Source organism: Boleophthalmus pectinirostris, unplaced genomic scaffold (genome assembly GCF_026225935.1).
Source record: "Boleophthalmus pectinirostris isolate CB_2022bp ecotype Guang Dong unplaced genomic scaffold, ASM2622593v1 HiC_scaffold_6, whole genome shotgun sequence".
Lineage (NCBI taxonomy): Eukaryota > Metazoa > Chordata > Actinopteri > Gobiiformes > Gobiidae > Boleophthalmus > Boleophthalmus pectinirostris.
The window spans coordinates 28,158,837-28,272,314 of record NW_026571447.1 but is presented as its reverse complement, the minus strand read 5'-3'; the positions used below and the strand labels follow the sequence as shown (position 1 = coordinate 28,272,314).

The 113,478-nt window shown below is 38.5% G+C and overlaps 6 protein-coding genes across 19 annotated transcripts; 1 reads left to right on the top strand and 5 right to left on the bottom strand.

Moving 5' to 3' along the window:
• Positions 1–2,194: 2,194 nt before the first annotated feature.
• On the bottom strand, positions 2,195–3,236 carry s100a10b (S100 calcium binding protein A10b). The gene is made up of 3 exons (XM_020927965.2): positions 3,065–3,236; positions 2,484–2,635; positions 2,195–2,409 (listed from the first exon to the last, which is right to left on the bottom strand). The coding sequence occupies exons 2-3, from the start codon at positions 2,628–2,630 to the stop codon at positions 2,251–2,253; spliced, it is 306 nt and encodes a 101-aa protein (XP_020783624.2). The 5' UTR covers positions 2,631–2,635; positions 3,065–3,236; the 3' UTR covers positions 2,195–2,250.
• A 227-nt stretch (positions 3,237–3,463) lies between these two features.
• Positions 3,464–6,265, bottom strand: krtcap2 (keratinocyte associated protein 2). Its single transcript, XM_020928056.2, has 5 exons — positions 6,162–6,265; positions 4,854–5,008; positions 4,492–4,555; positions 4,337–4,403; positions 3,464–3,805 (listed from the first exon to the last, which is right to left on the bottom strand). The coding sequence occupies exons 1-5, from the start codon at positions 6,163–6,165 to the stop codon at positions 3,685–3,687; spliced, it is 411 nt and encodes a 136-aa protein (XP_020783715.1). The 5' UTR covers positions 6,166–6,265; the 3' UTR covers positions 3,464–3,684.
• Positions 6,266–6,725: 460 nt separating this feature from the next.
• tmem107l (transmembrane protein 107 like) lies at positions 6,726–8,118 on the bottom strand. Of its 2 annotated transcripts, none has more exons than XM_020928093.2 (5): positions 7,810–8,118; positions 7,603–7,670; positions 7,437–7,537; positions 7,191–7,287; positions 6,726–6,880 (listed from the first exon to the last, which is right to left on the bottom strand). In XM_020928093.2, the coding sequence occupies exons 1-5, from the start codon at positions 7,894–7,896 to the stop codon at positions 6,811–6,813; spliced, it is 423 nt and encodes a 140-aa protein (XP_020783752.1). In that variant the 5' UTR covers positions 7,897–8,118; the 3' UTR covers positions 6,726–6,810. The 2 variants fall into 2 exon arrangements, with proteins under 2 accessions (XP_020783752.1, XP_055020035.1); XM_055164060.1 differs by lacking the exon at positions 7,191–7,287 and adding an exon at positions 7,025–7,121.
• A 545-nt stretch (positions 8,119–8,663) lies between these two features.
• On the top strand, positions 8,664–14,582 carry trim46a (tripartite motif containing 46a). 4 transcript variants are annotated; one of them, XM_020928073.2, is made up of 12 exons: positions 8,664–8,717; positions 9,400–9,664; positions 10,122–10,269; positions 10,896–11,094; positions 11,165–11,311; positions 11,389–11,484; positions 11,598–11,851; positions 12,154–12,275; positions 12,740–13,069; positions 13,416–13,645; positions 13,715–13,782; positions 14,192–14,582. In XM_020928073.2, the coding sequence occupies exons 1-12, from the start codon at positions 8,664–8,666 to the stop codon at positions 14,580–14,582; spliced, it is 2,304 nt and encodes a 767-aa protein (XP_020783732.2). The 4 variants fall into 4 exon arrangements, with proteins under 4 accessions (XP_020783732.2, XP_055020060.1, XP_055020061.1 ...); XM_055164085.1 differs by having other exon boundaries at positions 9,400–9,682; positions 10,101–10,269; XM_055164086.1 differs by having other exon boundaries at positions 8,664–8,722; positions 9,402–9,688.
• A 23,125-nt stretch (positions 14,583–37,707) lies between these two features.
• slc50a1 (solute carrier family 50 member 1) lies at positions 37,708–47,991 on the bottom strand. The gene is made up of 6 exons (XM_055164251.1): positions 47,786–47,991; positions 47,537–47,614; positions 47,309–47,432; positions 42,778–42,959; positions 40,354–40,474; positions 37,708–39,485 (listed from the first exon to the last, which is right to left on the bottom strand). The coding sequence occupies exons 1-6, from the start codon at positions 47,851–47,853 to the stop codon at positions 39,381–39,383; spliced, it is 678 nt and encodes a 225-aa protein (XP_055020226.1). The 5' UTR covers positions 47,854–47,991; the 3' UTR covers positions 37,708–39,380.
• A 4,547-nt stretch (positions 47,992–52,538) lies between these two features.
• On the bottom strand, positions 52,539–105,171 carry efna1b (ephrin-A1b). 10 transcript variants are annotated; one of them, XM_055163557.1, is made up of 11 exons: positions 105,042–105,171; positions 99,704–99,845; positions 83,968–84,064; positions 80,383–80,580; positions 73,354–73,501; positions 67,314–67,506; positions 66,942–67,058; positions 64,075–64,228; positions 54,265–54,560; positions 53,894–54,070; positions 52,539–53,362 (listed from the first exon to the last, which is right to left on the bottom strand). In XM_055163557.1, exons 8-11 carry the CDS (start codon positions 64,200–64,202, stop codon positions 53,241–53,243), a joined length of 723 nt encoding a protein of 240 aa, XP_055019532.1. In that variant the 5' UTR covers positions 64,203–64,228; positions 66,942–67,058; positions 67,314–67,506; positions 73,354–73,501; positions 80,383–80,580; positions 83,968–84,064; positions 99,704–99,845; positions 105,042–105,171; the 3' UTR covers positions 52,539–53,240. The 10 variants fall into 10 exon arrangements, with proteins under 10 accessions (XP_055019532.1, XP_055019533.1, XP_055019539.1 ...); XM_055163558.1 differs by lacking the exon at positions 66,942–67,058; XM_055163564.1 differs by lacking the exon at positions 80,383–80,580.
• Positions 105,172–113,478: the final 8,307 nt, after the last annotated feature.

The window sequence follows — 113,478 nt, the reverse complement described above, 5'->3', positions numbered from 1 at the left end:
GTAAAAACTATGTGAAAAGCAAACAAAAGTAACAGACTTAACAAAACAATATCTGAAGTCTTAAGCATGACTCATTTTAAGCATGACTCATTTTAAGTACAACTCGTTTGTACAGGTTGGGCTCAGGTCCAAGTTACTCAGAATCCCTGTACTCAGAACAGACAGCTGGAAGTTCTGGACACAGCATAGCTACAGTGAAAGACAAATAAAGTTCAACAAAGAAATATGAATAACAAATACAATTCAAAATAAATTCACTAGTGGAGTGCCAGGTGACAAAAACTGTTGTTGTGTCCTTAGGTAAGACACTTCACCCACATTGCCTAGTATGAAAATGGTAGTATGAAAGTGGTATGTGCGTGATTGTTGGTGGTGGTCGGAGGGGCCGATGGCGCAGATTGGCAGCCTTGCTTCTGTCAGTATGCCCCAGGGCAGCTGTGGCTACAATAGTAGCTTACCACCGAGTGTTGATTGAATGAATAATAAAGTGTAAAGTGCTTTGGGTATCTTGAAAGGTGTTATATAAATGCAATGATTAATTAATTAATTAATCAACTAATTCACTACACTGTTAAAATGACACAAGGGCCCTTGAAACAATCAGTCAATTTTTATGCCTTGATTATTTTCTAAAACAAATGTAAAACCTCTTGTACACAGAGAGCAGTAGCAGACAGGAGGCCACTGACTCTATATTAAACTTGTTAAACATCTGCAGGTCTGACCCAAGTCCTGTCAAGACAAAATAAATCTGGAGAGGTGTTGGCGCCATCTAGTGAGGATTCTAATGCAACGCAGTTCTACAGCTATACTACACCATAACTCTTCAGTGAGTTACTTCATTCATTCATTTGAAAAGGCCTATATTCATTTTAATGTTATTATTTATGTGTAAACTAAATAAGTGAGCCTGGTGAGTATAGGTTTTGTCCAGAGCTGGAAGTAAATTGTTGCTTTAATTGAATCCATTTGAAACAAATTCTTGATCTGTCACTGAAAGCACTGAAGCTGTGGGAATTTATTCTAGATGACTTATTTAACCCTTGCACAGAGCACATTACTTTTGTTTGACTTTTACTTGTACTATAAAGAGAATTTAATTTTAACTTAAGAAAGTGTGTAGTGTATCCACCCACCAGCTCTAAAGATGAGGATTCTTGCATAGCACTGAGACATAGCACAGGTACAATGAAAGACAAAGTAAAATAAAATAAACGTGGCAATGTCCGAGAAACAAATATAAATAACAAATATATAAAAATAGGTTTAACTGTAATTGAATTAACTATACTTTTAACTATACTAAATTGACAATGAGCATAGAAATGATTAGTGAATATATTTATGCCCTAGTTTATCTATTTTCGATAACAAATGTACAAATTGTTGTGTAATTTTAGATCTGTCGCTCAGTAACGAAAGCACTGAAGCTGCATGAAATTGTTCAGGATGACTTATTTAACGCTTTCATGGAGTAGGTTACTTTTGTTTCACTTTTACATTTAAAATTTGTCAATATAAAGAGAATTTCATTTTCACAGAAGAAAGTGTGTAGCGTATCCACCCACCAGCTCTCATAATGACTGATGAGGATTCTTGCATTTTTAAATTACAGGCCTATGCTTGGCCGCTCCTCAAATTTTATTATTGTGCAAGTGAACCTATAGAGGAATAATTTGATCCCATTCACTGGTGTTCATGTTGAGGCAGAGGTATGTAGTTTTAGGTCTGTTTTTGATACACTTGATGCAAGCACATTCAGCTCTGCACATTTATCATCTTAAAATCTACAACAGATGTCAACTCACTCAGCAGGCTCATCCAGCTTCTGCAGAGATAACAATTTATATACAACAGTGAATACATATAAATACAACTCAAATATTAACAAAGAATAAATATGAACAAATGATGACCTTATATCTAAATAAATTTACATTTTCTTCGGGTTCAATAAAATCTATCTATCGTAAATGAGTGTAAAAATAACTACAACTATAATTTACTCTGAAGGGTATCTAGTTTTGTCTTTTATTGTGAAATGAATGTTGTAGGGGTTAAATATGACTTGTTATTCTTCCTCCTTCTGCTCATGATGTGGAATGTTATTTCTTGCATTGTTTTTTCTCCATGAAGCATCCCCAGAGTTTACTGAGGAAGAAATGAATTTAAATAAAAACAGAAACACGTTGCATGATTTGTTGTTTATTTTATTTAAGGATTGTCTCAGTGATGTTTCATATTTTTGTTTTACTTCTTGCCCTTCTGTTCATGCAGTTTATAACATCTTTCACATGCCATCGAAAGGCCATTGACCAGAGAAAGGAATTCTTCAAAATCTATCTTCTGGTCTTTATTTTGGTCCAGGTCTTTCATCATTTGGTTCACCAGGTTTGGGTTTTTCTGGGCCTGAAACAAAACAAAAAAAACATAAATATCTGCAGTTTTATGAGATTAAATTATGAACCACTCCTATATCTTACTTTCAGGAAATTAGGTAGTTCTGTCTCAACAAGTTTTTTGAATTCTTTTTTGCTTAATGTGGATCCATCCTTGTCCTCGTTGGCATAGTTATGGAAAACCACAATAAGAGACTCCATGCATCTCTCCAGGTCAGTGCATGCAGACATTGTTACTGAAATGAGACCAAAAAACTGCTTAATGTACAGTAAATTATAGTTATACTACACTGATGATTACAGCGTGTTCCGTGGGTGTTGGCCAAGCCCCTTCTCAAATTCTTGCGCATGAGATAACTATGAATAACTACAAGGTTTTCATTTAAAAAGCCAGAAAAAAAGGTGTTTTAAGCTGTTATTTCCTTGTTATAGCGTTTTTCAAAACAAACATACGCGAAACGAGCTCAAAAAGTACGTAGTGTGTGGAAAACTTGGGTGAGTGTCCAGTTAGAGCGTGCCAAAAGGAAACTGTGCGTAATTCTCCAAATATGTTCCAAAACCATAGCGGTAAGGTTGAAAAAAATCAAAGTTAAACAATCTATCCTACTGTAAACGGGAAATGCTCAAGTAAATGTAAAATATATATTGCATTTAAGATAACTTACCGAGTGGGAGGTGTGAGAAAGTTGTGGTGAAGTGGTAATAGTCCTACGGAGAGGGTACGGGAAAAGTTTATCCAAGGTTTTATACCGTGCAGCAACACGCCCAGAGCCAAGATGGGAGAAGGAAGGGAGGAGGATGTAGCCAGAGCCAAGTGCAAATACCACACTCTTGACGCTCACATTAAAAGCCTGATAACAGTCCATGCTCATTTACTATCTGTGCAAATGTTCATATCATTGCAAATCCTCAAAGAAATCATTAGAATCTGTTTTACACAACATAAAACTACGCAACGCCAAAGACAGTAAAAGGTGTGTCATCACCATCCAACAATGTGACCACACCTTGTTAAACCTACAGACGCTGCTGAGAGAAAAGGTGAAGCAACCAACACAAAAGAAGACGTTTCCTTCAGGTTTATTTATAAAATGAATGAAAAAATATTTAGCTCAAAACTAACTCCAATGTAATCACTTGAAACCAGATGGGCGCATACAGTATAACATTTACAGATGGAATGTGGGCAGATGCACTTTACATGTACAAATCATAATTGATGTCTGACATTGAAGTGAGAGTGGAAAATATAACAACAGTGTGACCGAAGCGGAGTACTGCTGGATCAGTTCTTCCTCTTGCTCTTGCTGGCAGCTTTAGCCGGGGTCACTATGGGCACGGCTGCTTGGTACAGGGCAGCAGATACTTTGTTGATGTAGTACAGTGCAAACAGGGAAAAGATCAGGCTGTGAAAAAGGAATAAACAACAGCACAATTAATAAGGTAAGTAAGTGGATGCTACATTTTCATACACGTATCATTATAGTTTTTTTGTTTTGTTTTTCCTCTCTAAGGAAGGACAGGAAATTGCCAATTGTTCTAACTATGCAAAAAGTGGACTATGTAATGTTTTTTCAAAATGTTTGTATCTTCTTTTGGGCTGGGCAATATGACAAAAAATGAAACGTGATTTTTAAAAATTCAACATACTGATTTCTCTCAAATGGTATTGTGCCTTAAAAACAAATAAAATTGCTTTCAGTGAAAACATTTGTGTAAAAATTAAGAAAACAATACCAACATTTACCGTAATCATTGCCACAAAAATCAAATTACTTCTTCCCAAGTCTGAATTCTGCTCCAAACCAAATTCTTTTTACTGAGAGAAGAGTGTCTGCAAACGTCGCGATCAAAATTATCCAAGCTAATCTCGATTCAAATTGCACAGCCCTAATCTTCTTTATCAAATACATGTTTTATGCATAATATAAACTTACCATGTAGTAACACAAACTCTGTGAACCAGACCTGAGGCGAACAGTGAGAGGAACAGACACAGCAAAACTAGAAGGAGAAATTAAAATGTGAGCAACCATATAGATGAGATGTCACCTACAGTATTTCTTATTTATGTTTACTGTACATTACTTACTCTCTGGGAAGATTTTGGCTTGAAATCCCTTTCCAAAGATGAGATTTTCAAGGTTATTAAATGCCTGGTAAAGATGCTGAGGAAACAAATCATTTATAGGAGGACCTGTTGTATTCCATTTATCTGAACTTTATATTAAATATCATACTAGGGATCTCACAATTTAAAATGTTACTATTAATATTAGAAGAAACATCACTTTCTTCTTTTTTCCCCAGTTACTCACAGTTATTGACACTACGGCCAAATAACAATTAAATCATTTTCTTTTACTGACATTAACTAATAATGTGTTTAAAATGACAAAAGAACTTCATATTTAGGGTTATTTTTTGGAGTACACCTGCAGAAGACAAGGATACAGTGAGGGAGCAGATGAAGAGGACTGAGCCCAGGAAGCCTCCCAGAATGGTGAGCCACTCGGTGGAGCTCAGCTGTTTACTGAACATCTGCATCCCAGCAAACACCAGCACAGAGAGGAGGCTGGACAGCACCAGTGATGTGCTCGTGTTCACAGCTACACATGAGCAGATGGACAGAAAGGACACAGAGAACATAGATTATTATTAGGTGTTGAATGTGACGATGTCCCGCTCTCATAAAGGGCAAAAATATCATCTGTCAATACTGACTTCTCATTATCCACGAAGAGAGCATTAGGAAACTGTTCTTGCTACCAGCTTGTTATGTTATTGCCTTTAATGTTCCACAGTATGGCATTATACTTACCCATATTGCACTTAATTCAATACAGAGATCAGATATAAAAAAAAAAAAGATGTGATAAAAAAAAAAAGTTATTAAAATAACTCCAAAAAATAACATGCATTCTGACTGACACTAATGCACCTTACAAGACAGCACTGACTTGGAACGCACTTTAGAAAACAGGGGCGGGTGGGGGCTGGTTTTTAAAGACTGTATTTGACATACAATATTTTAACTATTTATTCTTATTATTATCTATGTTGTTGTTGACCTGAAACTGAGTGCAGTATTTCGTTTCTGTGTATTTTTTTTATACTGAAATGACAAATAAATTCTGATTCTGGGACCTGACCCGTAACTTAGCCTTAAGTTTAATGACATGTTGTGAAACATTACAAGGAAAGCCATAACATCTTAATGCACAAGCAGGTTGCGGACCCTCCACCAGAAAGTTATATACATTGCTTTACCCCATTATATTTTATAAGGCACCAAGTGAGTTGTGGCGGCATCCACTGAAGTCACTGCCCACCATAAAAAAAAAATTAAAAAATCCTAAATACACTGAGCAGCACAGTATATTTTTCTCATGTTCGCTCTCCACATTCAGAGATTCAGAGCTGGAGTGAGCTGAGTACTTGTACAACCACAGACTGTATATTTACGGTCTCTGGTACTACAGAACAAGGCCACGTCAGTGTCCGCACAGGAGCAATTCCGACACATTAGTTTTACTCTGATAATAGATCCATGGTTTAACTGGAGGCAGCCCCGTCAATGCAATAAATAAATAAACTTAATGTATTTCACACAGCAGCTTTGAAGAGGTTTAATATAATTTAAAAGAATGAGATTTGGTGTAAGCAAGTCAAAATTCAGACGAAGCAAACATCACGTTGAGACACGTCAAAATATGTACATTTAGCACAGTTTAATTGCAGATTATCAGATGTAATACATACCCATTTTAATGCACAAAAAACAGTCGGAAAGGTGTAAAAAAAATGAAACTTCTTTGGACCAGCTAAAGGCTACACCGGCTTCAGGAACCAGGAACCAAAGCAGCGCCACGGAGCAGAAGAGCGGACGGACCCGGGGGCGGAGCCAACATGAACTAACATTAAACCAAGTAAAGTGCATTGATATAATTATTTATGACACAGTCACAAAACAACAATAAATATCTTTCTCTTGGCTGCACCTGTTTTTTTTTTGTTTTTTTTTAAGAATATCGCTTGTGTTACACTTAACGTAATATTAGTCTCTATTATACATTGGATATAACATGTTAATTAATGTGTACTGTCTGTAGAACTATTCATGATATTTCATTTACATTTGAGGACGTTTCACTTGGCAGCAGTCATCATTTTTCATGCCCATGAATGGATACACTATACTTACCTACAACACTGTGTGAAAAGTATGAATGAAATGTATGTAAAAATAATTTCATGTCATCGATTTTTATTTACTTTATTTTTTTTATTTATTTATTTTTTTTAAACAGTATATTCTATACAAGGAGTGAGTGACATATCAAAAATAAATTTTTGTAGACAATAACAGCAGATATAAAAATATTAAAAGAAGTCCTACTTAGACATGTAACTATGAAACCTTTTTCTTAAATCCAAACACTGCGATAAACAGTGCGATCTCCACACAGGCTGGAAGGACACTGGAACACATAAAACAGACAAGAGCGTATGAATATATTTATCTAACTCTTCTTGTTTAATTAAATAGTCAGTATAACAGTACAGTGTTACATTTCTACTTAACAATTACATTTTATAACATAAATCAACACTTGTACACACACCTGCAGCAGGCAAATATAACCCAGTATGTCCAGCATTCCCACTTTTCAAACACAAAAAATGATAAGGAGACGGATGCACTGCAGTGCACAGCCAGGGCTGGTATAGAAGTTCGTCAGGAAAAATAACAATTTTAGGAAACATTTACACTATACACTATTTACCAACCTGCAAATGGCAAGAATCCACCAGTAGACGCTACAGTCCCACTGCTCAAACAGATAGAAAAGAAGAGCTACTGAGGCACTGGCATGAGCTCCAATCGCTACAGGGTTAACAACAAGTCACATTAAGAGACTAAGAGTCATGGAAATAAAACATATACCTTTGGCAGAGTCTATGTAATGAACCAAAAAAAACAACAACAAAAAACTAAATTATGCGTAATGAGTCTGATAGATCTGATAAGGATACAAAGGAGCCCCTGGCTGCAGTTGAACATGGACACTCCTGAGAAGAAACCAGCCAGCTCTATGGCGAACAGGCCCAGTGTGACGGCCAGCCCCACCACCAACCTGCAAACAAAACACATGATACAGATAAAGGCCCAGTCACACGTGTGTGTTTATGTTTGTTTTACCTTTTGTCCGCCTCCTCATATTGTTCTTGTGTGTACTCCAAAGGAAGACAAGCTTTTACATTATTGTCCTGTAAACAAAACAAACACAGAAGAAAGTGAACACAATAACGTGGCAGTTAAATCTCAACAAATAACGTTATATTGCTCATAAACACTGCCATTATTAACCACTGATCATATCTGTTGTGATTTGGAGACGAGACTTACCCTCGACCAAAAGATGGTGATAACAATGACCAGGTGCGCTGTGATGGTGAGGAAGCGCGCGGGGACCAGACTGTGAACCGCACTCATGTTAAACAACGAGCTAAACGAGCTAACGTTATACTTATAAAACAGACCGCTAAATTTATTTGATCGTTTTTGATCCGAAAAAGCAAATCGGGACGATTTTGAAAGATCGAGAGGTCGTAAGTTTAGTTTGGTAAATAACCGTATAAAACGGTTTAGTCACTCCTCGTTTTAAGTGAAAAATAAAAAGCAGAAGACGCAGGCGCGTCCCCCGTTGCTACAACAACCGTGGGACTGGTGTGTCACATACTTCATTCCGGTTAGAAACATCATATATTTAGTTTTGTTTCCGGACACGGACAAATAAAGGGACGGACCGTAAATCTCTACTGCCATCTAGTGGCAAAATGGGGGAATGAGACAAATTACCACATGTTTCTTATTTAATTATCATGTGCATTAAACTATTTAACACTTCTATATATGCGCGCGCTAAACACATTTTATTTAATTTGTTTTGTTGACACAAAGTAGTGTTTTATGGTTTGTGTGTTGATATTGTCATTGGAATATTTTATTTATCCCGCCTCCATCCCTGCACTTCCAATGCTCCATCCTCTGATAGTGCTTTATGAACAAATGGTAGAGCTCGGTGTGTGTGCCATAGCCCATAGCGCACGGAGATACCAAAGCTGTGCGCTGGTTTGGTGCACTTTCTCTTGGACAGGTTTTTCTTGCTGAGAGCCAGACATACGACCATATGTCCATATGTCCGAGGGATAGTCCAGAGTCTGCAGTCTGTGGAGGAAATTAGCCGACAAGACCGAAGCATGGCCGAGGCAGAACTACAAGCGTTTGCGTCTATCATGGACGCGCTGGTTTGTATATCCCTATCATTTATGATGCTGAAATGTTAGACTTCCAATAGGAATAATAATCCAATAATTATTTTACCTTGGCTAGAGGTCTTCTCTATTAATTAACCTTTAGGCTGTACGCATCAGACGGCTAATGAAGCAGAATGTCTCAAACAAGACGCAGGAACACCAGTAAATTGACCCAAATGCAAAATATATCTAACGATTATCGAGAAATCACAGTCAGATAAATATTGTAATCTATTTTCATCGTTGTAAGATAGTACGGTCGCACAGACCGGTGCTGATGCAGGTTGTCATAGAGACGGGATGCAGGGCTGTGACGCTGGACCAGGCCTCAGCAGCTTATTTTGTGCAAAAGGAAGGTCTATTTAAAGAAACACCATATGCTACCCTTTAATATTGTTTGTGCACTTCTTAGATTATACAGGTTAATATCTTACCAAAACTAGTAGCTTCCTGATTGTCAACAGGGAGCTACGACACTGAACCAGTGAGGAAATACGTCTATTCAACACGGATTTTATATTTATCTTGCAGTCAAACAGTTATACAAGACTAACATAGTATTATTTTATATCTCATCACGATTAAAAGGCCACATGATTAAGGGAATACCTGTCTTAACAATAAGGCAATCATAAATCTATTCATAATTTGATTTTATTTAAAATATTGTATATTTAACTTGCAGTCGAGCATGAGGAGCATGGAGAAGGAGCTGCACTGCCCTGTGTGTGATGGGATTGTGAAGCAGCCCATTCTCTTGCCCTGCCAGCACAGTGTGTGTCTCCTGTGTGCCGCGGAGGTCTTAGTACAGAGAGGCTACCCTCCTCCAGATCTGCCTCCTGAGCCGCTCTCTCCTGCCTCCACACCCAACACTCGCTCCCCCCGACAAGGACGCAGACCCCCACCCAGGACACCAGACCGCCTGGAGCATATCCTCAGAACAGGTAGGCCTACAATTACCGGTGCAAGTTTCATTTGTCATTTAATTAGTGACAGTTTATAGGTTTAGTTCGAGGATGTCTGCAGGACGTGACATTTAATTTACCAAATGCTGGTAGCAAAGCAAAAACATCTCTATGGACACAAGCTGCTGGCTTTCCATCCACCAACAAACCTGAGCCTTCTTCAGTCCAATTGTTGAATGAGTGTAACATGACTTTACAAGTGAAGTGCTTATTATTATATCAGGTTAACCCCCTAATTGGCATCTAACCTATGAAAAGTAAAAGTTGCTGATTCTTGATGTTGTCAGTGCCATATTAAAGTGAACAAGGAAATACAGAGACAAGACAAGAAAGTAAAAGCTGCTACTGTGCATCTTTACTGGGCTCTAGCAGATTACATTTATGTAACAGCACTATAGTCTAGTTTAAATGTGAGTTGTCTTGTTTCCTGGTGCAGTGTGTGGGTCGTATCCAGGACGACGGAGGAAGGACACTGGCCCCCCGATGCTGTTTCCCTGCCCCTCTTGTCAGCAGGACGTGGAGCTGGGAGAGCGAGGACTCACTGAGTGCCTGCGTAACCTCACACTAGAACGCATTGTGCAGAGGTAAAGCATCTACAGTTATTACTATTATTGGAGCAACATTAAAATACACTCTATGCCAGTGTTTCCCTGATAAATCAAGTACATAACAAAAAGCAAAAACAATGTAATTAGTGTGCAGTGAGGTAGAAGCAGAAATAGAGAGAAAGCTTAGTTGATTTGTTGCTGCTGAAGAGAGAGAAACTCATTTGTTTGATGGTGATTCATTGTAAAAGCCATTATCAGAGAGACAGACAGACTGAGAGAGAGAGAGAGACAGACTGCAGTATCACTATTTGTACAAAAAGAGTCATAAAGTCTGACAACTGTCTTCTGTCCCAGTTCCACAGCAGTAAAAGTGTTCAGAAATAGTAAGTATGTTATTGTGGCTGTTATGGGTTTTGCGGCTGCAGGTTGGAGGTGCAGCTGTTGCCTTGAGGCAGGTCTCTGTTGGACAGGTCAAACTAATGTGATGTTTCACTGCTCAAGACGCTCTAACAGGGCAGCTGCTAGTGACGTATTCAGGTCAGGCAGTTAAAGAGTAGAAGTCATAACTATGGAAAGTAAAGCAGGACAAACTTCGATGTATGTGCTTTAGGTGTACAGGTCTTAGGCTGTTCTTTATCTCTCTGCTCCTGTGTTCCTTGTAGGTACAGACACACTATCAGCCTGGGGAGTGTGGCCATCATGTGTGGCTTCTGTAAGCCTCCACAGTCTCTGGAGGCCACAAAGGGCTGCGCTGACTGTAAAGCCAACTTCTGCAATGAATGTTTTAAACTCTACCACCCGTGGGGCACACCCCGAGCTCAGCATGAGCACATTTTACCCACAAATAACTTTCGGCCAAAGGTTAGTGAGATTTAGGTTTGGGATTTTAGAGTTTTCTTGGGTCTCAAAGAGGATCTTTTCTTTGCTGTAGGTTCTGACCTGCACAGTCCACGAGCATGAGAAAATGCAGTGGTACTGTCGTCACTGCCAGAAGCTCCTGTGCCAGTACTGTAAGCTCCGGCGGGTTCATCATGGGCACAAAGTAATGCCCATAGCAGAGGCTTACCAGGCTCTGAAGGTACCAGGGTGAAGTGTACCCCTGATACAAAACATTATTTTTAAAATTAAGTTGAAACCTGTTTGCTTGTTTTTCAGGACAGAGTGACTAAGCAGGCCAATTTCATTCTGGCCAACCAAGATATAATAAAGAGCCAGATTGCCCAGATTGAGGCCACAATTAAACAAATGGAGGTAAAATAGATGGATGGTATTTACTGATTGAGTTCTTGTGTGTATTATTTGAACATTAACAGTGAGTAAACTGTATATAAACCTTGCAGTATTGAATGTTTCTGTATGTTTAGGCCAACAGTGCTGTGGCGATGCAATACCTGGTGCAGAGTGTCCGTGAGCTGGGGGCCGCAGTCTCAGAGCGTCAGGCGGCTCTGGCTCAGGCCCTGGAGGGTACACGCAGCCGCAGACAGGAGGCGCTGTCGGTGCAGGTATCTGAACGCCGTGGTCTGCAGGAGAGCGGGGGACTCGTCAATTTTACCCATGAGCTGCTCAGAGAGACAGACCCTCCATGCTTTGTGCAGGCGGCCAGAGTCACACACAACAGGCAAGTGCAGGGAAAGTGATAAACAAACACTTGCACTTAATACAATGTGTTCTTTTATGTTTGAAGATCTATAGAGGCTAGGATAATCAAAAAATGTAATAACCTTAGGTTTATTATTGTAATAACCTTAGGCTTAGGGTATTCCTTAAGTTTGAGCATTTTTTAACAAATAAATCCATTCAATGATAAGAATGAAAGAATATGTATTTATAAAGTTGCACTACGTTACTTTTCAGGTTTACAAAAGTTACATAGTGCACTTAAAAAATAAAACTGTCTGCTATTCTGTTTTTTCCCCGCAGACTGGTGAAAGCCATAGAAAACCTCCAGAGTTTCACCCTGTCGGCCGACCCCTCGTTCAGACACTTTCACCTTGACGCCTCCAGAGAAGTTAAACTCATCAGCAATGTGAACTTCATACAGGGTTGGTGCTTTCATGTTGTTTGTGCGCTTTAATTATTCATACATTCTTTGTTGAGTTGTTGTTTTTGTTAGCATCTTAACTGAAAATATAAGCGAAAGACAATAGGCTTTAACCATCGCCAAATAAAAGTGGAAATATAGTAACTTAAGGCTTCTACATTGAGAATATTTACCGTTAAAGTACTACTGATGAAAACATTTTGATTTAATAATTAATTGTTATGTTTCTACAGTCTGTATATTCCAGTTAATAATAATCTAAATACTATTACAATTATTTTAATAGTTGACAAATCATTTGCAGCCCTAATGGTGATTGAAATGATTTAATTGCTCTAAAGTAGTTTTGGTTTTTCAAAGACTGTCAGCCCAAGAGTAGATTGGAAGGCTCCATGAGTTTTTAAAATGACACTTCTCTGTTTTTACACTGAATGAATTATTGCCCTCTACATTTCCCCCCTGCAGCCCCTCTCGCCCCGGTCATCGACACCCAGAAGACGTTAGCCTATGACCAGCTGTTTGTGTGCTGGCGCCTGCCCCAGGACTCTGCCCCAGCCTGGCATTTCTCTGTGGAATACCAGCGTCGCTCGGGGGCCACTGGAGCCACGTGGGGGGGCACCGGGTCGCCAAACGCTGCCGTGTCATGGCAACGCGTGGACGAAGTGAGAGGGACATCGGCGGTGATCGAGCGGCCGCAGATGGACAGTGTGTACGTGCTCCGGGTCAGAGGATGCAACAAGGCTGGATTTGGAGAGTACAGTGAAGAGGTGTATCTGCACACCCCGCCTGCTCCTGGTGAGATGGGCTCAAGGTTCAATACCCAAATACTAATGGATGCGAAAACTAGTATCAATCCTAGATACTCATTTGAACAAGTATTGATACTGAAAAGTAATAGCTAGGACAAAATTACTTATTTTCTTAATGGTTTACAGTGGTTTTGCTCCATATCAGAACTGGTACAAGACCACATGATAAATCTGAAGAAAATACTTTTGTTTTGGTCATTGCCTACAAAATCTGACAGTGAAAATTAATATTCCCCCCTTATTAATGTTTTGCTTTGTTGTTGTTTGCGTATAAATACACCACCATAATGAATTATTTAACTCTGATGAATGTGTTCTTGGCCTGTGTTCAGTCCTCAGTTTCTCTCTGGACTCTCGCTGGGGCCTCCACGCTGACCGCTTGGCTCTGGGTAAAGGCCTGACGTATGCCCGCAGCGTCCCGGGACTGTCTCTGCTGCAGGCGGCTGATCGTGCTCTCACTTCCTGTCACCTGACCTCTGACCTGCTGGTGGCCGACTTGGCAGTGACTCAGGGCAGACACTACTGGGCATGCTCAGTGGAGCCTGGATCTTACCTTGTGAAGGTAAGAGGGGATTAATAAATAACTGATTGGTCTGTTTTTAACATTTTAAGACTGTTCTGTCTCATACAGGTGGGAGTGGGACAGGAAACCAAACTCCAGGAGTGGTTTCACCTTCCTCCAGACATCACCAGCCCTCGGTAACTCGCCCTCTTATTTTAACCTTTGAAGTGCCACTTTTACTTCCCCTTTAGACTTCTTCGGCAGTTTTGCTTTATTTTGGTCCAAAGTCCGAACCTTCATGGTCACATTACACTGCCTTTGCACTTGTTTTTTGCCATACTTTGGAAAATTCCTGGCAATAATTGATAGGCAAGCTAGCCTGCGAAGATAGATTTACACTCCCCCAGAAAAGTTATATAATTCACCTTTAACAGCTTGGCATTTCACTCCTGTAATATTTGAATGAAATTGTAATTTGTTAAATAATATCTGTGGGTGCTCTGTGACTCTGTTTTTCACAAGTATGAGAACATAAATGTTAAAATGATGTAAATATGAGTATATGTATTTTCTGCTTTCTGAATTGTTCCTTGTGCCCATCCGTAGCTGTGACCCGGACAGCGGCCATGACAGCGGTGCAGAGGATGCTCAGGATTGCCCCTCCTTCTGCTTCCTGACGATGGGCATGGGGAAGATCCTGCTGCCTCAGGGCCACACTCAGAGTCATGCCGAGAGTCATAGCCAGGGGGCAGTGCTCTCTCACAGCAGCAGCGGTCACAGCTCCCTGTCCCACCCTCTCACGGCTCCTCTGCCCCCTCGCCTGGGGGTCTGTCTGGACTGTGACAAAGGCCGGGTGACCTTCTATGACGCCCACTCACTGCGGATGCTCTGGAACGGACCGCTGGACTGCTCTGCCCCGGTTTGCCCCGCCTTCTGCTTCATCGGGGGCGGAGCGCTCCAGCTGCAGGACCTGATAGCCAATAGGAACATAGAATGAACCACCGCCGCGCAGAGTCACCATTCAGACACGGGCTACCAACCTCGTAAAATAGGCAAATATGCACACACAAATACTATTACTGACATGTACAAGCTGTGTTCAGAGAGAAATGAGAGATATTTAGAAGGTAATACAATTGTTTTATTCAATAATATTAGAATTGAGCAGCGTTCTCTCCAAGGGATGCACCGCTGTTCCCGCAAACCCGTTATCGTGATTCATGACATCCTTTGAGAAAAAATGTTTAGAGCCTGCGCACATTTTTCCATAATAAGATCTTCTGTTACAAAATTTCAAAACGCTATTGTTGATACAGCGCTCTTTGTTACTCATTTCATAAAAGAGGAATTGGAAACATATGTTTAGTTAGTGTGTGTTAATATACCGGTTTATAAAGATACACAATGTCACGTTTTTCTTTTTCACCTTCGTATTTTCGTATTTGCATTCTTACTGCAAGCGAGGGAGGCCACCAGACTTTTCCACAGATTTGACCTATAATTCGGCCTGATGCCATCACAAGGAGATACTGGAGAGACGTTTAGTGTCATTCTGTTGAACTTTACAAGCAAAGCAAGGACATTTCAATAGAGACTGTCTGTCAAAATCTACTGCAGAAATGTTATTCAGTACACTTTTAACACTGTCCAACTTTAAATCTTCATTAGATAACATGCATATTTTAAAACAAACGTGTGTTATCTTGTAAATCTCATCAAATCATGGTTTAAAAATAATTCTCATTTCTTTCTCGACACAGATTGTAATGTATTGATGTTACAAAATTGTTTCTGAAATGCCTTGAATTTATTTATTTAGTTCGTCTGGACTTTCACAGTGATGCTTCTGTACTTGAAACCCGCACTAAAACTAAACACGTTGTCTTTTTCCGACCAGATTGTATTTAGGTATTTCTAGATAGACATAAAAAAATGTTGCTTCAATGAATGTTACTTCAGCCTTGCTCTTTATGTCTGTGAGGCACAATCTATGTCTACCATATCAAACAAAACTACAAATATGGCGAATTGTGCTTAATGAGTATAGTTGGAATAAATGGCACTAGTCTGTGAAAACTATATGCCTGTATTTTCAGTCAATTAGATGGCTTTCTAATTATAATATCAAACATATAACTTTACATTAGGCTTGAACAAGTTTGGAAAATATCTAAATGTGACTGGTGTGGCAATTGTGATTAGATATGCTTTTTAAAAAACAAGATTCAGTTCGCATTGCACATTTTAAACACGTCCAGGAGCATCCACATTTGAGAGAAGACTGAAATATGAACTGCGACCAATACAAGAGTCACCCTAACCCTGCTAACCCACCCTAACCCCCACATGAAACTATGCAGTATCTAATTGACCACCTTAAAAAACTTGATTTTTGTCGAAGAAGGGGAGAATGAATAACCAATGCCAACAAGTTTTGCCGGCGGTTACCTGTAAAATCACTGTACATGCATTGTAATGTAAGTTTTATATATTTTTTGCATTGTTTTGTATGTAGCATCGTCTAGGCTTATGTCTACGCTGTATATGACGGAAAGCGAAAGTACTTTGATTGTAGGTGTACCCAGATTTTTGTACCTCTGCACTCTGTTGGCATTTTATAGAGCTTCTGTTTTGCATTTCAAAGGGAAGCATGAGGATCCCTGCTGAGGAAACAAGCTCGTTATTTTCCCCAGTGCAACCAAAATCTCAATAATGAAAATTCTGTGCACAAGACCAGTCGACCAAAACGTCAATACATATTTGTGGTAGGAGCGGAACAAAAGATGGAACTCGCGAGGAATGCTGTCAAATCTGGCTTGTACTTTTCTCATATTTTTGGCAGTTTTATGTATTGTGTGTGTAGACTCATGGCTTTTCTTCAGTTGTTGCATCCGATTTGGAAAACATTTGAAGTTCTGTGATTGAGATTAGATTTGAAGTGAATGTTGTCAAATCATGAATCGGCTCAGAGTGCAGATTTTAAACACATCCAGGGAGCATTTGAGAGAAGACTGTTAAACTAACACAAGAATCACATATTTTAGACCATGTTTGTAGAGATCTAAAGTACAGGCTTAGCATTTTTTCTCAATTTTTTTCTGTTGTTTATTGACATTTCAAACTGCGATTTCAATTCAGCTGTGGCGCATTGGAGAAAGATGCACCTGACTCCTCATGTATTTTAACTAGTCTTGAACAATTTGCACATTTATACTGACAAAATGATCTCTCGTGAACTTTTATGGCCAGTAAGCAGAAGGAAATTGGGGTGGAGAGTTTGGTGAGACATTCAGCAAATTGTCAGAGCGACTGTATGTCACAATGCTGTTTCTTGTAAATGTACTGTGACCAAATCCCTTGGCCGTCTAATTACACACATTTTACTCTTTATGTCTTTTTAAAATGATGAACAGTGTAACTTTTCTGGTAGGGCTCCGTCACCTATTTATGTCCTGGGAAATGCTGTTTACCTGGAATGTTCCACAGTGGGGCATTAACTATTACGCTTGTCTATCTTGCACTCGATTTTAATCATTTGTACTGAAAAAAAAGAAAAAAAAAAGCAGATTGTACTTGTAATTTGGCTTCGTGGTGTTTTAAATGCCATACTTTGGAACATTCCAGGCAATAATATATAGGTAAGCAAGCCAGCAAGTGAAAATATTGTACCCTTCCTCAGAAAAGTTACACATTGCATCTTTAACAGATTGGCATGTCACTGCTGTAATATTTGATCGAGATTGTAATTTCCAAAAGACTGGCGATGACTGTAATTTGATATGTATTTTTTGTAAGAAGATCTTTTGGGGTGTGTCACTCGAACTGATGCTTGTAAGATTGTTTATTGTGTTACGGTTCAGCACATAAGACTGTAGCAATCTTTGGCACATCATGGAAAACAATAAAAAGTAAAACATAAAAAAAAAAAATCTTTGGGTCTGTGCCTTACCTGGTTGAAGATGGGATAAAGGCAACACACTTTAAAAATGTTATGTTGTTTTCCTCATCAAAAACAAACCTGGAGTTGTGTTTTGTTTCATTCACACATGTTCAACACACAAACTCTGCATGTTTAGGCTGAGTTCTTCTCTAAAACACTCTGTTCCACCTCGTGATGTCATGTTGTTATACAGGAAGTGCTCCACTGTGTTTTTAAACTCCATCCACATTCACTAGAATCATTCGTATGACTTCCACCCTGGAATTAACAATCTGTACTGAACAGAGTAAAAGGTTCACTTGAAATCTTGGACAAACTTTATTTTATTTATTATTGATCCACAAGGGAAATTATTTAGACACAGTAGCTCAAACAATACAATAATTTGAAATAAGGAGCAAAAAAGATAGGGACAGGTGTCAGATAAGACATACTTATATAAATGTAAATGTACATGTCAAAATAAAATAGAAAGAGAAGTAAACAAGTATAAAATCACAGCTCTATACAAGAGGTCATAGAAGACAGTGCAGCAGTGATGTGATGATTGACAGGCTTATTTGTTACATAAGGGTGATTTGTTGTACAGTTGTAGGGAGTATTATCTGTTACATAAGGGTGAGTTGTTGTATTGTTATATTGTATTGTTCTATTGTATTGTTGTATTATAGTATGATTGTAGTCCTGTATCTATCATCTTTGAGTGGAGCCTGTTGGAGAATGAGCTTCTCTTTCCCTAAAACTACCACTTTATGACATCACAAGATGGAAGAGACCATTTTGAGCTTTTGAGATGTAGACAAGAAGGATCACTCAAACATTTGTGAATGTAAAAAAACACAATCCAGGGTGTTTTTGATGAGGTAATAACATTATAACATGACTTAAAGCTCTCAAGGATCAATTTTGTGTTATATAGGACCTTTAAGTGTATGGATAAACACTCTGAGTACTAAATGATTGCTGCATTTAATAGTAGTAGTAGTAATTTATTCAGTCATTTTGCAGAACTACAAAACGAAGCAAAACATAAAATAAAAACCCATAGAACATGACCGAGAGGGTTTAGGCTGAAGTAAAAAAGTACTTATAATGCCAAACTTAATTAAACAATGACAGAATTCCAAGAAAAAAACAAAACAAAACATATGAACAGCAACTTTGCATTTACAATTTCACTTACGACTTACTGTAAATATAAGAAACAAAATATAAATTAAAACAACAAAACTGAATGCATAATTCATTCATTCAAAACGTAACGCTTTACTCTTTTTTAAAAGCTTCTGCAGTTCCTAAAAATATGTACAAATCACCTGTAATTCTGATGTACATTATACTTGGTTTGGTCCTTTTCTAGCCCTGGTTTAGGCGAGGTCTTGTCTAGATTGTAGCCCAACTTTATCCCAGTTTACTCCTATGTGAATGCTGCCTTACCTGCCCTGTACTATTGTCTAAACAAACAGATGGGGCCTGTGTGATTCTTCATGTTAAAGCTGATCCACAGTGAAGGTGGCAGACTGGTGCATTGACAGAGCCTGATGGATTGGTCCTTTGTTTAACACAGACAAGTCACAAAGACGCTCACACTGAGAGGGTTAAATATAGACGTTGCATAACAGTGGAACAAGTCTCTGTTCAAATTCACAATAACTGAACAATTGTACAGTTTGTTTCCTAGAGCAGTGAAAAGAAATAATGAAAGAAAGGAAGCGGATAAACAAATGTGGATAAAACAACAAAGTACAAGTAGTTCACATTTAACATTTCTATGGGGTAGGTCTATAACTGCAAAAACAACATACAAAACAACAAAACCATTTTGATGGGGGAACAACATAATTTGGTAGAAAGTTTTAAAAAAATGATTAAAGTAAAACATAGTAAGTGGAGTTAAGTAGTAGTAGTAGTAAAGTAAAGTAGTAGTTAATGTAACATGCTTGAGAATTGCACGATCAAACGGTGTCAGCCCTTTGTTTCCTCAGCCCTATTTCTAGGTTTTTCTCAAAATTAAACTCTAATTCAAGTCATTTTTATTTTTATACCGCATTTAAAGGGATGATTTAGAGCAGACATGTCAAACTCAGGCCTGGGGGCCAAATTTGGCCCACGATACAATTATATTTGGCCCGCAAGATCATATCAAATATGTATTAGAGCTGCCCGCCGACTACAAACAGGCTATAGACATTTTTTTTTTTTTTTTTATTATTATTTTATATTACGCTTGTTCTGGATTCAATGTTTAAGCAAAATTATTATTAAACATTTATTTTAATAAGAAAATGTTTAACATTACATATCTCAAAAGAGGAGAAAACATGCAGATGTTGTTGAAAATGTTCAATAAATATTTAGTTTGGTCCATGACTTAATCCCAGTTTTTAATTTTGGCCCGCTGTAAATTTGAGTTTGACACCACTGATTCAGAATAATTTCAACCTTGGATCCTTTGCTCCATGACCTCTACATTACATCTGTATTCAACTGTTGCTGGATAATAAGTTGGGTGTAACTGATGACCAAATTGGGAGAAATGGGGATAAAATCTGATGCAAAATGATGATAAAGGAAATGTGGGGACGTGGGGCCTAATCTTGGAAGTAAAAAAAAATATTGAAATGAGGGAACATAAGGCTACGGGAACATAGGTACACTCCGAATCAAACCACACCAGTGATGCAAATGGTGGTGCAGAGTGCAAATTATTCTAAAAAAGTTATTAAAACTTAACTTTTTTATCTCTTATTATATTAGCCTAATTAAAATGGTAAGCTGGTGATTAACATTGAAATAGACTGAGAGTAAAAAAGACTAAAAATAATGATAATCCACTTGTCTGATATCTGTCCTGCAGTACCACAGTAAGACCCAAAGGCGGCAGTGTTGTCTATGCGGTCTGCAGTGGAAGGTTCACTGGTCTAACTTTAGTGAAGGAGGTTTGTGAGTAACAGGTGCACCTTGTGTCAACACTGGGGCTTATCACGCTGCAGATCTGTGGAGACATGTCAGTGAGGACAGCGCCTCAGAGCTGGAGCCCCTGGTCCGACTGGCACAATAAGTCTGCAGTCCCACACATTACAGTAGAGTCTCCTTTTGGAATCTTTTGCCATTTTAGACTTAGACTTAGACAGAGTTTATTGATCCACAAGGGAAGTTACTTGGACTCAGTAGCTCACACATCACAATATATTACAATAACATCGAGTAAAAAAATTAGAGATATAATTTTTTTTTAAATAAACTTCTTAACAAGTAGCAATAAAACATAACATAATAGATTAGTAAGACACAAATTATGTAAATGTATGTAGTAAAAAAAAAAACTAATATCATAATATAAAGACAGTATATCACAGTTATATACAAAAGATCATAATTAAACGGTGCAAAGACAATATGATGATTGACAGAAACATTTGATGAGAGCTAGTCAAGGCTACTCAGAGGTTCCTACATAAGTTTTGACATCTCTGCTCAAAAAACTGCACAACAATTCACTTTTTTTTTTTTTTTTTTTTTTTTTTTTTAGAATATGTAGGCTAATTATTCTACAAATGTATAACCCCAAAGATAAAAACAGAAAACTTTTGGGGTATTATGCAAATTATTTTTAATTTTAGCTTTGTATAGGGTGACCAGATTTTCAAAATTAAAAAACTGAGACATCCCTGGTTTGTGGTGGTTGATAATAATAAAATTGTGAAATGAGTGTGTAATTAAGGAGAATTGTTCTGCTAATGTGAGTCAGTATAGTCACATTTTCTTTGTGTTTTGGTCATTTTTAAGCAGCTTTTCTGTATTTTATCTAAACAAATGACAATGTATGCCTCTCTTTACTGTTGTTAGGTGTCACATTGGTCAAAAATAGGGACACATGGGACATTTCTTGTATAAAATTGGGGCAAATCAGTGGTTTTGGATAAATCTGCTGGGACAGGGGACACAGGGCTCAAAACTGGGACTGTCCCTGGTAAATAGGGATGTCTGGTCACCCGAAACTTTGTACCATGTTATAATATTGTTCTCTCCTCAAAAAAAAAAAAAAGCATGAAGAGGTTTTAGATGTAATCCATGCATGTTTGAGTAATTTAGCAATCTCTCCCAGGCCCTCTTTATGACTATAAGATTGTGTGCAATACTCCACCTACAAGTCTATGTCACCCACGCTCCCACACGATAATTCTCCATAAAGATACAAAAACATGATAGAAAACTGTGCACAACAACTTGACAAACCTGATGTGATGTGCAGTAGTTTCATTAGCGCTGATTGTGTTGTGATAGCTCTTCGAACGGGGAGGGACTTTGCACGGGGAGACCCAGAGCTTCAAGAACGAAAGCGAGCGAGTGAATACGTTATTTTTGTTAAAGATGGTCTTTTCAAAACAATAAAAGGCAACATGGTGATTGAAATATGTCGTGTGTTAGCTGTTAGAAGTAAAATATCCCCTCTTTAAGTTATTAACTATATACCTTTTTACTGTCCATCAGCAAATCCCTACTTTTTAACTTGTACTTGAGAAATTTATTTAGTTTTACATTACACCTTGTTCAACTTGAGTACATTTTTGGATAGGCTACTCATACAACTTACCTGAGCACTGGAAGAAACATTTTACTTTATATTTGGTTCCACAGCAGGTACAATTTTCTCTAAATACTTTAATTTGACTCATTCACTCACTTCTTGAACGTACCTTGCCTTGTTAGATGTAATATTATTTAGATACGAGTGTATAGAGCGAGAATTATTGGTAACTCATCTGTGATCTAAAATGTCTCAGGTGACACGCAGCATTACACATGGATAGCGTGAAGGTATTTTCATTTGACAGTACGGTTGCATAATTTCAGTTACAGGTCAAAGGTCACTGCCTACATGGTATTTTACACAAGATCCGCATGATCCTTGCACTGAAGTGTGGAATGTACCTCAACTGAAGATTTCTTGCTGTTAGATTGTAAAATAATGTTTTTTTTGGACAGGCGCTCCTGAAAACATGTACTCTCTGTTACCAATTATTATTCCCCGTTGTATTCTCTGGCAGACTGATTCTCATTTCCCATAATGGACACGCTTTAACATTATCAAGTTAATTATTGTAATGGTTTGGATGCAATTATTTTTAGTTTTAACTGGCTCGTACATGCTTTCAGTACAAAAACAGTCAGAGACCATCTTGTCTCAAACCATCGAACCAAAATGACACAAGAAATTAGTAAATGAAAGTCAATACAGTTTACATTTTTACATTGCGTCTTGGAGCATTGCAGAGTAACTATCACACTAGGAATGTGTTAAAATACTGAAATATCGCTATATAGTGATACTAATTTTGGTGATCATTAAAGTATTGTCATCATATGCTGCTGTATCGATATAATGCCAAGAGTATTTTTTGGTAAATTATTTAGTGACACTGGTAGAATTTTGTAGCCAGACGGGCGCCACCTAGTGCCTGCGCTCAATTTCATTTCTCTCCAGCGACTAGGTCAGGAATCGGAATACACTAGATGTTTTGCAAGAACCCTGAAAGATGTAGACCACGCACTGGCCAGTCAGAGAAGAGCTGTGAAGCCATGACGTCAAACCCAGTGTCTATCTTGGTCCCTTTTGTGCTGCAACACAACAGTAAACAAAGTGGGTGAGATGGATGTAGACGAAGCCATACATTCTGTGTTGGCAAGTGATCGAGGATTTAAAGCTGGAACAAAGAAATTGTTTAGTGAATTTTATCAATGGGAAAGATGTTATTGCCCTTCTTCCAACGGGATTTGGCGCATTACATACATCACAACCAAATAACAGCGATTGGTTAAATTTAAAAAAGTACCCGCCTACCATCGAGAAAACAAATCCTAATGCTGTGAGGTCAGACGGTTTCCACAAAGTGAATCAGGCAAGAATTTTGATGTTTGTTCAGAGAAAGGAATTTTTTTATGCAACACATTGGACATATTCACAATTTTAATGGTTACAGCTGGTTTACTCCATATTGATTTTGCACATGTTGTGATTTAACAAAGAAACACTGTTGTTCAAATGTTTTTGGTTCTTATAAATAGTGATATATTGCAGAATATCGTGCAATATATTGATTATCGCATGTATCAGCATATTGTGATATTATCGTATTGTGAGTCACGTGTCAAGTATGGATCATGAAGGACCCGGTGATTACCAGTCAAATCATCCATGGACTGAGTCTGGGTTATCTGATTAGATTAAGCTAAAGAAGCTGTCTGTATCAAATTCTGATGTAGATTTTGCATGTCTCTAAGTACAGCTTTACATATCAAACAATAAAACATACATAACAGACTGAACCTATATCAAACCTTTCTCATGATCTAATAGTTCCTGGATGCTGCTGCTGACTTATGTCCCCAGCACTCTTGTAAGATTGCTTAAATACAGAGGACACATTTCTCTGAGACAATATAATTCGTTCTGTGTCGTCCTCTGCATTTGACCCATCCTTCAGTGCTGTGGAAGCAACCTGTCAGGAGCAGTGGGTGACCCCAGATCTGCAGCTAAGGTCTTATTCAGGACCACCTAGCTGCAAGATTTCAGCTATTCTGCAGGTTTTAGGTGAGAGAGGGAATGTGGAGAGCCTGGAGGAAACCCACCCAGACACGGGAAGAACAAGAAACTCTGCATATTCAGGACTTTCTAAGAAAAACAAACAAACAGCAAGGTTTCTTCACAACTCAAATTAAACTTGGCTGCAGGACAGGTGACTTAAACCAGATTTGACGAAGGTCCCAAACCTGTGCGTAAAACGCTAAGTATAAGTTCCATAAAATCACACGTAGCAAAACAAAATGTGCCTATTGTGCAGGATGCTGTTTGCCCCCCACACTCTCGCCACACACAGACACACTCCACATACACACACATACACACACATACACATACACACACATACACACACACATACAAACTCACACACACACGCCCAGAGCAGCTGTGGCTCTAGTCTTGTCTCAGCACCTCTGCAAATCACTGCAGACGTTTATAATGTGCACGTAATTCACAACTTATCTGCACTTTTGTGCAGAGCTCGGTCCATCTGTACAGTGGTGAAGGCAAATGAATATCTGTCAGTGTGTGTGATTTGTGACTAGAGCTGGGCTGTTTATTGTACAGTATGTCTCTGAATGTCTCACATGGAGTTGGAGTAAAGCACCTTTGAACAGCTGCCTGTCAGGAAGTGGGTTGTGTGCGTGGCTCCCGCTGGAGCAGGCGAGAATGAGAGGCGTGCTCAGACAGGTCCACAGCACCTCAGGCTGGCTCCTCGTACTTCTGTGAGATAATTTTAGACCTGCAAAAGTTTGATTCTACACCTGCGACTTTTAATTGTGCAGGGTTTAGTCACATGTGAAATTTGTTGTTAGGAAAAATACTGAACTTTATCTCTAGTCCTGTGTTTATAAAGTTATTGGTTCAAGGTGCATTATGTAACTTTTCTGATGTACTGTCCCTCACCTGATTGTTATGCTATTGTTTTGCCTGAAATGTTCCGTAGGTAAGATCTGTTTCAAGGTTCAAGATCTGGTTGTTGCCTGTAGCACCAAAGGATGGGCCAAATGAACACATGCACAGTACAAAATGTCTTATGGACACAATTACTTTATCCACTGAGGTACAGTATCTCAGATACTGGAGGCAAGGTGGATGGAGTGCCTTGCCGAAAGATACACTCACTGTGTACACTGGAAGGAGATAGTACTATCTACTTGTGAGAAATGTTTCTACAAAACATACGCTATGACACTAATGCAGTACAAAAACATCAACTTTACTTCATGCAAAAACATAATGAAAATTGATAGATTTTTTACAATAAGGGTAAAATCTTGGACATATTGGTAGCTTTGTTATAGTTAACCCATTAACCCTTCAAAGTCTATCGGCATTTTTGGGTCCAATAGTTTTTATGCCTTTTGATTGCTGAGTCTTCTTTTTAAACAATTAAAAAATAAATATATTCACTGTAATACAGGGCCAGAAATCCTTGGCTGAAGTTGGGCTGCAGTGTGCAACTAAAGTTTGCCTGTCAATTTTGATTTAGTTGCAAAAGAAAATTAAATTCAGTAAACTGGACAAAAGTTGACAGAATTGAATTTTGAATTTTCTTTTGCTATGGAACCTGGACGGCTGAGGGATTACACAGACAATTTTGCTTTTGCTTTTTCGTGTGTCACCTCAAACCCCCTGTATTGTACGCTGTTTTCCAAACAAGGAAGACACTGCATTTTGATAGTAATAAAATGCATGTATTTCCCCTGGCAGGCTGCTTCTCATATCCAGTAAAATGAGAAATGGCACATATGAAAGGCCAAAGCTCTGTGTTCGTCTGCGCTGACAGTGTTTGAGTCCACAGTGCGTCACCGTGACAACTTAATGAGTGGCTGTCTGCACATCACTTCACGCAATGTTCCCATTATGAGAGAGGGCGGGGCCAGGCCGAGAGGGGACCAAAACAATTTAGACCAGAGAACGCTGGGAACGGCACAAAACTGTAAAGTATAACCCCAAATTACAGAGAAGATGTTGCACTGCGGCAAATGTGTAATAATTTAAGAAAACTATCTGTCTGTAAGTAATTTTGAAAGTGGAGTGGGAGGGGGGTCTGCAACTTGTATTTTTGCATTCTGTGTTTGTAGTGAAATTAAATACAACTAGAAAGACACTGATTCTTACTGTGAGAGGACTTGCCACTCCATAGATCTGAATAGTAACGTCTGCCCCGCATGCTTGTCTCCAATGAATGAATAAGTTAAATGCCATATAGTGGAAAATTCCAAGAAAAGTGAAAGCAGCTTCAGCCAAACAGGAAAAGCAGCAAAATACACAGACAGAAGTATTGGAATAAGACTATAATTGTATTCAGGATTCACTAAATTAAAAGATTTATCTAAAATTAATCTAAAATTTTGCTTTCAATAAAATGAAACACTAATAATACAGAACCTCTCGTATATTTATTTGATGTTGCTTCTGCTAATTTCCAAGTATTTTTTTCATACGTCCATGTTGGCATCAAAACAAAACAACCAAGAATCAGCTGTTTCCTGTTTTATTTACCCTTTAGGTGCACTTGTTGGTTGTAACTTTCTATTTTAACGGTGGAGAGTCAGGTGATGCAGAAAGGAGCAAAAGCGGTGCATTCTTAGGACACATGCAGCACTAGGGTCTTTTTAGGGTGTCACCTCCTCCTGCCGGCCGGGGGGCTGTGGGGGGCTGTGCGGGGCGCCTGTTGATTATAAAACAAAGAGACAGAGCTGGTAAAACTGGGAATAGAAGCACACTTGTACTCCTATAAATACCTCATGTGCCAACTGTGGATACAAACAGAGAATGCACATGAATATGCCACTAGGGCTGCAGCCTCACAGTGCATAACAATGGAGAGCAGAGTAGGCAATGTTTGACTAAAGTGACAGTACCAAGCTGTTATTTTGAAGAACCAGCACTATTAAAAGTAATATAACTAACGAGGTAAAGAGATGGTGTTGATTGATTTCATTAAAAGTGTCCTATGTAACTTTTCTGATGGAGGCTGCCACTTGCTGCCTCCACATTCAGGAGTTGGTTTTATCTATCTCCATGGAGACAAGATGCTCTTTTTAAAAGGCTCCACAGGCTGTGAACACTTGTTGAAAATGAGCATATCTTGCTAAGAAACTTGAAACAATGCATCTGGTTCATCCAATGTAGTGTATATGAATAAGAGGGTTACAGGTCAGATCTGTGATGAAGCAAGCTCATTCGGAATAAGAAAACCTTTTTTTCTTTGAGTGTTTTGGTGCAATAGCAACACCTGCGATTGAATAACCTGGCATTCACATATGTTGACATATATGTCCAACACGTTTTGGGTTGTTCAGGCAGTTAATAAATAGTTTTTGGAAATCATTATTCAGTTGTGACTTCATTGTGTTTCATCAAAATTATTAAAACGTCTATAATATGTGGACATATAAATATAAAAATATAATAAGATAATAAAAATATAATTCTTTGTTTTTGCACTCATCAGGTCCCAGTCAGCCCAGATAACAAAGAGAAATCAATAAAGCATACCATGTAAGAGTTTGAGTCCTAGGAGTGTTAAGACGGTACATAGGAAAAACAAACTGTTGTTAAGAAGATCTTTTGTCACTTAATTTACTCATAGCAGGAAAATCTAAATATTTCCACATAACCATTGCTCCAAAAATACAAAAGGTTTAAGATTTAAAGGTAAAATTGTGCTGATGTAACTGTCCAAGTTCAAGTCCCTCCAATCTAACAGTAAGTGTAAGTGATACCACTTGCTGTTTTTAATTATAGGGTAATTCACTGTACTTCTCAGGTGTCAGTGGTTTAAGGGCACAGTCTCTCTCAGTGTCTCTCACCTCTCCAACATAAATCATTGGAGTTGTGACAGGTTCATGAGGCAGACGCGATGATCACTGTAGATTATCTGAGTGTACAAAACAAGATGGAGGCTCAGAGCTCAGAGAGAGGTCAGCATACCAGGGGAAGGAGCAGACAGCAGCAACAAGGAAGGACGGGGGGATAGGGGCTGTGCTAATAGACTTAATCACATTATCAAGAATACAGCCTATGACAAAAGAAAAAGTTTGTTGTGAGTTTTCCTTTAAAGCTACAGTCGGTGGAGGGTCTGCCACCTGCTTATCACTGTGCAGATGTTATGAGTTTGTCTGGAAAGTTTCACAACATGGGTTTAATCTTATGGACACAAGCCGGGTACACCATCATCGTAATGGTTGCAGTGCTCAGTTCTGCTTTGAGATGGCGTCTTAAAAAAATGTAAACAAACAAAGGGTGGTGAAAATGTGAAATCATTAATAAATCATTTTAAAGCACACAAAAGCTGCTGAAGTTCATGTTATGGGGAGAGGACTCGTAAACAACTCGTGATGATTCCTGATAAACCACTCTGTGACAAGTGGAGACACGTTTGACCTCCTGCACACTCCTGTCCACTTTTACAAACGTGAATCACTCCAACTGCAGCGATCATATCAGGAGGCGCAGCAGCTTGAGAACTTCTGCGTTACTGCATTAAGCCTTCAGTGAAATGGCACACTTCTAGGATCATGTAACCCTTTAGGAGACCCACTTCTGCAAGAAACAAGTGAAAGGGGAGCAGGAGGTGGAGGAGGTGGAGAGGGGGAAGGGTCAGAGGTCTTAAAATGTCTGGAATGGAGGAGACATGCACATTCCTCGTCCCCTGTCCCCTCACTGCAGCAGCTGGGACAGGTGTACTTTACTAGTAAAAGTGTGCTTCACTGACAGCCTCCCTGTTGTTGTGGAGACTGTTGTGCTGAGTTTGCGCACAGTCTGCTGGCTCACTGCACTTTAAAGCCGCACTGTGCAACTTTTATAGAGAGGGGTCCATGCTCGTCAGCGCGTGGAGACATCAAGTTATCAATATAAGTCACATGTGTTAAAGGGACAGTCCAGGATTTTGGACATAGGGCCTCATTTCCTAGTTTGCCAGAGTGTTGAAGATGTGTGGAGTCATAAAAAACTTACCCACTCCACAAAGCACTCATTGTTATGGACTGATTCATCCACAAACCAACTAAACTGCGTTCCCCAACTGAACTAAGACGTACTAATACAGCTAATACGTACTTTGAACCTGGATCATATTACCTTGGATTAAACTATCAGCTGAGTCTGAATCACTGGATCATCACGGACTATACCCACAAACTGCAATCACTGGACTGGTTTATATTTTCTTACTTTTCGTCTTATTTTGTTGTTGTGTTTTGCTTAAATTATTCCAATATAATTATCACAAAACTCTAAATACTGTCTCCTGTCACATTCACTCATACTCGCGCTCCTTAAAGAACAAATCTGCTGATGCTGCTAAACTGTGTAGCCGTAGTCTGCCCCTACACTAATTTTGCGTTACACAAATCTATTATTACGGCAGACTATCGATGTAAATGTCTGTGTTGATAGAATAATGTTTGAAATAAAACTAACCTTGCATCGCACAAGTCGTCGCATGTTGAAGGACTATTTTCTCAGCAGCGGCGGAATTTTACTTCACCGGTAAGATAGGTGCTAGGTAGGGGCGTAACGATATCCAAGTCTCACGATACGATATTGTCACGGTATGAATCTCAGGATACGATATTTATTGGGATATCATGGGAAAGCTCACGATATGTTGGGGAGGCTCATGATTAGGGATGTAACAATATCCAAATCTCTCAATAAGATATTTTCACAATATACATCTCACAGTACGATATTTATTGCAATATTTTGTGGAGGCTAAGAAACCTATTAATATTCTACTTTTTCCTCTTAAAATGCCTTAACGAGACTTAATCCAAAGAACTAAGAATTAAAAATTATTAGAACTGTTATTTATTCTTGTAGTCTGCACTGAAATGGAGCAAAGGATCATGGTCTATGTAGCTCCCTCTGTCCTTTTTTTTTTTTTAGCTATTGCTGCACCATAACTCTTAATTTAAGCAAAGAAACTTCTAATTCAATATATTGTGATGGTCCATGATATTATTGTGAGAACTTTGACAATACAATACCACGATATTTCGGTTATTGTTACATCCCTAGCTCTAGGTGATATCAGTCCGCTGCTGCCAAGCTTTCTATCAGGAAGTATAACTCGCTGCTGCTGCTCAGACATAAATCCTTCAAATGCAAGGTTTGTTTTAGACAAACAGACATTTACATCAACAGTCTGGCATAATAATAGATTTGCTTCGGGTGTTTTGTGGAGTGGGTAAGACTGTTTTTAGTGGCAGGATAACTATGGCCATTGACATGCACTAGCCTAGCACCAGCGACCTCTGCAAATACAAGGACTGGATGGAATATTTAAAAAGTGTCTCCACACGTCTCCAACACTCTGGCTCACCAGGAAATGAGGTCCTATGTCCAAATTACAGACTGTCCCTTTAATATACAAAATATTTAGCTAAACTTGCAATCCATCTTGTGTACTGATCCCGTTTGAGTTCACACAACTTTTGGAGAGGGCAGATAGGGTATATTTTACACCAAAAACTTGCATTAATACATTAATGTATGATGCACACATTAATTGAACTAAAAACAGTATTATTTTACTGTGATTGGCTAAATCTGTGCTGAGAGTCGCTCCTCTTCCTGAACCATATTGCCAGGAGCTATTCCAGATTGATAATTCAGAGTACTAAATATCAGCTAGGTGAGTATTTGGAGATTGATCCTATAGTTTGACATCAGTTGACATCAGTTTACAATATTTCTTGAGATTTCTGTCGATTTGAGAATTGCTCATCAAGCTGAGAAACAAAAACACTGACACATTTATTTACACATGGCACAGGCCAATGAACCAATGAAAACAAACCTACTAACTGGAAACTTAGACAATATTACCACCTCTTCTATTCACCCTAAAGACCAAAATAGACACAAAACTTTACCAAAGCGAAGATTTGGAGACAATCACCATAGTATCCATGCAAACACAGGAGTCAGCTCGTGTATATTGTTTAAGGAGACAGTCTGTGGCGCAGGAAACAGCCAGATCCTGTTTATGAGGCAAAGTCATTGTTCAGCTGATTACCTCTCTTCCCTCCTCCTCTCCCGCTGTCCCCCCGCCTCACTGCAGTACTACACACACTTGTGTACAAAACATAGATCTTGTGTTACTACTTGGAGCGTTCCCAAAGACGTGATTTTCCCCCTGACACTTTAAACACGACCGCTGTCTCTGCAGAGGGGTGTGTCGTTTCCCTTTAAACCAGAGATGTCACAACAATTTGAGATGAGACTGCATAAAAAATACCACAATTATTAAGATTAATTAAGGTGCAAAGTTACAATTATTTTTAAAACAACAAGAGGTACAGGACTTGCCATTAAACGACTAGGCCATGTTACAGGTCAGATCTGTGGAAAGGCGACTCCTCGTACAAACCAAATGCATGGTTTTCAATGTATTTTGGAGCAATAAAGACATATGGAATTAGTTACATTTCCGTGGAGTAAAGCGGGAAGCGGATTGTCCACTAGAAGTTACATAGTGCCACTTTAACTAATTTAAGCTTAATTATGCTGAATATTTTTATTGTAAAACTATAAGTCATACTCTTTCTTGAATCTTTTTGAATTTAAGTTTTATAAGATCAGTGTAGTTTTTCGTAAAAGCCACTGTAGCCTACCAGGTCTGTGTACCATTCGTTCTTTTGAATTTCAATTAAGAACTAAATATTGTAAAATGGGAAAACAGTTTGTTATTTCATTATGCCATTTAGTGTTAAAAAACCAAACAAACAAACAAACAAACAAACAAACAGATTTCGACGTCCATTTCCAATATTTAGTAACTTTAAAGTCTCTGTGACTATTTTAATTTTGATATTTTATTCTCTCTGGTTTATTTACCCTGGAAGTTCTGCTGCTCAACCATGGATCTATAATAAAAACTATTTTTATTATAGTTCTTGGTGTCGGCTGAACAGAGTTTATCACTGCTCTCATCATGGAGTTCAACACTTACTTTTTAAGACGCGAAAGTAAACGCGTCGCTATAAAAAGAGACGACATGTTTGTCCACATGTTTCAGGTAAGTCTTTCTAGCAGCAGAACTTTTGGGGCAAATAAACCAGAGAGACAAATATCAAAATTAAAATAGGCATGAGATTATTTTTTGATTGGTGTTATCTGAATTAAACTTTAAATTAAATATTGGAAATAGAAGTCGAAATCTGTAGTTTTTTTGTTTGGTACACTAAAACTGATGAATGAAATAACAAACTGTTCTCCCATTTTATTGTTTTTCATTCTTAATTGAAACTCAAAAGAACGAAAGATACACTATACCTGATACCTGAATGATACCTGATACATGATTACTGTCTAAAAACGTGAAAAACAGACCTAGTTCATTTTAAAGAGTCCAAAATTATTCCTCACTTATCATCCTAATTATTCACAGAGATGACTTTATTAGCGCTTTTCACAACTTTCATAGACCCGAACGAACTTTTGCATCACAGTAAAGTTAGCAACAACTAGCATGCAACTGCACACATCCTGATTATCAGATAAAAACTTGATTGATGATTAGATGTAGACAGCACTGCAAACTTACTTCGACCTCCAGAGCTGCTTATACGATGTGTCTGGACTGGGGTGAGACAAATTTTGCTCAAGAAATTGTGCAAAGGCTCTTCAAACATATCGTCAACACAGCTGATAATATCTGACAGTAAATCTTGAGCTGCTGTCTTCACCTGTGCAGGTTGCAGATATAGGTAAAAGGTGAGCCTGTGTTTATGACCAGTTGCCTCAGGATACAAAATGTTCATATGTTTTGAGTCACACACCTTGCGATATAAACCTGTATACATTCAGACCTACGAATATTGACTCACGCTGTACTTTTGACGAGAGCTCACTTCTTTTTGCTGTGATGAAATGAAAGAACTGGCCCAACGTTTCCTGATGAATGACTCACCCTTTTCCTGGTGCCGTCTCTCAGTGTTACAGAGCAGCATCAGTCTCTCTTTCCTAAGCCCAGATCTGATAAGTCTGACTCACCGCTCTGTTTTAGCCTGTCCGATACGCATCATCTTCTGGTCTGAAAAGCAAAATAGATTCATTGTTTATAAATGATTAAAAGAGTGATACAGGTTTAATATGATTCAGAAAACCATTTAAATGAGCCTACGATGACAAATCTGGAACTTTTTCTTTTTGGTAATTTCTTTTCACAAGTGTAGTTTTTATCATGTCTTTTATAACTTGTAAACCAGACTATAACGTGGAATATAAACATTTACATTACACATGATCAAAAAAAGACATTACGCAATTTCCTGATCTATGTTACAATGTTGTTTCCTCATCGCAAACATACCTGGAGTTGTGTTCAATTTAATCAAACATTCAGGTCATGTGGTAATACAGAAAGTGCTCCACTTTGTTTTTAAACTCCATATAACTTCATTAGAATCATTTGGATAATTTCAATTCTTCCCAATCTCTACTGAACTAAAAGTAAAACTAGCTCTTCATGACATCACAAGCTGGAACAGAGCTTTTTGAGGTTGGAGATGTAGACAGACTAATAATAAAGGGTTGCTCAAATGTGTGAATGAAACAAAACACAACTCCAGGTCTGTTTTTGAGGAAGTAAATGTAGTTAATATGATTAACTGAGATTCAGGAGCAGGACCACGCCTCAGCCGCCCTCTCCTCTCACCAGTGAACCACAACTCACCTCAACCACGCCTCTAATTTTCCAGAAGTCTATATGTAGCAGCCTTTCCCATCATCCCAGTTTGTCTCGGCTAACTCGACCCCACCCTTCCATCCCCTATTTTGTCTTTCAGCCATAAGACTCCTACAAGGGGGGGTCCCGTTCCAGCTGGGCCAATTGTAGATTGAGATGGAGCCCCCACCCATAGTCTCAACCCAGCCATCTCTGCCTCGCTTCGTACATTATCAATAAACTTCTTCGCACTATGTCATTGTTGGCGTGGTCCTAGCTAGTGAAAGACATTATAAAATGGCTTCACTAGAAAAGACCACGCCGCTACAATGGAAGACGATAAAAGATGTTTATTGACAGTGGATGGATGTGATTGAAGGCTGGGGGAAACTCAAGGTGGGGGATCTGTCTCCAATCCAAAATGGTCACCCAGCTGATTCGGAACTACCCCCTCCTTAAAGATAATGTCTACAGGCTGCAGTCGAGAGAGCTGACACAGACGGTGTTGTCAGGATGGCCGTATAACTAGGGCTTCTGGGTAATTTAAAGCGAGGTTGAGAAAAGCTGTGGTTGACTGGAGTGGAGGCTGAGTTGTGGTCCAGCTCCTGAATCTCAATTAATCACATTAACTCCACTTAAAGGTCAAATGAGTCCATTTTGATGATGATGATTTAATGTATGACTTTTAAAGGGACAGTTCGGAATATTGGAGATAGGGCCTCATTTCCTAGTGAGCCAGAGTGTTGGAGACTCATGGAGACACTTTTTAAAATATTTCATCCAGTCCTTGTATTTGCAGAGGTCGCTGGTGCTAGGCTAGTGCATGTCAATGGCCATAGTTATCCTGCCACTAAAAACAGTCTTAAAAGCACCTGACACAAAACAATTATGACTCCAAACTGTTGATGTGAATGTCTTTATTAATAGAATAATTTTAGAAGTAAAACCAACCTTGCATGTGAAGGATTTATGTCTGAGCAGCAGCAGTGAGTTGTACTTCCTGATAGAAAGCTCGGCAGCGGTGGACAGATATATGAGAAAATAGTCCCTCAACATGCGACGATTCATACGATGCAAGGTTAGTTTTATTTCAAACATTGTTCTGTCAACACTAACATTTACATCGACAATCTGGAGTAATAACAGATTTGCTTTGGGTGTTTTGTGGAGTGGGCAAGACTGGTTTAAGTGGCAGGCTAACTATGGCCATTGACATGCACTAGCCTAGCACCAGCGACCTCTGCAAATACAAGGACTGGATGGAATATTTAAAAAAGTGTCTCCACACGTCTCCAACATTCTGACTCACTAGGAAATGAGGTCCTATGTCCAAAATTCCAAACTTTCCCTCTAACATTTTGCAATATTTGGTTCATTTTGTTACTTTTTATTTCCTTTCTGTATAGACATACGTTGCATTTGCGTTCATTGTGTTTACACGATTTTCAGTATTTAAAGAGTGAAGAATACAGAATACACTCGTGTCTCTCACAAACTCATCAGGCTGTTTCCATCTTGTCATTATGCCACACATTATATTATTTGTGGCAGGCTTGCCCAACGTCTTGCCTGAGCGGGCCAAAATGAACATGTGTTAGTGTGATGAGGGCCAAATGAAGATATGTTTTGCATATAAAAAGTTTGTTCTAAAAAAATATGAAAAATAGTTGTCAATTACGTTGCTTTTCAGGACAGGACTGGTTTGGACTTGCAAGCAATGACTTTCAGCGTCAGAATGGAAACTTCTCAGAGGTGGGTAGCACTCATTTACATTTATTTGAGTAACTTTTTAATGAAATTTTACTAATTTAGCAGTATACTTTTACTCCTACTTGAGTAAAAGTAGTGGCGGTGCTGGTTCTCACTGTGAGTAAGTTTGCAACACTTATTCTGAAAAGTCCAATGAGATTCATATGAGAGGTGTGAAATAACACTCTAGGTCTGAAAAAAAGAACCTAATAACATATAACTTATGCTGAAAATATTAAATGGTTTGGACATTCGTGTTTCTTGCAAGGCTCCTTCAGACATGGTTTAGGTTTTTTTTCCTCATTTTTGTGTCTACCAAAATTTGTGGAGTATTTATTGTTCTGTTCTTCCAGTTATTTTCACTTCAAATTATAAATCAGATATAATTTCCTGACACTTTAAAGCTACTCTTACTTTTAGTGCTTTTCTGTAAGACTTTGTTACTCCTACTTGAGCAATTTCTTGGATCACTACTTTGTATTTCTGAGTGATATTACTGTATTTTGAAGTAACGTTACTCTTACTTGAGTACAATTTTTGCCTCCTCTACCCACCTGATACTCTTTACAAATCTCATCTCACAAATCTCCCACTACATCTCACCACTTTACTCTACTGTACGATAATCCTGTGTAGTGTCTGTTCTCTGTGTGAGGAGGCTGTCGCTTTGAGCTCAGGAAAACCCCCCGTCTCTCCCTCCACCTCCTCCTCCTCCTCCTCCTCCTCCTCGCACAGACAGGGGTCCAGGGATGAGAACCTCTGGCCCGTCCTTTCCCACCACCACTGGCCGCTCGCACTGTCAACACACAAGCACCAACAGCACGCCGAGTCACACCGCTGTTCCATCAAACAGCCTTTGTCTCCTCCTCTCGCCCCCTCCCTCCTCTGTCCCCATCGCACACAAACAAACTAATCTCCACTCATCTGTGAACACGCTCATTACAAAGCAAAAACACAAAGGATACAACCGGGGTCAAGTTCAGCCCACTCCACGAGAAAAATACAGAGCTTTAAGCGCTCAGCAGTTTTAGGAGAAATATGGAGGAGTAATAAGGCATTTTTCTCACAAATATTATAATTGTGATAGGATTTTTGTTTTTTAAATCAAAATTAAGTTCATTGTGCACATTTTTTTACATACAGAATAGGAAAGTCAAGATTAACTGGTTAAATTGAGGAACAAAATATAATCAATTTAAATTTATTCTATTGTGCAGAAAAGTAAACCTACATGAAGTGCTTTTTAAAGCTTTGTATTACACTAATTTTTTTTTTCTTCACTCAGTTTGATTATGTAAGGCTAATCACAAAGAGAGATGGAAATGTATTAAACAGCAATGAAACAAAATGAAGGATTTTCTTGTTGCCATGGTGCTTAAAATTGTGAATACTTGTTAAATCGTGATGTTTCTTCGCACAAAAATTATTACCTAAAATCTGATAATGTAACATAGTCCCGGAGGATTAATATTTCAGAGGAGACTGAAATATGAACTGCTAAACTATGCAAAAACGACAAGCCTTTCAGAACATGTTTGTCGAGGTCTAAACTGGAATGTTAGAATAAAGCATTAAAGAACTGTAGCCTTTGTGATTTACGAAAGAGTATCCCCAGATTTGATTTAAGGCATTTTAAAGACCTTTTTAAGACCACTTAAATGAAAAGTAAGAGCAACATCACACCCATTATGCGGGCAAAAAACACCAGATTAAATTTTTATAATGACCATTACTCACCTCTTTAAATAACAAAAAATACTTCTCAATCAGAACTCATGCACTGCTTGTAAAATGGCCAAAAAATCATTTATAACATTCTAACAAAACAAACTAAGTATTGTTTGTGCATACTCCAAATTAGACATTCATTCATACATGATTTCACTTTTTTGTTTTTTTCCTCCCTCTGTTTAACTTTGCACTGCAGCCCAGTTTACAAAAAGATAGGCTAATGAAATTTAAGAGCTTTGTGAAAAAAATAAGACTTGGACAACATAATTTAAGACTTTTTAAGACCTTTTTAAGACTGTTAAGACCCCACAGCTACCCTGTATAATACCAACCATTACAAATTGCTATTTACATCGGTAGAAAGTATCATTACTCTGGCATTCTCTGGTAAAAAAAAAATATATACAAGAAATAAGCACACAACATGAATATGGTTTCTCAAGTATAATGTATTCACAAAGTACTTCTAAGACACTTGGCTATTACAATAACTTAGATATACAACATATATGTATTAAACACCATAACCCTGACCACATTCTTGTAAACAAACTCTTTAGTGTTCCCAAGGTTGAAAGCTGCAATCTCATGAAAAATAGCTTAGAAAAATAGCATAAACAGGAAGTGGCTATGTATCAAAACAATTCATAGATAGTCTTCATAAAGTTATTATTATTTAACTGCTATTGATTGTTGTAAACAATGAGAGAAAGTTACAAGGTCCATAAGGCAAGATGTACACATTCACAATCACGTATCGATGCACAAAGTGACAAATATAATCACAATAGCAGCCAACTTGAGCTACAAAAGTCTTTGGCTAATCTGATGTGGCGAGATAAGATCCAGCCTTTAAAATGAACGCTGTTGTTTTCCAAATATGCCATTGTTTTAAACAGCAGACTTGGGCTTGTAAAAGGCACTTAAGAAGATAGACACAACACAGACCGTAAAAACAAACTTAAAAAAATTGTACATTACATAAGTTTTCTTTTTTTGAGTTCTGCTACCTGCTTGACCACAGAGAGACGTACTATCGCTTCGTTAATGTTTTACAGTGCGGCATTAAACTTTTCTATCTCCATGAAGAGAAGCAGGTGACCCCACGAGGCCAAGTACATTTCAGATCTGTGGAGAAGCGACCATGTTTTCAAAGGTATTTTTGAGAAATAAAAACGCCTTCAGGGTGAGAGTTAATACCATACTGTGGAACCTTCCAAAGCAATAACATCTCCATGGAGACAAGTAGGTGGTGGACCTCTCCCCATCAGAAAACATACATAATGCACTTTTAAAGAAGACATATTATGCTCTCTGTGGTATTTAGCAGAGGTGGGACCAAATCGTTGTTTTGCAAATCTCAAGTAAGTCTCGGGTCTTTGACCTCAAGTCCAAGTCAAGTCTCGAGTCACTGGCCCATAAGTCCAAGTCATTTGATTTAAGCTTCAAGTAATTTCAAGTCTTTAAACCAAAGTACCAACTATAGCTTATGTTTTTGCAATTTATATCAATTTTAAGATAATTTGTACCAAAAAAATCATAGTATATCTATATATGAGTATTTATGGATTATAAAAAAGTTGTAGAAATGTATTTTTTTCCTTTTTAAATGTCTTGACAAGATCTTAGTGTGAATCAGAACAGAAAAAATTCTGATTTAAAAGTGCTTCTCAAGTCTTCTAAAGTTGCAGACCTCAAGTCCAAGTCGAGTTCCAAGTCTTAGTCCATTTTATCAAGTCAAGTCTCAAGTCCTAAAAATAAGTGGCTCAAGTCTGACTTGAGTCCAAGTCACATCTTGCAAGTCCCCACCTCTGGTATTTAATAATCATGAAAAGACCATTTTTACTATTTGTAGAAAATGTGTATCACTTGTGTGAAGATTTGATTGGTGAAAGCTGAAAATTTAACTTTTTTAAATTACAGCTCTGAGGGGAAACCATTACAACATGGTTAAACGCTCGCTCAAGTCGATTTTGCATCATATGTCTCCTTTAATGACAGACCACTTGTGCTTTTAGGCTCTGTGCAGGTAAATGGGACATTGCACATGATTTGTCTGTAACCACATTTCCCTAAAGTTTGTGTAACTTTTTCCATCCATTTTTCACATTGCCATAGACTTGTAACCAGGTGAGCTTGAACCAGGTGCAAACCTCCAGAATAAATAAAAGCGGATAACACTGGTCAGGATGCCGGGCGTGTTGGGAACCTGTAACACAAAAGCACACACAGACAGATCAGTTTTCCTTATGGCATTTTGCAGATTTTCACACTAACATTTCACTTACTGGACACTGTCCTTTTCAAATGTCACTACAATTTGGTGTGTTCCCTTGCAAGTATTAAAAGGCCTTGTACCAGATTTCGTTTCCCAGTGTCACTGAGCAAAATTTGTCTTTCCCCAGAACAGTTATAATCAGCTTTTGAGGTCAAAACAGAAATAAAAATCAGAGAGCATTTTATTGTTTCATAGTCAGGAAGAGTGTGTTAACATGATAGTGGTTGTTATAGCTTTAGAGTCACAACAAAACTCTGCTTTTCACATTTTTAAGAATCAGGTAGAGCGCCTTTAATAGTACTTTAAGTACAACCCAAGAACACTGCAGAATCTCAATTAAAGTTTGTGTAAAACCCATGTGGTTCCAGATTTAATAGTGTTAAGAGCCAAAATGGAAATCTACCAGGAAAGACAAGTTGGCTCATGTTAAAGATACGAAGATATGTTTTTGTTTGTTTTTTCCTGGTATTTCAATGATAATCTGTCACATGTAGATTAAATGTTGGTCACTGTAAACTGTAATATTGATCTTAAATGATTTACAACAGAAACTAAAAAGGAAAAACAAACACATACAAATGGAAATTTTCTGAGCACTCAAGCCTCAAATGCAGGACTACACATGATTGCACAAACATGAATCACTGAGAATATGACTCTGACTAAGCTAATGATAAGGAAAAATAAGCAAAATGACATGTCTAAACTGTATTAAAGTCAATTGTGCATGTTATTTCTCTTTTAATGTCAAGTGCTTGTATTTGTCAGAGGTAAAACTGTTATACTGTACGTTACTAACCATGATGTAGTAGTCATTCAGCTGTTGGCCGTAGAGAACCCAGGACGTGGAGGTGAAGAAGGTGGCTACAGTCAAAGGGAAGGACAAGCACTGCACGTTACCACTGCGGATGATGTTTGAACTAAAAAGGAAGAGCAGAGTTTGTTAGGCAAAAGCAGCAAGGTCATAAGCAGTATCTGTACGCATGAGAGCTTACATATCTGGTGGTAATAGATGTTTACAAGAACAAAATGACCATCACTTCAAAATAAAACTGAGTAATGTAAATACTGAGTGGAAAAATATTAAAAGTGCATTATGTAACTTTTCTAGAGGAGTGTCTGATACATCCTTGTTTCCATGCATGTTATTCAATGGTTTGTTCAATGGTTTGTCATTAAACTTTCATTTTGAATTTACTGAAATGTGTTTTTTTATTGCTCAAAATACCTTGATTCAGCATTCATTCTTACTGTGAGAAGAGTCTTCTTTCCACAGCTCTGATCTGTAACTTGCTCGTAATACTGAGCAAAAGAATATCTCCATGAAAACAGAAAGGTGGCAGACCCTCAATCAGAGAACTTACATAGTACACCTTTAAAATACACGAGGCATAAAGACTTGTATAAAGAATAATTATCATTCTTTAACTATTCAGAACTAGATTTAACTTGTTTAATGATATTTTTTCAGGTTTAAAGACAACCTAGCTAATAAAAGAAAACTAAATCCAATAGGGCAGGGGTGTCAAAATCAAATTCACAGAATGCAGAAATTAAAAACTGGGACAAAGTCGTGGGCCAAGCTAAATATTTACTGAAAAATTTCAACAACATCTGCGTGTTTTCTTTTCTTTCGAGATAGGTAATGTTAAACCCTTTCTTATTAAAATAAACGTTTAATAATAGGCTTGCTTATACATTGAATCCACAGCAAGCTTAATATAAAATAACAACAACATTTTAAATAAATAATGTTTCCACAGCCGATCTGTAGCCGGTGGGCCAGCTCTAATCCATAATTGATCCCAAATTTGGTCCCTGGGCCTGAGCTTGACATGTCTGCAACAGGGTAAGTGCAATGGCCTTGATGAAGTTAAGTTTAAAATAAGACAATTATCATAACAATTTGAAAAGTAACACATAACACAAGTAAGACATATTTAAATAGTTTTGCATAGTAGTTCATCTTTGTCAACCAAATGTAAACTAGAGGGAGATATTATACACAAAACACTAAAATTGTACCCAAGGTTGTACTGCGGAGATAGTTAAACATTTAGAATAACAGGATAAAGCAGATGAGAGGAAGAAAGGCAGGAAACTGGGGGCTGCTGGAGCTCAGGGGCTGAAGGAGAGAAGGAGACAAACAGGAAAATGGATGTGGACAAGAGACGACATGAAAGACTCACTGGGGAAGAATGCACGTGCACAGGTCACAGTTAGCGCTAAAAGGTTATTGTAAAATAGATTGTGTGTCTGTAGTATTGTCTATGTGCATGCGTATGAGTCCTCAGTTTCCCATAAAGCAAAGGGAACTGCTGAGGCCTGCAATGAGAACTCAAAACTACAGTTAGGAACTATACTCAACACAAATCATAACACAATTGTTGTTTTGAGGATGTGCAAAACTAAAATGTCAAGCATATCATCTACATGATAAAACAAAGCCAGCAAAAAGAAAAAGTTAAAAAGAGCAGAAACATCCGGTGTACTCAAACAATTCATGTGCTAACAAGTACAATTAAACTTACTGTACATCCAAGTTTTACTATTTGAACCTCAGCCTTTAAAAACATTTTATATGGATCATCATAAAACTGTCATCAGCATAATAAAACTAAATGTTGAAACGTTCTCTACAAACATAAAATATACACTACCAGTCAAAAGTTTGGAGTCACTCTATTATTCAATGTTTTTTTTTCTATATGTTTAATGTAATTTAATAATTATTTAATTTACAGTACATACAGAAGACATCAAACATAGTAAGTACGCGGTAGGAATTATGGAGCAAAGAAAAAAAAGTTACATTTTAAAAATATTTTATAACCAAATCGACCAAATAAATAACCAAAGTTGAGAAACCTTACGCTTTGTCAAAAAAAATTTAGTGGAATTATTAATTTTTCTTTTCTGTACTAAATATTTCCATACATCTTGCTTCTGTATGTATAAAAAATGTTGAAAATAGTAGGAGAAAGTAGGGAATACATAAAATGAATTGAATAGAGTGAATTTTATTATGTTTTAGTATTTTGTTTCTATATTTCTATATATTTTTTTATCTCTGTGTCTACATCTATTTGTATTCAGATGTTAATTTCGCTGCCTTAAATACATTCTGCACTTTGCTCTGTATTAAGAGCTGCCGTGACACGTGATTTTCTACACTGATAATAATCCACCACGTTTCTTTCAGAATAAACTGAATATCACTGACAAAATGATGAAGCGCTTTACCAGATCTGTGAGCGGGGACAGGTACATGCTGACGGTGATGGCGCTGCACGTCAGGCCGAGCTGGTTGAGTTGAGTTTCTCCTTGCGGAAGAAAAGTGGAGAAGTAGAACCAGCCTCCAGCCAAAACGGCACCTGCGAACAGCGTCTGGGACATGAACGGCTTCTGCAACACAACCACAATAAAACAGCAAGTGAACAATTGATGCATAAATTGTAAGAGGTATTGTATGATAATGTTATATTGATATTCTTTTCTGTCTATATGAAATTATAATCTACTTTGGTATAACCCAATAAGTCTTTTGTCTTTCAATAGTTGGTTGGGATAGTACATTTTAGTGAATACACACTCTCCCTCCCATATACCGTATTTTCTGCACTATTAGGCATTCTGGATTATAAAACGTCATTAAATGGTCTATTTTCAAACTTTTTTCACAAATAAACTGCACCAGACTTTAAACAAAACAACAGTTAGATGGCTCAGTGGGACTTTGTTTGGCGCGTTCACGGTGACTCTCGTCTTTGTTCAGTTGTGGCGTGTAGTGAGGGTGCTGTCTGGGACCGCTGGATTGTCGGCGTGTTTGCAGTGACTCAGTTGTTCAGTTGTGGCTAGAAGTGGCACATTGCACTCGATTTTTTTGGTTCGTTCCTCTGTTCCATTCCTCGTCAGCGTGGAGTGATGAGTGTGTCTCTAGGTGTTTTTCGCTGTGAGGTCGCTGTCTGTTCCATGTGTGTTTGCGTGTGCTGCGGGTGGTGCATCTTTGTATTTTACTGAAGTTGTGCTGGGACACCCGAGTGGATTCGTGTATAGGGTGCTCTGGATTGTGGGGTTCAGCAGTCGTTTTTTGATGGGGTTGAAGGCTTAAGAGCACGCCCAATAGCCTATAAAGTACGGTACTGAATGTAAACAGACAGAACTGTAGACATGTGCCAATTTCAATCCACACTCACCTTAGTTGTACTCTGCTGGCACAGTGTTGCGTTAGATTTTATTTCTATTGTAAATCTTTATAGTACAACTTATCTTTATTTTGATTGCAGGTTCTTATTCTACTTCTGTTCAACTTTGCATTGCAACACGGTAATTTCCTCATTGTGTGACAAATAAAGGTTTAATGTTATCTTATCTTATGGACTCTGGCGGCAAGGTGGCTTATGTGTCTTGCCAAAGGACACAACAACAATGTGCACCAGCTGGAACCTAAATCACACACAACACACAACAGCATTTGTTCACTGATCCGAAGGTTGGTGTTCGAATCCTGCTCTCAACATTAACATCATTGGTTGAGCGGTCAAATCCACTGATGTGATTCCAGCTCCTATAGATGAATGTTGGTGTTGTGTCCTTGGGCAAGACACTGAACCTACAAGTGTCTGTGTACACCAGTGTCTGTGTACACCAGTGTCTGTGTACACCAGTGTCTGTGTACACCAGTGTCTGTGTACACTGGTGCATGAATGCGTGTGTGAATGGGTGGGTGGTTCCTTGTTGTAAAGCGGTTTGAGTGCCTTGTATAAAAATATGATCATGTCTAAATTAGTGCTGTCATGCGATTAAAAAAATTGAGAGATTAATTAATTATGATTTGTAATTAATCTAATTAATCTCTTTTTAATCCCACCTAAAAATTGCTGAGAAAAGCTTCAACTTGAGGTATTTTCATTTAAATTCATTATTACATTATTGTGGCAGATCAAAAGACTGATATAGAACAAAAAAAGTGACTTTATAAAGTTATTTATTGTTTAACAAACTTTAACAGTTGCAGTCACTTACATTCCACAGTATCATCATTATTATTACTATTACTAATCTGCAGTGTTGGGAAGGTTACTTTTAAAATGTATTCCCTTAAAGATTACATATCTCAAAATGTAGTTTGTAACGTAATCCATTTAAAGTGAGTAACATAATCTGAATACTTTGGATTACTTGATATTGTCATGGTTTTTAAAACTACATGAATGTAGCAACCACATCCTGAAAATTCTTGTTTGTTCTCTTCAAATTGGCTGTTGAGCCAAAGTCTCCATGAATAAGAAACTGTTTCCTGTAAAGTAGCAAAGACCAGGATCTTCACGTAAGACTAGGAAATCTGAACATAAGATGTTTTGTCTGCTTAAAACCAATAAAAACCCCAGACTTTCCTTCACCATATTAAACATATTATTGATAGAGAAATGCTTTATGTATGAGATCACTGGTTTAGTCCTGGGCTGGTTTAGTCCTGGTTTAGTCCTGGTTTTAGTCTTGGTGTTAGTTCTGGTTTAGAGGCGCACAGGAGGAAGCGCGGTTTACGCAGCGTACACAAGAAAACACGATCCACACGCGGCGCACGGGAGGACAGTGGTGTCCGCGCAGTAGCTACGGAAGGAGACGTGGTCTGCACGTTCTCAGGTTGATGACGATGATGAGGGTGTGTGTTTGTGTTTGCGTGTGTTTGTGTGTGTGTCCCCTCATGTGGCAGGTCACTATAGGACAGTAGAGCAGATATTATGAGCCTATGCAGGTTGTTTTCACCAGTACCAGTAGCTCCGGTTTGACAAGTTGTAGGCGATTTTATACTTGTTATTTTCTTTTATATCTCATGTCGGGAGAAGAATTTCCAAGACACGAATGCGTTTTTACCGTGCACTGCTGCCTCTGTTCTACTGGCTCTTCGACCTCGTCCACTGTGTGACTGACGCCACCAACGTGAACATGACGTTTACATCGCTCTTACTACGCGCGTTCTGTGTGGGTTTCCGGCAATAAGTGGAATTACAGAAATAAAAAAAATAATAAATGTGTTTTTTTTGTGTGTGTGTTGCTGTCCCAACAACATATAAAAACAGATTTTATAATAAAGCAACTCGCATACAGAAACAGTAAAGTTAGAGATTAAAAATTAGATTAACGCAAATAAAAAACATAAGGCGCTAAATATGACTGTAATTAATTAATCGCAATTAACGCGACAATTTTACACCCCTAGTCTAAATCAAATAATTAACCTTCAGATTTGTGAAAAATCCATCACTCGTCCAGGTAGAATCCATGGAAAAAGGAGAAATTCAATTTGTCAACTGCACAAAAGTTATTTGGTCTCCAGTTCTGGTCAAAATGCTGGTGGACACTTCCTTATAATAAGCAGCAATAATGTGTCCTACCACAATTATGCAGATGACACTCAGATCTACGTCTCTCTGGCAGCAGGAGACTATGGACCAGTGGACTCACTTGGTCATTGCATCCAACAGATCAGTGTGTGGATGCAAAACAACTTTCTCCAGCTAAACTCTGACAAGACTGAAGTCATAGTGTTTGGTCCACAAAAACAAAGGGACAGTGTCAGCAGTCACCTCCAGTCTCTCTCTCTAAAACCTTCAAATCAGGCAAGAAATCTAGGGGTAATAATGGACTCAGACTTGAACTTTAACAGCCACATCAAATCAATAACATCTGCAGCCTTTTACCATCTAAAAAACATAGCAAAAATCAAAGGTTTACTGTCTAAAGCAGACTTGAAGAAACTTATCCATGCGTTTGTCTCCAGTAGGTTAGATACTGTAATGGTCTGCTCACTGGTCTCTCAAAACGAGCTGTGAGACAGCTGCAGAACATCCAGAACGCTGCAGCTCGGGTCCTTACTCGAACTAGGAAGTACGAGCACATAAGTCCTGTGCTCAGGTCTCTGCACTGGCTTCCTGTGCCTCAGAGAATAGACTTTAAAGCAGCTCTGCTTGTGTACAAGTCTCTCCATGGCCGAGCACCAAAGTACATCTGTGACATGTTAGTGTCATATGAACCATCTCGCACTCTGAGGACCTCAGGGACCGGCCTCCTGCTGGTGCCCAGAGTCAGGACTAAACAAGGGGAGTCAGCGTTTCAGGTTCATGCAGCTAAAACCTGGAACAGTCTTCCTGAACATGTGAGACAGGCCTCTTCTGTGATGCTGTTTAAATCCAGGCTCAAAACATTTCTGTTTAACTGTGCATATAACTGAAAGGTTTTCATTCCGCACTCTTCTCTCCAATTTATGTCTCTCTTTTTTATTTTAATCTTCATGATTATTTATGTTTTGATTTGTTTTTATTATGATTTTAATGTATTTCTTATTCTGTAAATTCACTTTGAATTACTTTGTGTACGAATTGTGCTATACAAATAAACTTGCCTTGCCTTATATCTGCCTGCAGGGAGGAGTTAACTACAATGAAACTACTCTGAAACTAACACAACTACCTGTTTGCAGTTTCTGTTAGTTCTCTAGACCTGTTGAACTGCACTACTTGTGGGGCCATATTAGCATAATTATTCATGAGCTGCGAAACGTATTTGACCAAATACATTTTGTCCAAGTGAACTGATATTTCTCCTTTTGCCAACACTTTCAGATTTGTGGGAGAAAGCTCTACTTCTTGCGACTTGTTGCTTTCTCAATCATCTCAATATATTTTCCAATGCCCAAAGTCTCTTGACAGGACGTGGTGAGTGTATTCCGCTCTTGAATACAATACACTCACCTTCTGCTTTGCGTAGTGAATGAACACAATGATGTAGAGCGTCTGCAGTGAGGCACCAATGACATTCACCAAAACAATGGTCTGGTCCCTCTTCAGGATCCCGTAATACAACCAGCCCAGGTTACTGTGGAAACGAGAAGAGCATCTCTCAGAGACAAAGAACAACAAACAAGCACTGAAACACAGCGAAACTATCACAAAATGACAAAAAGATGACAATGCACTCACTTAAGACAGGTAGTGAGGAAGGGTAGGAACTGAATGTTGTCCGTGCTTCTTGTTTCCCGCATTTTTTTCAAGTCGGACCTAAAAGGAAAAAGGACACAAACAGTAAAGTTACACAAATCTGTTCTGATGTCGAGTAAGAGATTTTTAAATGAATTAATTATCCATCAATGCGTAGTTTGTCATTTATGTAAGCATGCCCTTTATTTTTGCAACAAGAACCAAGTATTTGAGTCCAAAAATAGAACTTACAGCCCAGTCGAGAACATCCCGACCGTAAACACGATGCAGGCCCATGACAGAAGCGACAGCAACTCCATGGAGCGAAAGAAAAAGAAAATTAAATACGTCTAAAGCAAAAAGTATCGATCTTTGCGCCCTTTGAGATGCAAGAGATCAAGAAATAAAAAAATGCAGTCAGTCTTGTGCTGACGTTTGCTCGCTGCAGCTGACTTCCGTATTTGCGGAGCAGGAATACTTTCCTACACTCTGATTGGCTGCTGCGCTGCACACGCTTTTTTTCCCTACATCTTTATTTATAAAATTGAAAATCCAACATTGGCAGGTGGATGTATTTATAAAAGTAAAGATTATGCTGTTAAGAAGCGTCCTGTTGACTACTGTGAATGAAACGTAAGTACATTTTATTTAAATTAATGTAGTTGATAGAAGATTGTTTTTCCAAGCAACATTTTAGAAACAATCAGCACATACTACATAATTAATAATGTCCAGGAAACTCTCTTATAAACCTTTATTACATTTCAAAATTATCTTATAGGCTCTGGGAGGTGCAACCCCAGTAAACCAGGCTTCAGGCTTTTTACATATTTAAATTTATTTCAACATTTGTTTAAAAAATAAGAAGGAAAAAAAAACAAAAAACAAAAAAAACAGGAAAAACTAATTTACCTTGACAACCTTTCACAGGTAGATATTTTCTATTTCCCATAAAATTACTTGAACTTTTCAAGCCTGACCTTTCAGCGTGTAATTTTCTACCATGCTTTTTGAGTACTGAAGTGTTTTTAGATGTTGCTTTTATTGTAGCAGCGTGTTCAAAGCAGGTAGGCCATGCAATACAAGGCTGTTAAAGATGCACTATGTAACTTTTCTTTAGGAGTTCGGCACCTGCATGTCTCTGTGGAAATTGTGTATCTGCGTTTTGTTGTATGCTCCTCAGTATGCTTCTTATTGATCTCACATTTATTCAATGACAGGAGTTTTTATTGTTAAAACACCTCAAAAAAATTGGCATTCTTGCTGTGAACGGGTCGCTTATTCACAGATCAGACCTGTAAATTGGCCTAGTAACATCACCTGCTTGTGTCCATTATCAGAAAAGTTACTTAGTGCACCTTTAAATACATTAAATTGGTTTATTGGTTGGATAAAGGCAGATTTCTTTGCCATAACCATCTGTTTACGTCATAGTTTTACCTTTTTAAATGATTTCCCTCCTTGGACATTCACTGGAAGCTTCTGTTTGGGCTTACATCTTCTTTTTGGAATGTAAATACACCTTCTCCATAGTATGACATCATTTGGAGTACAACTTTACGGGTCAGTCAGTATCTCCATGTTAAGTCTCCTCATTCACTCAAAGCTTCCCCGTGTGTTGACCCACTGTATAGATACATAGGTGCTACATTGCCGCCATTTCTCAGATTATTTGATCATCTGCAGTGGATTTGAGCCGTGACGTGACGATGGAAAGACCAACAAGTGGGTTATGTGTTCTGACTTTGAATGTAATGTTGTGTGGTTTGACACTGGGCAGAGACATTTGACAGTTTTCAGTCAGTTCTTAGGGCAGGTAAGTTTGTACAGTGCCATTCTATTCATTCCAACACGCCATCATGTTCAACTTTCTCCCCATTTGTCTCTCTCGCTCTGAAATTACTTGAATTCAGACTCTTGATTTATTGCATATTTTAGATCAGGAAATAGCTGACTTCCTCATATATATCACTCCAAATTTTTCAGATAAAATTAAAGCAGTGAAGATTTTATTTTACTAAAGTTAGTGTTCATGCAAAAGTATTCTGACTAAGCCTGTCCCGATATTTCTTATATCGACTTATTAATAATAATTATTAATAATATATGAAAGCTGGAACAATATATTTATTTGTGGGGGCTTTTTCTTTGTACTACTGGGACATTTTTGGTTATTTTTTGGCTATACGAAACAATTTGAGCCATAAAAGGTCAAATTAATAACTTCTATGACTCATTACAGATGCAAACTAACTTCTAAAGTGTTTCATTCTTCTGTTTCTTTTTTTGCAGCTCATGATTTTTAACAATATTGTAGATTTAGAATAGCTTTGTAGTTTAAGCTCCTCATCGGTGTTTGTGTCAGTTGCAACAATATCTTTCATTTTCTTTATTTTGTTCAGCAGTATCAAAATCTGTTATCGTGACACGCCTAATTCTGATAATATAGTGTGATATGTACCAAGTGACTCAGAAGCTTATCGGGTTTACTTTTGTTTTGTTTACTTTTTCATATTGTTTTTGCTAATGCATCTACGCTTTGCACGTATGGCCAGTCACGGAAAGTTTTTGACATTCAGTTTTTGACACGCTCTGTTGCACTTACAGATTGTGCATCTTATTTCAAGCAAAATTACACTAATCGAAATTGTCCCAAAGGCTTTTAGTTTTGATGTTTGGCCTGTTCTCTGCATGTGTCCATCATTATGAGGAGAATAAGGTGGAAAGAGTGTATTATTATTGTGTTGTATGTGAAAGTATAAAGTATGCATGAAAAACTTATAATACAGTTTAAGTATGATATTAAATAAGTCTTTTGTACAAAACTGGAATAATTATACATGTTAAAGTTGGATTTAGTTGTTTTAAATTGTATTCTATGTGTTTTCTGTTATGTAGTGTTGTAGTCAAGACCAAGACCAGTCCGAGACCACAGGGTCCCGAGACCAGAACAAGACCAAGACCTCTGAGGGTCGAGACCAACACAAGACTGAGACTTTTAAAGACTGAGACCAAGACAAGACCGAGACCACAGCCCATCAAGACCAAATAGAGACCATCTTTGTAATTTTCGACATTTATTTGTATTTTACATTTATTTTGGCACACATATATCAATGTTTTCTAAATCTATCTACATTTTATCTCTCGTCGAGTGTCAGACCTCGAGACAGAGACAAGACCAAGTCCGAGATATGACCAAGACCGTTAAAAAATGCTCCGAGGCCAGTTTCAAGACCAAGACCAGTCTCAAGTACTACGACATTAGTATTATGTGTAGAAAAGGAGCAGAGAGCTGTGCATTGGAATTTGTGCTGCAATCAGTATACAATCCAACTCCTCTGATTTTAAAATATAACAAAGTACAATCATATGGTTAGAATTTTACTACAGGTGCAAGTACAGGTTTACTCCAAAAAGTACAATTACCCAAAATCTCTACTCAATTACAGCAACGTGAGTATTTAGTACTTTATAGTCCTGGAAAAGACCCAAAATGTGAGCAGGGCGAGAGTGACACATTCACACCCAGGCGACAGTTTGAGAGGGGGGCTACGTCTCTGCTCCTCTGGCCCCTCTCTCGTCTCTGTGTTTGGTCTTCTGACTGTGAAATCCAAGCCAGGGCCCATGTGTAACTGGGGATGAAAGGTAGAAGGGGCGAAGGAGAGAACAAATTGGAGTTTGGCAGGAGGTGATTTGTAGTGAAATTTCAGCCTGGTATTGAGAGATATATTACAACATAATAAAATTAAGAATAATGCAGTAAGTTTAAAAGATAACACTGACCACCAAAACCACATTTTTGAGGTAAATTTGTCCAATGCATTTGACCCATTCTTCTCTGCTGAGCTGGGGCAGCCTGTCCAAAGTCACCCATGGACCCACCTCCAGATCTTGAGCTCAGTTTAGCCAGGACTACCAACATTATCATGACACTAAAACAAATTTAGATACCAAGGAATAGACTCAGAAAATACCGATTCCGATACCACGATGATAATTAAAAAAAACACTCTTTATTTAGACAACAGAATGACTTTCTTCTTTAGCACTTTCTTTTAGTTTACCCTGTGGTCTTATAGCTGTGTAATCCAGGGATCTCCAGCCTTTTGGGTCCGGTGAGATACTTTTACAATATGAAAATGCCGGAGAGTTCCCCGTTTTAGTGGCCATAGGAAATTGATTTGATATAAGAGGGCAAGCCTGGTGTACAGTTAAAACATTAAACCATTATCCATTTATTAGAGCACAAAGTTCAACATAACACATTTACTGTGGTAATTAATCACATTTGAGTATTCAGTATAATATGTATAATTCAGAAATCCTTTGATGAGCTCCTTGTAAAAAGATGGAGAGCTACTTTAAGCTTCCGAGCTACAGGTTGGAGACCCCTGGTGTAATCCTTCAGATGCCGAGGAAGGTTCCACTTTGGTTCATGGGCGTATACTAGTCTTTGTGCTCTTATACTTGTTCTGATTCACCTTAAGGTCATTCTGTAGCTATTCAGGAAAGATTCATGGTTCTGTCCTGTGAATGTGACTTTTTTTAGTATTGATACTTGCTCAAATGAATATCTAGTCTCGATTCTTTATCTGATTTTCAATACTTTTTTGTGCATGTTTTTGTTTGGGTTATTCACCATTCAGAGGAAGCTATAAATTAGGATTATCTTTAAGTCAGATGGAAAAAGTTAAGTTTATTTTAAATTTATATCAAGTGTAGTTTATTTATATAGCAGCATGTGACCAGCAATGTGCTTCATTGAGTTTGTATATATTACATTTAGGTTTATTTCTTTGAAGAATAGACTATTTGCTTCTGAAAATTTCCTAAATTGACTGACCAAATAATCTTAATCCTTACTTCAGCCCTAACTAGAACATTTACAAACACCTTTTAGATGGATTCCAAAAATATATTAGATATTTAGATATTTTTTTAATCATTATCACCCACTCCTCTTAATATTGTCAATAGTGTCAAAGATAAACACGACCAAATCTTAACATCACATTAGTTTTATTTCACTAAAGATTTTCACATTTTAAAACACTTTCTTATATTATACTATGTACAAATTTACATTATAAACATTTACAAAACTTTGATAAAATGAGAAAACAAAACCACAGCGTCCAATGTTAGTGTTTTCAGGAAGTAGTCCCTTAAAAATAGTGTGCAAGTACCATGATGATAATGTCGACACAATAGAAATGAGGCATATGTGGATGGATACCGACTCCCAAATTAGCTTGTTAGACGTGGAGTAAATTGGAAAAGAAAAAAAAACATGAAATAAAATAAATACTGTTGTTTTGTAAAATAATGTGAATGAAAATATATTTGGGAGCGGAGTGCTACACGACTACTATGACAACAGCTACCACTTTGACATATGAATACATAGAATGACAAATACAGTGCATATGTACCAGTGACATAATTTTGTTGTTGCAGTTTTGTTCATTGAAAAAAAAAAAAAACTAAATAAAACATGTGCGTTGTTGTCCAAACATCGTAAAAAAACAAAAAAGAAAACACATCTTCAAGGTTTTTTTCTTCTTTGGAATGATCGACATCCCACATTCGCCCAACCACGTCACACACACGCTTCATTCATATAAAAATCTGTATAAAAATCTGTCTTCATAGTCCCAGTGACCAGCAGCGGGTTTGTAAAGTCTTTGTTATAGTCCATTTAGTCTTATTGTAGCCATAGCGCTAATAAGACAGGAGCTATAGTGAAGAGGATTGATAAAGACGCTAGCTGGGACGCTGAGCTGCCAATACTCCTCTGGACATTGGGCTCCATCACATCAGGATCGTCTGAAAAGGAGAGAAAGAAAACAAGAGATTTAGTTTTTTAATTCAAACAACTCAAAGATTACATTACTAAATACTACATTTTTAGTCAATTAGGGCTGAAAGTTAGTGGATAATATCTAATTGTAGTAATATATTTGTCATTTTTTTCAAATCATGATTGAGTTCATGTCCAGGAGCTTTGATATTTTGTAATTTGAACCACAGAAACACTTTTTAAAGGTCTAAACTAGCATTTTTTAACATGTCAGGCCTACAGGGTTACTCATCTATTATATAAATGTCACATATACTATAATTAAGCATCATTTTCAACAATATAGTTATGTTTTAAGCAATACAATGAGCAGTATTTAAAAGTGTGACTGCCAATGAAAGTGTATTTTTGTTGTTTGTAGAAGACTTGAAACTTTAATGGCACATAATCATGGTCATTATGGTCATTACAATTATAATTTCACTTGCTGCCCTATTGATGACCTTTTAGAGGTGTTTAACATCATTTGTCAACATCATTAGAAGTGGAATCCTCACCTGCTGGGAGCCTGTTGGACGGGTTGTGGACTCCTCCCGCTGACGGAAACTTGATCTTTCCCAAATCAAAGTTCTTCTCGTCTGCGTTGGGTTTGTCCTGATGTACTTTCCCTTTATTTCCGGCCACATCCACCCGTAGCCTCAGACACTCCTCCCCATGGTGATGCATTGGTTTAGCTGAAGAAAAGAATAGACAAGGAATCGATTTTAGTCCAGGCTCGCAAAATGTCACAGTTGTTCTAAAAGTGGAGTTATGTAACATTTCGGGTAGAGAGTCTGACAGAGCTGCGTGTTTCCATAAAGATAATTCCATAAGTACAGACCCTCCACCGGAAACGTTACATCTTTTACATGTCAAAAACAATACTTACAGATATAATAGTAGCTCTCTCCTTGCCGGAACTCCTTGCCCAACGTGAAAGGGGTGAAACGTTGGAACTTTTCAGAGAATTTCTCCGGCGCGTGCGGAGCGAACGGGCGCGAGCACTCCCACCGCAGCTGGTCGAAAGAGTGGGGCTTGCACACGTCGTAGTCCTCCTTCTCCACCATGTACAGCACGTACCGTTCAGCGGCGTGCGATGACACCTCCCCATGGGCGTAGTGGGGGCAGATGATGTCCAGGTAGTCATTAATGCGCACTTCCACTGTATATTCATCCCAAAGGAAGCTGCAGAGATACAGGAAGGGAGGAGGGTTAGTCACATATTGCACAATATAACGGAGGTGGGCGACAAAGCATGTTGTAAGATGATAATTAAGAGAATAGGCCTAGATAGTTAAAATACGAAAACAAGCAAAAGATAGAAATTAGAGATATATAACTACTGTCAACTGCTTTTGAGGAAACCACTCATTTTCACATTTTGAGGACTTTTGACCTTTCAAATGAGAGAATATTTGGTTGTGAATTGTGAATTTAAAAGTAAAAATGTATAAACTTACTCAAGACCACACTATTTTTTGTTTTTGCCTTCCATGTATCCACAAACTCACATTATTAAATATACCATAGTTGTTTAGACACATTTCCGAGTGCGAAAACACTGTCCGATTGTCGCCGTGATTCTTGAAAAAAACAAAACAAGATATACTGTTTGTCACGAGTGCCCGTCCTTTCTCTGTACAGTCAGATTTGTAAACAACACGCCTATACAACTCCGATGTCGACGCGTGTTTTGACAGTACAGCTTGTGTTGTAATTGCCGGCTAACACGTGAACTTGTTTGTTTCCACGACTGTGACACATTTACAAAGCACCTGATCAGGACCAACTGGTATATTCTGCTTTTGTCAATCCCTCTAAAGTCTCGTAAAAAAGCGTCTATCATGCTACACACAGTACTGTACACGCCTTTTCTGTTATTTGGCCCGCAGCCCAGTCTCTACAAATCAGCTCAGAACTCCTATGACAGTTTAACTATTTTTATATCGGGGTGTGTGTGCGCCTTCTTCTGCTAATTTCGCCTCTCTGTCTCGTCTCCCACTGTGGCCATCAAAGACAGACTGGGTAGACACAGACTCAAAACTTCTAAGACTTTCATGTTTACCTTTCAATTCATTTTACTGCTTGCTTTGAGCGTCTCTTATTTCTCAAACACTCGGTGCCACGTTAAAAACATAAGAACAGTGCTTTTGGTCGAGACAAAGATACAATTTGAGGTTGGGATGTAACCATTTCAAATAGAGAGGAGAAGAATAGTTATAAAGTTTTGTTTATTTGTCAAAGAAAGTCAATTCCCAGTAGCTATTTTTTGACAAGTAACAAAACTAGATACTCATTTGACCATGTATTGATACTATGAACAAACTTGGTCTTTTTCAGAATGGTCAAAACACAAGAACAGCGCTTTTGGTGGAGACAAAGATACAATTTCAAGTTGGGATGTAACCATTCCAAGTAGTGACAAGAAAGATTGTTATAACTTTTTATGTATTTGACAAAAAAATCTACTCCCAGTAAGAAAAAAACTAGATACTCATTTGAACATGTATTAATACTATGAACAAACTTGGTCTTTTTCAGAATCAACAATTATAATTCTGTTTTTAAGATGAAATAAGACAACTTTTATCTGTTATTATGATACAGAGAACGTAAAATACTTGATTGTATAGGACTAGTACATGTGTCTTACTGCATCTTGGCGTGTTCCCATTAAAAATAGACTTTTTTCCAGTGTGGTATCAAAATCCATATTGAGTTTCAACCTTTTCCCTTCACATTAACATCAAGCTTGAATCTTGAGCACCATGACAATACTTCTGGCACGTTCTCTCCGTGCAGGTTAGCGATGAGTGCAGGCAGCGCTGGCCGACTCAGCCAAGCGCCCGGAGGTGAAGAAAGATTGATATATACGAAGTGCTCTGATTACACCCTTAGGAGCAACAAGGGTCTAATCCAGCAACTCAATCTGTGTTTTAACTGGCCCGGACGTGTGCGAGGGGCGAAAGTGACAAGAGCTCCAGCGCGTCTGCAGTTGTTTACGTGAGCGTGGTGGGGATCAAAGTGCGTGTTCGCAGCCCCCCTCCTGTTGTTGTGACTCCTGCGTGGACCCCATGTGCTTCGGCTGCAGACACCGAGGCTCCACGACACCGTGTCCCCCGTCCCCTCTCACCCTCCTCTCCCTCTTGCACTAGTTAACGCCGCTAACCGACCTGTCAAAACATGCTTTGTGCTAAAACCTGCTCTGTACTTGTGTGTTACTAATAGGTAAGTCATTGCTAAAAATAAAATTCAAGTTACAAAAGTACTTGATTTGAGCTTGATTTGAGTCATAATCTACCAAATGCCACCATAATCTTGTACCTAAAATAACAAAAATACTTGAAATGAAGAGAAAACAATATTATTCTTATGCTTATTCTAATGGCTAGGGACTATTCCAAATCTACAAAAGTATTGATAAGATAATTACCTAATTATACTTTCAAATCACGTTTTTATTCCCATTTTTTGAGATTTCAGGTTATTGTTGCAATTGAATACACTGGTAGAGTCTTAATTAGCCCGAACCCCTCTCCTCTCTAATCATGTCCCTGTCATAATAGTTGCATTTAGTGTCAAAACGTGAGCTCTCGAGTGTTTTTTCAAGAACATTTGCGCTTGTATTACGCTTCTCCTCCCTTTCCGCGCCCTTGCCACTGTCCTCCCTGACCTCCTTGCGAAATGAAAACCCACTTGTCAAAAAGGCAACAAAAAGGCTGAATTCTGTTGCTAATTTCATTCATAGCTCATAGTCAGTGCTTTTGAGAAAACTCTCCTTTTATCCATCCTACCTTCCGCCCGATTCCCCTCCTCCTTTCGCAATGGCCCAGCTAATTAAAAGCGGTTAGGGGTCTGAGCTAAAGTGTTCTCGAAAAAAAGCAAGGGAGGAGGGAGGAGTGAACAGGGTGTAATTATACTCTTTCCCTCCCTAAAAAAAGAATGACCGGAGGCTATAGGCCCCTTGTACCTCTGCTACCTTACCCCCTGCGGAGCGTTCACTAACTAACACTAAGATACAGGGCCCCCGCTGAGTGCACTTGAGTTCTGTGCGTATTAGCATTTAGCTTTATTTGTTTATCATTCAATTACTGTTATCTTTATGCGCCCACAAACCCCATGCAGAGAAGCGAATCAATGCAAGATCTGGTTTTGTCCTTTCTGAGCTTATTTAGGCTACAGTCTGTCTCTTTGTCTTGTTTTAAACCTTTGCAAAACACATTTCGGATGCACTTTAAGTCAACAATAAGAGTGTTTTTTTTTAGTTTAATTGGATTTTAGGATAGCCTACAGCTACAAGTTCATATTCTTATCGATTAAGATCCAACCCTATTTGCTTTAAAAAATATCCTATAACTGTCCGGGTAAGCTCCAAATCCAAAAGGTATCAGAACGTTTTTAAACTTTTCTGCATATAGCCTGATTTGTTACCATATATGCATCAACAAATCTATCCAGTGCATCTGATCAAAGCTTACACTTTCGGAAAATATAGCACAATTCACAGTCCTTCTTGCATCTATAAACCCCCCTTCAGTTGCATCTCATCAAAAGCCCACCATTTGAGACCCTCCTCTGACAGTTCTCAGCCCGGTGAGAGTCGCACTGACATGATATCTGTGTGTGAGCTAGCGCCAGGTGTTGGAGCGTTGTTCACAAACCTACTTCAGTCTCTCCTCCTTCGCCCGAGCGCCGGAGAGACGTTCTCTGTAGACCCCTATTGAGGACGACTCTAGCCTCGAGCGCATATAAGCACATCTGTTTTGGGAGCCCTCTCGGAGCCCTGAGTGAGTTAGCGTGCCGATAAGTGCGCAAACATGCAGGGTTGAAGGTGATTGTAGCACCTCTTTCGCTCACAACCAGGTCACTTTTCATGTGCCAGCGAACGTAACTTGTGTGCGTCAGCAGCCGAGCCAGGGAGAAAGAGCAAGCACAAGTGATGTTATGACAGGAGGTGAGTATCCTATCACCCTCAGCTTTGAAGTCCGGCTATTGTCAGGCTATTGTCTCTCCCTCCTCCTTCGCGCCGTGTGGTCCCCCAAGGCCTGCAATAATAATTTATGTTGAGGGAAAGAGCCCCCACCAAAAGTAATTTAGGATTCACGCTGCTGTGGTTTGGTTAGGAATGCCACTCTTATCCAAATATCTGACAGAAAAGGTGCCAAACCAAGTGAAAACAACTCATATACTCCAACTACTTTGAGAAAATAATTGTTTAATTTAGATATAAGTATTCTTTGTTATGTTATGTTATGAGTTTAATTGTGTCTTGATACTTAAGGGTAGTTTTTGGTTTAAAATTCTAGCATTAAATTGTAACATACTAGGGGTGTAACGATATCCAAGTCTCACCATATGATATTGTCACGGTATGAACCTTACGGTACGATATTTATTGCAATATCGTGGGAAAACTCACGACATGGTGGGGAGGCTCATGATTAGGGATGTAACAATATCCAAATCTCTCGGTACGATATTTTCACAATATACATCTCACGGTATGATATTTATTGCGATATTTTGTGGAGGCTTACAAACAAAACTGTGAATATGTTACTTTTTCCTTTTAAAATGCCTTGACAAAACTTAATCCAAAGAACGAAGACTTAAAATTGCGTAGAACTGTTATTTCTTCTTGTAGTCTGCATTGAAATGGAGCAAAGAATCATGGTTTATGTAGTTCCCTCTGTCTTTTTTTTAGCTATTGCTGCACCATAACTATTAATTTAAGCCAAGACACTTGTAATTCAATATATTGTGATGGTCCACGATATTATTGTGAGAACTTTGATGATATGATATCACGATATTTCTAAAATTAGTTGATGTGCATACAGGACAAGGAAACTCAACCTTAAGAATAGTCATATGTATCTGAATATCAGTACTTCAAATGCATTTGTTGGTTTCTATATTAATTTTAGTTTAGAATAGCATCTGAGGAAACTATTCAAGATAATTCAATATAAAATAGAGTATGGATTTCATGTTACTGCGTATCCAAGCACAAATTAGCTGGCACTTCTTCACAATGAGGACCTAATTTAGTATTTCCTATTGAAAATGATCAATGGCCGCTGTCATAACCTCCTTTCTCACTTCTTCATTAGGCTGCTTGATGATGAACGACCCTGCGTCCGGACCCCCAGCTGGAGCCGACCACTTGGGCCCTCCGCCGCTCCAGTTGTCCCCAGAGCTCTCCCTGGTACGACCCCAACAACTGACTCCGACCTCGCTCCCCTTCACTCATCTCTACAGGGAGCCCCTCTACTGCACACCGGGTCAAAAGAGCCAAAAACCAGGGTCACGACTTTTCACACATGGTGATTTCTGAGTCGGCGCTGAAGATTTTGGCCACTCCAAACAGACGCAGGTAACGGCAGTGAATGGGCTTGTCATGATAGCTGATTTTGAAACTAGATAAATAGAATAATAAACGTTCATACTGAAACTACTTTATGCCCACACAGTAACATTAAAGCAGGATAATCCAATGACAGAACTCACGATTTACTTCTCTCCAATCTCTTATCTCTCCACTAATGCAAAGAAAATGTAGGCATGACATGATAATCACTGAATCCCAAAATATACACGGTAGTTGCAGCTTTCATATACTGAAGTTGATATAGTAATTAGCATGACATGTCTAGTAGGGAACACTTCTGAGTAAGCAGGCATGTTGTGGTCCCGAATTCTTCACTACTCCAGTTGCACTTTCATCTGGAGGTGTATGCGTACTTAATACTCTATTCATTTGCTGTGGTATGGCAGATTCGCACCTCCGTTCACACACGCTGAGGAGCTGTCAGGCTTATAATGGGTTTAGCCTGCTCAGCGGTTTGCTATTAAATTAGAGCCAGTCTGATACACAATGAAACGTCTCTTTGCATTAGCTACCAGTAAGTAATGCTCCTTCATTTCTGATTTATTCCACTTTCACTTATCAGGAGTTCTAAAACTATGGTCCAAGTATCGCTGATTGGAATCTAGTTTTTCCGCTAAGATATGGAGATTAGTCCTGGTTTTCATCTTGTTTTGGTTTGCTGCAAATATTATAGTTTATTAGATATATTCTGCTTTATCCAATCTACAGTATTAGACCAGCAATTAGGTCGGTGGTACAAAAAAACAACAGAATATTAAACAAGTAAAATTGCATAAAGCTTCCAATAAACAAGTTTGGTATTCACATGGTAATTATAAGTCTTGGTTCAGTCCTCAGCAGATAAGGACCGCAAACACTGTAGTATCTATTCAGCTATTCATGCTGCCCAAACTTGTACCATAAGGCCAAGTGCTTCTTAATTGCCCGCATTTCCATTTCTTTCTTATTAGACTCTCCTCCCTCTATCCATCACTGTCCACTCTCTCCTCCTCTCGTCTGCCTCTTCTTTTATTCCGACCAAATTAACCCATCCCCCCTTTTCCCCTTTCTCTGCTGCATTCTGCGTCGTCCCCTAACTTGGACATAATATACCCGGCCGCTTCATCCAGGCTAATTTCTCCGCACAAAATCCCCATTCTCCGCTGGTTCACCCTTCACCCCGGCCTCCAATCTGCCTCCTCCCCAAAATCTTTTCTCAGACCGGGCTTTTATTTCGCCTTCCTCCATTCTAGCGCCATGAATAGGACAAGGCCAAATGGTATCATGCATGGCTTAATACGCTCTGTGAGTTCGGCTAAAGTTAAACTGTGCTGTGTAGTTCGGGGATCTTTTCGAAGCTTCAAACAAGTTCAGTCCTTCCAACTTTTGTGAAATTGTTTAGATAAAAATAATGTTATAATGTTGTCATGTTTTGCCCTTTAGGAGGCAGCAGTGAGCCACAAGTAGACAGCAAGGTATGCCTGCAATGCCATGAATGAACATGCTTACCCACTCATAGTACAACTGCAACAACACTATCGGTGTGAAGAAATGCTATCTAGAACATGTTGGAAAAATACAAGTGCAAAACAGTGGAGGGCTTGTGAGAGAAAGAGAAAAAGAGGGAGTTGGGGGAGGGACTGGAGGAAGTCTGGAGCAAAGATAAGGAGCAGAGGGGAAGAGCGGAGAGTGGATAGCGCAAGGATCCTTCCAAAGTTGCATTGTGGTCAATACTGAACTCAGATTGATTCTATGAACTTATCAACAGGTTTAAATCGAATAAGCCAGTGCTATATTACGCAATGTCTAAACAGGTAGGCAAACAGATGGAAGTTACATCATCGTAACTATCGTGAATTGTGTTTGTGGATCAAATGGTCAGATTGCATAGTCTGAGTAATCTATGTTAGTGTGTGGCACAGATTAAAGGGTGGACAAGCCAACGGGACGTGACCAGTACTGGAATTGTATTTGGGAGGAGGGGGCTGGGGAGAGAAGGAGGAGGGGGTTGGGGGTAACTTTGGCCATCTAAACTTATAGCTCCGGGCCGGACTGTCGTGTCGGGGCAAGCATCGCCTCCTTTAATAACTCCAGACTAGACCAGACCACACTAGACCCAGACGCTGATAAACAGAATATTACATTACAGCAAAGATACGAGGATCGGGGGAAATAAGCAACCTAGGTACGGTGGGATTGGACGCAGCCAAATTATTACATATAACAGATATAAAGTTAAGAATAGCAAGCCTGAGGAGATGTCAAGGAGGCAATGAAAGAAAGAGGGCCCTATGCCAAAACTAAGAATAGCTCCAGCTGTTAAGATAGTGGAGATGGGTCTTTGGACAGGCAGGTACAAGCAGCTGAAACTCCAGTATAGTAACAGTAACTGGAATTGGCACGACCGTGGGGCTAATATTAACCCCCAAAGTCCTCCCTGTTGCCCCCTAGTGTGAAGCGAACCGTGAGTCACAGACCTAACACACTGTCTACGGTAAATGGCCACTCCCCGAATGAACTCTCTGACGTTGTGGAAAGGTTAGCACATAACTTTCAATCCACAACCAAAATAAAACTTTAGCTTCCTGTTATGAACGACTCTTCTAAGACGCAAGATGAGGCACGCAGTGTAATAACAACACCTGGCTAAGCACAACAAGCCTTCACACCTGTCATGCATATATCGAGTATCAGATTAAAGTTGCGTGAGGGATGGGATTAACTGGCATAATCATTACCACAAGCGAAGAAGTGTGCGCATTGTGCAAAGAGACAGGATCCATACTCTCCTTCGGATAGCTTGAATAGGCTCCTACCATCTGGCCAGTGGCTTGTATGCAAGACAAATCACTGCAGCTCCCAATTACACAGTGGATCAATTAGCATCTATTATACACGGCCAGCTGCTGTCAAAGCCCAATGATGTAGCTCGTGTAACTGTGATGGATGTGTAACGTTGAGCAAACTGGATTGGAATCATAGGAGAGATCAGATTAGAAAGTTGACAAGAATGTGTGGGTCAAGACACAATGCCCTGTCTGTGGCCCTTGGCTGTCATTATCCCTCTGGCCCATATTACCACAATGAGAAGCTTATAGAGTTCAAAATGTAAGACTGGGTGGAGCACATATGTTATAAACTCTGTGTTAATGTCTATATGTCTATATGTAGCTGCAAAGGATTATTTTCTTTCTTACTCGGATTACGCAATTCATATTCAGCAACAAAAGGAATCTAGGGACGAGATTACAGCCGACAATAGACTTTAAAACAGCTTTGTAAAGTTTGTGTTTGGACTGATCTTGACTGATCCAGTAGACAGACAGTGGAAATCGATCAACTGCTGCACCTGGTTCCGCCCCCATGTACGTGACTAACGTGCAGTTCAGGTGAATTCAAGGCTCGGTACCGGTGACTCACGTACGGACTAACCCATGACACAGCCTGAGCCCCGCGTGACGCCAAGGCTCACACTGTTTTATCCAATTAGCGAGTCAATTGTTGTGGCTGTGTAACGGCTCGTTTTCGACTGCGCTATTGTCATTGTTAAAAGGGCAATTAGACACTGAAAAGTAATCATGAAGACCTACACAGCGCGCCCTCGTTTCGCCTTATTGATAGAAATTAATCTGTCTGTATGTGGGCACAGAAAGCAGACGGCGCTGATTTGGTTTCAGCGACTATACCATAACATTGCTCCTCTCTATGCCTGGATCTCGCGCGATAAGAGCCCAATAAATTTCTCGGAGACATCACGCGTTTGTCAAGCTCCATCGATCTCCAATCTGGTCTGGATATAGAGTTACACGTCCAAACCCTGAACGCAATTATCAGCAATATGCGATTCTCTTTGTGGAGCGAAATTACGCACCATCCTCTTCCACCAGGACGCACACAGCAGTAATAAACGCAGGAGTAACTTGGTTTTAAATGTGCAATGCAAACTAATAATAAAGTTGAGTCAAGCACCCACATGTCAGTCTATTTTAAAGTACTGCACTATTACTATGTCCGTGTTAAATATATCCAGAGACAAATGTGCCAGCGTCAAGTTCTTTCGCTTTTACGCACAGCCTGTAACAATCCAGTCAGACGAGTATAGGTAAACCAGAGTAGTCTAACATAAACTTGACAACTCCTGTGTTAAATTGCCACATGTATTCATTGCCGTGACTCACTCGTGGTTCCTCAAAAGCAGTGACAGTCAGAAAGAAATTTAAGTAATACATAAGTCAGTGCCATATTGCGTAAAAGTAAACCAACTATAGGTGATTTCCATAAAGACACGCTGTTAAGTTATAAAAGATACAAACAAAGACAGGTACTAACTTTGGGTTTGAGCTGTTCCAGTAGACGCTGTGCCTCTCCGCTGATGCGAACCACGCTCCGATGCTCAGGGTCAAAAATATCACCAAATCCATAGCTCCACTTCCCGTTCTCCACAATAACACGGCCATTCAGGAAAAAAAATGAAGTTGACTTTCTGTGAAAACAACACAACTCGTGTCCTCTTTCCACAGAGTAATAAAGTTGTCTACGCTCCGTTGCAATTCGTCTCTGTCTTATCGGAGCGCGTCCTGGCTGTTTTGTTGAGCAGCTGCACCACCCCCTCACTGCTGATCAGCCAATCAAACCCCAGAGCGCTTTAGCCTCCGCCCATTGCGTATCCTGAGCCAAAACACCATCTACTCGCACTTCACTGACAGTGAAAAAACAGCTCCCCACAAACTGGAACAATATTAAGACCGGTGATAAGCATTATAAATCAAATAGGTCTACGTGTAGCCTAACAGATAAGATAACAATTATTCATGGAAAAAGGTAAAAATAACACTGGGAATGTTGTTTTTCATCTTGAGCTGAAATGCCCAATATTTTCTTGAAAAGTAAACCACAAGCTACATTAAATAGAAAACCCACATAAACACAACTAAATTGCAACTTTGAGGTCCTATAATTTCAGCTGAAAAGTGTTGACTTAGGGTCAGATTTCCTTGTACTGCTTTGTATCAAGACTTATTTATGGTAAACCACAATGTGTAGGCTTGTGCGTATTGGCCTATAGTTGTTCGCCACTCAAGCACTAATGCAGCCAAAAATGCGTGTATATTTTTGTGCATTTTTGGGGTTAGGTTACATATTTTGTGCTATGAATATGAGCTGTTTTTGTCCGAGCTTGCTGTTCTGCTGATTAGCTATTGTCAGACAGTAAAGAGTTATTGCTGTGTTATCAGCTGGAGTCATCTGGTGGTCTCCATGAAGTCGCGTCCCCTGACAGGTAAATGCAATTGACAGACTTACTGATAGGACGGATGAACTACGGAGCATAGAGCGTCTGATAGGATTGGGAATTTGGGGTTGGACTCAGCAGGAAAGTACGTGTGAGTTTTCTCAAATCAAAGCTGGCCAAACTAAAAAAACATGCACTTCCTCACCTTCTGACAGAGTTAAAGATGCATTATGTAACTTCTGCCACTTGCAAGTATCCACACAGATTATATTGCTTTACCCGGAATGTCCCACAGTATTGCATAAAACATATCTGTCATTCAATTCCAGTTGTTTTTATTTCCTCGACCAACAAGCATTCTTAGTCAGAGCGGGCTTGCCTCCATGAAAACAGAAAAGCTTGATGACAAAACAACATCAACATTCAAAACAAATCAACATCTAGACAAGCACCTTTCACCTCTGTTCTGAGTTGTTTGTCCTTCCTGGCCTTATACGTAACTGTATGTACTTGCATATATTTCTGTGCTTCTAAGAAATTACGCCCCCTCATTTCAGATACTGTATGTATAATAATTATATTTTATGAAACATTGTTGTATTTGCACCTCTTTAAATCTCACCTGCTCCCTCTGTCAGTTTGGTCTAGAACTTTCCATGTTTTTTTTTTTTTTTTAACTACAGTCTGTACTCTAGGACAAGTATTTTCTTGATCACCTAAACTGATCAAATTGAGATTCTGGTCTGTTTCATGTTAAATCTTTTGTTTGGGTGTTTTTTTGTCAGCTGGAAGTAGCATATTGGGGGGCTTTCCTCTTCCAGATAATAACAGTAAAACATCTGCTTTCTCCTGTGTCTCCATTTACATATTGATTTGACGAGGTCATTAATATTGAATGACCTCTTGATGAAAACCTTCCTTTTTTATGGGGCCAAGACGAGCACAAAGATGCAAGAATACACAAAGAATGCAAAGATACAAAGAATAAACTTTAATCAATTTACAACCTGGCTTAGTATTTTAGTGTTACATTAAATATTTTATAGGTTTAGTAACCTGTAAATATGGGTTTACCGTTATTCACAATACTAAGAACTTGCTTTGTATTTATCAAAAGAAAATAGAAATAAATGTAATATAATAGGTAATTGTTTTGCATGCAATTATTGGAGATGTTATTGCTTTGTCTAACATTTTTGTAAAAGTAAACTCAAAACCAAAAACAATTCAATTTAGCTATTAATTGAAACTTTTACTTGTTTTAAATTAAATTATGATTATTTTACTTAGCTCTCCATTTTTTTCTTTTTACTATAACCCTTAGGAGCTTTATGTTTTATGTTTCTGTTTAAACAGATGTATATATGGATGAAACATGGGGTGGGGTTGGGGCGGCTGTTGTTTTTTAATTATTGTCATTTTTCTGTTCATGTAAAACACTTTGCTACATTTCAAATGTATGAAAAAAGCTATACAATAAAGTTTGACTGATAGATTGATAAGGGATGTAGCAATAACCGAAATATCGTGATATCGTATCATCAAAGCTCTCACAATAATATCGTGGACCATCACAATTTATCGAATTACAAGTCTCTTTGCTTAAATTAAGAGTTATGGTGCAGCAATAGATTTAAAAAAAAAAAAAAAACAGAGGGAACTACATAGACCATGATCCTTTGCTCCATTTCAGTGTAGATTACAAGAAGAAATAACTGTTCTAAGCAGTTTAAAGTCTTAGTTCTTTGGATTAAGTCTTGTAAAGGCATTTTAAGAGGAAAAAGTAGCATATCAACAGTTTTAGATATTTAGCCTCCACAAAATATCACAATAAATATCGTACTGTGAGATGTATATCGTGAAAATATCGTACCGAGAGATTTGGATATCGTTACATCCCTAATCGTAAGCTTTCCCATGATACTGCAATAATTATTGTACTGTGAGATTCATACTGTGACAATACCGTATCGTGAGACTTGGATAACCCCTATGATTGGTAGAATGTTCCATGGTATGGCATTAAATGTGTCTATCTCCATTTGAAGAGGCACGTGCCACCAGGTCAAGAAACAGGTCAGATCTGTGGAGAAACAACATGACTTACTAATTATCACGCATATTCTTCCAGATATTTTTGCATCATAAAAAGCACATGTAACTGAGAAGAGGCAAGAGGGACCAGTTTAATTTCGTTATGTGGAACATTCCGGACAAAGCAATAACATCGCTATGGGGACAAGCAGTTGACGTCGGAAAAGTTACATACACCTTTAAAATGTGTACTGTCATTAAATCATTAATCATTAAAATATATTTAGATAGTAAAACTTCATACATTTAATTAAAGTCAACATGTTGTTTATGCTGCATGGGTGTCAGCGCTCTCCAGTGATTCACGGGATCAGACTTGGGCACCAGGAAAGCCCTGGTCTGTAGGAGGACTGTCCCGCTGTGCCAGCCAACTTCCGAGGCTCAAACATGGGATCTCCTCATGATACATCGCATCCAACACACAGTATCCCAGCACACTAGACACAAAGACCAATTTAGCATTTCACAACCCACACCTCCTCTTCACCCCCGCGCCGTGGCAACAGTCAGATGGCTGTGATCTCCCAAGAAACATGCCCACGACTGTACCCTCTGCATGTACACAAACAAGCCAGCAAACATGCATGAATATGACAGCTCTAACAAAATCAGAATAGAAATGTTCTTCTTTTCCGTGACGGACAATGGAGCAGGACACAGGCCTTAACAATGTGTGGCTTTAAAAAGAAGAAGATTTGGACTTGGCTGGACTGATTCAGTTAAAGGTAAACTATGTAACTTTTTGTTTGGGAGTCCCTCACCTGCTTGTTTCTATGAATATGTCACTGCTCTGTTTTGAATGTTACACAGTATTACATTAAACACCTCTATTTTACATTTATTCAATTGCAGGTGGTTTTATAGCTCAAAAATAGCTAGAAAAAAGGCCTTTTGACAGTGAGCTAGGTTGTCTCTCCACTCAGGAGTGTAGTGGGTGTGGTACAAGCGGGGACGCTGTTCACTCACTTCTCCCGATGTGAAATATAGAAAAATAACAAATATAAAATAGCTACAATTTAAATGTCAAACCAGAGCTATTGGCAATGGTGAAAACAACCTGCATAGGCTCATGATATCTGCAGTACTGTCCTATAGTGACCTGTGACATGAAGGACCAGGACTGAACCAGGACTTAACCAGGAAGAAAACAGGACTTAAAACAGGATTAAAACAGGACTAAAACAAGACTAAAACAGGACTAAACCAGGGCTAATCTGGACAGGCCTGGAGGTGTGCCCGCGTAGACCGTCGGGTGACAAAAGGCGAAAAGACTTGTGCAGAGCTCCGCACCCCACAGGGATAAGCTCAGCCGTCATCCAATCGTGCTTTGCGGACACCCTGCTCCACAGGCTCTCTTGCTCTCAAGCCCAAGATTAGTCCTGATTTAGACTTGATTTAGATCTGGTTTAGTCCTGGTTTAGACCTGGTTTAGTCCTGGTGTAGTCCTGGTTTAGTCCTGTTTTAGACTGGTTTAGTCCTGGTTTTAGACTTGGTTTAGTCCTGGTTTAGACTTGGTTTAGTCCTGGTTTAGATCTGCTTTAGTCCTGTTTTAGTCCTGGTTCATGTGTTGTAGCCTATGATTTATGTTCTGTAGGTGATTATGGACAACGTTAATGTTAATAACATGATTCTGCATTGTTTTGAGTAAAAAAAACCACATCAAATATTACAGATTTTTAGTGGGCTGGCACCTTTATGTTTGTACTGATTTTTTTAGATAGATAGGTGGGCAGAATTCATCACATCCATGAAGTCAGAAATTCGTGTACTCCCACTTAAAAAATCCCCACTATACCACTATCTCCACTGATGGGACCAGTAGCTTGGCCTGGTCTGGTCTCCAAGTTGATAAAAAGGTTTAATGCCATACTGTGAAACATCTCAGACACGGCAATAACATGTCCATGGAGAAAAGCAGATGACAGACTTCCACATTTTTTCTGTGTGTTTTAAATACCTGTATTCTTGCTGTGAATGGGACGGCTCCTCCACAGATAAAGTATGATCAGTATCTTCGTCTGGTGACGTTGTTGCATGCCTCATTAGTTTAATACCGAACATTCCAGGCGAAGCAATTAAATGCTTATGAAAACAAGAAGGTGTCAAAACCTCCACAAGAAAAGTTACATAATGACCCTTTAACAATCTGTGCCTATTGAAAGATTTTTCCTGACAGACTGAGTTAAAGGAAGCCGTGGGATGGTCTGAGAGCAGCACCAGTACAGAATCCACTTGTTTATTTTTCAAGGAACAGTCTCCAGGTGTTGTGCTATCTGTCGCCACATGCATCCAAAAGCTCACTTACATAATATCAAGCAACAATTCATCAACTAAAGAAAACACTTTTGTTGTTATGGTCTGAGTGTAAATAGCTGCAAGGTATTTTGTATTATTAAGATGCAAATTGCCTTGAGAGGACAGCCATTTTAATGTTTTGACTGCGCCGTAGTAGTCAGAGATTGAGTCTGCGCTCTCTGCAAGTTTTCTTACACACAACCGTTAGCATAAGGAAATGCTTTAGCTGAATCCATTTGCAAATCAATGCGTAAAATATATAGGATGCACTATTGTGACCCTTAAAGAATGAATAATTATGGAAAAATATGTGTGTTGGGTCAAAGGGTATAGAATGTACTGTACGCTTTGAATAGATTCAGACATGTTTTGAAATGTTTAGGATTTAATATTTCTTCTCCTCTCACACTGACGATCGAAAGTCAAGGCTGCCTGGTGGTAGATTTCTAAAGCAAACTAGTAGCAGAAATTTGCAGAGGATTAATGGAAATATTTGAAAAAAAGATGGAGTGAATCTTTGCAGGGTGATTCATCAAACGTGTTTTTTCTAACAAATGGCTTGAAGGTACAGTTTGTAGAGGAGGGTTTGCTATCTGCTTGTATCCATGCAGATGTTACTGTTTCACCTACAGTGTTCCACAGTATGGCATTAAACATTTGCGTGATTCATCAGCCGGTTTCACTTCGTGGAAACCGTCTGACCTCACTGCATTAGGATTCGTTTGCTTGACGGTAGGTGGGTACTTTTTTATTTAACCAATTGCTGCCATTTGGTCGTGATGTATGTAATGCTCAGTGTTGTCCCAAATAAATGCCGGCACAACAGCAAACAAAGCAGAGAGGGAACATGTCTGTCAATGATCATTGTCGTTTCTGCGAGGTGAACTTGGAATTAAAGGTGCAATAAAAAATACAAACTTTTTATTTGGAAAAGGAAGTTCAAAGGAGGATAAACTATGGAGTCTGTTATCGCAACTCGGGTTGATTTAGCTCTTTGCTGATTGGCTGGTGTGTAGTCCACAACTTCCGGGGTTCTTGCAAACCGTCTGACCATTCCTGACCTAGTCGCTGGAGAGAAATGAAATTGAGCGGAGGAACTAGGTGGTGCCAGCCTGTCTAATTAAACATATCCAGTGGTGGAAGAAGTACCTGATTTTGTTACTTAAGTAAGATACAGCAAAAAAAAAAAAAAAAAATTACAAGTAAAAGTAACAAATGAACAATATCTACTTAAGTAAATTATTAAAGTACCTGTTTAACGATGTTCTTAAAGAGTAAAGAGTAAAAGTATTTTTCAGAGATTTTGAGATCCAATAAAACTTGTATTGATTTAACTTTTTTGTACTTAAGTAAAGTACAGGTACCGCAATTTTACTACTGTGACAATCTACTATTGAACATATGTAGCTTGCATTCATTCAATTAAAGTTGTGTTGATTGTTGAAAAATACTTGGAAACATGGCTATGCTGCCTCTCCATAGACTTAACCAGTACTGTAACTTTGCTTTCTGGAGCCACCTGCTTGTCTCCATGGAGATAAACACATTTAGCGCCATACTGTGGAACATTCCAGGCAGGGGACCAACTCAAACAACATCTGCAAAGAGACAGAGACTTGAAGGCTGGACAACTGTGAAATGAAATGTGAAAAACATATAAGCAGGTGATGAACTGATGAAAAGTTATGTAGTTCACCTTTAAATAACATTGTACTCTATTTACACCGAAGCTATATGTGGTGTTAGCAGGACATTGGCTCGTTGATCTAATTTCATTTTTCACATTTCATTTCACAGTTGTCTTGCCTTCAAGCCTCTGTCTCTTCTGCAGATGTTGTTTGAGTTGGTCCCCTGCCGCTCATCTGTGGATAACCTTTGCCTGGCATTGGAAAAACACGGTCATATGGAAACCTGCATTATGATCCCCCGAACAGGGAATAAATGAGCTTGAATGGGCTTAATCACCATAATATGCTCCACATCGACTCTAGATAATCATAGGCCGCATCTCAAATAGTGTCTCTTTGTTCAGCTAACCTCTGTCATTAAGAGTGGCTTTAGGCTTGTTAACACTTGGCATTGTTTGGCGTGCACATGGGCAGCTTGTCACCCTCCTGCCCTCTGTCCCTGCTCTGGGGGCCCGTTTGTGGCCCCTCCCTGGCTCCCCCGTGGCTCATAGCAGCACACTCCAACAAGCTGCTCCTTCTCCCAAAGCACAAAGGGAAGACTATACACCCCCCCAGTCATCTGCATACAGGTGGTCCGGGCACACTTCTGTTAACCAGCGCACCATGTGTCTGGATTTAGACCCAGCAGGGGGTCAACTACTCCTGTAATAGCGCTGCTACGATAGTAAGAATTTTTTATTTATTTTTTTACGGTTGCTAGGCACCGAGTTTTGGCTGCAATGGGTAGTTACTCTGTTTTTAATACTGCACCTTTTTGTACCTTTTGTTGCTCTATGGATTTGAATCTTCGCTGTAAAACTTGAAACATTTTTTCTGTGTTTGTATCTATGTTTCTTTGTATCTACTGTACTTCAAACTTGAATTTGATACCAAGGAAAAGGCTTGATAATGATTTTGATACCACTATGATAATCCAAATTGCTCTTTTTTTACACAACACACTGTAATTTTTAGCCCAGAACAACATAAAGTTAAAGATCATTCTAAAACTAGTATCATTCTAAAAGTAGTATCTCATTTCGTGTAATTATTTTTGATCATTTTGTTGTTCATCTTGTTGTATTTTGTGTCTATATTTGAACTCTGTCTTAGTTTTTGCTCAGATTTGATTTATTATGTGTCTAACAGTTAAGTGTGTGTGAGTGAGTGTGTATGGTTGTGTTGATTTTGTTGTTTTGATGTTTCATTTGAATTTCTGTAGCCTACTCTATCTGCCTTTTGCTGTAACTACGAGGACTACCTTGAAAACGAGATGACGAAACAGCTCAAGGGGCTTATCCTCCAAACAGATAAATTCAAATTTCTATACTTTTGTCAACCCTTGTATGCAATGGCTTAAAGACGCACTATGGACAGTTGCAGTCTGTCACCTGCTTGTCTCCCTGAAGAGATATTGATTGTTTTCCTTGGAATGCACCACAGCATGGCATTAATCTTATTTATCTCCATGAAGATAAGACAGTGCAAAACCTAGTAATAAGTCATAATGTGGTTCATAGGAAAAGGCTTGATAATGATTTTGATACCACTATGATAATACAAATTGTTCTTTTTTAGGCCACATACTGTAATTTTTAAGCCAAAACAATAGTACTTTCTTTATGTTACTATGTGGTCCTATGCTCATAAAGTTAAAGATCATTCTAAGACTGCTTAGGTGAGGAAAAGTTTTATGTGTTTTCATAGGAAAAGGCTTTATAATGATTTTGATACCACTATTATAACACAAATTTCTCTTTTTTAGGCCACATACTGTAATTTTTTGCCCAAAACAATAGTACTTTCTTTATGTAAAAATGTGGTCTTGCTCTCATGAAGTTAAAGATCATACTAAAACTGCTTAGGTAAAGGAAAAGTTGTGTCCAATTTATGTGATTTTTTGTTTCAGCACTTGCTTAAATGAGTATCTAGTTTTAATAATAATAGAGTTACTATCAACGAGTATCTCATTTCATTCTATTTTATGCTATGACTTCCACTCCTTAGTCCTTATGCTATTGTTTTGTCTAGGAGCGTCCACTGGAAAGTTACCACCTGTAGAGTGACTTGGTGGAATACCCAAAAGTAATACATAAGCGCATACAGACTGAAGAATACAATACAAACCTCGGACCAAAGTTTGTAGCAGGACAGTGGGGGGTAAATGAATTGGCTCCTCCCCTTTAGTAACAGCAGTATTGAGCTCATCTAATCATTAACTGGGATATCAATGGGCACACTTCTGTTATCCATCCTGTCTGGGGTGCTGCGTCCGCCTTTGAGTGAACTACAAAAAACAAAAGACCCCAGTGAAATATTTACCCGCCCCACTCTGCTCACAGCTCGCTCATTTGTTCTGCGGTGTCTCTGCCTCGGCCTCCTCTCTCGCCTCAGCTGTTGTCTCGGCTGTCTCTCTGTCCCTTTTCTTCTCCTTCATCTGTTCACTTATTTCCACAGAGTCCTCCTCACCCTGCAGACAGACACACACACACACGCACACCAATGTAGACTTTCCATGCTTTTGGCGGACATTACAGTTCCTGGAGACTGCCGCTAACCTAAAACATATTGCCTATTACATATTGGAGATGTTATTGCTTTGTCTGAAATGTTTGGCATGACATTGCACCTTTCTATCAAAATGAGGCCAAACCAGATCATGTTACTGGTCAGATCTCTGGAAAGGCACTGTCAGAATGTGTTTTTTTTTAGGTATTTTTGAGCCATAAAAACCACCTGTAATTGAATAAATGCTTGATAAATCTGTTTCATGTCATATTATGGAACATTTGGAGCAAAGCAGTGGCATATCCATAGAAACAAGACGGTGATGGACCCCCAACCAAAAAGTTATGTAGTGCACCTTTGACCCAAACTCTAACCTAAACCTTTTATTAACACATTTCTAAACTTTAAAGGTGCATTATATCAATCTTTTTTGCATTATATCTACCTTTTCTTTGACTTGACTATTCCACAGTATGGCATTAAACGTATTTATCTCGCATAGGTGTTTTTATAGCTCAAAAATACCTTTAAAACATGCTTACTGTGAATGGGCTTTCTTCTCCCAAGATCTGACCTGTAACTTGGTCTATAGTAGCTTCACGTTTTTGTCTCCATGGAAGAGTTTAATGTCATATTGTGTAATAGTTTAGCCAAAGCAACGATATTTCAATGACACCAAGCAGATGAAGGACTCTCCAGCACACACACACACACTGTTTCACTGACAAAATTTCAAAACTTCTTCCATGAATTTTTTCATGATCTAAAGTAAATTTTCCATGACTTTACAACACCCTACATGTGTAGAATTGATCATATTTTTAGGGCTATATATGAAATGTTGACTGCTTCCACTCACTTTATGATTAAGTATTATTGTTTTTTAACATTCAAAATTCTGTCAGTGCATTTACTGTCATCTCTTTAGAACAAAAGGCACAACTGTTCGGAGATAATCATAATAGCCTAATGACAACTTAACAGAACGATGTAGTTGCGTGAAAGAGATGACTTTTCCAAAACTTTCATTGAATTCACAAATTTCCATGACTTTTCCAGACCTGAAAAATGACATTTTCAATTTTCATGACTTTTCCAGGATTTCCATGACCGTGGAAAGTTACCTATTGTACCTTTAAATGTTGTTTCTGTTAATAATATTTAGCATTTGCATCATGGGAATCTAATTTTATCCCCATAGAGGCAGGTCCCCTGTTGAGTGAGTGTGTTTACAGATCTGAGTCCCCACATTGCGATAAATACCCCGCCTGTTTCATCCACTATAAACTTCTAGACTATTCTCTCCTCTGCAGCCTTGATCCTTAGCCCTCTAGTCCCTCGTGATCCTGTTTAGTCTACAACCATTTTTTTCATGTTTTCTCATCTGTGCCGCGTTCCAACCAGAAAGTACCTGCGGCTGTACATTTGCTAGAAGAGAATCCATTATCCTGCTCCTCTCTCCCTCTCCTCCGAGCTCCTGGCCCCAGCCCTATATTCATTAACATGGTGTTAATGATCCCAGATGGACTGACATGTACTTTATGGGGGCGAAGTGTGAGTAGCTTCTTCCAAGGGTGTGTGTGGGCGGTTGTATGTGTATATGACTGCTGGCTACATGTGGCCATATTTGTGTGTGCATGCTAAATGTGCATGAGTGGATCTGCATACAAAAAGGCGTCTGTTTGGCCCTCAGACATCGATCGCTTGGCCCCCATACAACCACACCGCACACAACAATACAATAGACATTACACTGTGAATGAGAAAGACAAATTGTTTGCCTTTGAATGAAGCTGAAACAATGGAGGTTATGACGAACCTTTGACAGAGGGGATGGAGATTTTAATGTGTGAGAGACAATGAGTCGAGGGGTTACAACAATAGAGACAAAATTCTCTAAATATGTTACTTCACCCAATAATACTGCAGGCTACAAATTCAGGGTGTAAGTCATGAACAGCACGTAAATGTTGAAAGTGTTTTGCCTTATTGTATGTAACTTTTCTGATGTAGGAATGGTCACCTTCATATCTAACCTAATGAAAGTTTTATTGTTTTGCCAGGAAGATTCCACAGTAGGCCTGAGTATCAATAAGAAGCTGCTGATACGATACATACTTCGATACATAGGCCACGATACGATACATATCTTGATACAGTGAGCTTTCGATTCGATACAATATATTTTCAAAACGACAAAATAGTCTAAATAGTCATTGTTAAACCACTTCTTCTGCAAATTTAATACAAAAAAAGCCCATTTTACTAGTGAAAATGTCAAATGTGTTGCATAAAAGAGTTTCCTTCCTCTAAACAAGCAACAAAACTGTAGCGCTGTAACAAAATTATTTAGTAAAATACACCAAAAGCTGCTCTTGGTGATATATTGATACAACAGCCCATGATATCAATATTGTATGATCACATTAAACCAAGGGTGGGCAATTATTTTTTTCCATGGGGCCACATGAGAAACAGAAAATATTGTGGACAGCTGGGCCAAAATGCTTAACTCAATTCTGCATAATATTAATTGTATTTCTTTATAAAAAGCAGTAAATAGCTTTGTTTTGAGAAGCTGGTAAGACTAAGAGTTTATGTTATGACTAAGCAATGAAAAAGTGAGGTTGCATTTCAAAATGTCATTTAAAAAAAACACCTTTAAAATAAGAGCAATGCAGCTTTAGCATGAGGGAAATATGATATGATAAAATATGTTTATTTTGTAATTCCAAATAATCTTAAACAGGATGGTCAGAGTTAACCAAAGGGTCGTATGTGGCTCAGGAGCTGTACAATACCCAGGTCTGCATTAAATGATGCGTTATATGGATATTTCAATATTTTTACACACCCCTATTCCACAGTGGGGTATAAACTTAGCTATCTTTAATTTACTACATTTCAGGAGTTAAAGGGCCCATATTACACCATTTGTGATCTATGTATGATAATGCTTTTCCCATCAAAAACATACCCATAGTTTTGTTTTGGTTTGATTCACCCACTTTTAACTCAAACCCTGAGTTCTTCTCTCAAACAGATGCAGGAAATGCTCCACTGTGTTTTTAAACTCAACTCAACTCTAAACATACTCCTTCACTAGAATCATTTGGATGTTTTCGGCCCTGGAATTACCAATCTCTACTAAACAAAAGGTAAAAGGTAGCTTCTAACTTGAAAATTACAAGGAGGAACCAAGCAATTTGAGTTTTGGAGCTGTAGAAAGACTCATAAACTAGAATTACTTGACATGTGTGAATGAAACAAAATACAACTCCAGGTATGTTTTTGAGGAGGTAAAAACAGCTTGACATGCCTTAGACTCACAAGATTTTGTATAATATAGGACCTAGAATAAAACTAGAAAATAAGAATATCGCTTTTCACCGTGTACAGACCTACTCAATATAATAAGGAAGTTGTTTTTTAAGGTTCAGCATGGACCAAAAAGCTTTCTTTGGCCTGAACACTTGATATCAAATGTAGCAACAACACTTTAAATTCAAACTGTTACTTACATTTCTCACACGGAGTATTGAATGTCCCACTGTCCCTCTCTAATGATTTTGTGGCAGAATCCAAGCTCTAAAATCATGTGGAATGGGGCAATTACCACCACTTCCTTGTGTTACATTTACTGTGGTCCACGTGTCTTCAGTTTCACCAATCAATACGTGCCTGTTTTGCAAAGTGACCTCTACATCCTCAGATATGTGGGGTATGCTAAACGCGGCTAATCATAGGACCCGGGGATTAGCGTTTAAGTGTAGCCAGAGATGTTAAGTCTGCTAACTCCGCTAACCAAGTTCAGGCTAACAACTCTGCAAAAAATTAATGGCTGGATTTGAGAAAATAACATGAATTTTACCATAGTAATCTTAATGCTTACAATTACTTATAAGCACTACTTCTTATTTCAAGTTAAGAGATATTTGGGCCAGTCAGGAATGTAATTAAAAAGTAAGCATATAAGCAATTAAAGGTGCACTATGGACATGTTCAGGTGGAGTCTGCCATCTGCTTTTCTCCCTGAAGAGATGTTGACTACTTTGCCTGGAATGTACCACAACATGGCATTAATCTAATTTACCTCCACGAAGAAAAGAGAGTGGCGCAATTGGGCCGAGTAATAAGTCATATCTGAGTTGACATGCTGCTGTTCATAGTAAGAATGCGTGTGTTTTCATATTGTTCAGCAATATAAACACCTGTAATCGAATAAAAGCAAGACAGATATTTTTTAATTAATCAGGTTGGCGCCACTTAGTCCCTCCGCCCAATTTCATTTCTCTACAGCGACTACGTCAGGAATCAGAATACACTAGACAGTTTGCAAGAACCACAGAAGTTGTAGACCGTGCACTAACCAATCACAGAAGAGCTGTGAAGCCATGACGTCAAACTCAGCACCTGTTTGGGTCCCATTTGTGATTCAGCACAACAGTAAACAAACGGTCGAAATGGATGTAGACGAAGCCATACATTCTGTGTTGGAAATGATTCCCGAGATCGAGAATTTAAAGCCGAAACAAAGAGAATGTTTGGTGAATTTTATCAAGTGGAAAGACATAATTGCCCTTCTTCCTATGGGATTTGGCGCATTACATACGCCACAACCAAATAGCAGTGACTGGTTAAATAAACAAAGTACCCGCCTACTGTTGAGCGAACGAATCCTAATGCTGCGAGGTCAGACGGTTTCCACAAAGTGAAACCAACTCATGAATCAGACTCAGTTTTAATGCCATGCAGTGGAACATTCCAGTCATAACAATAGCATCTCCATGGAGACAAGCAGGTGGCATACTCTCCGTCAGAAAAGTTACCTAGTACACCTTACCAAATTCAGGTTACTAATATTCTACATTCAAGTCATTTAAAGCAAAATCCACTTGTCAGGGCTTTTAACCATAGATATTTATATATGTAGGCCCGTCTCATTGACATTTACCCTCTAAATGGTATTTCGAGTGATTCATCAATATCTGAGCAGACTGCCCTGTACTTACTTCTCCATCTAATTTTATTTTCTTAATCAGATTCGGTAATACACATGGATTTGGCACCGTCCTCTACTCGCTAGCGTGATTTGCAGCTATCCATCAGAGACGCTGACTCTTTGTTGTGATTACATTTGACGTCAGCTCCAATTGGGCACCGCAGTTTCCTACACGCAAGTCACCTAACAAGTTTAAGATTAATATTGCGATTTTGCCGCTGTATAACTACAGAGCAGACAGAAGCATAATATGTGATCTTTAAATGAATGTAGATGTTCATGTTTTGCAGTGTGCTAACCAAGTTTAGCCGACCAGTGGGCACATAAACACTGTGAGTTTAGGTTACAGTGTTACAGATGCAGGGGCAAAGTGCACGTATGGCCGTCATGGATACATTAGCATTTTCTGCATACATACACACTGCCTTTGACCTCCTCCAAATATAGTTTACTGCAGGAGTACTACTCACATACCAGTGAGCAAGTGTCCATCCTCATAAGCCCAGCAGATCAACACAACATAACACACACTGCACTAACAACGTCTACACCAGATACGTGCCCCTCAATCCAGAATATCGATCTTGGTTTGAGCCCTTTGAGAAAATTCACTACTTTGTTTAGATATTTCTGACAAGTTTAACATTTTGCTTTAACTAGACGCATTTGATTAGAACAGACCAAGGCAACAGAGCTGTGATTCAACATCTTGAGGTTGAACTAATTGAATTAATTGTGATTCTTAAGTATTTAAATTGTTCTGTATTTCGGACAGTATTTCATTTTAATGCATATAGTTTATTTTGAAATCCGTGCTTTTATTTTGGAACTCCACACCAGACTGTGGAACTGGAAGTCTGAAAATACGCGTGAGATATGAAAACGCAAGTTGGCAACAAAGAGGCATCAAAACGGACTCATACCGCTAAAAATCAAACTTAGTGCAACTCCTACAGAAGCAATGCTTGTGTGTATACATTTGTACTTTTAATTTATGTAATTTTATGTATGTATAAATTACTTAAAAAAATGAAATTGTAACTGTTATTTTCTTTGTATCATGCATCCTCAGGTAATATGCTAATGATAATAAAAAAAAATAATAAACAAATAAAAAAAAAAGGATCTGTGAGAAATTCATGTATTTATTTTAATATGTTTTAATACAAGCCAATTTTTATGGGCAGTTTGTTGTAACTGCTTTACTACAAGTTACTCAGCTCTCAGTATCTGTACTGGAATATGAAATTATTAAGAGATCGCTGAGTGGACTTTTGTATTTTCTCTCTAGGCATTAAATCTGAAAACTACAACAACTGTCTCGTCACTGAATCAGAGTTTAGCTCGCTGTCAAGCTGGAACGTCTAATGTGATGACAGTAGATAAATAATGAACATGATAATTGTTAAATGGACTACATAACATGTCATGTGCTGAGAGAAAATGTTTTGTAACAAACCGTTTGTAACAAGTCCCAACAATACCACAAGAATTAATCTGGATAGTTTTGGTTTAGGTGCCAATACTTGAAGGTGTACTATGTAACTTTTGAATGGAGGTGCTATTGCTTTGCTTATGCTCCACTGTATTTCATTAAATCTGTCTTCTTGTTCTTCACTAAAAATAGCATTTTTACTGTGAACCTCTCCACACGTGTCTTTATGGAGGCAATGTAATAACTATGGAGACAGGCAACCTATAGATCTTCAGTGTAGTTCAAATTTGTTCAAATATAGTAAGAAACTTTCCCCAATAATGCATCAGAAATACTTAGAAACAAGTCCAGAAAACTAGAGTCAAAACTGGTCAAAACTGAAAGTGAATTCAAGGCATTTCAATACCTCGTTCTTTTAGCAGTGCTCGGACAGCAGCTCTGTAACTCCTCCGTCGTGCCACACTGTTGCACTGGGCCTCCTGTTCTGTCTCTCTGTTCTTTCTTTGTCCACCATCGGCACGGCAACGCTGCATAATCGTGAGCCAAATTATCGAGAACATCGAGGCTAGCGCTCTCATGTCAAGTGGCCTCCCGCTGCTTCACCCTAAACACATGCACAGTTTGCATTAGTGATCTATTTCCTCACAAATTATCATGTCCTAAAGGGCACATGTCACACTGTTACTATAGAAACACCTGTTGGTATGTTTGTGCGGCCACATCTCTACCACCAAAGTTTCTATAAATATTAGAGATGCAACAGTCCAATTACGATACTGTAAATGATGCTATTTTCTGATCTGCTATAATGTTTTTTCCTCATCAAAAACATTCCTGGAGTTGTGTTTTGTTTCATTCTCTCAAACTGGAAACACTCCACTTTGCACCACTGTGTTTTTAAACTTTATACTTCACTAGAATTTGGGTGATTTGAGCCTTTGAAATACCAATCTCTACTGAACAAAAGGTAAAAGGAGCTGTTAACTTAACTACCGCTTCATAACATCACAAGGTGGAACAAAGCATTTTGAGCTTTGGAGATGCAGACAGAAGATAAAGAATTACTCGAACATGTGTGAATGAAACAAAACACAACTTCAGGTATGTTTTTATGAGGTAACGACATTCCTTTAAAAATAGACCTGAATGCATTATGTAATTGTTTTGTATCCATAACTACAGAACAACAAATAAAACATGTTCTTATTTAATTATTATTGTGTCCATAGCTCAACCATGACTGATAACATGGAGCAGCAGCCGGACTAAGATTCAGTCCAGCAATGTTTTTCTGGATCATATCAGCAGCTATTATTGTTGCATCCAAATAAAGTAACACTGAACTAAAATGGCAAGCTTGTTATAATGGTACCAATGCCAAATTCAAAAAGGATGCAGCCCTGTGTAAAATGCACCAACATGTAAGCCCAGTAAAATCTTTATTTCCAGAACATAAACAGGTGTGGAAACCGAGACACTTTACAATTTCATAAAAATGGTGCACACTACTATAAAAGGTAATGTTTCATGACAACACAATGTATTGTAAAATCAAAGTATTTTAAAATCACAGAGACTTGGGCTGGCCCATCTGAAACTTTATGAGAATTATTTGCAATCATTTCAAAACAGTGTTAGTTATAAACATTGAATTGGTGATAGAGGTGAGGTTTCAAATGTTCACCTATACTACCAGTCAGAAGTTTTAAAACACCACTCTTTTTCCATTTTTTTTCTGTTTACTGTTGACCAAAACATATTCTAAACTTTTGATTCATGAAAGTGTCCACCTTTGGCACATTTAACAGCTGAACACACTCGTGGCTCGTTCAATATCAAATATTCTTCAGAAAGTTCTTCTCAATTCTGTTGCAGAAGTTCTGATAAATGTGTGGCACTTGTAGGTTTCTTGGCTTTCAATCCTCTGTCCAGTTCATCCCAAAACCAGCTCGATGGAGTTTAACTCTGGAGACTGTGCTGGACACTCCATGTTTTCAAGTTTACCATCTAGTTTTTTTCCTGAGGTAGTTTTGGCAGAGCTTGGTCTTGTGCTTTGTTATCTTTTATCTTTTATTTAACCTCTGGCTGTGCAGTATTTATCTTTGTACGATTTCCGAATATTCATTGGACTTGCACAACTTGAATTGCAATAAGTAACTGGAAAAATTAGTGTGTTATAAAACTTTTGGTAGTGTATTTACAAAGTATTTTGTTATAAATAAACCAGTAGTGGCCCAGCAGTTTAAGGGGTCATTCCTCTGCTCTTTTGTTTACTTTTTAATAATGTTTTTGGCTAGAGATGCACTGATCCAGCTTTAAGTATCTGCAGATTACCTATACCAACTGATAACAGTGTAGGGACTGGAAACAGCATTTATTTTCTTATATTACACACACAAAAAAATAAGACAGAACTGATGTGTTATATAAGAGTTATTTATCTCTCAAGTGACTACAGGACAACTTTGTATAAATAAATGTTCACACATTCTGAGATTTTCTGGGCCAATTACAGCCAGTAAATAGTCATATTACAGTGATTTTTCTGCCAAAACAAGATATCGACTAAATCAATATTTGTTATTTTCAGTATCGATGTCGATTTCAGAAAGTATCAGATCGGTGCATTCCTAGTTTGGGCTAATGCATCTCTATGAACATGTTTCTAACGATACAGTAAATATGGCAGATTTTTCCAATTTCTAACATCCAAATCCAAAAGATGAGAAGCCCACTTGTTGCGCGGTGAACCTGTTGGCTGAGTGAGTGGTCGTCATGGTGATATAGGGGGTCTTTTAAATCCGACAGGTGGGAGGTTTGCACGGCGTACACAAATACACACGCTGCTACGGCTCAAACGGACACGAGATCTCTCAAAATTAGCATGCCTCTGAACAGTATATCTTCACAAGTGTCCAGATGCCACGCAGGACCACACATACTCAACGCATACTAAGGCCACGGTCGTCTGGCTCGCGCTTTCTTTGGCAGATGGGTTACATGCTCGGCGGGTTTCAGCAAGATTTTCCAAAACCCGATCAGCGAAGGGTCACTCGCACAGACACTCTTTGACTGATTTATGAGCGTTTTGGCAGCGAGTGTTAGCATGTTATGGGCGACGTGCGGACAGGCTAAAGTCCAGTTTCTGATGGCGGAGCAGGTGACAGCGCGGGGGTGTAGGTCGAGTCGCATTTTGGAGGTCAGAGAGAGTTAAAACAGGCCCAGCAGAGGAGGAAGGCTTCAGAGCGGGCGGTGGTCTCCTCCCTGCACACTGCTAACAGCAAACAGATGGTCACCGAGCTAATAGAATCAAATACGGTGATTTAGTTAGATGCACGCACATTTATTCTGAAGAAAGTAGTCTCAGGAGGAGGGTTTTTCTGAGATCTGTCAAGGGAGTGTCAACAAATACAGTTTTTCTATTAGGGTCGAGGTATGTTATGAAGTCATATTTTAGTAGACAGCATGATTTTAAACTTACTTTAATGACCAAAGAACAATGAAATCGTTATAGATAAAAAGGCATTTTACATTTGCATGTTTCCATTCTAGTTCATAATCGTTTTCACAAATGTAAAATAATGAAATCCACCACAAAATTCCATTTCATCTTAACTAGTATTAAAACATAATTTAAACAATTCATGCCACAATCTATTTTTAATGTTAAATATATCTCTAAAATAAATCTGACTGATAGCAGGAATTCTCTCTGCTCTCAACACTTTGTCACAATGATTGTAATTTATTTTTTTAAGTTGTTTTTTTCAATGCAAGCACACGGTATGGATGAATCGAGTAAAGATCTTTGTTGATGTTTTAAATGGAATTCACTGCAGGCATGCTCGTCTCCAAAAATGAGACACCCATGTCTGAGTATTTGAAACAAGATCTTCACTCGACTGTATAAACATAATAATTATGTTCACAATCAATATTAGAGGCAGTCCTGCTGATTGTGAAACATCAACATTGTAAAAAAGTCTTTTACCTCCAGAGTTAGTCTTAACATTCTGGAGCTCGTTCACTCTTGGGCTTTCTTTGGCACATCCAGGAAAATCGTCTCATGAGGAGGATTTTTCCAAGATCTGTTAAGACAAAGTCAACAAATGTAGTTTTTCTTTTAAGGACGAGATATGTTATAATGTCAAATTTTAGACATAATGATTTTAAAATGACTTTAATGACCAAAGAACAATGAAATCCTTAAACCACAGACAAAAAGACACTTTACATTTAGGTTTGCCTTTTTGGAGTGTAGTGTACATTGAACTGAAATTAAACTGAAAGTGTAACTTGGTGGTTGTGATGGTGGTCTGTCAACTGTTTGTCGCCATGGAGATCTTATTGCTGTGTCTAGGATGTTTCACAGTATGGCATTAAATTATGTATTTTGCAGTTATTCAGTTAGCATTGTTTTTAATACAGAATCTAATGCAAAAAAAAAAAAAGTCTTACTATATAGGCGTTACATGTCTCTACAGAAATAGATACGCTGAATGCCATACTGTGGAACATTCCAAGTAAAGCAATTACACTTCCACAAAAACAAGAAACAGTTTGCACTTCACCATAAAAGTTCCATAGTGCATCTTTAGGTTTGCTTCAACTTTGCTTCAATTTTTTGTTGATTTCATGTTCTTATGATTTGCCATTTCTTGGACTATCAGAAAAAGCAACGTGTTTAGAAAAGAAGATGTGATATACTATAATCAGACACATGAGCAATAACTATTCACTTGTTTGTCAAAAGCCTCAAGTGAACTCCATAGAAATGATCAATGGGTGTGAGGGCAAATGTGCAGACCTTGTGATCATCTCCTGGCTTTATTCATTCCCATCTGTTTGTGAAACTGGCCAATTCTGTCAAACATGCAAGGCCTGTATTAGGATATCACCAAAGAATGTCTTGGATTACAACATATATTTTCTAAGTACAGGAATTGAATGACCACCAGGGCATTGCAGTTACAGATGCAGAAACAACCCACACCAAAACCTTGCAATTTGTACATAAGGATGAGAAATACAACTGTATGAAACTGGACTGAAATAATAATAATACTAAACTAGGCCAGTACTGTTATATTGTGATTCAGCACCTTTCTATTTAAAGGTGCATTATGTAACTTTTCTGGTTGGGTTTTTGCAATCTGCTTGAATCCGTGAAGATATTATTGCTTTGCCTGTGACAGCGAGGTATTAAATCTAGAACTGATTCCATTAAAGGGGTTTTATTTCTCAGAAAAAATGCATGAATATTTACTAGGGCTGGGTATCATTAAGAAGTTGCCGATATGATACATATCTCTCGATACAGTTCAATAAAAAATAAAGGCTAAATCATGGCTGTGATAGTAAAAGTCTTTGTCAAACCACTTCTTGAGCAAAGTTAATATGAAACACATAGATTTTAATCATCAAAACAGTGAAAATGTCAAATGTGTTGCATAAATTAGTTTCCTTCCACTAAAGAAGCAACAAAATAATTTAGTAAAATATACCAAAAATACTCTTAGCGATATATCGATGATTACTGATGGCATAACACTTTTGATTCACTTTCCTCCTGAACTCTAACCTGTGTACAGTGAATTACAGAGGATCCCTGAGCTGGAGGTTGGTAGAGGTGAGCCCCACTAAAAGGATAGGTCTTTAGGTTACATAATCTACAATTAAAGAGCATAACCGGACGGATTATTCCCTCTTTGGCTGCTCGTCATTATCCTATTGTTAGCTTCCTCAGATTAAGCACCAATCTCATTAGTCTATCCTTTCCATAAGAAGAGGAGGTATGAGGAAGAAGATGTAAGGCTGCTGCTAACTGGCTTATAGAGCTCAAGCCTGAGAGCCTCAGAAGACAAAGGATCATCCGTCTCAATGTCAATATTCTGTTTAATCCTTACAGTTTTTTTTCACAAAGCTTATATCTGCTGTAACTATGATACACAGAAAAACCAATGCAGCAAAACCAATATGAACAAGAGGTATTATAGGTTTTATCTTGTTTGTCTGTTTTAAACAAAAAGGATAATGTCATTGACCTTGCTTAGCTGCGATTTCTAATGTAATGTGTGTGTACTCTGACCTCACTAAACACGCTACAGATGTCTCCATAAAAACGTGGATACAAAGAAGGACATTGTTTTGTCCCTGAATGATTCACTGTAATATTAACAGGATCTCACTTATTTAAAATTTAACTTAGATTGACTTTACTGATCCTAAAGTAAATGTGAAAGACAGTAGATCAAAAATATACAAATAATAATGATGCCTGTTTGCGAAATATGCATTCAAGATGCAACTGCACTGAAAACTCCCGTTCTCAAGCCCACTACTCTGTATTAACTTAGTTTTATTTTCTTAAAGCAGACCTATAATGGTTGTATCTACTATATAGTTATAATCTATGACACCCGTGGATCATGATGTTATAATTTACTCATTTTAAATCACAAGTTTAATCTAAAACAATTTACCTTATTTTTTGGACTATGAGTCACTCTGGAGTATAAGCTGCACCAGCCAAAAACAGGCGTAATGAAGAAGAAAAAACATATATAAGTCGCATCAGACTATAAGTCGCACTTTGGGGGGGGGGATTTGATAAAATCTGATACCAGGAATACAATACAACAATAGAACAGAGAACAACAGGCTGTTAATGTAACATATAAACAGTTCTTCAGATAACTATAGCATAAACAACAGAACAGAACAAGTTTATCAAATTCTCTCATCTCCCTCCAAATCACTAAATCCATTGAATTCTTCATCCTCGGTATCACTTCTGAGCAACTCCGAGACCTCTGGAGGAAAATGGAGCGCCACTTCCTCTTCTGCGTAGCTGTTGTCAGACTCAGCATCAGTTCCAGTTAGAATTATTCCAGCTTTTCTGAATCCCGACAAGATGGTTTTGGTTGTCACTGAAGTCTATGCTTTTGCCGATCCATCCAATGACTTACAGGAAAATTGCATGGCGCATTTGTCTGGTTACCGTGAAGCTGTGTTCTCCATCTCTGCTTTCCGGCAGTCCCTCACAGGTTTCTCATTCACTCCAAACTTTCTTTCTGCTGTTCGATTACCGTTTTCAGCTGTATATTTTGCTACTTGCAGCAGGACACATGCAGGAGACATGTGCAGTAGATCCAAGTGACAGTGGTACAAGGCTAATAGAGATTAGATTAGATTAGATACTGACACCCAACCCTAGAGTGCTCTCTCGCCGCTTCAGTACGAAAATTTTAATACATAAGTCACACAGGAGTGTAAGTCGCAGGACCACCCAAACCATGAAAAAAAGTGTGACTTATAGTCCGAACAATACTGACTTTCATGTTAGAAAACTGGGGTACCCGATGAGAGCTGACGTCACCACAAACATCGTAACAAAGAGCTGTGAAGTTGTTGGCCCTTCCAATGGATAGATGCATATCACACTAGTGAGCCACGGATTTTCTTAAATTTGTACCAAAATGAGTCCAAATCCTACGCATATCACAGATTAAGAAAATAAAATTGGAGTACAAAGTTAATACTGAACAGAATGCCAGTTGGCAACTCTTACTTGTACAATTCTTAAAATGTTTGGCTCCTCAGTTGGCCCACTTTTGCATGCCTTTTGAGTTTAATATCTAGCACAACCCTTAATTTGACAACTATAAATTCTTGACATAGCTAGCTCTCACTATATTTTGAGCTGAAAATTGGTTTAAAAAATCTCTGAAAATTTTAAATGTCACGTAAATTTGAAGTGAAAAACGTCACATCTCAAGTTAAGCTCTCCAAAATGTTGTGAGGAGTGGATTAGGCCTGATAAGAAAGTCAGCAAGTTTGTGGAGCGGCTGTGGAGGCATTTTTAATATTCAAACTGCCGTCGCCATGCACTGTCCAACTTACTTTCTGTTAGTATATTATAATCCCTGGTCAGTGAACATGCCTCTGTTTCCCCTGCACTTTTCTCACTATTCTGGTGCAGTCTTAATAGCAGTGCTTCGATGCGGTTAACCCTCTGTGGTCTTAGTCACGTGAGCTGCAGTTTACATAGTCCAACTTCACCTCTGTTGTCCCTGTGTCCTTCATGATAAACTAGTATCGCAAAAAAAGGGAACAGACTGTCAAATTAAATATAAAACTGAATAAACATGACCTTATACCCTTTCAGTTTTACTATATTGATACTTTGCAGCTGATGTCATCTACATTTCCTGGCAATGTGATTTTAACTGTAGGCATGCCCTGTCTCAGGCTTTGTCAGACTTTAATCTGAGTTTTGTTTTAACACAATATGACCTTAAAGAACCGACTTAGCAGGAACTATAACAGGCGAGGTGATTTCTGCTGGTAAACAAGTTGCTCTCAAATAATATTAAGGTCACAAGGAAGCTGGCATTAGACAACGATTTAATTTTTTTTCCATTACCGGTGTATTTATTCCACGTGTTTGTTTCCGTGATTGAACTTTAATGTTGTACCGTGGGACATTCCAGGTAAACAGGGGTGTAGGCGTGGTACACAGGGGTACACTGTCCACCCATTTCTCAGGACATGAGATATAAAATAATAACAAATATAAAATAGCTATAACTTAAATGTCAAACTGGAGCTATTGGCACTGGTGAAAACAACCTGCACAGGCTCATGATATCTGCACTACTGTCCTACAGTGATCAGCGACATGAGGGACCAGGACTAAACCAGGACTGATCCAGGAGGATTAAACCAGAACTGATCCCAGGACTGAACCAGGAGGACTAAACCAGGACTGAACCAGAACTAAAACAGGACTAAAATAGGACTGAACTAAACCAGGACTAAACCAAGACTGAACTAAACCAGGACTGAGTGTGAAGACAGGCCCGTAGGTGCGCCCGCGTAGACCGTCGGGTGATCGTGGGCACCTGCTTCTCAAGCTCGGGGTTCTCCCTCTTGCTCTCAAGTCCAAGATTAGTCCTGGTTTAGACCTGGTTTAGACTTGGTTTAGTCCTGGTTTAGTCCTGGTTTAGACCTGGTTCAGTCCTGGTACAGTCCTGGTATAGTTAATGTTAATAACATGATTCCGCATAATTTTGAGTAGCCCGGCGCCTTTATGTTTTGTACTGAAAAGTGACATAATGAATTGCATAACCCCACTTAAAATATCCTCATTATAGCACTTCAGATAAAGCATTAACTTCTCCACGGGAAGCAAGCAGGAACTGGACCTTGCACGTTTAAAAATAGTCTTCTTATTATTCTTTGCATTTTTGGTTCTACAGTTTTTCCAATATTTAACAATTTACTTCCTACTGCGCTGTCCATATGTCTATTATGATACACCAGACAACCATCTCGGTCTCAGAGCTGCTTGCCTTTGGGGTTGCCGGTTCAATTCCCTCCCTGGCCGTTTGTCCCGCATGTGTCTCTAAAAGGCGGAGTAATGGCTGGGGCTGCACAATAGGTCAGCAGTGTTATTTCTAATTACAGAGCTGGACACGGCGCAGGGAGGGCTCTTAGTGCACTACCCGCGCCGTGCTCAGAGTGAGTGCTATAATTACAATCAGGCTGGATCTGGCTGGCAGGGCCGGTCTGTGTGGGGCCGCAGTGTTAAACCACCCGTGGCTCTCATTAAGGACAGCAGCTAACGAGTCTGGTCTGCACGCGCTCAGACAGGGTTCACTGAGCTTTTACAACGTCCTGCCAATCGCTATTTCACACTTTTGCCTCTCGTAACACACATTTACATATATTCTCACACACAGGACATACCAGACCAAGTGAGATTTTAAATGAATTTATTATGAATGGATCTGGGAATGAGCCAATTAAGAGAGTGTGATTCTAATGAGGCCATTGGTTTTACTGCGCACCAGTCCAACAGGGATCTACAGGGGCAGGGAGTCAGCCACAGACAGGCTTTGAGACGATGGAATAAATGTTTAAAAGTGGTACAAGATGAACAGAGGTGGTCAATTTATTATCTACAAGATTATATCAAATAGACTAGACTAGAAGGAAATTTGATAGTAATTTCTGAAACTAACCAAAAACTACAAAATCCTAATTAGTATGTTAAAAACTCGATTTTGATACTAAAACCTCATTCTTGACAAATGAAAACACAAATTTGTATATGTTACTATGTAATTTTCAACATTAGAGGCAGTTTGTGTGCTCTTATTGATACTTATGATGCATCTAGTGTCATCAGCATTCCCTGGGAGTGTGATGATAACTGTAGGCACTGCTCTGTCTGAAGCTTTGTTGATCTGAGCTATAATTTAACACAATCTGACCACAACTGACTAGGGGTGTAATTATATCCAAATTTCATCATACAATATCGCCATGGTATGAACCTCACGGTACGATATTTACTGTGATATCATGGGAAAGCTCACAATATGGTGGGGAGGCTCATGATTAGGGATGTAATGATATCTAAATCTCTCGGTATGATACTTATTGCGATATTTTATGGAGGCTTACAAACAAAACTGTTAATATGCTACTTTTTCCTCTTAAAATGCCTTGACAAGACTTAATCCAAAGAATTTAAAAGCACTTAGAACTGTTATTTCTTCTTGTAGTCTACACTGAAACGGAGCAAACGATCATGGTCTATGTAGTTCCCTCTGTCTTTTTTTTTTTAAAAAAAATCTATTTCTGCACCATAACTCTTAATTAAGCAAAGAGACTTGTAATTCGATATATAATTATGGTCCACAATATTATTGTGAGAACTTTGACGATACGATATCACAGTATTTCGGTTATTGTTACATCCCTAGAACTGACTTAGGTGGAATTACAACCGGTGATCTGAATGTATCAACATTAACCAAGAGTTTTTCAGTAAGTCACTCTCACCATTTTGTTGAAAATCAGGATTCTTGAGCTTTCTGACTATCTTAAAACTTTTTTTTGACAGAGTCTCGTAACGTGTGCATTGTGTCACCATGATAAATGCTGAACATTACTTCTCATACCTAGATAAGGGACACCCCCAGCATGATGTCACAGTAAAGAATCAATTCTTGTTCCTATATACTGTAAATCTAAATATCTAAACAAAACTATTCAGGAAAGATCCAAATTTGTCCTTTTGTGATAGGAATACTCTGAATATTACCTGAATATTAAGTTTTGATACTCAATTTAGTATAGATTTGTATGTTTACATTTTCATGACAGCAATGAAGAAAATAAATAGAAGATACAAGAGGAAACAGTTAAAATTTTTCTCACGAAAGGGGAGGAGATGCAATAAACTTCCAGAGAATTCAGTATAAATCATTATGTCACTCACTCCCAAGTGATATTTGCTCATTTCAGTTTTTAGACAAAAAGCAAACACTTTTGATTGTAAAAACTGTATTGTCATGTTTCCAAATCCAAAGCGTATCAAGACTTTCATTAGGCTTACGTCAATATCGCCCACCCCCTGAGAGGAAACATTTTCAGAGATATGAGGAAGTAGAAGACAGAGAAGAAGACAGCGGGAGGAGTGAAGATAGATAGAGAGAGAGAGAGAAAGAGAGCTAGAGAGAGAGAGGGGGGGGGGGGGGGGAGCCCGGGAGTAACCTGATCTGAGTCCTGATAAAGCCACATTTATTTTGGAGGGCAACAGAAACAGCCCGGTGTCACTACGCAGATGTACGGGAAAAAGACCAGTAACCCAGACACACTGAAGTCATCACAAAATGATCTTATACACTTAGGATAAAACACTTGTAATCCGGTACAGCACTTAGCAGGTCCTGAATTACACACAATGGATTCTTGTGAGCTTTTAGTCATGTTGTTACCTCATCAAAAACCCAGAGTTGTGTTTTGTTTCATTCACACATATTAAGTAATCCTGGTTTATTAGTCTACACCTCCAAAGGCCAAAATGCTCTATAGTGATAGTCTTCAAGTTAACAGCCACATTTGACCTTTACTTCTGTAGAGATCGGCAATTCCAGGGCTGAAATGATCTAGTGAAGGTGTGTGTGGACATCATGACAAGACATCACAAGGTGGAACGGTGTTTTCTGTCTGAGAGAAGAACTCCTAAAAATGCAGGGTTGGATGTGAATGAAACAAACACAACTTCAGGTATGCTTTTGATGAAACAACATTAAAACAGAAATCAAAAATAGCGAGATATAGGCTTCCATAACAGGTCCTCATATTTTTTCTGCCAAAAAACATATTTTTTATTTTATACATGAGAGCTTTTTCATGGCAAACTCTGCCCATTAGAATGCATTTTAAATTAATATGGTGGAACCTTTGATTAAATATTTGAAAGCTGTCAGAACTGATCATTATAATTACAGCTCTTTTGAAATAACGTAAACAGCAATTTTGTGTTTTTGTCATAAAATCCTTTCTTAATACTCTTTCTAACTAATAACTACTTTATACACTGCAACAGTAAATCATTCGTTAGTGACATTCATCATTTACAAAGACAGGGATTTAAATTAAAGCTTCACTCTGTAACTTGGAAGAGAAGGAGGAGGGTCTGCCACTTGCCTCCACTTGTCTCCATGATGTTATAGCTTTACAAGGAATGTTCCATATTATGGCATGAAATGTGTATTTATTTATTAAAGGGACAATGGATAATGAAAGACAAGATAATGCAAAAGGCAAACATGTACTTGTAAATGTGCAGGATTGTAGCCAAAGCTAATTCCCATCCTTAGTCATTTTTTCTGTTGTGTATGTGTTAATTTATAGGTGTTTATGATACAAAAAAAAAAAACTTCTTTGTGAGCAGGGACGCCTCTCTACAGATCTGACCTGTAATGTGTTTTGTTTGCATCATCTGCTTGACTTCATGGTGATAGAAAAGTTCAATGTCATACTGTGGAACATTCCTGGAAAAGAAATAATAACATCTCCACAGACCGAAATTAGTGGTACAGTGCATCTTTAGAAACTTCAGGACACAACCTTTATGTTTCATGTTGTAGCTTGTAAATAGGTGAAAGTTGCTCCTTGCACAAAGTAAGGGTTAAGTCTGTGACAGCTTAAATCCATTTGTTAGATGGATGTTTGTGTAATGTTTGTGTAATGGTGATATGATCAGCTTGTCCTGCAGTGTCCACGTGCTGCACACACTCCCTCTCTCCTGGGCCTGGGCGGACTTGTCTCTAAGTGTCTGGGTGCGGTTTGCTCAGAGCTAAAGCTGTTTGACTTGGACCCATTTCAACTTCTGCTCCGACATTTGGATCAACAAGCTCAGATCTTAGTTCCACGGCAGATGTCCTACAGTAGTAGTGACCTGACCCATATCAAGGCCCACAGACAGCTAACAGGAGGCTAAACCCTTCTTAATTTAACATCACAGACACCTACATAAGCTTAGAGCAGCCTGTTGGATCAGAGCCATCAGCGCACAATGCTCCAGCTGAAATAAAGTCAGCTAAGCCCGAAGGAGAAAAGTCCACTGTATTTAGGGCAGTTCACAACTCACTGTCCTTAAAGCAGGGTCCACACGGCTACAGTCTTTCAAATCACAAGTTTGGCTTGGCACTGGTGAGACTTGATAAAGTAATTGAGTGAACAGTGCAGACAGTCTGGCATGTCCATCAAAACAACACATTTTTCTTGTTTCAGACCTGTCTGAAGAGCTGATGAAGAGAGGAGCGAGGGAGGGAGAGAGAGGGGAGAGACAGAGAGACATAGATACAGACAGAGCGAGGGTGTGAGGAAAAGAGAGAGACACAGAGAGAGAAAGAGACAGGGGAGAGGTTCATAGACAGGAACTAACAAGCAGAGACATGGCAAGAGTCTGGAAGAGGACTGTAATTAAGAAGCTAGTGTCCAGTTGGTCAGTTGCCTTGGAAACCACAGATACAGATGAATGGGTTTATTGGATATTCAGAGCTAGGAAATTTGCACGGTTAAATAGTTGCATAACTAAATCATACTGTATGGTGTGTTTTGACACAATAGTGAAAAATAAATTTGTCTTTTAGGCTACATTTAAATGATGTCGGTCTGAACAGAAGACGCAAAAGTGGCGTCGCTTCTTTACATTTTATTTCGCGTTTAGACAAGCGTTTTCAGGAGGAAGTCTACAATGGTGCAAAAGTGTGTGGTATTCGATTGGGTATGCATCAGAGTCTTGAACTGGGTTGGATACCAGTGGGTACACCTGCGGTCACCCGATGGTCTACATGGGCGCACCTCTGAGCCCATTCTGACACTGAGTCCTCTTTCAGTTCTGGTCTAGTTCTGTTTTAGTCCTAGTTCAGTCCTGGTTTCATCCTCCTGGTTCAGTCCTGGAATCAGTCCTAGGTTTGTCCTGGGTTAGTCCTGGGTTACTCCTGGTTTAGTCCTGGTTCAGTCTGTGGCTTGTGTGGCGCAAAAGTCCGGCATCTCGATCAGTGTTTCTTCAGCTCAATAAATAATGCGTCTGTGAATTTGTATTCTTACTGAATAAAGCATAACCATTTTGTTTCGTGATTATAATTCTTGAAGTCTTAACTTTTCAATTTGTATTCTGATAGATGCTTCAGTTAGAATGCTTTTAATATGTGTGATTTATCACAGGCACGGGCGGGTAACAGGTGGAACGTTAATGGGTCCGGGTGGGTGCAGGTTTAACTTTGATAATTTCCTAGGTTAACGGACGGGTGCAGTGCTGTACTTGCACCCGGTGCAGGTCTCCAAAAACAGACCCGTGCAGGACTCTGGTATGCATGCCAGGCAGCTAGGCAGTGACGCTAGGTGGTGACGTATGTGACGTAAACGTGTACGTGACGTGAACAGATCAGACCAGAGTTTTTGCGTCTTGGGCAGTGTAGACGGAAACACTACGGCGAAGCGTATTCAACTTTTCCACTCTGGAGGGTGGTTTCAGATTTTTGCATTTTTAAGCATCAAAACGCCATAACCGTCTAAAATGAAACCACTTCTGATAAAATATTTTGTTGTTTTTACCCGCAAGTGTTCTCATGTAAACAGGCCCTCAGAAATATTTCCCAAATTGCGGCAAAAGTGACCTTGCCATGACCTGTTGTTTCTTAATACAATATTCACTCATAAGAAGCATTTAAGACTCATCACTTTTTCACAGTTTGTAAAGTACATCGCCTGTTTCATAAACCTATCAATTTGTTTTCCTATATGCCAAAATCCAGCATTTAAACTGGCAATGTATGATTCTAATGACTTTATAATGAGTTTGCATAATTTGCTCAGTTACAAGCCAAATTCAATCTCCATCCAGTCATTTTTCAGGTGCCTGCAGATTAGGCATTTTGTCAGACAAGCTCTTACTGAATTTGATAGGTTACCTGTCCAAAATCACTTCTACGAGTTTTTGAGAAAACCATAAAAATCTAGGCATTTGATTTCACAGTTTGTTAGCCTTTTCTACAAACCAACCCCATCTGTACATACCAAAGAAGTCTGGGCTAATGACATAGGTGTAGAGATTTCTGTTGATTTATAGGAGAAAGATTTAGGTGGGATCAAATTATGTTCAATAAACACTAGGCCCCAGCTTATACTGTTTAAAGTTATCCATAGTTTGCGTTATTCTAAAACTAAACTGAGCAGACGTCTCTTCTATTTCACCATTGTGTGACAGGTGTAAAGCAAATAATGTTTCATGGTCTTGGTCATTTATTTATATGGATATTTCATTTATACAGTACCATATACATGAAAATGATACTGCTTGATGTTTTGGCTGTGGTGCTTGGCTGGTTGGATCAAACCCTGACACACTCCCAGGCAATTCAGCAAAATGTTTGGCATGATTCTCGCAAAGAGGGCTTTTCTGAGGGAATGGAAGGCCACCACACCTCTCTGTTTCCATAAATGTTTAAACAATTTGTCACATCAGCGAGACGAGTTCATGAAGGCTTGTGGACCTTTAATCGATCACATGAAACAGAGAAGGACTTGACCTCAAACCTCAAAGAACTGAACTCTCTGGACTTTGCTGTACAGGCTGTTTTTGTTCTAAACAAATACATATTATGGTGCATTGTAGGGCTGTGCAAAATTAAAATATCGATATATTGTATCCTTGACAGTATTGATATCGTGGGCTGCTGTATCGATATATCACCAGGAGTATTTTTTGGGTATATTTTACTAAATTATTTTGTTACAGCGCTACAGCTTTGTTGTTTGTTTAGTGGAAGGAAACAAATTTATGTGACACATTTGACATTTTCACAGTTTTTATGATTAAAATAGGTGTGTTTCATATTAACTTTGCACAAGAAGTGTTTTTAAAGACTTTTAGGCTACATTCAGGCTGCAGCCTGAAGTGACCCAAATCTGATTTTTTCGCCCCTATGGGACCTGTTTCTGATTGTTTAATGACAGTCTGAATGACACAGATCCAATTTTTTCTAATGTGACCTTTCATCTTTTGACATGTGACTTTAGCCTGAAGTCATCCTACATTCGCGGACATTCTTCTCATCATAGGAAAATTGTGTATGAACTCCGTGTGAGTGAAGTAGTGAAGTGCATAGCAATCCCACCACTCTTGGCTGCAACTCATCACCCACACGTTCCTTTCTACGGACACTGAAGCCACTGCCCCACAAAATGCCATGGCCAAAAACCTTGTTTTATACGACATTGTCATATCCGCCAATGTGCATGCAGGAAACTTTTGGGGCATTTCACACTGGAGATCACATACAAGTCACATTTAATTGGAAATGTGAACATCCTTGCAAAAAAATCTGATTTGATAAAAAAAATAAAAACATGAATTGACCATTAAGCCCTGCAGTCTGAACGTAGCCTTAGTATCACAGCCATGATTTAGCCATTATTTTTCATAGAATCGTATCAGATTAGTTTGAAATATATCACATTGAATGCTCACTGTATTGAGGTATGTATCATATTTGCGACTTCTTAATGATACCCAGCCTTAGTGCATTGGCAGTGTGTGTGTTTTTTGATGAAAAGATTGGAAACAAAACAAACAACATTAAAAAAGTGCATCACCTGCCCCAGTTCCTTATTTGGACCACTTTAAATAATGAGGACTCTTTCTAATTTGGAACACTCCACAATATCTGCAAGACTGAAAGTTTTGTCATATTCTTGCCCTTCCTTCTTTCAAAGTAACACTGTGTAACTTTCTAGGATGGCCCATTATGAGCATCATTCCATGGAAATAAAAAGTTAGTACGTTGGAACATTCTCCATAGAGACACACTGCCATTCTGTGAAGTTTTAGGCAAAAGAACAAAATTTCCATGGAGACAAGCAGGTCAGCTGGAGGCTCTCCTCAGGCCAAGAAATTTTATTTCAGACTATTTTTGGCCAAAAGGTTACACAGCGGAGCTTTAAGGACAAAATGAAGGACATGCACTGCTTTAGGAGCAGGCAGTACAATGAAAAGTAATTGTGTTGTGACCCTGTGAATCAGTGGTTTTTTGGTTGACTGACACATACACACAAAGTACTTTTCCATACTTCTGCCTGTGAGTGATTTAGCTGCAGCCAAACTTAAGAGAGTGAAATATACCCTCAAAAATACATTATAGTTACCTGCTACACTAAAGTGTGAAACGAATCACTACATTACCATATCGAAAACTATTTGCGTCCAGACACATCACTTCTGTGTCCGCAAGCCTTCCCTATCCACATAGCTTTGCACATATTTGTGTACGTTTTACAAAAACAAAACTTAAACCCACATGGCTACTCTGCATAAACAAAGCGCTCAAAAAACAGCTCGCTCCTTGTGCTCTGATGTGGTCAGCTTCTGGCGGACTTAAAAACGACACAACTCAGGGGAATATATGTGTTCTTTCTGTAACAGAGGGGTGTTCTGCTAATGGTGAGTCTGATCTGTGCACTTAGTTCTAGCTACGCTGGTTCCTGTTTGTCTGTGGTTTGTTTAAACTGTTTTCCGCGAGAGCGTCACATGACTGACGCCGTCACGAACCCAGTGAATCAGGAAGGCGCAAGTCACAGTGACACCAGCGGCACCAGATCGTTCCGCCTCTGAAGCTGTTTTCCATTGAATTAGTGTGGAAGAACACTGCATCCACAACGAAAATGACTCGAATACGTACCAGTGTGAATGGGGCCTAAAATGTACACATCTTGATCTAGGATTTTTTCCCCATATCACCCTCTACAAAGTACAACATCTTGAGTAGGCCTACATGTCGTTTCAATCTGAGTACACTTACATTATATTATTGTATCTGTATTTGTTAGTCACTCGAAATCAGTTTACTTGTATATTCCCAATTCATGACATCACAAGGTGGAAGGGAGCATTTCGAGGTTTGGTGATGCAGACAGACTAATAATAAAGAATTACTCAAACATGTGTGAATCAAACAGAACACAACCCCAGGTATGTTTTTGATGAAGGAATGGCATTATAACATGGCTTAAGGCTCAGAAGAAGCCATTTTGTATCATATTGGACCCTTAAAGAATATTTTCTATTCATAAAATTCCACATTTCTTTTAAAACTCACTGTACCCCTGGCTAGGAAACACTGGCTTAGTCTATTCCTACAACCTGGGGCCATGACAGGGAGGTAATAATTTTCTCCTTTTCTCACCGCACTGTTGCTACATTGCCATGCTTGACTGGTGAGCATTGTATGTGATCAGGAGCATGTCGCTAGAGTTATTACGACTGAAGTGGTGCCAGTGTACGTGCCCAAAGTCAGTGTGTTTGAGAGGCGTGTGCAGCTTGTTCCAGCTCTGATAAGCTCCATATACCACACCAGGGGTAGAGAGTGTATATCTGTTATCATAACTTTTTATCTCTCAAGTGTGGGCAAAGTTCAGCCTCGTTTCACAAGAAGGACTTTGGAAGACGCTGTGTTGTTTTGTCCTAAGTTGGTGACGTGAGGTGCAAAAAAAAAAAAAAAAAAAAAAAACCAAAGCATTTTCTGTGCGGCGGATCTGGAATATATTCAGATGCCACGGAGACAGGCACGGCGCTGCTCTCACGGCCCTATTGTCTGCTCATCAAACCACTATTGTGTCCGGTGCATGCATGTGTGCTCTGATTGACTGCTGCAGAGGCGGCTGGGAATATAGGCCTGTGTCTATGTACAAGGGCATTCCTATCCAGCAAAGCTTAGAGGCCACTGAATGCAAAAACAACACTCATTGAAGTTGGATGTGAGAAAGCCGAACCAAAACAACACGTTAACTAGGCACAGGAGAACAAGATATTAGTAGAAGTAGTAGTAGTGTTTGTAGATTATAATTTTGCTTCAACTTATTAAAGATGCATTATGAAACTTCTCTAGTGGAGGAGTCCAAACCAAGATTCTGTATTTGTTCAATTCTGTGCATATTAAGAACAGAACATACCTATAAATAGAGCTGCTCGATTATGGAAAAAATCATTATCAGGATTATTTTGTTCAATATTGAAATCACAATTACTCAAACAATTATTATTTAGTTACATGATGCATTTTGTCAGCATTTCTCTCTCAAAAAAACACTTTGTTATTGATATTTTATGCAAAACTTTCAAATTGAAAATAAATATAGGCTACAAATATGTACCTTAAAGCAGTTTTGCAATGTGTAAAACATAAAATGAATAAAATATACTTTGAACATGAAATAAGGCAGAGAAAAATAGAAATGTATCCGAAGTAAACATCTATCCAGCTGTTCTATAATCTATATATTTAAAAAATTAAAATAAATATACATACTTATATTAAATATATCCCAAAATAAACTTCAAAATTCAATTAATTGCACAGCCTTACCTATAAATATGCAGGATTTTGGCCAAAGCTATAATTTCCATCACTGCCCCTTCCTGGCGTATATTCCACAGTGTGGCATAACATTTATCTATCTCCATGGAGACAAGCAGGTGCCACCACCAGGCCATGTTACAAGTCAGGTCTGCAAAGAGGCAATTAAAAAACAAAGTAAGAATGTATGCTTATCAGGGTTTTTCATACCAATTAAAACATCTTTAATAAACTAAAATGAAGAGCACTCAAGACAAGTATGGATTTTGATTTTATACCAAAAATAATAATTTAAAAAAGTCTAAACTTCACTTTCAAATGTTGGAATTATAACACTTACTATGCAAAACTCAGTTACTTGCTTGGTTAAATTTGCAGTTCATCTACGTAGTTAATCATCAACATGGAAGATAAACCCCACAGTTAGACTACAGTGCATTTAATCCAACATTGATTTTTTGTGGATGATGCAGAAGTTGCAAATTCAGAATAGGTATCACGTATCCTAAAGTGACGTTTGCATTAGCCAGCATATTTCTTCCCGCGTCCCCCATATTGCCTTCTTCTTATCACTCCAGATGACATCATGACTTCTGGTCCAGGCGTTCGCTGATACTACACTGTTGACATCATGTGGTAACTCTAGCCATGTTTACCTCTGCACCTGCGGCATCATTGTGAGCGAACCATGTGGTCAGCGTTATTACAGTCACTGAAACTCGAAACCATGAGGCAGCCTACTGTTTGTGCCGCGCTGTGTTCTCATGGTAAAGTATTATAGACTCTAGCTAGATGATAATGCCTGTACGCTGCTGCTAATTGTAGCCTGTGAGTGTTTTGTTGGTCTAGTGTGGAGCAGTGGGAGGATTTGGTCTGGTTTCTGGGGACACGCTGAGCTGAGTAAACAGTAAAATGTTGAAGGATTAACTTTTGCCTGAAGCTAAGTCTTTTTATAAAACTGTGTTTATTAATTGTGAAATCCAAGGCCATCACATGAATTATAGCAGAGTTTTAACGAACTCAACATTTTGTTTTTACTTTGGGTTGTGCATTTGGCTATTTTAATTGTGTTTTTCCACAAACTATTTACCTTTTAAACTTCCCCGGGATCGAGAATACACACTTCTTTAATACTTTACGAAGATGTGAGTCTGGTCATGAATCTGCCTGTTTCCAAATGGGCGTGGCGGACCCAATTAGGGACATGCATGTGAACTGTATCAGAATAAATAAAGCACAAAATATCACAGGGGATAGAAAAAAACATCTGATTTGATTTTTTAAAAGGTATGTGACCAATGAGTTCCTTCGTTTCACATGCGTCACTGAAAAACATATCTGTCTGCATGATCATGTTTGGCTGGACCTGAGAGTCAACGAAGGGCGTGGGGACCAGACTGATATACATCTGTAATAAAACTACAGAGATAGCATTCCGGATTTGCCACGCGACTTTAAAACTTTAAAATCAATCTTATCAATATTCATCTGAAGTTTTATTTAATACAGCCTAAAGTTTAGTCAGGCACAAGCAGAGGACTGGCCAAACCCTAAGGCCATCATGTGTGCTGTCCTATGACTACACCGTTATAATTGCAATCAGGTTTAGAAGGCTCAAAAATCCAATCTGGCAGGAATAAAAATGTCTTATAACTACGCAGTTTTAAAAGTCTAAAAAGGCCTTAGAATATGACATTATGTGATGTGTTGCCAAATAATTTTTCCGGTTTAGAGTTCGCAACATGCTTGACTTCCTGGAGATGTTATTGCTTTGTCTGGAATTTTCAGTATGGCATTAACCTGATTTATGCAATTACATGGATATTTGATGCTTCAAAAATACATTAAAATCATCCGTGGACTATCCTCAACACAAATCTGAAAATTTATTAATTTAATGTCATATTGTGGAACATTACAGGCACAGCAATGGAGGCAATCCGATGATCCTCCACCAGAAAAAAAAGTACATAGTGATTTATTTACACAAAAAGTAATACATATTATTATTCCTGAAGATCAAAAGGCCCTCCTCATCCTCTCCTACTCCAGTGTTTAGTTTCAGTGGTGTTTCCTCATACCACAGGCTCATTCAGTGTCTGTGAGGCGCGCTTGTTTTGTGCTCTGTCTGAGCGAGGCGCTAGTTTTGTGATGGATCCTGTTTGTGTCCAATGGGAAACAATTAGAGCAGTGTGTGTGTGAATGGGCCGGTGTGAAAAGAGCCTGTGATCAAGGCCAGAGCAGAACAAACTCATTAACACAGCGCTGGTTTGGACAGGGACACAGCCAAACAGCCAAAACATGATATGAAAACTCCAGGGGGGAGAGAGGGAGACATGGAAGAGAGGAGAGCAAACAGGAAAGTCAAACAATACCGCTGGTCTGGACTGAAAAACCTGGAGCATGGTTTCTGTTCAATTCAAAGTGGACTATGCAATGTTTCTAATTAAGGGGCCATGGCATTTGTTTTGCTTTAGACCTTATAGCACATCTACATCTAGTTTGCATTTATTCAGTAACACAACAGATGTCTCTATTGCTCAAAAATACCTTCAAAACATCCATTCTTTCTGTGGGCGGGGTCCCCTCTCCATAGATCTGACCTGTATCTTGGCCGGGTGTTGCCATCTGCTTGTTTTTCTAAGCTTAATTGAAATGTAATTGCATCTCCATGGAGACAAGCAGCTGAGAACCTTGAAAATTGCACAATGCACATAATTTCACATAATTTCGTTTATTTACTTTCTGTGCAATATTTTAACCTCAATAAAGAAAACAACAAGCACACAATGGATTGCAAAATGTTCAGCACTGGTATGCAAATGATACTACTAGGGATGTATATAACCAAAATATCGTGCTATTGTATCGTCAAAAGTCTCACAATAATACCATGGGGCGTCACAATATATCGAATTACAAGTTCCTTAGCCTAAATGCATTTGTTTATAATAGCAATAGCTAATAAACAATGGGAACTACATATCCCATGATTCATTTCAGTGCAGAAAACATGAAGCTATATGTTTTTTATTTGAATTCTTGGGATTATGACAGTAGTAAGTCACACAAAAATCTTGTCAAGGTAGTTTGAAAGCAAAAAAGTGTCCTATCTACAATTATATCAGCCTCTCCAAAATATCGCAATAAATATCGTACCATGAGATGCATATCATGATAATATCGTACCAAGACATTTGGATACTGTTACATCTCTAACTACTACTACTTATACTTCTTATATTTATTTATTGTTTTTATCTATTTTATTTTTTAGTACTGCTTTTATGTATTGATATTATTATTATTATTTAATTTATTTATTCTATTAGTTTCCTTATGGTTGAAACATAATTCTGCTGATTTTTTTTTTTAAAGTAAAATGTTTTATATTGCTATTGTATATTGTGAAGCACTTTGTGCTATACAAATAAAGTTGGATTGGATTGTATATATTTTGGTCAATTGGCCGTCAATTCATCGCCCATGCCTAAAACCTCTAAGACTACTGTGCTTATTCCTGTGTTAACATTACTTTATTTTATTGTTTCTTTTTACTACTGTGGCCGTACACCAGTTAAACCGTGACAGGAAAGGAAGCAGACACCTGTTAAATGCACACGTACAATTTGGTCTGAACAGCTGAGCAGAGGAGCACAGGTGTCTGCAGAAGGTTAAAGGTCATTATTTGGGGAGTCACTTTCCATAGACATGTGTTTCTGTTGGGTATTTGGTTACATAATAATAATAATAATTAACCTACAATTACATCCATTTTGTCTTCAGCCTAAAGTGATGGTAAATTTACTCCAGTCAACAATAAAGTCATCAGCTTGTTTGTCCTTGATTCTGTTCAGTGCATGAGCCGATTGCAGCAACAGCAGTAAAACAGTTTCTAAGTCATATTCAAGTGGTAAATGATCAAATAACTTTCAATATCTTTCAGTAAATTTAATGCAACTATTATTAACTATCATACATTATTTATTGTGTCTCTCTCAAAAATCTAAATAAAACCCACTACCAGCTGTTCTAGTGGAGGGTCCATCACCTGCTTGTCTCCATGGAGATGCTACATGCCTCAGGGCTGGGCGATACGTCCAAAAAATAAAATCTTGATTTTTTTTGCACACATTGGATTAGGGCTGGGTATCACTAAGAAGTTGCCGATACGATACATACCTCGATACATAAGCCACGATACAATACATATCTCGATACAGTGCACTTTTGATTTGATATATTTCAAAACTATTTGATATGGTTCAGTAAAAAATAAAGGCTAAATTATGGCTGTGATAATAAAAGTCTTTGTTAAACCACTTCTTGTGCAAAGTTCATTTGAAAAATGGCCATTTTACTCATCAAAACAGTGAAAATGTCAAATGTGTTGCATAAACGAGTTTCCTTCCACTGAACAAGCCACAAAACTGTAGAGCTGTAACAAAATTATATAGTAAAATACACCAAAACATACCCGATACAGCAGCCCAATATATCAACACAGTATCATCACATTTAACAATATGATATATCGATATTTCAATATTTTTTCACATTCCCACATTGGATGATGATTTTATTTATTTATTTTAAGTCTTTCTAACGGCGGAAGCTCTTTACATTTTTATTCCTCTCATATATTATTATTTAAGAAATTGTTAACTGCCTTAAATCACGCATGTATAGATATCTAATTGTAACTGGAAAAAAAAACAACTCCTTTGCAAAGTAAGAAATTCACTCTGTCGTGCCTAGGATGTGGACACAAGATAGTAAGAATGAATCACAGTAAGAACGTGTTTTTGTTCAAGGTATTTCTTTCTAAAAATGCCTGCAATTTAACGAATGTAAGACAGAGATGTGAATATGGAACATTCCAGGCAAAGGTAAATAACATTTCAAGGATGTCGAGCAGGTGGTGGACACAGGTCTAATAACACAGGAGGTTATTTTTGTAGGTTAGCTCATATAGTACAGTAAATGATGTAGTATCTGTGTGTGATTCATTATTGATCGGACAGTGTAATCAGGCTCTATGAGAATGTGTCTCCAGGTGCAGATAAGCGCATAAACCTGCGTGTGTTGACATTAGCATTAGCCCTGAGCTAGCTCCTCCAGCTCACATCCATGTGTTTGTAATTACTAATTAACAAAGGCTTAAATCCCATGAAGCAGCTGAATGTCATCAGACTCAATCAGGCCTGGATCATCCCAAATGCCATTTCACACGAACCGCTCTTATCCGGTTACAGCAACTTAGAAGAACAATGTCAAAGTTATGCACTGAATCATGCCTCTGTATATTTATAGAGTTAACCACAAATTAAGCAATAATTTTACTTACCATTTTGGAAAATGAGATTGTCTGTGTTGAGTAAATCCAGCCAAATGAACTCAAAGGAGATGTGCGCTCTAATAAGTCCTGCTTTATAACTCTGGAGTGATATGTCAGGGCATGTTCACTTTGATGACAGCAGGTGGTTGTGGGAAATGTAGTCTTGGTTGGCATAGAGGGCAAAACAATGCCTAGAAACACCTCTCAAATAAATATAATTAAAATCTTAAAGGTCCTATATTACACAAAAGACTCTTGTGAGTTTTAAGCGATGTATCTGGGGTTGTGTTTGCGTACCTGTGTTTGAGTAATCCGTAATTATTAGTCTGTCTACTCCAAAGCTCAAAATGCTCTGTTCCACCTTGTGATGTCATGTAGTGGTAATTTTCAATCCGTGTATCATTCACTCATTTGTTTAAAAAAAAAAAAAAGAAAAAAAAAAAACAACTATTTTCATCATTATTTGTCTCCAACACCAAAATGAAAAAACGGATAATGATTCGTTTGTTCAGCTTTCGATTTTATGTTTAAATGAATCATGGAAAAAATTGATAATGTTTCATTTAATTTTGTCCCTTACAGACTGAACAGGACTGAATCGAGAATAAACCAGGACTGATCCCAGAACTGATCCCAGTACGGAACCAGGAGGACTAAACAAGGACTGAACTAGGACTAAACCAGGACTAAACAGAACTGAACCAGGACAGATTGTCAGGGCAGGCTCAGAGGTGCACCTGCCTAGACTGTCGGGTGACTGCAGGCGAAAGGTCCTTAGTCCTGGTTTAGTCCTGGTTTAGTCCTGGTTCAGTCCTGGTTCAGTCCTGGTTCAGTCCATAAGAATCCAAAGTGGATGAAACGAGAAATAGCTGTTATCCGTTTTTTCCATTATTCATTTAAACACAAAATTGAAAGCTAAAAAAAAAAAAAAAAATTAATAAAAATAAAAATATCGTTATCTGTTTTCTCATTTTGGTTTTGAAGTCAAATAATAAAGAAAATTGTTGTTTTCTCATTTTCTTATTTTTAGTTTTATTTTGAAAAAAAAAAACGAATGAATGAATGATACACGGATTGTTGTCAGCTGCCTTTTACCTTTAGTGCAGGTGAGATTGGCAATTCTGGGGCTGAAATCATCCAAATGATTCTAGTGAAGATGCATGGAGTTTAAAAACACAGTGGAGCACTTCCTGTATTACCACATGACATCACAAGGTGGACCAGAGTGTTTTCAGTTTTAGAGAAGAACTGGTAAATCTGGTAAATTATACCAGATTTCTGCATTAAACACAAATGATACAAAACACAACTTTGGTATGTTTTTGAGTCATAGTGAGTGACAGGTGGATAACAAAATTGTGATCTGGGTCACAATGTCCCTTTTTGGTTCCTGGCATAACTTGATGACTGAATAATGCAATGTAATATAACTTTCATTCCCATTAAACATTATATGACTGATGCATTATAACTATTATGGCATAGCTTTTACGTGTCCCACTGACTTACTACAGCTCAGCATTTGCAGCATTTGTATAATCCTTCTTTTCCATGTTTCATCCCTCCCACTCATGTCTTTTATTATTATTGTCTGCTATTCAGTCCTTGTTAATCTCTTCAACAGCAGCTTATGTGGTATTTTTGTTCTAGCATGAGTATTTATAGCTGTTAAACTTGAAATAGGCTACTCCTCATGATTGATTATAATATGTTTTGTTGGATTACAGATACATTTTCATTTTTAATAATCTGATAAAAAAAAAATAACCTGTTATAAAGTAGCAGTTTACATCATAAAAAAGTCAAAACAAAGCCTCCAAATTCATGGGTTTCAACTTCTTGTTATTTGCAACAACTTGGGGATTTTTTTTTTTTTCACTTTAAAAAGATATAATATTTTATTTCAAATTGGCAATGGTCTTTGTCATAAATTGGAAACCCATGGATAGCTGCACTACTATCAAAAGTTGAATATATGCGTTCACTCTATCAGACAACTTTTCAAATTTTTTCATTTTCCCATCAAACGGTGAAATTGCAGACATCGTATGCTACACAATATGTGACAAATATGTGATATGGTTGAAAAGCGTTTCCATTTTTCTCTGTAGTGTTACTCTACGGCGTATACATTGTGTGAGCTGCCTGTGAAGACCTCCCTCAGGCCCTGCGCAGAAAGAACACATCAGCACAAGTGTTGTTTGTGATCCAGAGCGCACGGCTGGAGGGGAGCAGTGTCCGAGCTTAAATCACAAATTCAGATGACAACATGTATTTCCCATTTCCCCCTATAGTGCTGCTGATGCCAGGCACACCACACACCGGGCTGCAATATGAAACACATCTTATTCACACAAAATTAACAACAAAATATTAGGTCATATCATGATCTATAAAAGCTGCTAACCCTGTAGTTTAAACATAAAGTATCAGTCTTCCCTATAATGTTTAAATAATGTGTTTAAAGGGACACTATGTAACATTTCTGGTGGAGGGTATGCCACCTGCTTGTCTCTTTAGAGATGAAAATGCTTTTCCTATAATGTTACATAACATGGCATTTATCTATTCAGGTGCTCTTACTACTCAGAAATACCTTACACAAAATGCATTCTTTCATAATCAGGGTTAAGCCTGTACTCACACTGAGTTGTAACCTGCTAATACTAATAACATTAAAAGGAAGAGAGCCAGACAAAATGATTAATTTAGTTACATAAAAATATTGTGCCCAACTGTACAGTACGTCCACTCAAATTTGTGCCTGTAATCTGAATAATGTTACACAATGATTACAGTTCCCTGTATTGTGTGATTGTAACGGTTATTTGCGGCATGTGCCTGATGTAAAGGTCAGAGGTCAGAGTACGGGTTATGAAACCATGGCAACATCACGAGACATATGAGATAATCCCATTATGTGGAGGTTGCATAAATGCGATTTACGGATTTATTTATTATTTAGAAATGAAGATGCAGATAATACAATTCAGTTTTCAAGATTTATTTTTGGTCTTTATGGGACTGGGGTCAGACAGGAATTATAGTGAGTGAGATGGAGGAAAGTCTGAAATAAACCAGTCAAGTCTCCACCTGAGGCTGTGAGGGACTGTGTGAGTACAATAATTGTGGCAGCCAAGATTAATGCTTTAATCGGCTTTGCAGAATCTCATGAATGATTATTAGAAATATAGGTGGCACAAATGTATACACTGAAAATGTATGTCACGAACAATCAGTAGAAAAGCAATGTGAAATGTAGGTACCACTGGTAGATTCTCTTCCACCACCACTAGTCAGTCACACGACGCATTCGGGCAAGACCAGTTTGCACTCGAGCCACTGTGGAGCCTGCAGTGTTACCAGCAGACTCCAGGCCCAAACCTATAGCTTTAGTGATTAAATAAAATCACATTATTAAGGTGATATGGCCACCCTGGATAAATATGATATGAGTAAAAGAAGTGAAAAGTAGAAGTAGAACAGTTGACACAGGGCGACTACAATCAGACTGTGACTCAGAAAGTCTGAACACAGCAGCACGAGTCTAATGCTGTAATTACACCAGATAAGAAGATGAACATCTGACTGAAGGAGACGGAGAGACAAAGAGAGAGAGAGAAAGAGAGATGGAGGGGGAGAGACAGAGAGGAGAGAGCGAGAAAGAGTAATGAGAGAGAGTTAAGGATGAGATGCGATAAAGAGAGGGAGAGAGGTCATTTGTGCTTTTCCAGATGCCCTCGCTGCTGGAGCTTAGGCCTGTCCAGACATCATGTGACCTCATGATCCTGTAACTCATATGTGTCAGTCAGTCAAGTGAAATGCTTAAGAAAGATGTGGTCAGTTATTTCTAAACTTTGATCAAAAACAGCACAATGCTACAGCAAAACTCCAAAATCAATCTTTACATTTATCTGTAAAATGTAAAATCTCTCTCTATCTGTGTGTATAGTGTGCCTGAACTCTACTACACATAATTTATTGGATTGCCAAGGTCTCTGGAGAACAGTTACTGCAGAAATGCCTTGACAACCACTTTCAGCATGTGCCTGGTAGTAAAACTGAATTGAAAACGACACTTAGAGAAGCCCAGTTCGCACTTGGTGTCTGTCTGTGAAATGGGATAAGGTTTTTAATGAACTCTTTAAGACCTGCAGTTCATCCAAGGAAAATGGCAGTAACATTTTCAGTTTCATTCATCCCACATTTAGACTCGGAGTGTCCTTATTGATGAAAAGTTTGAAAGCTCATTTGTTGTAATACAGCCAGAAGCAGTAGCTGTAAATCTCTATACTGTAACTTTTAAAAGTGCAATGATAAGAGAGCTAATGAGGCAGAGGCAGATTAAGAGGAAATCTAGGGGCAAAAAATGGCGTGATGATGTACCATATGCCCCATGGTCCGCCCCCTGCTGTGAGGGAGGCTGCTGAGTGCCAACAGGACCATAATATAGAGACAAGGGGGGGTAGAGTATCTGAAAATTGTCAAGTAATACTGTTATTTCAAAACAAAAACAGAGGTCAAAGAAATTACTCAAATTATAATGTAAGCAGTAAGGCAAAGCATGAAACGATGCACAAAATCTGGTATTTTAAAAAGATTATATATGAAGGAGCTTTGCAAGAAACTCAGATGTTCAAATATTGTCACCACAAAGCATTTCTCATTTGTTATTTTTTTCATATACGAATAATGTAACTCAAGAGTCCTCAAGAGAAGGACTTAGAAGAAGGAGTTCAAATTTGTGGACTAATCGAGAAGGTTCAACATGTCAGAGGTGGATTTATAACCCCCAACTCAACATGTGAAATCATTATATAAGATTCTACTTTCCCATAATGCTGTTCTGTGCAACCACCTTGAGCCCACTGTTTGATTTGTGTATGGTGCAAGTGTTTCTGGGGGTGATAATGACTGCCACATCTCCTCAGTCTGCCCCCATGTCATCTGTACATCACCTAAAAGGACGTCACTAAGGACATATGAAGCTTAAGTAACAATATTTATTCATCTTATATTCATATGATTGGTCCATAAATTGCACTATTGTATGAAGGACACCTCCAGCTCAGTCTTTGTTATCAAACCTATGTCTTTCAAGGTTATAATACTCCCTACCATTGACATATGAAAACACTTGAATTGACAATAAACCCAGTAGACCCAGGCAAAAGTGAAGTGCCATAATTCATTTGCAATTACTGATCAACATCAGATCTAAATGGTAAGGATTTAGTATTTGGTATTTTGAGCAAGTTATGTAAAGTACAGTGTTAAAGGTTTCATAACTATTGGAGATAGTTTAGGACTGTATATCCAAAATATGTAAATGAATCAAGTGAATTAGCATCAGAACATTACATAACAATTAAAGAACCAATGAAATAAATATTTACAAACTTACCTCTATCATAGATGCAGATTTACAGGTTAAAGGTAATGATCTGAAGACAGTGTTACCATGGTACCAGTAACAGCATTACTATAGTGCTCCCAGGGACCCCGAGCTGCTTAAGGACGAACTAGATAAACAGGTACTGAAATAACAGTTATACTAGGGAAGTTACAACACTGACCATGCTCTGATGCTACGTACATTTAGGTGAGTGATTATCAATTACCAAAGCTGCCTACAGTTTTCACATGATATTCTGTTGTTACTCCTCTGTTGTCTACTTGTAATTGTTTTATATTTGTTTAAGAAAGGGTCTATTCATGAGTTTCAGACAAATGATTTGATGATCTGATTTGAAGGATTTTGTGAGGAATATGTCATATTTGAGTTAATACTATAATACCAGGGGACCACTAATATACCATTTTCTTCAAATCAGGAATCCATATATCCATGTTATGATGAGTGTCCCTGTAGGGCCATGCTGATGGTAAACAGACTTCTCGTGTGTTAGATATCCACAGTCCTCTGGCTCTCGGGCTACTTCTGTGATACCTGTGCATCTATATATACTGTATCTGAGATGGGAACATGACAGGTTCTGATGTAAACAGAATATCGCTGCATATATCTGCTCTGTGTGTGTGTGTGAGAGAAGAGGAGCATCACCCTGACCTGACATGTGCCTCACACAACCATATTGTGATCCATGTGAGAGCCACAAATACATGAACACATGCAGCGCACAGAGCCCAGCCTCCACAGAGTCTCTCATAGAGCCTTCTCAGAGCCCCACACCGAGCCCCAGGAAGAGCAGCTCTACAGAGACACTGATGAGACCACACTATGAGGTGGACCAGTGCCACATGTGAGGAGGGTCTGACGATGAAGTGACGTGCAGCACATGGATCAGTTCCTACACATACAGTATGACTGGAGTGGTGGTGGCAGAGTGGCATTTTCACCCCACAACGTGCTGGGTTCAAACCACAAGCCAAGTGGGGCCTTTCTGTGTGGAGTTCATGTTCTGCCTGAGCCTGTGTAGGTTTCGTCCAGGTCCTCCAGGTTTTCCCAGTGCATAAACTTTAACAGAATACACTAATAAGTTTGGATTCAAGCTGTGGACTGGTACTTTTCAAGATATCCAAAGCATCTCCACAAACTTGACTATTCTATAAAAATGTTTCTTTGGCTACAGTATTCCACAATATCGTGTAAAACTTATTTATCTACTTGGAAAATGTTCTGCAGGATGGTTTTAATTGACCATAATCAAGCCGTGATGTGCCATCTCCAGAAAGTTACACAGTGTTTATTTCGTTTTACTTGAGGCTTTTGTGTTTTCCCTGTGTAGCGTGTAAAGTCTAGTCAGATGAAATGGGTTAGACTAGTAGTTGTTGTTTTTGTCTGGGACCTGGCACATCACTTAGTTAGATACAGGATGAAGGCTTAAGGTCATCTCCACGGGAAATCTGTGGTCAGATAATCTGGAGATTACAGATCTGAGGAGGAAGACACGACTGCACAGCTCCCATTAATCTGTTTGTTTAAATCCATTAAGTCTATCTAAGAGTGTCTGAGTCCCATAAGACCTGCACAGGCCCATGTGAGATGATGGAAGATAAGAGCACAACACGAGCACTGTGCACCAAATGAACTTCATTTCAACTGAACACAAAATGTAAGACTTTTAGACCTAAACTTTTCCTCTCTCTTAATAACACTGACAAAATAAAACAATTTTATTTCATGTTTCAGAGGAACTGTAAAAATGGTCTTGCCACAAAACAGATTTCTATGATATAATCTGTCTTTTAACTGCAAAAATGCTCGTGTTTTGACTTGGTTTGTCTTTAAATATCTCTGTAATTTAAAAGAAAGTAGTTGTGTCTTCTCTGTCAAAAAGCTATATAATGTATATGGCAAGTTTTGTAGACTAATCCCTAACAACATTTTAAAGTTTGTATCTTTCTTTCAAAAACTGTGAATCTCCCATAGAGTTATATAGGCTCCTGCCCTCCGTCTGAAACCATCCCATTACGCATTAACCTATTGGGCTGTGCTGATGCTGTGGAGCTGCTGATTGTGTGATAAACGGAGCTGTGGGAGAGGAGAGAGACTGCCGAGGAGGACAGGAACGCACAGGGAAGCCATGGTGACACGGGGGTGAATGAACGAGTGTCGGAGCAACCGCTTGGAGGGAGGAGAGAAAAGATGAGAGGAAGGGAGGCGAGAGGGGGGAAGAGGAGTGAAGAGGTGTGACTGGGCCAAAACCCGTGGAGTCCCATGTGACGGAAGTGACGTACACTTTAGGAAGTCAAAGCTTTGGTTAAGGTCATGTTCAAACTTTGGGTGACAATGGGCAGTTCTGAGCTTTGGGGCAAGACTTCACCCAACTATATGTGATTTTTCTGCTGAGGGAGGGCACTTCTCTCCCTGTTATTGCTTTGTTACTCAACTTATCTACAGTGTTCAATGTTTTAAAGATGTTTTATGGCCTTACATTTCAGGCAAAGCAATGATTGGCAACTACCGAGGCGTTCTGATTAAATCTAAACAAGAAATATTATTATCGGTGAGTGCAGGCGTTACATTTTTCTGTGTCACGTTTTGGTGCTGTAAAGAGAAACAAGAGCCAACTCTGACTGTAACCCCCAATCCAAACTGAATATGTGTGCCACACGTAAATGCACGAGAGATGGGAGCCTTTTCGTGATGATGACGACTGAAAGAAAACTGCACGGAGCATCCCAGCCCTGTGCCCTCCCTGTGAAAACGTGACACTGGTGAGGCATACAATGACATGTGAAATTACCAAAACAAGATTGTCATTAGTGATTTGTGAGGCTAATCTAAGGAAGCATATGGCCGTTATCTGAACTGTGTGTGGTTTACTGGTAATGAATAAAAATGGGCTTCTCAGATTGTTGCTCAAGTGTTGCACAGAAGAAAATTCTGACGAAAACTAAATATTGTACTGTAGACCTCTGCCAAAATATTACAACTCCACCCTGGAACCAGTGATCCAAAGACACACCAATAACTACTCAT

What these genes read in the sequence shown, in the direction of transcription:
- s100a10b (XM_020927965.2), bottom strand. Translation starts at nt 2,630, where the DNA reads ATGTCTGCATGCACTGACCTGGAGAGATGCATGGAGTCTCTTATTGTG. An exon ending in AACTACCTAATTTCCTGAAA is followed by an intron (nt 2,410 to 2,483) that starts GTAAGATATAGG and finishes GTTTTGTTTCAG; the next exon opens with GCCCAGAAAAACCCAAACCT.
- krtcap2 (XM_020928056.2), bottom strand. An exon ending in AGCCAAAATCTTCCCAGAGA is followed by an intron (nt 4,404 to 4,491) that starts GTAAGTAATGTA and finishes TTCTCCTTCTAG; the next exon opens with TTTTGCTGTGTCTGTTCCTC. An exon ending in AGAGTTTGTGTTACTACATG is followed by an intron (nt 3,806 to 4,336) that starts GTAAGTTTATAT and finishes CCTTTTTCACAG; the next exon opens with CCTGATCTTTTCCCTGTTTG.
- tmem107l (XM_020928093.2), bottom strand. Translation starts at nt 7,896, where the DNA reads ATGAGTGCGGTTCACAGTCTGGTCCCCGCGCGCTTCCTCACCATCACA. An exon ending in TCACCATCTTTTGGTCGAGG is followed by an intron (nt 7,671 to 7,809) that starts GTAAGTCTCGTC and finishes TTTTGTTTACAG; the next exon opens with GACAATAATGTAAAAGCTTG. An exon ending in TGGATTCTTGCCATTTGCAG is followed by an intron (nt 6,881 to 7,190) that starts GTTGGTAAATAG and finishes TATGTGTTCCAG; the next exon opens with TGTCCTTCCAGCCTGTGTGG.
- trim46a (XM_055164085.1), top strand. Translation starts at nt 8,664, where the DNA reads ATGGCCGAGGCAGAACTACAAGCGTTTGCGTCTATCATGGACGCGCTG. An exon ending in AGGTAGGCCTACAATTACCG is followed by an intron (nt 9,683 to 10,100) that starts GTGCAAGTTTCA and finishes TTTAAATGTGAG; the next exon opens with TTGTCTTGTTTCCTGGTGCA. An exon ending in CTAGAACGCATTGTGCAGAG is followed by an intron (nt 10,270 to 10,895) that starts GTAAAGCATCTA and finishes TGTTCCTTGTAG; the next exon opens with GTACAGACACACTATCAGCC.
- slc50a1 (XM_055164251.1), bottom strand. Translation starts at nt 47,853, where the DNA reads ATGGAGTTGCTGTCGCTTCTGTCATGGGCCTGCATCGTGTTTACGGTC. An exon ending in GGGATGTTCTCGACTGGGCT is followed by an intron (nt 47,615 to 47,785) that starts GTAAGTTCTATT and finishes TTTTCCTTTTAG; the next exon opens with GTCCGACTTGAAAAAAATGC. An exon ending in TGAATGACTACTACATCATG is followed by an intron (nt 39,486 to 40,353) that starts GTTAGTAACGTA and finishes TTTGTGTTACAG; the next exon opens with GTTCCCAACACGCCCGGCAT.
- efna1b (XM_055163557.1), bottom strand. Translation starts at nt 64,202, where the DNA reads ATGGCCGTGTTATTGTGGAGAACGGGAAGTGGAGCTATGGATTTGGTG. An exon ending in TGGAACAGCTCAAACCCAAA is followed by an intron (nt 54,561 to 64,074) that starts GTTAGTACCTGT and finishes GTATCTCTGCAG; the next exon opens with CTTCCTTTGGGATGAATATA. An exon ending in AGAGAGCTACTATTATATCT is followed by an intron (nt 54,071 to 54,264) that starts GTAAGTATTGTT and finishes TCTTTTCTTCAG; the next exon opens with CTAAACCAATGCATCACCAT.